Genomic DNA, 144179 nt, shown 5'->3' with positions numbered 1-144179 from the left:
CTAAGGGTTGCTTTAGCTATTATGGGTCTCTTATTTTTCCAAATAAATTTCATAATTGTTTTTTCTCTTTCTATGAAGAATGTCATTGGGATTTTAATAGGAATTGCATTAAGTCTATGTAACACTTTTGGTATTATGGCCATTTTGACAATATTAATTCTCCCTATCCAGGAGCATGGGACATGTTTCCATCTTCTGAGGTTTTCTTCAATTTCTTTCTTTAGTGTTCTGTAGTTTTCATTGTAGAGGTCTTTCACCTCTTTTGTTAGATTGATTCCCAGGTTGTTTTTTTTTTTTTTTTGAGGCTATTGTGAATGGAGTAGTTTTCTTAATTTCTCTTTCAGTGGATTCATTGCTGGTGTGTAGGAATGTGTGTGATTTATGGGTGTTGATTTTATATCCTGCTACTTTGCTAACTTTCTTTATTAGTTCTAGAAGTTTCTGGTGGAATTTTTTTGGATATTTTAGATATAGAATCATGTCATTAGCAAATAGTGTTAGTTTGATTTCTTCTTTACCTATTTGTATGTGTTTAATTTCTTTCTTTTGTATAATTGCTAGAGTTTCAAGGATGATGTTGAATAGAAGTGGTAAAAGAGGACATGCTTGTCTTGTTCCAGTCTTTAGCAGGAATGCTTTCAATTTTTTTTCCATTTAGAATGATGCTGGCCTTGGGTTGAGCATATATAGCTTTTCCAATATTGAGGTATGTTTCTACTATCCCTAGTTTCTTCTAGAGTTTTGAACATAAAGGTGTGCTGTCTTTTGTCAAATGCTTTTTCTGAATCTATTGAGATGATCATATGATTCTTTTTTTAAAAATCTATTAATATGATGAATTAAGTTTATTGATTTTGGTATGTAGAACAAACCCTGCATCCCTGGGATGAATCCCACTTGATCGTGGTGCACTATCTGTTTAATATGTTTTTGTATGTGATTTGCCTGGATTTTATGAAGAATTTTTGCATCTATGTTCATCAGTGATATTGGTCTGAAGATTTCTTTCCTTTATTTATACCCAAAGGACTTAAAATCAGCATACTACATTAATGCAGCACATCAATGTTTATAGCAGTGCAACTCACAATAGCTAAACTATGGAACCAAACTAGGTATCCTTCAATAAATGAATGGATAAGGAAAATGTGGTTTATATATTCACTGAAATATTACTCAGCTTTAAAGAAAAATGAAATAATGGTATTTACCAGTAAAAGGGTGAAGTTGGAGAATATCATGCTAAGCAAAATAAATCAATCCCCTCAAAAATGCCAAACATTTTCTCTAATATGTGGAAATAAATTCACAATAAGGTGGGAGGCACTAGAGAAGAATAGTGTTACCTTAGATTAAGTGGAGGTAAGTGAAGGGAGGGTAAGATAGGGGGATGTGGGGATAGGAAGGATAGTAAAATGAAACAGATATCATTATTGTATGTATATATGTGATTACATGACCAATATGATTCTGAAACATGTACACTCATAAAAGTAAGAAATTATAAATGCATTCTACTGTCATGCATAACTAATTAAACAAATAAAAATTTAAAAATGAATGATTGGCCTGGTATGTATATTACATATTCTCATATTTTAATATATAAAGACAATCAAATGACTTTTCCTCATTCAATCTTTTAAAAGAGTATGCTCTATTATATTTTCTCATTTTAAACCACCCTTCCATTCTTGGAGCCTCACATTTGCACATTATTTTTTAAAATACCAGTGTCTTATCTCTGATGTTGTAATGACGACACTCTTCTGTGTCCAACGTGGGTGGGATTGGGCAGTTTTCTCACATGTGCCCTGCTCTGTAGGTTACAGGGTTAACTGACATCAGGAAAGAAAAAGGAGAGCCTCGTCCTTCCTGATGTGAAGGAAGAGTCTAGGATTTATCAAGAAGATATGACAGAATTCCCCAAGGAAACAACAGTTTTCAGATGGAGGTACAGGGTCTTTTTTGATTAGTTTTTAAATTTTCTTCCATCTTAGGATTTTCTTTAGATCTTTAGAAATGAAATCCTAAAACAGCATAGTTTTACAGTCCCCACAGTTACAGCATCATAGTTCTACACATTCCTCTTGCAGCAGATAAAATTATTCTTTTGGAGACTGGAGACATATTTCACCATGAGTGTTTTACCTGTGGAAACTGTTTGGGTTTTTTTTTTTCTACATTCAAACTTTTCTTCCAAGTAAAATAAAATCATCTCCCCCAGTCTTTCCTCTTGTTATTACCTGTTGGGGTTCAAGTGTGCAGAGTTTAGCTCCCTCATGCCTGACAGGTTGCAAGAGCTGTGGCTGTGATTTAAGTCAGCTGAGGCAAACCTCAGTTAGGAGGAGAAAAAGTTCTCTTCCCCTTATCGCAAGTCACAAGTTCTGCATGGTTTGGCCAAGAGTTAGAAGCTTCCTGCATACTTGTCCTGGGAACAGTACATTCTAAAGAAACAAATGCATCCTCAGAGGATTAGATAATGTTTACAAAGAACTTTGGGAGGGTACTTATCATATGAACAGGAACAATCTGAATTTAGCTCTGTGTACCCGCTGAGGCATGATATTTGGGCAATGTGGGTAAAGTGTTAATTTCTTGCTTTGTTAGAAGAAGAATATAAAAGGAACTTGCAAATAAACCTCAGCATGCAGTTGCAACTGCTGCCTTTGCTCTGCATCCCCTGTGTCCCGGTTATTTCATGACCCTTACCCAGGGACCCGGACGCACTAGAAAACAAGCTTTGAAGTCCCTTTGCAAATTAGGCAGGTTGCTGGAATTCAAATGCACCCATACAGAATTTCAAGGCTGTGGTTCTCAACCATGCAGGCGGTTTTTGTATTGAAACAGTCTCCTGTGGCTGGTCTCTGTGACTTTTCCTCACAAGCTGTCTGATGGACAATGTTTGAGTGGTGTGTTGTTCTCTCCAAAACTAACTGCCTCCTCCCCTACCAGCTGGCTCTTTCTCCTGTCTTTAAATCTCACCATGCCTACATATCACCTCTAGTGCTACTATTTCTCTGCACAAAATAAAACACTCTTCACTAGTTTCTCATCAATTTCTGGAGTGTCAGAACCTCAGCCAAACTTTCAAGAACCGCAGTGAGGTTGAAGGCTTTCTGGCCATGTCTCTATGCTCTTTCCAGTACATACCCACCTTGACTCCAACCCACTTGCATCAAACACAGCTACATATGCTTCCCCATTTTCTTCATCATATCACCTTGAAATGGGTCTGCCCTACTCCATCTCTACCTGGTGCAATCCTATCCATGCCTCATGCTGCACCCACTTAGTCGTTATTCTGTCTCATAATTTTCATGATCTGTTTGACTGTTCCCTGATTTCTCCCAGTACCAGAGGCCCTGATCAAATTTTACCTAGTTTTATTTTATATGAGTCCCTGTCTGAACTCTTCTCCCTAACAAGAATGTAACCTTGATGAGGACAAGATTTGTCTCACTCATTATTATTGTGGTGCCTAAGAAATTGCCTCATCAACTTAATACACCCATGCAATGAATACATCTTGATACGAGTCCATAAATGTTCTCAGCAGTTGGTAGTCTTCCCCATCATTTAGACAAGGGCGTCTGAATTAGCCTCATGGGTCATGTTTACGTGTTAAGATCACAGCTTCCCACTCAGTTTTATGATTTTTTTTATCATCTGCAACCATCCTTTCTTCTCAGTCTCATTTCCATCGAGAGGCTCTTTTTTCCCCAACCCTCTATTTTTTTTCATGTTTTTTCCTTCTCACTTCATTTCATTTCTGGACCCTTTTCTTCTTCCTTCCTGTGATCAACCTCCTTTTAAAGCCCTTCTAGGAGCTTTCACTTCCATCCTCATTTAGCATATTTACTAAGTACCAGTGTCATAGCCATGCTGTGTTGGGCAGATATCCTAAGATTTATTATATAAGAATAGGATATAGATACCATTTTTAAAAGAACATACAAAAAACTCTGTTTTAGCAAATCAACCCAAGAAGAACTCATAAGGGTGTAAGAGGTTCACAGCACTACTCATGATGCCTGGCATCCTAGGACCCATCTTAGGGTACAGATGACCATTTAGGCCAAATAGTCAGGAGATGGGGTTCTAGTTTCAACTTCCCCTCTAACATTCTCTAAGAACTTCAGCCCCTCTCAGGTGTCTGTTTCTCCATCAGTAAAATTCAGAATTGGGGTTAGGTCAATAGTCCCCAAGGTATTTTCCAAAGAACACTAATTTTGCAGAAATTTAACAGATGTCGTGCAAAAATGGGGTAGGGATTGTTCCATGTCAAAAATCTTTGGAAAACCTCTTTCAACAAACTTAAAAACTTTCTTTTCCCCTAACTATTCACAATACCTTTATTAAACTATGAACCTTAAGTCTCTTGGGGGACAAGATAGGAAACAATGTGTTGACTGGTAATTCTCCTTTTAATTATAGAAATTATTTCCAGAAGCCATTTCTGTGCATATTGGAGACAATAAAGACAGATATATCAGAAGATTTTGAACAAGGAATAATCTACAAACCTATTTCGCCTTTCTAAAGCCTTATTGAAACTAACGATTTAGAAAATTTTAATGAATCCAAGATATGGGAGGTACAAAGGAAGAAAAAAACTTTCTAAAACTGAGTAAACCAGTTTGAGAAACATATTTTTGAGTAGGTGACACTGAATTTTGCAGGTGACACTGAATTTTAAGTAGGAATCTTGGAGAATAAGGTTATTCTCAAATATAGAAGAATTAACAAAAAATAAGAGGAAAATATATAAAAATACACTTAGAAATGTCATGTTTTCTAAAGAAATCTTAGTCAAATGGATATATAATAGGAGAGATTAATTTAATTGACTTTAAACATAATTACATGGGGTAATTTAAAATGCAATGTCAGTCCATATTTTGATGTGTTAAACTGATTTCTCAATGGTTCTGTTGAAAGTCAAAAGGAAAAAAATTAGTTTACACCATTAATTTGGCAATTTGGGGGTAAAATTCATTTGTTTAGCAGAGATACACAAAGCAATGTCGTGAAACATCCTCAAAAACGTGTTCCATCCGGAAAACATGCATGTATATTTATATATGTATGTATTCCAATAGAAGCCTATATGTGCATTATATATGTGTGTGAAAATGTGTTTGTACACATACAGATGTCATGGACATGCACTGGGACTTAAGAGGTTAAGCAGCTTATAATTTGAAATGGTGATTTTGAAATACTTTAAAGCATAAAAAGGGACCTATGTCAATAGGAAGGAAAAGACACAGAGTCTAGGGTATGCAAACTGCTATTCTCTTTGGTTGTTGAGTCAATATGTAGGCAAAGCTTTCATGTGGAACATTGTACAAACATGAAAAAAAGTGATTACTCCTTGGTTTGCCTTTGGACTGGTACTATTGTCAGGGTTCAGAGAACAGATTCTACACATCCAGGGTTCTTTTATGAGTCTTAATTATGAACCCCCTGAGGAACTCAGTGGAGCCTGGGGTTACTGGAGATGATGTCTTTCTTGGCATATTTATCATCTACAAATCATCTGCTATAAATATACCTCAGCAGGCTCATCATCAGGCCAGCTCAGGAACCTGTGACTTATGAAGGTTACAGGAAACAGTGTGAAGGCTGAAACACTTTATTAAGGGTAGCTTTCTTTTCTGACCCAGCCCTGCACTCTACTTGAATAGAAATGATCCTGAGAATGAGTGCTCTTTTCCATTTAGAATTAAGCCTTTTAAAATTCTCTTTGGATGTTATTCTTACATAACTGAGTTTTGACATTTAAGAATTTCTAAGAAACATAAAAATCACTATGTTAAAGGATAATATGAGAAACTACTAAATGTAAAAGAAGCATATTTAAACCTTACTTTTCTTTCATTTTTTTAAAGTACAAACTGTGCAAAGCATTTTTCTCATTTTTTATTACATATCTATCATTAACCTGTATTTTTCTCTGGATAAAATAATAGAACTGACCAAAATGTTTTGGAGATACCATGATTCCAATCTCTGGAAGTTGAAATAAATAAAATGTGTACCTTCTTTGTATTGCTGAATGTTTTTTTGTTATTTTAAGAAAATTGTGTTTTACAGAGTTTGCCCTGAACATATAAACCATATTTTCTTTGCACATTTGTTTCAATGAATTAAAATTGTTTTAATGAACCAAAAATGACACAAAACAAAAATGCCACCCAAGTTTCTCTCACTGGTGATTTGTTCCTGCAAATACTCTTAAAGCCAGCTAGGGAATGATTAACGTTTCCCTTACAGGGTTTTTCTTTAAACACTTATCTTAGAAAAGAAAGTCTTGAAGAGGGTCATTCTATTAACATGTATTAAGAAGCAAAGGGCCAATTTTAATATTTCAAACCACTATGTTGTTTTCATTCTAACATTTTAATAAAATATCTTTTTCTTGGCTACACAATCGCCTCAGGGGAGAGGAATAAAAGAGGAATAAAAATGCAGAAGATCGAGGAGACAAAATGATGGTAAATTGCTTTATTCAACTTTACCTGTGGCTCAAGCAACTCACCCTTAAGAAGACTCCACACTTGAAATGAATTACCCTTTATGGTTTCCTCCCACACATCACTGCACTATTTGAGCACTTGTTTTGCAAACCACCAACTGAGTCTACAAGCAGAGACATAGTAAGGAGTCCAATGATATTTTTGCAGCCCATATTTGAAGCTAGTTCAGCAAATACTTCGAGAGCCTACAGTTTAGGAGGCTAAATAAATAAATAATAAAATATGGGGCGGGGCAGTGGAAATTTATCTTTTCCTTCCCTCTTACATGGAGAATCAGGTCCTTCTCTTGGTTTTCCCGGGTTTCTTCCCACTTGTTCTCCAAGCTTGTTACTAGGGGAAACTTGAAAAAGAAAAAGATACATGAAGACCACAAAACAAAAGTTTAGATGTCACAACCATGATCCCATTGCCATGCAGAAATCAATGCAAGATTACCAACCTAGGTCGCTTCACTGCAGTCCCTACATAACCTGTACCGAACCTGAACAAATTAGATGTTAATTGCGTCCTTGCTGAGAAAAACTACTATTTCCAGGCCAAGACCCACAGCAATGGTAGCTGAGATATAGCCCCTTCTGCGCGGCCTGGATCAATTCTGAATCCTGATGCTGAAATGACAGCTCTCTCGCTGAGCAAGGTACATGCTAAAAGACAGAAAGAGAAGGATGGTCAAGTCCAGCGTTTACTTCCCACCCTTCAGAGTCGCCTTCCCATTCACCATACGCCCCCGACCCCACCCGACCCCCGCCTCACAGAGTTTCTCTTACATTTGGTCGCTGCCAGCCCAAGCGTAGGAACCAAGTACACAAAACCTTCCCAGAAGCAGAAACTACCACTTTTGGCACTTGCCTGGGTTTGAGTAGTGGTGACCTGCAGGCATGGCCCTGGCTGGATCTCCATGGCGCACTCCTCCAGCATGCTCCCTCTCTCCAGCTCACCCCTCTCTCTTTTCCCACCCCCCTCTCTCTCTCCCGCCTGCCCCTCTCCCTCCCGCCCCTCTCCCTCTCTCTCCTGCTCGCCCCTCTTGCTCTCTTTGCCCCCCCCCCTCCCGCCCGATCTTAGGGCCCTCCCTCTTCTCCCACCCAGCTGCTCTCCTCACGTGCTCTCACACACACCCGCCCTCTGGAGACAGAGCTCCTAGAAGGTTCCCCAACCCCACGGCGCACAAGGAGCCTCAGACCAGCTTTTCAGCGCACAGAATGAGTGCTGGCAGCGGGTGCGCGCGCCCACGATTACGCAGGGGGCGCGAGCTTGGGGACAGGCACCTCTCTAGCGCGTACCCGGGGGAGATGAAGCGCAGCTCGCCAGTGCGCACAGCCAATACTGAGCTTTACCGTCTCTCAACGTCTCTCGCCTCCCTCCTCGCTGAGAATTCAAGCAGCTTTCTAATATCACCAGCCAAAAATATTTTCCCCACCTCTCCTTAGTCACCTTTTGTCCATCAGTACTTATGGGAGGTGGGTGGGAGGAGGTAGAGAGAGGAAAGCGGAAAGAGGGAAAAGCATAAGCTTGAGCCTTCCCCTCCAACCAGGAGTACGCCTGTAATAAATCCACCACTCCAACAAATCTGCCTTAGCAGCTGCCACCACCACCACTGGTCTCAGTGCTTTCTTTGCTTCTTGGCTATTCGGTTTGTTGGGGTATAGATTTCGTAAAGCAAATCTTTGTTCTTAATCCACTTTCATCGTTTTTTTTTTGTGTGTGTGTTTATTTGTTAAGAGATTTATATCTGTGCACAACTGGGAACATATCTGCCACTTAATGATATAAAAAAGCTAGGTAGACTTAGGCCTTAGTCCAGCCTTAGACAGTATGCTACATAATTGAAACAAAAACATCAACAGCCAGTGTCACCCTGAGAAAAGCAAGATTGGGACCATTTATATGACACCCTAACTAAACAGTTTTCTGTGCTTTCTATTTTAATTTACATTGTGCTGCGAAAGGATCTACATGTTCATAAGTGCTAAGATCAGAGAAAAAGTGATAGTTGTCTATGTTCAGGCAAGGACCTCCATGGGCTTTAACTCCTGGGATCAGGAGAGAGAAGTTAAATCTAAAAGAACTTGGCTTCTACCTTTATGAGTGTTCAGCAAACGAAGAGCTCCAATCTTGGGTTTTCCCCTGTAAAAATCACAAGACTGCCAATTATTTCCAGAAGGAAAAATTTTCATCACTGAATGTATTATCTCTTAATAGCTTCCGTTCAATGAAAGAAACTAATTGTCTCCCATAAAACAAAGATTCCCAACCTATGTGACAAAAGAATGGTGAGAGGCTTAGGCTGAAGGACCCCAAATATAAAGCCATTTTAAATCCTCAAGCGCTGGGAATAAGCTTACTGAACACTTGCAAATCTCCCCTAGATCACAATCCAGTCATTTCTCATTGCTGTACAAGTTTCTCAATGGGCTGCTAAAATCCCAAGCAATAGTGTAGAGAAGGTGTTATAAATAATACTTGCCCATTAATCCCCCAAAAGGTTTGTAACACACACTCTCTTTGGCTACATGACAGACTGAACTCTACAATCTTTCATCAGGGATTTGATGCACAAGTCAAACAGTAGACAATTGTATACAAAGCACCACTGTTAAAATAGCTTTTATCACCAGGCATGGTGGTGCATACCTATAATTCCAGCAGTTTAGAAGGCTGAGGCAGGAGAATTGAGAGTTCCAAGCCAGCCTCAGCAACAGTGAGGAACTAAGCAACTAAGTGAGACCATGTCTCTAAAGAAAATACAAAATTTAGACCTTGGGATGTGGCTCAGTGTTTGAGTGTCCCTGAGTTTATTTCCCAATAGCCTTCCCCCCCAAAATAGAGAGAACAGCTTTTGTCAATAATTTAATAATAACCAAGACTCAAGAAACTACGAATATGGGAAAAAGAAAGCCCTTGTACACTGTGGGTGAGAATGTAAGTTTAAAAAAGTCATTTTTGAAAATAGTGTAAACTCTGAACCATTTAAAACACAACTAACATATAACATGGTTAAATTGATTCTGGGTGTACTTTCAAGGTATTAGAATGAGGAAGATAAAGAAACAACTGCATGCCAAATTTTATGTAGCAGGATTGTCAGTAGTAAAAAAAGAAGAAGAAATAAAGTTTCTTCAAATGAAGGGTGTACCAGGAGATTCCTTGTAACTGCAGGGCATCTAACTACTCCCCTGTTAACCCTTACACCATATTTCAGACCATTTTCTCTTGGAAACAGAGGACACTGAGACTCAAATTAGGTAGACACTCCAAAGTATACAGACATGAGAGCTGTGGATAGCTCAGAAACCTCTGAGCCAAGAGAAAGTATAAAAGTAACATGAGGACACATCATCCTGTCAAGTCTACAATGGGGAATCCCCACTCAAAGACTTTCCAATAAGGTATATGTATCTATGGAAGACAAAGAGGGGGCAGAAATGAGCATTGTTTTACAAAAAGAGCCAAGTGATCTTCTCTTTTTTTTCCTCTCATATAAAAATACAACAGAGAAAAATCCCATAAACAGTGCCACCTAGTGTTGGAGAAAATAGTTATACGATACTGTGTCTGAAATATAATAGGAGAAACTGTTTATTATACTGTGGAGTAATAAAGTTAGCATTAGGAATGTGAACAAGAAAATGAAAATATAGGATATATTCTGAGGTACGAATATAAAGCTAAAGATCAGTTCCAGCATTCTGAATTTGATGTTCTGCTTCTCAGAAATTTCAGGAATAATAAACAACTCAATCACCTATATACCAGCAAAACCTTATGCAAAGAAACAAAAATCACACCTGGATTTGGGATTCTCTCCTGATAATCACAGCAATCATCAGCATACAGTCTGGGGAAATGCCAGGTTGCCAGAACAAAGCTATGCACATGGGCTTTGGGCCATGATTGAAGATACCATGAATGGAGAAAACAGAATTTCCAAAATTTCAGCTGCTGGTATATTTCCCACTTGATTTCCCAGAGCAAACTTAGAAATGAACTGCTCCATAGGAGGATTTATTTTGTCAGACACTGGAGACTAACTGTAATGGGTCCACAATTTTTTTTCATATGTAAGACCTTTTTATTTAAATGACCCATAGACACATTCCAAATGTTTCATTAAACTCCTTTGTCCTCCCTCCCCTTCCCCCCCCTCATGATCCTGGGGATTGAATCCTGGGCCTTATGCTTACAAGGCAAGCACTGTTCAAGCTTAGCAATACCTCCAGGCCCATTTGAGGGAAGGAAACAAGGGATTGAAATCAGGGGCACTCCACTGTGACTGACTTTTGTTTTCATTTTTAATGTGAATAGTAGAAACTTTAAAATTATACTTATTGAGTCACTTTTTTGAGGGGAGGAATATGGGAACATTGCTGACTCAGGGAATTTCTAATGAGTTTAAATCTCAAGCTGTTTTTTATAAGACCAGAGAACAGAAAAGTTAAATAATTTTTAATGTAACTGTGATATAATTTCCATAAATAAAAATATATACATATTTATTCACAAATTACTTTAACCATATATACAGTGATAAGTGACAATGCACTTCTCTCTGGGCTGAACTCTAGCAGCAGCTGGTCAATCTCCTTGAAGCCTCCATCCTGCTGCCCTCATTTTCTTTTTTAAAAATATTTTGTTTTTTTTTAGTTGTTGATAGAATTTTATTTTTATTTATTTGTATGTGGTGTTGAGAAACAAACACAGTGCTTCACACATGCTGGGCAATTGCTCTTCAACTGAACCATCACTCAACATCTCATTGTTTTCTTAAGTGAATGAAATTTGACACAATCAACCAGTCCTTGTACTTTTTTTTAACACATATGATTTTATTTATTGCCCATTTATTTCATCTGGAATCTAAACTTGGTTTACCTGTTGATTTGTGTGATAAATTTCACAAGGCCTTAGTTGTCACTCCTGCTTTGTATGTAGTTCATTGATGGAAACCATTCTTATTTGCACTAGTACATAGATCTCGGATCTGAGACTAGAGATAATAGATACAAGATTTTGCTGAAACAACTAAAAAATCCATCTTCATCTTTCTCTCTTTCTGACATATAGGACATATATCATCATGTGGAAAAATAACCTGATACATTAAGACTGCAAGAGTATATCCTCAAGTTTATACATATTTAACCACTGATCAGGTCCGGCAGAGAAGTGGCTCTCACTGCCTTGAGTGCCCACTCAGTTCCCTCTGAGTTTCCCTGAAATAAAGCAGTTGCCGCTTCAACCTTCAGCTTGCTTGTCACCTTCCCTGTTATTGTGCTTGGCCAGACTGTGGCATAAATATGTCAAACAATGGATCCAACTATTATTTACAATTTTAATGTGGTATTAAAATAACTTTAAAAGGCACATAGTATAAATTATGTGATTCGATTATCTCAGAATTGACATTATAGTAAGAAAAATAAATATATATGTGATATTTGGTTTTTTGCTGTTTACAATAAAATGTATTTCTGAAAAATGAAAGGCAAAATAGGATTCTGAGATACATTGTTATAAAAGTGCATGTTATAGTATTTTACCACAGCCATAGAATAATTAATAAATGTACATACTGCTTTTCTAAAAATAAAAAAGAGAGATGATGCTTTTTGTATATAACATGCAAGTCATTGCTAAGGTAGAAGAAGTACTTTATTCAATTTTCCATAACAGATAGTATGTGGACTAGGAATAGATAAAGTATGAATTTTCAAATTTGAACATCGTTCTGACATTTTTTGGCAAGTACAAACTTTGTTTTCTTTATAGTTCAAGAAATATAACTATAGGCTTTTGTCATAACCAGTTTAAAATTTGTGTGTACTTCATTTTAAATGCAGGAGTCCAATGCTTTTCATTTTTGTTCTCTCTTTTTTATTTTATTGTAGCATTTTGATTACAACTGGTTAAGACTAAAAATGTGTTGTTAAAATCTCTGATATTGGGCTGGGTATGTGGCTCAAGCGGTAGCGTGCTCGCCTAGCATGCGTGTGGCCCAGGTTCAGTCCTCAGCACCACATACAAACAAAGATGTTGTGTCGGCCAAAAACTAAAAAATAAATATTAAAAAAATTCTCTCTCTCTCTCTCTCTCTCTCTCTCTCTCTCTCTCTCTCTCTCTCTCTCTCTCTCTCTCTCTCTCTCTTTCTCTCAAAAAAAATCTCTGATATCAAAGAGGGATCTGAATTTCCAAAGTCCTCATTTTTGTTTTATGGAAAGGCCAAAATGTACATAACTGCAGGCTCTCTTTCTCTCCAGATATTTCTAAATCCTTTCCCTTCCAGCATCCTTCACTCTCTATAAAAAATAAGTTTACTCTTCTTTATTTAAGATATCTGCCACCAGAGCAGCCTCGCTGTGGCAGGTGCTATCTGTACTTATTGTATTTCAATGAGGATTTGTAGTGCATATTTTAGAATCATTGTTCAAGGCACTTTCATTCATCTGGGGCACTGTCTTCTCCTAGGCCATCACTCCATTTTTAGCCAGGGACCCATGTGAAGACACGGCAGAGAACTTTGATTCCCTGGATTTTGACTTCAGCTCTTTGGCCACTTCTTCCACTGAAGCAGCATAAGGAGGTCTGCCCTAAATTGCTCCCTGGCTTTTATAACCTCGGCCATAGTGCCTTCCTTCCACCTCTACAAAACCTCCATATCACTATGGTGTAAATAACTCCTCTTGGATGCCCTCTTGCTGGTCCTCCCACAGAGACAACTTGCAGTGGGAAGGGCCCTCAGCCTCCATGGTCCTGCCTGCTTCCTGCCCAGCAGCCAACCACAGTGCCAGCAATTTCTAGTTTCCCTCCCTGAGAAGGTATAATTTGGACTCCGCCCTGGGACTTGCTAGTCCTACTGCTGTCACTGCCTGAGAAGGCTCCACAAGGTCCCCATGCTGCCACCATCCAGAAGGCACTGTAAAGGCAAGTTGCTATGGTTTTCCCATAAGGGCTGCCAAAGCCACAGACAAAAGCTTTTATGAGGTCACAAATGGTTTTCTTATCTAGAATGTGCTTTTCGTGGCTTTTTAGTAAATTTCTACTCATCCTTCAATACCTAGTTGAATGTGAAGATTTCATATTCCCAGCCAGTACCTATATCCAGCCAACCAGACCCCTTCTCTGAAGACTTAGAATCTGAGCAGCGCCAAAGTGACAGCAGAAAGACTTACAGTGTGCTCATATATTAGCAGGCTCCAGGAAGGACTATAAAGGGGTTTGGGGCACTAAGATCACCTGGAAAAACCCAGCTCCAGTTTTACTGAACTTTGCCATCAACTTCCCTTGACCTCCCCAGTGTCATCTAGTGCATTTTTTAAAGCACCCAGATCAGTTTCTGCAACTTGAAACCCAAGCCTCCAACTGCTGCCCTGTCCTTACAGCATTGAGTCAGGCTGTCAGAATAAACTATAGTTATATAGAAGTCATTATAAAGAGGCTATTTCTTCTGAGACTGAACCTTGAGAAAGATGGCCATGATCAGACACCTATGGTCCCTCATTCTGAGATGCCCCAGGCTGGCTGGATAAGAGATCACAGAAGACTCTTGTTTGCCAAGTACCTGTGCCCATGCTGTGCTGAAAGGGTAAGAGAAGGTTCTGAAGGCCATGTCCTTTGCAAACATGCTTTTTAAATTCTGGCTGGGCTCTTTCACATATAGGGCAGGGACCTTGCTAGTTGCTGGCCAATGTCTCTCCTGCATCCATAATACACAGACAGTGCTGAAAACATGCTTAGATTTATGCAAATAAAGTATTATCATCAGCTAAATTTTGTAAATGGAGATAGTCTGACTCAAGTTAGCAAAGTGGTTCAAGGTCATTCACGTTTGGGCTCCAAATGTGACCAGAGCCCAAATATAATTGTCCCTTAGACTCGGTGGTGTCACAATCATGGGCATCTCTGCAAGATTCCTTTCATTCATTTCAGATGAAGCTTTTGAGGAGCAGTGGAAAGGCCAGGTGACACAGGGTGGCTGGTGTAGGAGTGATCTTGATGGAAAAACATAGCTAACAAAGAAAATCTGAGCCTTTTGGTATGCTAGTGGATGTTGGTGGAATAGAGCCAAGCCAGACAGCAAAGCTTCCACAGCTAGAGGAAAAAAACCTGCAATCCCAGAGAGTTAAATAGGTCAGCGTAGGATGAGCCACGTGGACAGAATGCAGAGGATCAAATGGGTGGAGTGGGTGTGGCTCTGCAGAACAGTGCAGGTAAGAGGCCAGATGCTGGGTGGAGCCTATGAAAAAAAGTAGAGAGGACTTAGTGGGGCTTAATTGTTTGGCAGAGCTGGTGATGCAGTGTCTGGCTGAGTGAGTGGAGCCCATCCCATAAGAACAGTGGGCGGGGAGAAGACAGAGGAAGCATGTGGGTAGCAACATCCCATTCAGGACCCCTTATGTGAGCATAGCCTAGGAAAAAGGTGGCACAGTGGTGCGGGAGTAGAAGGTATGGTGGGTGCGTCCACAGGAGGCAAAGGGAGTCAGGAGAGGCATCCGGGAATTCTGTTAGGAGTCACTGTTGACCCCGTGAGGAAGAAGGGTCTTTGTGCTCTGAGATAGAAATGTGACCTCAGGGTCTGCTCCACAGGGGGCCTCAGTTTTCCCAGTTACATACTGAGACAATGGAGGGAGGCTGAACATGCCACAGCACAGCCTTTCTTGGTTCCTCCCTCTCATGGGATGCTGTGCACTTTCCATATTTTCAGGTTGGTTGGGTTCCATGGGGTTTCTGGGAGGGATCCTGGGGATATTGCCTGAGACACTTTGTTTTGGGAGAACAACAATTTTTCCAGAATGTTCACAGAGAATTCTCTTGGTGCCTGCTCTGTACATACTGAGACCTGGAGGTCCTGAGAGGGTAAGCCTGTGATGCAGCCATCACTTGCTGAAGCCTGGTCTGGATTGCACAGTTCACTGCACTGGTTCACAGGCAGGGGTTTCCTAGCACCTGTGCAATGAAAAAAGCATTGATGGGGGAGGAGGCCTTGACCCTTTCCAGAAGCAACTTTGGAAACTCCCTACATCTGTAAAGTAGGACACAAAGTGACACCAGCTTCTCAGGCTGGAGTAAGGCCAAGCCTCAGCTTCATGATTCTCTAAAAGGCAGTTTGCATTGATGGGTAAGGGATCTATTTTTGACAGTGTTATCATTTAGGTTTTTTTTCTTTTAAACATTTATGTTTTAGTTGTAGATGAACACAATGCATTTATTTTATTTTATGTGGTGGTGAGGCTTGAACCCAGTGCCTCATGCATAATAGGTGAACACTCAACCTCTAAGCATAACCACAACCCTCATTTTTTTTTTGAGAGAGAGAGAGAGAGAGAGAGAGAGAGAGAGAGAGAGAATGTTTTTAATATTTATTTTTTTAGTTTTCAGCGGACACAACATCTTTGTTTGTATGTGGTGCTGAGGATTGAACCCGGGCCCCATGCATGCCAGGTGAGAGTGCTACCACTTGAGCCACATCCCAGCCCTCATTTGGTTTAATACATGGAAACATAACCCCTTGCATTTTAAAATAAAACTATTAACACCAGGCTTTGTTCTAGGCAAAGAGGGCATGGGCATCAACAAAACAGCAAGGAACCTCTACTCCCATTCTTCTGAGGACTACCATTCCCCTGGTCTGACCCAAGAATTCAAGCAATAAAGAAACACGGAGTACTGACCTCTTTTAGGCATCTGATCTAAGGTTATCATCCATGAATATTTTACCTTCTGAATTATTCTAAGACACCCCTCGCCCTGTCATTTACCTGCCCCAATCCTTTTCTACCTGTGAGATAAAGGCCTCCTTAGGAAATCTTCCATTTCTTGCTTCTCCAGTTGAATTTCCTCACCCTTTATTGAGGTTTCAAGAATTCTTGTTTCATCTCTACTTGTACTTAGGGCTCTGCTTAACGTGGGTACTTTCATTGTTAGAAGTGCTAGCTCCTTATTAGACACTAGATGGCGACAGAATTATACTTTTGATTTTTTTTCTAGCGTCCACCAAAGTATCTGCCTACTCATTGGCTGGCTTGGTTACTAATTTTAGAAAGCCCTTCAGTACTTGTTGTACAAACAGCTTTTTAATTTTTTAAAACAAATCTTCATTATTTGTATGTATGAAATTAATCATCCAGCATGGAAGGGAGGAATACACTCACCATCCAGTGTGTGTGTGTGTGTGTGTGTGTGTGTGTGTGTGTGTGAACATATATATTTACATACATATTTTTTTTCAAAAATTTTATTCAGAAGTGGGGTAAGAGTTGCAATTCAATCATGGCCTCTTCCTACTTCTGTTGTGCTTAGGATGTTTCAGGAGTCCTTACTAATATTGCAGATATTTCTTTTTCTTTTCTATGCTGTGATTTTGTAAGCCAATAAATAGAATAAATATATTTCAGCGATGCCAATGGTTATCTCACTTGTGGTTATCCATTGGGCATTTGTAGGCCTAAGTGAACAATCAGTGCTTTTTGGCAAAAGCAGCTTTTAAATCTCTTGATATGAAGAGGATTTGTGGCCATTTAGCAGAACTTGTCCACATGGATATGATTTCCAATAGAATATGCATTATATAACATGATGGCATGACTTGGTAACAGCAATAAAAGTGGTTTAATCTGATTGATTTATTTATAATTATACATTTTATAGATATTTAATATACATAAATTGTATACTTATATGTTTATAATTTTGAATATATGTATCTCTCTCTATCTCTCTCTCACACACACACACACACACACACACACACACACACACGTTTATAATATTGTCTTTAGAATAAGCAGGATGAATTTGGGTGAGTGTAATGGTTAAAAGACCAAGGAAAATTGCTGAACTTTAGCACTCTAGGGTAGTTGCTGATACCCAATCCTGTATGGGGCAGAAAGACAACATGAGGCTAGTCTTGAAAAGGCTTTTGCATTGATGTTTGTGATTTCTCTTATATATCCACATGAACATGTCTGAAGGTAAGAGAATAGGACTGGGAAGAAAATGGATATTTGGGAGGCAGGGGGATGTGGAAAATACTGCCATGAGACTTATCAAAATCCTGGGTGTGGGTAAAGATATAGAAGTACAGGGATCATTTCTCTGAGCTGGGGACACACCTATATTTAGCAATGAAGAAGAAAAGTCTATGAAAGAGATAGAGAGTGAGGGCATCCAGTTAAGGAGATAGAAAACCAGGGAAATGTAATGATGTGGATTTCTGGAAGAGATGATTCTAAAAAGTAAGTTTTTGTTTAAAAATCTACTAAAAAGTGAACTACAGGGTGACAAAGGAGGGAACTTCAGATTTGGTGCAATTGTGGTTTCTGATGATCTAAGTGGAGCCCCTGTCCTCATGTGGTGAGAACTGAAGCCAAATGGGTGAGGAAAAATTAAGGTCAGCATAGTGAAAGCAATAGCTGGAGATTGTTTTTTGAATTGTGTACAATGAGATAAAAGGAGACTCAGCCAGGTGTTAACATTTATGGTCTCTGAGATGTGGGGACAGTTCATTTCTGCAAATGCTTGTTTGTGGCTGCAGAAATAATTTTTCTATTACCGTTTTTGCCACCTACATCCTAGAATTAATTTTTTAAAGTAATATGGAAGCCCAATAGTAATTTCTTGAGAGTAGGAAGAGTGCTGGGGCAGGACAAGGGATAAAAGTAAATGATAGATAATTAGATATGATCACTGTGTGTCATGCATTTGGAAATATTATGCTTGAATCCATTAACATGTGCAATATATATTTGTTAATTTAAAACAAATTAAAACTAATTATTCTATTTGATTACTGAAAGATAGGCACTCAACATTGAGGGATAGAATATCCTTATGTTTTGTTCCCTGCTTGTGAAAATTGTCATTGTCAGTTACCTGTAAAAAGAACTGATTAAATAATTTTTGAAGAAATAGTATGGATTTGAAATTCCTTGTTGCCACAGCATAATGAGGTTACCTGATGGTCACTGAAATATTTGAAGTGCCACAGTCCATTCATTGTCAAGGTAGTTTGTGTCAGGTTCATCCTTTGGGAATGTAATAATTTCCCTATTCCTTCACTGTTTGTTGCATTCAAGTAACTGAGTCTGCCCACTCCTAAAAAGGCAAGAATACTAAGCTCCACATGAAGGAGGGGATGCTATTTTCCTGCATTGTTTTGAACTCTTCTATATGAAAGATTTCCCTGTTCCCATCACTTTTTATCAATGAAGCCAATTATTTTTATCACTAAATACATATATATTTGTTGCTTTCACTCATATTTTACTGTTAAAGTTTTTTTTATTTTATTGCTCATATTTTTCCAGCTTTCACTATTTCAGGATTTTTTACTTTAGTTTTTATTTCATTTGTCAGGCATCCACATGTGGAACACCTTGGGAGACTCTCCTCCTAATCTTTCTTCTCTTCCTCCTTCTATGTTCATGCTCATTTTAAAATTTATCTTACCAGATCCTAGAATCAGCACTTTCTCCAGTGAAATATGCACGTTTTTACTGATATTGTTAGGGCAACTTGTGTAATTTGTCAGGCCCAATGCTAAATGAAAACTTAGAGTGCCTGTCTAAAATCAGGTGACCTGTACTATTGACATCATGTCACAGAAATCTATTTCTTTCTTCTGTGATCTCTTCACATGTCATGGTACATCTTGTCTGTCTTTTAACTGTCCTTCTTATTACAACATTTTAAACATTTATCTTTAAGTATGCTATATCAATTCTAGATGCAAACTTACAAGCAAGTCATACTGTAGAGCTTGCACATCCATGTTGTGTTCATTAATGCCAAAGCAGTGAATATGTTACACAGAATCAGTGCAATTGTTTTTACTACACTTTGATAACTGTGGACAGTTTCTCCAACTGGTTTATTAATGAGGCTGAAAGAACCGGTAGAAATGTGATGGTGGATCACCCTGGTTTCCCTTTCCCTTCACATCCTCAGCTGGAGAGGTGGGCTAACAAAGAGTACCTTGAGTGATAAGGCTGTCTTCTTTATGTATTTGAATCTAATTCTGGTGGACATTATGTGTGGCCTCCCTGGGTTTCATCACCCTCCCTTTTTTTACTTACTTGTGGATAGGACATGGTCACATTGTACCCAACTTTCTCTTAGCTCCAATTTTTTTGGCCCACTGGAATTCTGTGATTATGGGAATGAAAACTCAGTGTGCATGAGGTGGGAAAATGCATTATACCTGCAGGTTACATTTATGTGCTGTGTTCATATCTGTGGTCGATTGCCTTCTTGGAATTTATTTTTGAAAATAAGTAGTAAGATAAAATCAGTAAAAATTATGATAGAAGTAGCAGGATATTCAATCAAGGACAGCTTTGAGCAGGAATCCTGACTGTGTAGGAAGAGCATCATGGGGCTAGTCCCCCTTTCCCTGCCTTCTGCCTCCTCCTCTCTCTCTCCATCATCCTTCTCTCCCTCCCTCCCTTGCTTCTTTCATTCCTCCCCTGCACAATAGTAAGAAAAAGTAATACCATTTCTTGGAAGTGATCCCAAAGTAATAAACCAATATAAGTGAAAAGACTCAGAAGTGGAGATACTCATTTTCCCATTACATATTACAGTAAAAAGTCAGAAACAATATAAAAATTTCACTGACAGTCACCAAGCTTGCAACATGTTTGTATATCAGCTAAATGGTATATTGTTTACATTAGGGACTGAAGACTCTCCATAGAGATAATTCATAGTAAAAAGAGAAACTAGACAAAATGTTCCAGCCTAGTCATTAGATGGATGATGTGGTTTTGATTATAACAAAGTGTTTGTTCTTTTGGATATGTCTCTCAGCTGAGCTCCATTTAGATATTTGCCAAGTCACAATACTTAAAGATTTTTACTAAAAACCCCTGTAGAATTTGTAGCTCAGACATCTTTGTTTAGGTACCTTTTCAATAGAATGCAGTCATGTATCACATAACAACCTTCTCATCAATGATGAGTTGCATATATGGAGGAATTCCCATAAGATTATGATGGAGCTCAAAATTTCTGTCACTTAGTGACATTATAGGGATTATATAAATTTATAGTTCCCCTAAAAGTGTAAGAATTGAGTCAGTTTCACTGCAAATGTGTCATCACTGAGAATATGAAACAAAAAGTCATAGTGTAATGCAATTTAGTATCATAAAAATAAATTTGAATAAAAGATAATAGGATTTCTACAAAAATACAATATCAATATTATTCTAAAAATAAGAAATAGTGTAACCATACAAAAAATAGAAGATATTGGGATTTTTATCTAAAGATTGCAGCAAGAAAGGCACAAATCCTGGAGCATTATAAGATGAATCATTCAACATCACTTTAAATGTCTATCCATTGTGATAAATGATCTGATGCTTGTGATATTATTTTTTAAAATAAAACAAATGATGGCACAAAAATAATACTGCTACTAGAAATAATTAGTATTCATTCGTAATTACCACCAATAACCAGAAAAATCATAGTAAAATTTTAATTATAATAATAACATGGAATATAAATTATGACATTCATATAATACAGACAGTAACCAATTTGAATTGAGGATAGGCAATTATACAATTAAATTTGCATAACAAATATGGAGATAACTATTATAAAATAGCCACTTTGATGGCAATGTTGGGGATGGACAGATTAAACACTTTAAGTGGAAAAATTACATGTAAGAACAGTAAAATAGTATGTAATAGAAGATAGATATGGGCCAACTCATCATCTATGTAAATTGAAATTTCAACAAAAATCAGTACACAAGCAGAAAGATCAGATTGAATAATAAAAAATAAAATGAGGAAATGATATATGACAATATATCTCAGTTGTGTTGTGAGAAGATAAGACTCTCAATAAATTGTGGTAGAAACATTCTGTAGCCATCTGGAAAACCATGCACTTGGAATCTTATATCATTTTCTAGCATAAATTCTATAGAGATCAAGAATTTACAGTAAAATAAAAGTATTGATATTGCATAATATTTTTAATTGAAATATCTCAAATTGAAGAAAGTAAGAAAATAATTTAAAAACTTTATGTTGAAATATAGGAGACAAGCACATCTTCATATCTTAAAAGATATAAGTAAACTATTAATAAAAATAAGAAAAAAAACACTAAAACTTTTTATTAGAAAGAAATCACACAATATACAAATCTCTTTAATGTATGCAGACTTTTGATAAAATTCCATAAGAAAACAATACAAACCCTAAAAAATTGATTAGATCATACTATGATAGCTAAGGAATAAAAAAATATTTTAAACATAAGAAAATATAATCTTCCTTCTCTATATATGAAAGGAAACACAAAAATAGAAGTGATACCACATTCATTTACATTTAATTTAAATTTTATAGTTCATAAAATTTAAAATTTTGATAATAATATTTTGGTTATGTGGGCAAAATGGTATAGAAAAAAACATTGACATATCAACTCAAATTTCAAGTATATACAAATATTGATCTAGTAATCCCTTTGAGGCTTATCTGTAATTGAAAATGATTTTGAACAAATGACATTTAGCAAAAAAGCAGAGGTAAACCAATCAAAATACGGTTACATAATGAAATAGTCAAAGGTTAAAAAAAAAGAAAGAAAAAGAAAATGAAAGTTTTCAAATGTAAACCTACATCTAAAATTCTAAATCTAAATACCATAAATTACTGGAAATTATAGAGGTTTATAAGTAAATCTTTTTATAAATAAGAAACACAGTAATTAATATAGGTGTAATTCAAGAATACTAATATATGTGTAATTCAAGAATGAAGCATTCTTTAAAAACTAGTTTAACCAACAGAGCTAGAGATTTATGTAGATAGAAGACACACACTGATATTTTAAAAATTAGAACATAATGACATCTTTCTAAATAAATCAATAGATCACAAGAAATGTCTATAATGTATCTGAAAATAGATATTGGGAATATAATTAAGATAGCGTTCAAAATTTGATTTTAAAAACACACTATTCAAGGAATATGAAGAAGATATTTAATGAACTGAAGGTTACACTCTTATCTTGTTCTCAAAATGTATTTTAAATAAATTAAACTTTTCAATGAAAACTATTAAATATTTGATGCAGAGATTATAAGTAACTATTTGGACACATAAGGTTTATTAAAGAATGTCACAAAAAAGTGAGTACATTTTTTCCATAGTAATGATAATATAAAGTTAAAACTTGATGCTGTTACAAGATATTAATATCCAATATATAGGAGCTTTGTAAGGGTTAAATATTTTCCTCATATTATTTGGCTAATGCATAAAGATACAAAGGGCCATAAAACTTCTTTACAAATCAAAATGATATTTAAACATTGAAATAGTTAAACTGTGAAAGTTTAATTCATGTCCATGTTTAGGTTTTGAGGAGACTCAATGTTTTTTGATTAAAAACCACATTTTATTTATATTACAACATTAGGCTTGTTAGGCAAATAAATAGAGTAAAAATAATCATGGTGTCTTTTACTTTTTCCTATTGGTACCAGTCTTGCCTTTTTTCTCATTGAATTCTTGATGAGAAGATCCTGGCCATTTAACTTGTCACTTGCTTCACCTTTAAGGGGGGAATTAGTTGCAGCATTTCCCCCTAACCATTAAATAGAATTCAAGGTTGAGAGATGGTCTCTCACTCCATACAAAAACCAAATCAAAATGGATAAAGACATTAATGTAAGATCTGAACCTAGAAATTATTAAAGGACAATGTAGGGAAAACACTTTAAGATACATCATTATCCTATATACATGCATAATTACACTGCGGGTGTGACTCTGCACCATGTACAGCCAGAGGAATGAGAAGCTGTGCTTCATTTGTGTACAATGTGTCAAAAAGCATTATACAGTTATGTACAACTAATTATAACAAACTATTTTTTTAAAAGGTACTGATCCAGGCAATCATTTGATGGGTAGGACCCCAGAAACAGAGGAAAGTAAAAATGACAAATGGGATTTAATCTTTTTAATTTTAATCAAATTAAAAAGCTTCTGCATAGCAGAGGAAATAATCAACAAAGGGAAGAGACAACCTGAGAGTGACAGAAAGTATCTGCCAGTCATTCATCTGAAGGGGGGTTAATATACAGAATATATAAAAAAAATTAAAAAAATAACAATGGCAAAAAAATATGTAATCTAATTTTAAAAACAGAAAATTGATTTAAATAGACACTGCTCAAAAGAAGAAATACAAATAGTTAATAAATATGTGCAAAACTGTTCAATAGCATTGTTCATCAAGTGCCACAGTCTGGCTGGGCACAACTCACAGCCGCCACAAAGCACTTGTATCTTCAAACAGGAAACTTTATTGCCGGAACTCCACCAGCACCCCACGCACACACTCCCTGGGAACTCTCCCAAACGCCGCCCACGTGGCTCCTCCAGGAACACACCACACACCAATGGGAACTCCCTCTACTGGGCTGCGCCTGCCTTCACTCTTGCAAGGAGAACTCCAAAGTAGCGGAGCCCCAGGCAGCAGGATCCTCCCTATTACTGGTGTAAAGGTCTAATATACAATTGAATCAATCCAGCATCATGTTAATTGCTCGCCTCTTAACCATTACTTCTGGCAAAATGCCAGGGGCCATTCTGACTCGCTGTAGCTCTCAACAATCAAGAATCAATAAGTAGGATAATATCAAACCAAAAACCTTCACATCAAAGGAAACAATCAAGAACATAGAGAAAGACCTTACAAGTTGGAAGAATATATCTGTCACCTGCATCTCAGATACAGCAATAATCTCCAGGATATAAAAAGAACTAAAAAAAAAACACCAAAAAAATCAATAAATGTGCAAAGAAACTTATCAGATACTTCACAGAAGAAATACAATTGGTCAACAAATAAATGAAAAAAGTTCAACATCACTAACAATTAGAGAAATGCAAATTAAAACTACATTGAATTTCATCTCACTCCAGTCATAGGTTAAATATCAAGAATACAAGTAATAATAGATGTTAATGAGGATGTGGGGGAGAAAGGAACACTCATACATTGATGATGGGACTGCCACACTCTATAAAGCAGTATGGAGATTCCTCAGAAAACTTGGAATGGAACAACCATTTGACCCAGTTATTTCTCTCAGAATATACCCAAAGAGCTTCGAATCAGCATACTACAACAGCTTGGTCACATTAATGTTCATAGCAGCTCAATTCACAATAGCAAAGCTAGGAAACAAACCAAGATGCCCTTCAACAGATGAAGAAAATATGGTACATATATACAATGAAATATTACTTATCCTTAAAGAATGAAATTATGGCATTTGCAGGTAAATTGTTGAAACTTGAGACTGTTATACTAAGTGAAATAATCCTATCCCCCCAAAACCAAAGGCCCAGTGTTCTCTCTGACATGTGGATGCTGACTCACATAGGGTGGGAGAACAAAGGAGTGGAGGCTCACCAGATTGAACAGGAGGGAGTGGGGATTGGAATGGGAAAGGCAGTAGAATGATTAGACATAACTTTCCTATGTTCATGTATGAATAGATGACCAGCATAACTCCACATCATGTACCACTATAAGAATGGGAAGTTATGCTCCATGTATGTATGATATGTCAAAATACATTCTACTGTCATGTATAAGTAAAAAGAACAAATAAAAAATTTAAAAAATTATAATGATATACCATCCAATCCCAGGTAAAATGGCTATCATGAAAATATATAAAAATTCCATTGTGTATATGTGCCACATTTTTTTTATCCATTCATCTATTGAAGGGCATCTAGGTTGCTTCCACAGTTTAGCTATTGTGAATCATGCTGCTATAAACATTGATCTGGCTGTGTCCCTGTAACATGCAGTTTTTAAGTCCTTTGGGTATAGACCAAGGAGAGGGATAGCTGGATAAAATGGTGGTTCCATGTCCAATTTTCCAGGGAATCTCCATACTGCTTTCCATATTGGCTGCAAAATTTGCAGTCCCACCAGCAGTGTATGAGTATACCTTTTTCCCCACATCCTCACCAATACTTGTTGTCATTTGTATTCATAATAGCTGCCATTCTGACTGGAGTGAGATGAAATCTTAGAGTAGTTTTGATTTGCATTTCTCTAATTGCTAGTGATGATGAACATTTTTTCATATATTTGTTGATTGATTGCATATCTTCTGATAAGTGTCTGTTCAAGTCCTTGACCCATTTATTGATTGTTTTTTTTTTTTTATTTTTGGTGCTTAGCTTTTTGAGCTCTTTATATACCCTAGAGATTAAGTTCTATCTGACGCGTGAGGGGTAAAGATTTGCTTCTAAGATGTAGGCTCTCTATTCACCTCACAGATTGTTTCCTTTTCTGAGAAGAACCTTTTTAGTTTGAGTCCATCCCATTTATTGATTCTTGATTAAAAGAGAATAAAATCATGGCATTTACAGGTAAATGGATGGAATTAGAAAAGATAATACTATGTGAAGTAAGCCTTTCCCAAAAAAACAAATGCTGAATGTTTTTTTCTGATATCAGGAAGCTGATTCATGGTGGGTTAGGGAGGGGGAGCATGGGAGGAACAGATGAACTCAGATAGGGTGGAGTTGGGTTGGGGGCAGGAAGAGGGTATAGGGTTAGAAATGATGGTGGAATGTGATGGACATTATTATCCAAAGTACATGTATAAAGACATGAATTGGTGTGAATATACTTTGTATATAACCAAAGAGATGAAAAATTGTGCATTATATGTATAAGAATTGTAATGTATTCTGCTATCATATATAAATAAAATAATTATATATATATATATATATATATATATATATATATATATATATATATATATAATGTTGATAAGTAAGTTTAGAAAAAGGAACACTTATACATAGCTAATGGGAATTTAAATTAGTACCACCACTATGGAAAACAGTATGAATGTTCCTCACACTAAAAATATATAATTATATAAACACTAAAATATATAATTTTCTTAATATAACCATTCCACTATTAAATGTTTATCCAAAGATAAAAAACCACACATGAGAGCGGAATTACTTGAAGAGTAGTCTGCACTGACTTTTCCTTTCATTTGAAATATTTTAAACAAAAACTTTCCCAATTAATATATGGTACAAAATTGAAAGTAATGAAACATTTAAATTTGTATTGCTAAAAATAATTACAAATAGGAAGAAGAGTAATAATAAACTGCTAGGTAAAAACTGTCAGTGTCTGTGACAAAACTTGGAGTGAAAAAGAAGGTAACAAAAACAAATTATTTCCCTCATCTTCCAAAGCACAAACTCTTTTTACCATGAGAGAAGAGGTGATGTGACCTGGTACACATGTCCAGATGCATGTTTATGTGTAAAGACCTACCTACAGTTTTCAATGTTTTCTGCATGAAGTGTCAATAATGTATGTAAAAATATGAATTCTTTATAAACTTATATTTCCTAAGTTACTCTGGGAAAAAAAAAACACAACTGAGTGGATCACTCTTGCAATCTAATTTATTATTTAGATTGTTTTTTCTTTATCAGTTTCATAGTATTATTTCTGTCTTAAAAGTGTGCCACCTTTGACAATTGGAGAAATAATACTGAGTCATTTTTTTCAGGGTAGAAAATAATATACTTTCAAGACTGTAGCCTAGAATCACAATATTACTTTAGGCTCACTTTCATTACATTGCTGATTTATATGGAGATTACTGGGAAATATGAGCAATTGTGCAGTATTTGGGCATTTTATTTTAAATATAGTTGTGATGGTGGCTATAATTTTTGTGTGTGAAAGAGGAAAAGAAAAATAACAATCACAAAGTTCATCTTCCTTCTTTTTACTGGAATAACACTAATCAACTTAGTATAACTCAACTGAAGGAAAATACTTAGGTAGTAAGGCATATAATAGATGCAATTCCAGAAGTCATGTGAAGAGTGTGGATGTTCTAGACTATGTGATTATGGGAAGGTTATTGGGTTCTCGGGATTCATCTATGTGATTCCAGAAGTAAACTCAAATTAGGAGCCTTATTAAATACAACCACAAATACAATGGTGATTCTGACTCTTACTATTCTTCCAACATGAGTAACAAGTGGGAAGTGACACACTGTTGCAGAATTGAAGTTAATTTGGGAGCAAATCAGCTGATTCACAGAAAGAAGAAACACCTAAAAAAACGACAAAAAATCTTCAGTTGACAACTTGATATAGCATACATACCATCAGTGATCAAATGAAAAACATGCTGAGTTCCAATTTCTAATACTGACACTCTGGTTACTTTATCAAGGCACTTAATCCTTTAAGTAGTCATTAAAAGGGTCAATTGTACATTACTTTTATTTTAGAATCTCCCTCCCATTTTTCTCCTAGATGTATGTGTGTTTGTGTGTGTGTGTGTATCAAGTAGAAATTTATAATGCATATTATAAATAAAACAAAGTTTCAAATGTAAGGATCAATATCTATTTATACTATATATTTTATTTTACATCACACAGAAATGATCTATGACTAATTGTCATCAATTTTATAACTATTTTCATGAGGAAGTTTCATAGTTATGTTTACTGTTGATGATGTAAAAATGGGAAGCATTTCTTGGTGAACATATTGGAAGAAAGAAAGATAATTAGACTGGTTTAAAAGATAGTTTAGGCAACCAGGGATGGATATGTTAATTTATTCCACTATAGTAATGATTTTAATAAATATGTACCTTATAATATTACTCTGTGCATCTTAAATATGCACAATGCAATTTATCTTTTAAATGTCTGTCTCATTTAAAACATCTTTCCTTGGCATGAGGAATACCAACACTGTTTCCTATAATAATATTGACTTAACTTATTATCACAAATTAGTTTAGCTCATTAATTCTTTAAACTTCACTGCATAAAGAATTTTGGATTAAATTAGAAAATTCCAGTAACTTCCATTTAGTAGAAAATTTAAAACAGGATCATATTCAAATGTAGATAGTTGAATATAATTTGTTTTTACTTTTCAATTTTATGTCAATCTTGGGCAAACCACCAAATTTATATTGATTATAAGAATTTGTAATGTTCTTATTCATCAGTTTATATATCTCTGCCTCTATGGTAATAAGGGAGAAAATGTTACAACTTCAACAGTTTTTATGCCTCATCTGAAACAATAGCAGAGTGAGATTAAACATAAATTGTACAATTAATTGTATCCCAAGGAAAAAAAATGGTGATCTAGGATGCAGAGACAGATGGTTGAAATTGGTTAAAAGAAAATAAGTAATCATCATTGTGATCTAGAAGGAAAAGTGAGCCATATGTTAAAATCTTCAAGAAATAAGGTTGAAATGACCCCAAATTTTGTAGAAGAATAAAATTAAGAGAAGCAGCAGTCAGAATAATCTAGTTAGCCTGAGCATTGTATGACCTGGAGGTTCAGAACATGAGAATGAAGAGTGAATGTGGAAGTGGTAATGAACAATGAGAAGAATTCCTCCCTCCCTTCAAACCCCTTTATACATTGATAATGAGAAATAAAAGTACAAACTAACAAACATAGAAAGTTAACTTTAGCATACAGTATCTTCATAGAAGTGCTTAAAAATACAAGTAATTGTTCCAATGACTGAGAATCTGTGCTGACACTACACTGGAAGAATTTGTGGGTTGCAGAATGGTCAGGAATTGAGTTAGACCAGAAGACAATGAAACAGAATTGAGATGAGAGTCTATAAAGAAGGGAGAATATCAAAGATGTCAGGGGAGATATTATAAAAAAATTCTCTTGAAGTTAAGGCATATGTTCTAAAATCATACATGAATGAACAGCAAAAAGAAAAAAATGAAGGTGGACTCATATTGACTGTATTTATAATGATAACATATATCTGTTTTAAACAAAATTTTGTATATCAATAATGAATAATTTTCCTTCATTTATTTTCAATTGTATTATAAAGCTCTTTCCACATCTTTATCACTTAATCTTCATAATTTTTATCACATCTTAACAACCCATGTGTAGAGATATTGAAAGAACCTTCACCATTTTCCAAGTTTGCCAAATTAAGAAGTATTTGAATATTTGAATCTGAGATTTTTTCTTTTATAAAACTTATTTTCTTCTTCTGGGGCCTCAATTATTTTCTTAAATTAATTAATTAATTATTTTTTTCTAACTTGATATACATGACAGCAGAATGCTTTTCACTTCATAGTATACATACGAAGCACAAATTTATTTCTCTGGTTGTACACAGAGTAGAGTCATATTATTCGTGCCTTCATATATGTACCTAGGGTAATTTGGGCATCTCTTTTTGCATAATAAACTAAGAGCTCATGAAAGAAGACTTCTCAGTTTAGAAACAGAAAGTCTTGTTATATTTGAAGATCTGATTATATATTAAAATATGGGCTTCATGCAATCTTGAGCACAAAGAGCTAAAGGTATAACAATACCTAGCTTTAAAACATACTACTAAGCTACAGAGGTCAAAACTGCATGATATTGGCATTGAAAACAGACACAAAATGCACTGAAACAGAATAGATTGTCCAGCAATAACCACAAGCATTTATAGCCAACTGAGTCTCTACAGAGGTCCACAAAACAATAGAAATAGTAAAATATCTTCAATAAATGACTGGGAAAAGTGGATATTTACATGCAGAAGATTGAAATTTGACCCCCGACTTTCTCCCTACATAAAAAAAATAAATCAAGGACAATGATGACTTAAATTTAGGATCCAAAACTATGTAATGATTACATGCAACATTTTTTTTGGATAACACTCAAAAGCACAGGGAAAGAAAAAGCAAAAATGGACAGTTGGACTATATCAAACTAAAAAGCATCTTCAGAGCAGGTTTGACATTTTATTTATCAATTCATCCATTGATGGACACAGTTGATTCCATATTTGAGTATTGTAAATAGTGTTTTAGTAAACATGAAAGTGTAGGTATCTCTTTGATATGCTAATTTCATTTCCTTTGGATGTATATATAGCTAATAGTAATGGGGTTACTATTATATATACTGGTTCAGCTTTTAGTTTTTTGAGGAAACTCCATGCCATTTTTCATAGTGGCTATTCTAATTTACATTCTCAACAATAGTGTATAATAGTTTTCTATTCTCCACAATCTCATCAGCATTTGCCTTTTTGGTATTTTTTATTATTATTATTATTATTATTATTATTATTATTATTACTATTATTATTATTGTGATTCTAACTGGGTTTTTAGATATCATTATGATTTTGGTGTGAATATCCCTGACAAACAGTAATATTGAGCAGTTTTTTAGGTAATTGTTAGCCATTTGTATATCTTCTTTTGAGATGTCTGCTCAGATAATTTGTCAATCTCATTCACTGTAGCTACAAATAAAATAAAAATACCTAGCGATAAATTTAACCACAGAAGCAAGAGATCTCTACATTGAAAACCATAAAACATTAGTGAAAGAAACTGAAGAACATAGCAAATAAATGAAGACATTCCATCTTCATGGATTGGAAAAATTAATAGTGCTGAAATGTCCATACTATCCAAAATGATGTATCCATTGAATGCAATTAAAATGTTAATGTCATACTTAATTGAAATAGGAAAAAAATCCTAAAATTCGTAGTCCTATTCATATGGAATGACAAAAGACCTCATATAGCCAATCTTGAGCAAAAAGAACAAAGCTGGAGGCATCACACAATCCAACTTCAAAATATATTATAAAACTATAGGGACCCAAACTATCTGTGGTGCTAGCACAAATATAGACAAAGACTAATAAAATAGGATTTTTCAAACCCAGAAATAAATTCATGCACTTAAAATCAAATTGTTGGCAAAGACACCAAGATCATGCTTTTGGGCAATTATCCTCTTCAGTAAATGCTGTCGAGAAATCTAGATGTCCACACATAGATGTATGAGATTAGGTTCCTCTCTCACACCACATTCAAAAATTAACTTGAGATGGATTAAAGACTTACATATGTAAGATCTGATACTATAAAACTAAAAAGACCATTTTCAGCAAAAGATTATAAATGAGAGTGAAGAGAAAACCCAAAGAATGGGAGAAAATATTTGCAAATTCTTCACCCAACAAGATCTTAATACCAGAATATATAAGGAACTCAAAGAAAAAAAGAGAGAGAACTAAATTGAAAAGAACACAAATAAATGGAAATACATTCTATCTTCATGGATTGGAAAAATTAATATTGTTAAAATGTCCATATGACCCAAAGTGATCTACACATTTAATCATTTAATGCTGATGATTAGAATTGGGAGGGCAGGATGAAAGAGGATTCCAGTTAAAACAGTATTAGCAAGACTCTGAAATAGCCCAACCTAGAGTGTCTAACTGGTCTGCATTTTCTTTTTCTTATTTTTTTTCACTGAAGCAAAAGTAGAAAATTTATGGAAAATCAAACAGAAAAATAACCTCAAACAAGTAACAAAGCAAAGACTAAAAGGAAATAAGAGGAAAAATACCTAAATTAAGACAAAGCTCCAAACTATTTCAAAATGATGAAATTATATTGGATATGGTATCTAAAAGATGGAGGTGGGGGATGGGATCTGATGTGGGTGTGGCTGTCAGCAGAGGACTGTGGGAAAATCCTTGGGGAAAGCAGAGGTCCCTCATTCATGGAGATGCAGGCAGCCACTGCACTGGGCTGCGGGCAAAGATCCCCATAAATTAGGAAAGAGTGATAAAATTGGCTATGGGCCGGGTCAGCATCAAGGGAAGGAAATGCACCCAGGAACACCCATTCCACTCCTGGACTGGAGACTCAGACACTTCCAGGTGACTCAAATGACAGGTGGGGACAACAATTAGATGGAATAGTAGCTGGAGGGAGGACCTGTGGGACCTGTGGAAGGTGGCAGGTGCAGAACTCCCATCCACTCAGAAATCTGCTGGACATGATTTGTCTGGGTCTTCAAGGTCACCTTCCTCAGGCTCTGCAGTGGAGAGTCTATTCAAGGCGGCTTCTAGTTCCTCATCCTCTCCCCTGAGGGGCCAGGCACTCTCCTGGGCCTGAATGGAGAAGCTTCTGGTTCTTCTTGGGCTGGGGTAGTGGACATCTTTGCAGGATGGGCATGGACAACAGAAGCTTTGTTTGGCTTTGTTAATTTATGCTGTTTAACCTATGCTAACCAAAACATTCACCTATTATTTAGTTTGGTTTCCTTTGATAACCAAAAGGGATTCTGCCCTACTCCTATTCGAACCATGGAAATCATGTGAACCATGTGCCAAGACAATCCACTATAACTAAGAGGTGGTAAAACATATATTTAGGGCCTGTCCCACTAGAGGAATGCTATAGTTGCATGACTGTTTAAAGAAAAAAAGAGGTCCATTGGAAAGAAACTTGATTTAGGAGGTCACCAATCTTGGGGTGAAAGTAACTGGCCACCCCAGAGGATTATTGCCACTTATGCTCCAGATATCTGGGCACAAAACAGCAGTTGGAGTTATAGAACTTCTATTTACTTGTTAAACTGAATTATTCACTTACAAGCTGTACTAGAAATTATTATTAATCAGACTGCCACAGCCTTTGACCTCCTAGCCACAAAACAGACCAGATGTGAGTGGCTAACTATTAGATTACTTACTGGCTGAGGAAAGAATATATGTGGAGAGTTCAAGATCTCAGATTGTTGCATCCAAATGGATGACCATAGACAAACAGTTAAGAATATAGCCAAAAACACAAGTAAACTAGCACATGTGCTCATTGATACCAAGAAGGGCATTAAACTTTGGGTCCCAAACATGCTTTTATGAGATGGTATTCAACTCTTGGTTAAAGCTTAACTGGTGTAATGGGTACTCTGCTGTTAACCTGTTCATTGCTCCCATGTTTGGCTCCACTATGCATTAAAACTATTGGGTCCACTATAGAAGCTGCTGTTAAAAGGATGGAAACAACTAAGGTTTTGACATTTTATAAGACTTTAAGCCAAGATAATAGTAATGATGATCTTAAATTTAAAGGATTAAATTATAGGGAGCATCATTAAAGGGGGGAATTGAAGTGGCACCCCCTTTTTCCACAGAAAAGCCCTCTTAACCATGGCTAATTATAGGACTGTCAGAAAAAGAGTACATTGTAGATAAACTTCCTATTTTCATGTCACCCTGTTTACTTGGCCACTGGCCAAGAAGATACCAGCATTCCAGGTGCTGGACTTCCCCTTACTAGTTTTTCACAAACATATCCAGTATAGTACTTTGAAGAAATGTGCATACAAGGCCTCTGGCTTTGAGCTGAGCTTCACAGAGATGTCTACATTTTTAAGATAAGTTACAAATGTGCACATGGTAAAAGCTGGCAGGGGGAAGAAAGAAAGGGGAGAAGCAGCTCTCCCCTAATCAGGTGTTGTCCTTGAAGAGTTAACTTGCCCAGAACAGTGAAAGAAAAAGCTGCTTTTATGTGAACTTATGCAGACTGTGAATTTCTGAGCCCTTCCCCTTACATGCTGGGTATAAAACTCTGAAACTCCCTGAACTCGGGGTTCAGGGGATTGATTGATTACAGCAAAGGCTATACCCTCTGAACCTGGCTGCAGCCAAATGAAACTGTATCCTGCTATCTTTGGTGCCTGGCCTTGTTTGTCCAAACAATTCCATACAGCTTGCCCCCTTGATTGTAGCAACATGATTCTGAATATTGCCCTGAAACCTCTCCACATAACAAGATGTCAGTCACAAGTCATTTAGAAGCCAATGGCAGATACACATGGCCCCACAACAGATGTTTTATCACACACCTGCACTCCACAAGAATCTATGTGTGATACCAGATAGGATTCTGTATATGCATATAAAAAGCCATGTGCTGAATAGGTTACAGAGAAACGGAGACAGGGATTTACATATTTGTTAACTTTAAAAACTCATGGTGAAGTACTGCAATGTAAAGTTGACTAGATTTATAACACATAGCCTTGATAAAGCAAAAGGCAAGTCCAAGTATACACCATGCCTCCTATGAACTGCATGTACTTCTTTTCTGTTAGGTTTATTTTTCTCCATCATGTTAGGATTAGTAGTCAGTATCTAGTAGGGTATGGGTTAGTGTCAGGGACTCAGTATTTCAAATGGAAAATAGGAAAAGGAATCCAATCTGTATGCAAAAATGTGCTACACAAAAATCTTCCAACTCTCTTCCAGAACACTGACTTGACATTAACATTGCCCCAAGTAAGACACAATTACAGGAGAAGAGGAATAAAATCTGTAAATACATATCTGGAATGGAAAATGCTCAGGAGTTCACAACCTAGGAGGTGGTAGAGGAGATTCCAAAAGTGAGGGACAGGGTAAACTCTCCACAAACATGAACATCTGCTGGCCTAATGACTTCTTGAGAAACAGCCTCTGAGGTTGAGCACATGAAACATATGTCGTTGTCAGAAGAGTTAGTTACCTTTGTACTGAGATCATCAAAGCTGGGTCTGCATCTATGTGACCTGCAGCACATGGTTTCTTATTTTCCAACGAATATGAGGCAGCAGTGCTGAATCCTCTCTTTGTAGGTAAACATTGGCCACTGGGGGCTTAGCATCTCCCCTTGTGGACTGTGAAGCCATTTGGACATCCTCCACTTTTCATGGTGCTTCTAAAGCTGGACTGGGAGTTTGGTATTTGTTTCATGAAATACAAGGAGTTCAACTGGGACACAGTGCTAGAGGGAGTTCTGTCACGTGTGGTGGGTCAGGGTCTGCTGGAGAATACACTGACCAGGCTGCTATTCATACATCTTTCCCCTTGACTGTAGCAATCTGATTCTGAACATTGTACTGAAACCTCTCCACATAACAAGATGCCTTTACATATAAGGGTGTGCAGGTGCACCATTTCAGTCAAAATTCATTTGGAAGCCAATGGCAGATCTACATGTCCCCACCACAGATGTTTTATCACACCAATGCACTGCACTTCTCCACTTCTGAGCAGGCTCCAACTTACAGCCATCTCTGTTCTACACCATTTTCATTAAATTTAGTCAATTCAAGGCACTGTCTGGTATAGTCATGATCAGCAACAGGACATCCAAGGGTCCTCCAGTGCCGCCTGGTTAAGGGAATTTCAAAAATTTCATGGTATTTATCTAGCCATATTTCAAGGTTCAAGTAGGAGGCACTGTGGGTTTCAATTCGTTCGGGAACCATTAAATGGTGAGGAATATCCATTCAATGAAAGCTCTGGAGAAATCTCGCAGGCAAGGCTTCCCAAAGAGTGGCCCAAAGGTCACATGAAGCCAGGCCCACCATGTGAGGTCTACCATGTGAGGTCCATGTGTGTTTTGACTCTCAACTATGGCTGCAAAATCATTAAGAATGAAATCATATGATATCCTGGCTGAGATTCCCAGTGCTGTGTGGAAAGCCACCCTGAACCTAGATCTCAGTGTCCAAGGGTGACACTCATTAGTTGCCTCCTAAAATCCCAACCTAATTCATGGCAATTCTTCTCTGAGATCAGTTCCAGAACTCAGACTCTAAGTGGAATCATACCAGAGTTCAAGCTGAGGGGGACCCAGTCATCTTTTCCAACCACCACAAAAATGACCAAAATTAAAAAAAAAAAAACACTCCCACATGGCCCTAATCTTCTTCCATATAGACACTCATCATAACCTCTGGCTGGAGGTTTCCATGAGGGGTGCAGCCCAAGACAGTATCCAAAATAAGCTCCCATGCCCCTCATTTGACTACAGTCAGGGTGGCTTGGACACCCTTCCTGAGAACCAGGAGAAATCAAATAGGCCTGCTGTTAATACTGCTCCACTTCTCAAATTTGAGGCCTACTGACTGTCAGGTATAGATTCTTTATGTGAATTGCATTCATGAGAAAATCCAAGCACCTATGGGCTAGACTCTGCAGGGCTTTGAAAAACTCATTTGACCCAAAGGATCCATATTTTCACTTCACGGAGGTCAGGAAACTTACAGAGGAAGGCGAGAGACTTCATCCACAATGACTGCTCTTTTGGCTATTTTTGTTTTGGATGCACACATGGGATCTTTATTTAGTTTCATCAGGTGCTGAGAATCTAAGCCTCAGCCTCACACAGGGCCAGAAGGCTGATTCAGACACATCCCTTTACAAAGCAATTAACCAAAGAGCCACAGGTGATGTCCCTTTATTTCCATTTGGAAACTCTTTTCTTCTGGCTTCACAAAGGGGTGGCCTGAGGCAAAGACCTTCCTACATTCAGGGTAATAGAACAAGAGGTAAGAAAAAGGCCCAAAGCAGGGTTTCTCCAGGGAGACTTTACTGGTCACACTGAAATCTGAGTTTTCTGAGATGCTTGGTATTCCCTTCAGCTATCCATTACATGACCATGTCAAAGAGTTGGAGGTGGTACATATCTTGGACAGAAAACCATGAGATTATTCTGGAGAGTGGCCAGAATTCAGGAAGAATACAGGAACTTAGAAAGATAGTAGGTGTTGCCCATTGATTAAGCAATCTGCAGTCCATTCATAAATTGGGCAGGAAGAATCCTGGAACCTTTCCAATAGACAGGACACATCCCTTGATGCATTATGTTTTCTAATGTCTACATCCACAGACACAGTGAGATACATAGACATAGAAAAACATGCCACGTGCAAACGACTCACTAGAAACAGTCCAATCCAAACCAAACAAACCAACTTTCCTACATATTCTCAGAACATGAGAAAAAAACATAAATTCAAACACACACCTACAAAGGCACCTCCTTCCCCCAAGTAGGTGTGTGACTATCTGGAGTGCCCTTTGACTAGTGAGCCATACTATGTTCCGAGCAGAGGCCTGTGCTGTCTCAGATCTGGTCTCCTTGGCCAAATCTGTGAAGTTGTCAGGAGCCAGTGATGAGCCAATACCTTCTTTCTCAGGAAGGGACCCTGTTCAGAAATTTCCTGGCATTTGTCCATCCTCTCATCAGTAGGTATCAAGAAAGACTGTCACTGTCCTTGTTAAATCCAAACAAGTGAGCCCAATGGGACCAGGACTGGGACTGTCTCTGGGTGCCTCACTACCTGGATCCCAAGTTCAGAGAGTTCCATCACCAAGGAAGTGATGTGAGGTCACTGCCTTCAAGGAACTGAGTGAGGTCACTGCCTTGGCAACCACTTTTTTCTTAACAATTGTTTCCAAGTGTCCCATGAGATAGAGGCTGCCCCATCTTCCTGTGACACATTCACAAGTTAGAATGGTATATAAACCATAGGCTCCAGGGAACAGCTAACAACACAGGCCTGGTTTGAACCATCTTCCCTGCATTGAAAATAGAGAGGCTGATTTAGACACATCCCTTCATCCTGACCGGGTTTTTTGCCATGGAAGATGACTTTTGCTCTCTCAGGTCCTACATACCTGCCTACATCTTCTCCAGAAATCAGTTTTGCATCTAGCTTTGAGGTTCTCAGCAGGTTTAGGATCCCCTACATTCCTGTATTGTAAGATCAACTCTGTACCTGCTTTTCTGTAAAGTTATTTGAGGAAACAGTGTATGGTTAGGTTTAATATCATGTTCGATTTGGGTTAGGAATAATTGTGCTGGATGAATACTGGTATTAAGAACCTGCGATATTTATAAGAATATATAGGTGAAATGTAAGTATGAAAACAGAAATCTAGGTAAGATTTGAAGCACAGAAGGGCATTGGGCCCTTGATTGGGATACATAGGTTTGAATTACGTTCTCCACAGCTGTATCATATAAAACAATATACAATGGCATAGGATCTTGTACCTCGGATTATTGAATGTAGAAGAGAACATCCAGTCATAAAGGGATAGTTGGTAGGCTTAGGAAGATAGTCAATAGGTTTAGGAAGAAGAGTGATCATAGGATTTGGACCAAAGGTTTTTTTGCAATAGGGTTTCGGTTAGACAGTGAATGTAAATATCAGCACATGTGAAGAGTCAGTCACATTAACGAACTGGGGAAAATATGTAGGAAAGCAGATATCAATATAGACATTAGTAAATCAGGCAAAGTATAAAGTGAGTGATAGGATTAGACATTTGCAACAGGGGGAGGTTGAATACAAAATCTTAGGAAGAAACAAATATGTAGTCACCGATAGGATTGAAATTTGAAAGCATTAGGCTACATGGACATGGATGTTTTAGTAATCCATGCTCACCTTCAATTTAGGCTTTGGTACAATCCTAAGTGTGATCTTTAATTTAGTGTCAAGAGTATTACTGTGATGAAATGAATATGTAGATCAGGTGACATGTGTATTTCTTCCACCATTTCTGTGAGCAATATTTTGAAGACCTATAAATCAGTATTGGGGATACAAATAGGTGTACCCTGTGTCTATGAATATAGAGATGATGCATGAATAGACCACACTGTGAATAAATAATATAACTGGTTTCAACTTTAATGGATTGAAATGATATCTTAAAATATACATGAAATCTCATATTGATATACATACATTCATTCCAAACAGTTACACATCTAATGGTAATATTAGGGTTACTGTTCATGATGAAGATGTGTAAGATTTGCTTCAAAAATGATTATGGACATCGAAAATAATGTATTTGGAAAGTAATATAATGAAAAGGCCAGTCAAGAAATATGGAGAAATACATGTGTTCTGATGCAAGAAGTAATTGAATGTGAATCAAATGTCTATAATTTTGTGAACTTGTGGAAGAAAGCATATATTTCATGATGTACATAAACTGAAGAAAATGTAATGTGCCAATGTTGAATAAAAAATAATGTCACAATACACATCATGTCCCATAGGAATCTACTTGTGTTGATGTTAAACTGGGGTCAGTTACTGTAGAAATATTAGGATTTGTATGCACCATTCACTGAAGTTAGTATTCAGTAGTAGGAAACATATATGTATTTCAGGAAAATGAATATTTCTGAGAATAATCTTGTGAAAAGTTGATTATATTTCCACATGCATTAACATAAATGAATTTAGGGAGTGTATAATGAGACACATATACTTCATATTTTGAAAAATCTTGAGTGTATATATATGTATATGTATATATATATATATATATATATATATATATATATATATATATATATATATATATATATAAAAGTAGCAATATACATGCCTAACAAAATTCATCATGGAATATATATCGTTCCTAGATCCAAAAATATTCATTTTTCTGAACATGGATTTATGTATAATGTTCTTCAACTAGGAAGTTCACCAATAGGTTAAATTTTCACTTCGATAAGCATTTAGGGGAGATGATCTCACAATATGTATCTGCCAAAGTCAGTGATCTCACAAGAATGTACGTGGGATACTAGGTAGGATTCTATATATGCATATAAAAGTACATGTTTTAAATAGGCTACAAAACTCATGCAGAATTATTACAATGAAAAGTTGACTATATTTATAACACATAACCTTGATAAAGCAAAATGCAAGTCCAAGTATACACCAGGCCTCCTATGAACTGCCTGTACTTCTTTTCTGTTAGGTTTATTTTTCTCCATCATGTTAGGATTTGTATTCAGAGTCTAGTGCGGTATGGGTTGGTGTCAGGGATTAAGTATTTCAATGTAAAAGAGGAAAATGAACCCAATGTGTATGGAAAAATGTGCTACACAAAAATCTTCCAACTATTATCCAGAACACTTCCTTGACCTTAACATCACCCCAAGTAAGACAAAGTTATAGGAAAAGAGGAAGAAACTCTGAAGATATATCTGGAATGCAAAATGCTCAGGAGTTCACAAACTTGGAGGTGGTAGAGGAGATTTTAAAAGTAAGGGAAAGGGTAAACACTCCACAAACATGCAGCTCTACAGGCTTAATGACTTCTTGAGAAACTGCCTCTGAGGTTGGGCACTTGAAATATATGTTGTTGTCAGGAGCTTTAGCTTCTTTTGTAGTGAGACCCTCAAAGCTGGGTCTGCATCTATGTGACCTGGAGTACATGGTTTCTTATTTTCCAATTAACATGAAGCTGCAGTGCTGAATCCTCTCTTTGTAGTTATACTGTGGCCACTGGGGCTTAGTGTCTCCCTGTGTGGACTGTGAAGCCATTTGGTCACCTTCCATTTTTCATGGTGTTTCGTCAGCTTTACTGTGAATTTGGTATTTATTTCATGAAATACAAGGAGTACAAAAGAAACACAGGGCTTCAGGAAGTTCTCTCACGTGTGCTGGGTCAGAGTCTACAAAAGAATACACCAACCGGGCTGCTTTTCCATACAGCTTTCCCCCTTGACTGTAGCAATCTGATAGTAAACATTGACCTGAAACCTCTTCACATAACAAGATGTCGTTACATATAAAAGTCTGCTGGCTGCACCATGTCAGTCACAAGTCATTTGGAAGCCAATGGCAGATCCCTATGGCCCCACTGCAGATGTTTTATCACACACCTCCACTCCACTGCTCCAGGCCCACTTCTTAGCAGGCTCCAACTTACTGGAATCTCTGTTCTACACCATTTTGATGAAATCCAGTCAATCAAGGCACTGTCTGATACATTCATGATCAGCAACAGGACATCCAAAGGTTCTCCAGTGCCACCTGCTCATGGGAATATCAAAAAATTCATGGTATTTATCTAGCCATATTTCAAGGATGAAGGAGGAGGCACTGTGGGTTTCAATTCATACAGGAACCATTAAATGGTGAGGAATCTCCTTTCAATGAAAGCTTTGGAGAACTCTCGCAGGCAAGGCTTCCCAAACAGTGCCCAAAAGGTCACATGAAGCAAGTCCCATTGAGGTCTACAATGTGAGGTACATGTGTGTTTTGACTCTCAACTATGCCTGCCAAGTCTTAAGAGTAAAATTATGTGAAATCCTGTCTGAGATTCCCAGTGCTGTGTGGAAAGCCACACTGGGCCTAGATCTCAGTTTCCAAGGGCGACTCATGCATGGCCTCCTAAAACTCCAACACAATCATGGCAATACTTCTCTGAGGTAAGTTCCAGAACTCAGTCTCTAAGGGGGATCACACCAGAGTTTAAGATGTGGTTGACCCAGTCATGTCTTCCAACCACCACACAAAAGACAACAATTAAAACCAAACACTCCCACATGGCCCTCATCTTCTTCCATATACACATTTATCATAACCTCTGGCTAGAATTTTCCAAGAGGGGTGTAGCCCAAGACAGTGTCCAAAATATGCTCTCATGCCCCTCATTTGCCTAAAGTCAGGATGGATTGCACAACCTTCCTGAGAACCAGCAGAGATCAAATAGGCCTGCCCTTAATACTGCTCTGCTACTCAAATTTGAGGCCTACTGACTGTCGGGTTTGATTCTTTATGTGAATTGCAGTCATGAGAAAACCCAAAAAACCTTTGGGCTATCCTCTGCAGGGCTTTGAAGAACTAATTTGACCCAAAGGATCCCTATTTTCACTTCATGGAGGTCAGGAACCTTAAGAGGAAGGCGAGAGACTTCATCCACAATGACTGCTCTTTTGGCCATTTTTGTTTTGGATGCACACATGTGATCTTTAGTTTCATCAGGTGCTGATAATCTAAGCCACAGCCTCACACAGGGCCAAGAGGCTGATTCAGACACATCCCTTTACAAAGCAGTTAACCAAAGAGCCACAGGTAATACCCCTTAATTTCCATTTGGAAACTGATTTCTTTAGGCTTCACAAAGGGGTGGCCTGAGGCAAAGACCTTCCTGACATTCAGGGCAACAGAACAATAGGTAAGAAAATGTCCCTAAGCAAAGTTTCTCCACTGAGACTTTACTGGTCACACTGATATCTGAGTTTTCTGAGATGCTAGGAAATCCCTTCAGCTATCCAGTACATGGCCATGTCACAGAGCTTGGAGGTGGTACACATCTTGGACACAAAACCATGAGCCTGTTCTGGACAGTGTCCAGAATTCAGGAAGAATACAGGAACTTAGGAAGATAGTAGGTGTTGCCCATCAATAAGGCAAGCTGCAGTCCATTCATAAATTGGCAGGATGAATGCTGGGATGCTTTCCACTAGACAGGACATATCCATTCATGCATTCTGTTTCCTAATGTCTACAACCACAGACTCAGTGGGATACATAAACATAGAAACACTCGCCGTGTGCAAATGAATCACTAGAAACATTCCACTCAAACAGAACCAAACACCTTTCCTACATATTCTCAGAATATGAGACAGAACCACAAATTCACACACACACCCACAAAGGCACCTCCTTACCCCAAGTACGTCTTTGACTATCTGGAGTGTCCTCTGACTGGTGGGCCATACTATATTCCCAAGCACTGGCCTGTCCTGTCTCAGATCTGGTCTCTTTGGCCAAATCTGTGAAGTTGTCAGGAGCTGGCCATGAGTCAATACCTTCTTTCTTAGGAAAGTTCCCTCTTCAGAACTTTCCTGTCAATTGGCCATCTTCACATCAGTAGGTACAAAGAAAGACTGTCTCTGTCCTTGGTAAATCCAAACAAGTGAGCCCAATGGGACTGGGACTGGGACTGGCTCTGGGTGCTTCACTACCCAAATCCCAAGTTCAGAGAGTTCCATCACCAAGGAAGTGAGGTGAAGTCACTTCCTTCAAGGAACTGAATGAGGTCACTGCCTTGGCAACCACGTTGTCCTAACAGTTGCCTCCAAGGGTCCCATGAGATGGAGGCTACCCCATCTTCCTGTGACACTTCCACAAGTTAGAATGGTATATAAACCATAGGCACCTGGGAACAGCTATCCACACAGGACTGGCTTGGTTCATCTTCCCTGCATTGAGAAGAGAGAGGCTGATTCAGACACATCCCTTCCTCCTGACCGGGTTGTTTGCTTTGGAAGATGTCTTTTGCTTTCTTAGGTCCTACATAGCTGCCTACATCTTCTCCAGAAATTATTTCTGCATCTGCCTTTGTGGTTCTCAGCAGGTGTAGGATCCCCTACTTTCCTGTATTGTAAGATCAACTCTTTATCTGGTCTTTTGTAAAGTTATATTGAGAAAACAGTGTATGGTTATGGTTAATAACATGTTGAATTTGGGTTAGGAATCATTCTGCTAGATGAATACTGGTATTGAGAACCTGTGATATTTATAAGAATATATGGGTGAAATATAAGTATGAAAACAGAAATCTAGGTAAGATTTGAAGCACAGATGAGCATTGGGCACTTGATTGGGATTCATAGGTTTGAATTACTTTCTGCACAGATGTATCATATAAATCAATATACAATGGCATAGAATCTTGTACCTCAAATTATTGAATGTAGAAGAGAACATCCAGTCAAAAAGAGATAGTAGGTAGGATTAGGAAGACAGTTGGATTCCAGAGATAGTAAGTAAAGTGATTTCTACAGACCAAAAAGAAGATGATTTGGCTCAAATCCATAACAGCTGATATCCAGAACTCCAGCTCCCTACAATAATATAATTCTATATACTTAAACATTGTTAAAGTTTTCATGAAATGGTCAACAGATGTGATTAATTTATCCACATGATTGAGGTTTCAGTTATAGAGTTTTTCCTAGCCAAACTATAATTGTAAGCTATATGGATCTATTTTTAAATTTCATAAATCACTTTGAACTTATAAATCACTTAGAAGTCAGAGAATAACCTTAACACTCAAAGCAAAGGCTGGCTAGATACAAATGCTAATGTTATAAAGAATCTTACTTGTTGGGGTTTAATAACAACTACATTGACTGGACGGAGCAGTGACTCAGGAGGCTGAGGCAGGAGGATCACAAGTTCAAGGCTAGCCTGGGCAACTTAGTGAAATTCTGACTCAAAATTTAAAAATGAACAAAAGGGCTGGGGATGTAGTTCAGTAATAGAGCACCTCTGGGTTCAATCTCCAATGACGGGGACTGGGGGAACAACTATTAACCCCAAGGAGATGTTTATTATACCCTTGAAATGTCAAGTTTATGTGAACTAACCCTAAATAAAAGGCAGAATTTTATTACATAGAGTTAATATTTCTTTTTGGCCTTCTTGTAATCTATAGTCAGCTACCTATTCAGGACATTTAAACTCTTTTAAAAATACAAATTCCTTGAAATCATATGATAGAAGGAACCGTAATATTCTGTCCCTTAAGAAAGTTCTTTTGGGTTTCTTGAGACAAGGAAGTCTCTGATGACTACAATATCCTACAAATTTTCATCTAAAAGAATGTCAACCTATGTACTCATCATTAAATTTTCATAATTGATATTTCATTGATACTTAGAGTATTTTGTTTCCAACCTTAAAGGAGTAATGACTTTTTAATAGTCATCACTTGCACATTTTGTTTTATTTACTTTTATTTTTTATCGTTATTCTTTTGTGGTGCTGGAGACCAGGACCTTGTACATGCTAGGCAAGCACTGTACTAGCCCATCTATTTCTTCCTTCCTTCCTTCCTTCCTTCCTTCCTTCCTTCCTTCCTTCCTTTCTTTCTTTCTTTCTTCCTTTCTTTCTTCAAACTCAGGACCTTGCTCATGCTAGGCAAGAACTCTACCAGTGAGCTACAGGCCCAGCCCATGATTGTACATTTTAGATAAAATATCACATTTTTGAATAAAATTTTCGCTCACCCTTTTCTTTATTTAACTATTCCTCTAAGCATTAATCTAGAATCTCTGAATATGAGGGTAAAACAGCATTTTGATTCCAGCCTTGGTAGTTGTAGGTGTTATTCTTTAAATTTATCTCTTTCTGCTTTAACTCACCTCAAGATCTCATAGGCCCTTAAAACAAGAATTGGGTTGTTTCAACTCCATTCACCCTAAGAGACTCATTATGCTATATAATTTGTGATTTAGGATTTTATTGTGGCTGTATCTTTTAATTGTATCTAATTTAATGGCTGTTATTTTTATAGATTAAAATCCAATCTGGGTTTTTAGCATTTTATAGTTACGTCTAAGTTGTGCCATATCTTAAAGCTTTAAATTAAAAATAAAAAGGAAATCATGAGTTAGACTAAGTATTGATTCAGTTTTTCCCCTTGGTACTGGCAATTGAACCTAGCATCTCATAAATGCTAGGGAGGTGCTCTACCACTGAGCTACAGCACCAGTCCCAGTTTGTCTTCTCCAGTTGGAGAGGTTTAACTTTTGTCCATATTAAGTGTTTTCCTGAAAATATGTCCAATGATAGTTTTTTGGATATTGGAGTCTATGTCATTATTTTAAATGGGGGGGGGCAATGATGCATTCTTTGTCCATTCAAAAACTCTAACCAAATTTCTTTTAAGCATCGATAGCAACCAAAGCAGTTGTGTAATAATTACCATGCATTTGAGATAGTCTTAACTATTGCGGGGCGGTGGGGCAGAAGGAGATGGTACCAGGGATTGAACCTAGAGGCACTCTATCTCTAAACTACATCCCCAGCCCTTCATATTTTTTTTTTATTTTGAGGCAGGGTCTCACTAAATTGACCAGGCTGGCCTTGAACTTGTGGTCTTCTGCCTCAGCCTCCCAGTCATTGGATTACAGGCCTATGCCACCACACCCAGTTCTCTTTCCTGATTTTTAAATTATTTAATGAACTGTTTAATAGATAAATTTGGTTCAGTAAGCAACGAGACTATACAGTATCGAGACTATACAGTATTATGAATTTCTTCTACATGCCAATGAACAAGTACTGATAAAATTCTATCTAAATTAGACTTTGATTAATGGGACCCCTAAATGACTGATAGAAACCTCTGGGATTCTTCTATGTTCATTCCTATAAACACCTTTCAGATTTATTTCCTTCAATCACAAAGATTCCCCCTTCCTTACTGTCTCTTTTTAGCAAGGTGAAAGAGGGAGTTGTTTTGGTTTGTGTTTATTTGTCTAGGGTCTGACTGTTATATTTGAACTTTAGAAACAGTGATTTCCTGCTTATATTAACACTGTCCCACATAGAGTATGTTTTTATTCACACGTGATAAAAGAGCAAAAGAAAAGGTTAGAAATGTAATATTATGGGAAAATAATTAGAATGAACTGGTCTATAGTAACATTTTGGTTTACCTTACCTGTCATAAGTGTGTTGTTCCAAATAAAACAAAGAGTATACTTTATCAACTAGTCATTTCTTTACTCAATGAGATTATCTATTTTGTCTTAATATTGATCTTTTCTTATTATCTTAAGTTTTGTCTAATGAGCAGTGTTTAGACTGCTTTGATTTCTGTTTTTAAGCTCCAAATTCACTGCTATGAGATTTCTACAATCCTCTGTTTGCTATTTCTTTGAGATCCCTAATATTCCTCTATTTATCTCCCATTTTTCCTACAAAGAAAATCTTTGACTCTATTATTTATTCACATTGTCTATAGTAGTCAAGCAAGTGCACTGTTCAATCTAGTGACAGGCAGAAGACCCTGAAATGGGGCCCAGTTTTGACCTTTACAAAGAGTAGAAGGATGGCACAGTAAGTGGAGCATAATTTGAGATGGGGGAAGAGTGAAGAAGTTAGGGTCAGAGACTGCCAAAGCCAGAACATGTAGGGCCTTCTTTGTCCTGAACAGGAGTTTAGATTTTATTCCATCCCTTGGGCTGGAGACTGGTGGCAGTGAGGAGGCTGAATAGGAATGCTGATCTAATTTGCATTTTAAATCTTATTGACTACCATGTGAAGGATGAGGCAGGAAGGAGATAAAATAAATTCATGGAGAATGATTAGAAAAATACTGTTGAGAAATGGTGGTGACTTAGATAAGGGTAGCATCAATGCAAATAAAGAGCAATGGGATGTTTTGGAGATACAGCTGACAAAGTAGCTAATGAATTGGATATAGGGGATAGAAATAAAAAGGAGAGATCAGGGGTGACTTCTAGATTTTTTGCTTATTCTACCAGTTGATGGTGTTGTTATATTCTAAGACAGGGAAAACACTGCTGGAGGGTGGAAGTAAGAGTTCTATTTTGGCTGTCTGAAAATTGCTTATTTGAAACTTCCAGGTATATCTACAATGTATATGAATGAGTTGGATGTGTTTGGAGCTTGGTAGAGATAGGTCAAGGATAGAGACATGATATGAATTTGGAAATTTGGGTATGTAGATGGTATTTAAAGCCATGGGACAGAATTAAATTACCTTGGATATGTATAATATTCTCAGACCTATACCTTTTCTTCATACCATGTAAAATTATACCTACATTATATTGCAGGTACATATTTTAATCATACTACCTATAATAATGGTATCCTTTTTTTTGTCTTTTCATACTCATTTATTTATTCTGATTTGTTATACATAACAGCAGAATGCATTTCAACTCATTGTACACATATAGAGCACAATTTTTCATGTCTCTGGTTGTTCACAAAGTAGAGTTACACCATTTATGTCTTCATATATATACTTAGGGTAATGATGTCCATCTCATTCCACTGTCTTTTCTACCTCCATACCCCCTTCCTTTCCCTCCCTCCCTTTTGCCCTGTCTAAAGTTCCTTCATTCCTCCCATGCTTCCCCCGATCCTCATTATGAATCAGTATCCACATATCAGAGAAAACATTTGGCCTTTGGTTTTTTGGGATTGGCTTACTTCCCTTAGCATAATAGTCTCCAGCTCCATCCATTTACCTGCAAATTACATAATTTTCTTCTCTTTTAATATTTTATGTATTATGCTGAGTAATATTCCATTGTGTTTATGTACCACAGTTTCCTTATCCATTCATCTACTGAAGGGCATCTAGGTTGGTTCCACAGTTTAGCTATTGTGAATTGTGCTGCTATTAACATTGATGTGGCTGTGTCCCTGTAATATGCTGTTTTTAAGTCCTTTGGGGTATAAACTAAGGAGTGGGATAGCTGGATCAAATGGTGGATCCATTCCGGGGAATGGATCCATGCTGTTTTCTATATTGGTTGCACCAATTTGCAGTCCCAGCAGCAACATATGAGTGTGCCTTTTCCCCCACATCCTCACCAACATTTATTGTTGTTTGTATTCTTAATAGCTGCCATTCTGACTGGAGTGAGATGAAATCTTAGAGTTGTTTTGATTTGCATTTCTCTAATTGCTGGAGATGTTGAACATTTTTTCATATATTTGTTGATTGATTGTATATCTTCTTCTGAGAAGTGTCTTTTCAGTTCCTTGGCCCATTTACTGATTGAGTTGTTTTTTTGGTGTCAATTGTTTTGAGTTCTTTATATATCCTAGAGATTACTGCTTTATCTGATGTGTATGTGGTAGAAATTTGCTCCCATTCTGTAGGCTCTGTATTCACCTCTCTAATCATTTCTTTTGCTGAGAAGAAGCTTTTCAGTTTGAATCCATCCCATTTATTGATTCTTAATTTTATTTCTTGCACTATAGGAGTCTTATTAAGGAAGTTGGGGGTCTAATCTGACATTATGAAGATGTGGGCCTACTTTTTCTTCTATTAGATACAGGGTCTCTGGTTTAATTCCTAGGTCCTTGATGCACTTTGAGTTGAGTTTTGTGCATGGTGAGAGATGGGGACTTAATTTCATTTTGCTGCATGTGGATTTCCAGTTTTCCCAGCACCATTTGTTGAAGAGGCTGTCCTTTCTCCAATATATGTTTTTGGTGCTTTCATCTAGTATGAGATAACTATTTATGTGGGTTTGTCTCTGTGTCCTATATTCTGTAGCATTGGTCTACAAGTCTATTTTGGTGCCAATACCATGTTATTTTTGTTACTATTGCTCTATAGTATAGTGTAAAGTCTAGTATAGAGATGCCACCTGCTTCACTCTTGCTAAGGATTGCTTTGGCTACTCTGGGCCTCTTATTTTTCCAAATAAATTTCATGATTGCTTTTTCGAGTTCTGTGAAGAATGACATTGTGATTTTAATAGGAATTACATTAAATCTGTATATTGCTTTTGGTAGTATGGTCATTTTGACAATATTAGTTCTTCCTATCTAAGAACAAGGGAGATATTTCCATCTTCTAAGGTCTTCTTTAATTTCTTTCTTTAGCATTCTGTAGTTTTCATTGTAGAGGTCTTTCACCTCTTTTGTTAAATTGATTCCCAAGGATTTTTTTTTTTTTGAGGCTATTGTAAATGGGGTAGTTTTCCTAATTTCTCTTTTAGAGGATTTGTCACTAATGTACAGAAATGCCTTAGATTTATGGGTGTTGATTTTATATCCTACTGCTTTGCTGAATTCATTTATTAGTTCTAGAAGTTTTCTGGTGGAATTATTTGGATCCTATAGGTATAGAATAATTTTGTTGGCAAGTAGTGATAGTTTGAGTTTTTCTTTTTCTATCCGTATCCCTTTAATTTCTTTCATCTGTCTAATTGCTCTGGCTAGAGTTTCAAGAACTATGTTAAATAGAAGTGGTGAAAGAGGGCATCCATGTCTTGTTCCAGTTTTTAGAGGGAATGCTTTTAATTTTCTCCATTTAGAATGATGTTGGCCATGGGCTTAGCATAAATAGCTTTTACAATGTTGAGATATGTTCCTTTCAGGGTCTGGGTTAAAAAATCTGCAGAGATCCTAATTGTTTTCCCCCTATATGTAATCTGATTCATTTCTCTTGTGGCTTTTAAAATTCTATCTTTAGTCTGTATACTAGACATTTTCATTATAATGTACCTTGGTGTAGATCTGTTGGAATTTTTGCACATTTATTGTCCTGTAAGCCTCTTATATTTGGTTTTCTAATTCATCCTTCATGTTTGGGAAATATATTTCATTGAAGAGATTGTGCATTCCTTTGGTTTGAATCTCTTTTCCTTCCTGTATCCCAATAACTCTTAGATTTGGTCTTTCGATGTTATCTCATAATTCTCAGTTCATAGTTTCTTACCATCTTCACTGTGTGGTCAACTTTATTTTCAAGATTATGTATTTTGTCTTCATTATCTGACATTCTGTCTTCCAAGTGATCTAGTCTGTTGGTGATGCTTTCTGTTGAGTTTTTTATGTTGTTTATTGTTTCCTTCATTTCAAGGATTTCTGATTTTTTTCAGAATCTCTTTCTTTCTTGAAGTAGTCTTTTGCTGCCAGTAGTGGCTCCCTTATCTCTTTGTTGGTGTGATCAGTGGTTGCCTGTATTTGCTGTCAACTCTTCATTGGAGTGATCAATTTTTCCCTGTATTTGCTCACTTAGGTCATTCTTTAATTCGTAGATCAGTTTATTTATGTACATTCTGAACTCCTTCTCTGACATTTCATCAACTGCACTGTCCATGGACTCTATTATTGTAGTATCTTGGTTTGTTTGGGACACTTTCCTCCCTTGTTTTTTCATGTTGTCTTCCTTTCTTGCATATCTGAGGTATTACAGTTTCTACACTATCTTACAGTGTCCATGCAGATTACCTGTATCTCACCTTGGTGTTGGGCTTCCAAACTCCTGCCAGTGTCTCACGATAAATGCTACTGCAACTAAACCAAGGGTGGTGGTGGCAATAGCAGAGATAACTCAAGATAGCAGTGAGGGTGTCCCAAGATGGATGCAACCACTTTCAGAGATGGGGCTGAAAGGGTGGGATTCTTGTTCAGAGATGCAGCTGCCTCCAGACCCTATCTGTTGTCCCAAGGTAGAGGCTACTACATGGGGAAGGCTATGGCTATGGCTGAAGTGTTCCAAGATGGAGGTGGGGTAGGCCTGGGTTCCTGCGTGGGTCTGCTGATTGGTGGGGGTGGTCCTGGGCTGGGGCCTGGCCTTGGCTGGGGGTGGGGGGGTATTGGCAGGGCGGTCCTGAGCCAGGGCCTGGGCCTTGGCTCTTGCGAGGATCGGTGGGGAGGTCCTTGGTATTACTTCTTTATAGTAAAATATTCTGATTTCTTTTTCTTGTTTATTTATTTATTTATTTATTTATTTTAAAGAGAGAATGAGAGAGGAGAGAGAGAGAGAGAGAGAGAGAGAGAGAGAGAGAGAGAGAGAATTTTTAATATTTATTTTTTTAGTTCTCGGCGGACACAACATCTTTGTTGGTATGTGGTGCTGAGGATCGAACCCGGGCCGCATGCATGCCAGGCGAGCGCGCTACTGCTTGAGCCACATCCCCAGCCCTCTTTTTCTTGTTTATTATTAAATAGTTTAAAGGTATTAAGTCCTTAGCTTCCATATTTAAGTGGACATCTAACAGTTGTAATGTTTTGTTTTCTCTTTCTTTTTTTCTTGTAGGGAAAGTGATTAATAAAGATTTGCGACATTACCTGAGTCTTCAGTTTCAGAAAGGATCAATTGACCACAAACTGCAGCAAGTGATCAGAGATAATCTCTACTTGAGAACCATTCCATGTAAGTATGTAATGGAACAAAAGAAACAAGGCAGAAATATCCTTGCTTAACTAATTAGACATTTAGAAATATTTCAGAATCCAGTGTCTCATATAAATTGATGAAGACCAAGTTGGGGACAAGAATGAAACACAAATAAGGAGAAAAACTTTCAGAGAACTTCAGAGGTTTGCTTTTTTAAAAGTAGAAAAATTGGAAGAATATATTGTGGCTTTTCAAAAAGTGATAACTAGACTATACTTACATGTTGTTAACTATATTTTATTTCTATACATCAATTTTTAAAGCCTATGTGAGAATTTTTAGCTCTTAATATGTTGTACTCCGAAGTATTTTATTAGAGCATAACTAGATTTAAAATCTATACCTTCCCCAATGAGGACAAAGGAAAAAAGGAAGATGCACATGTTACCTTCTTTGTGGTTCTCCATTCTGAACTGTCATTTAGTTGTTGATCTAATGGTTTTCAGGTGGACCTGAATATTTTACTCGTGTGTTGTTTGTTTATAAACATATAACAAGAAAGCACATATGCTTGAATTTTAGATTTATTTAGTGCAGGTCAAGGGAAAGGATAAAAAGTAAAAAGCTATAAACTTTAGAAGGCACATAGGGCATTCTTCATTTTCCTTTTCAATATATATAGAACTCCTTATAATACCTTTCATAATGCTTCTGGAACTCTGCTTCTTCTTCTTTTTTTTTTCCTTGTTGTTTAGTTTTATACAATGTCCAGTGTGTCACCAAAGTTTCTAATTATGATCTTTAGCAAAAGAATATTACTTTGCCAGACAAAATACTTCTTCATCCAGAAACATTTCTTTTACCTTTGAATTTTCTGTACTACAATATATTTCCATACTTATAACTTTCTTTTACCTTTTCTACTTTTGGACCATTTCTTAAATTCATATTCTAAAACAGACCTTATGAATGTTTTCTGTGCATTTAATTTACACAACAAATTTCATCCCAAGAGAGGATTAGACAATCCAGCATATACAGAAAAACTGTACCGTAATCTTTTCCTCCTAGGTTACATTCAGGGGATTGGAGCACAGGATATTTTTGAGCCTGACCTGTCTCCATTACCATTATCTTAATGCCATCAATGTAACAAGTGAGTTCCTCATTGTCAGCTGTACCCAGAGGCTCCTTTGGGGCCTTTTTCTTATACTAGGCATATTGATACGCAATGGAGGAGGCCCATTTCATCCTTTTCTTTAGTTTTCCTTGAGACCCCCTTGTGGATGCTGTCTACAAAACACAGGTTGGCCTTAGTTTCTGTATTTTTCTTTTCTGGATGCAGTTATGTGTTCTTCCAGTCTCCCTGGGCATTTAGTTTGATGGGCTACTAATATACCAAGAATTGCTTTGCCCCAGTGATGAATTTCCCCTGTCCAGTTGGTTCTCCTGTCAGGTCTTAAAAAGGGAGATTATTCCAATCCCCTGGTCATAAACTGACAGTGCTGGAACCTACTGCCACATCCTTTGTGGCCAGCAGTCTCTATCCATAGAGGCCAGGTTTTCTTTGGCCATGTCCTACAGCCCAGCAGCTTTTCTGTATCCCCCTGCCCTGTCCCCCAGTTTAGGGGTAGTGTCCTTGACCATAGTGAGATGAGATGCAGCTGCAGGCTGAGCAACAGTGCTGGGAGCCAGTACTGGGTTAAAAGATTTAAATCTTTTTAACCCTTTCTTCTGGTGTCCTGCTATCCTTCACACCAGAGGCAGTGCCTTTTTGCACCTTCATCTTGGTTCCTGATGGTTCAGACCCCTTAGCATGCAACTCCATAAATGTCTGTGCATACAGAATCTCTTTCATATACTTCACCCCTGACAGACCAACTTCAACATCAAGATTGTATAATAATCCAGAAAAAAACATTTAAAGGCCAGATTGTATTACAGTAAATCCTTGTTCTCTTAGACAAGCTTTTACCCATAGGTGACCCATGCAGCTAAGATCTCTCTTCTCAAGATACTACTGGTAAGATCAATGCAGCATGGCCCATGTCTTAAAGGGACAGTAACAGACCCCCCCACACACAAAAAAAGAAAAAGAGAGAGAGAGAGAGAGAGAGAGAGAGAGAGAGGATCACCAAAACTAGGGCTGACAGACAAGAACCTTTAAAACAGACAGACCTGCACATACAAATTTCTTCCACTTATTTTACCTTTGACAGACCAACTCCAAATGCAAGATTATATAATAATCTAGAAATCTATTTAAAAGCCAGATCATTACAGTCAAACATTATGGTAGACAGACTTATAGGTGGTAGTTTGTTCAACTCACTTTACCTCTGACAGGCCAACTCCAATTGCAAGATTGTACAAAAAAGAAATACAGAGAGAGACAACCTGAGAGGAGCCCCCAAACCATGGCCAACAGAACCTTTAAATTGACCAGCCCAATCTTTCCCAACACTACCCATAGAATCAGTGCAGTACTGGTCATGTCTTAAAAGAGGCAATAGCAGATAAACACAAAACAGGCAACCAGAGGAAATTCCCAAACCATGGTCAACAGAGGGGAACCTTTGAAACAGACCAGATAGGGGGAAATCCTAAGTTCCCAACTCCTGCTTAACTGTCACTTCTACACCAGCAGTGCCACAGATATCCCCACGAAGAGGGACCAAACATTCCTACAAAGGGGAACCAGATGTGTAGAAGCAAGGGTCTCAGTGTGCACACTGGAGGAGCTTTACTGAATGGTCAAAGTTGTCATGACTTTCCTGAGTTCAGTTTCCTTTTTTCAAAGTAAAGCATTTGTTGGAACAACATGTGCAGTTCAGGGAGAGAAGGTGGAAGTCCCCTGAAGCAAAAAGAGCAACGGCAGCTGCTGGAAGCAGTCCTCTCTTTACTCATAGAAATAGCTCCTCTGGTTCAGTCCAAGGCAAACTCACACCATCTCCCAATTTCTCCAGCAGTCGGCCCTCAATAGACTCACCAGCTCCCCTGTATCCTCAGCTTTGAAGCGGGGTTGCTTGGAATGGCAGGCCTGTCCAGGAAAGTGGGAGTGTGGGAGGCTCTCAAGTCCCTTCGTGGTCTCCAAATTTGTTGCTGAAAGCTCAGTCCTTATTCCCGATGCCAATCCAATAATGAGGACATGGTTTGAGAAAAAGGAAAAAGAAGGTTTTATTGCTTTCTTAGCAAAGGAGAAACATGGGGACTCCTCTCCCAAAGCCTGTGATTCTCTCCATATGACGTTTCTAAAGTCAGCTGATAGAAAAAATAGAAATGACACATGAAATATCATCACCAGACCAGGAATTTTACAGTTATAAATATGCTGAAGGATTTAAAGCACAATATGAAAACAATGAAGTGAAAATTAAATATAAAAAATGGAATAAATGCACTTAAAATTTCACTGGAGGGGTTTAACAGCAGATTAGAAATTGCAGGGAGGAAAAAAAAATCAGTGAATGTGAACACATAGCAGTATAAATGAATCCAACTGAAACCCAGGAAAGAGATCAAAAAAGTGAACTTATTTTTTAAGCAACCAAACAACAAGAGAACAAGTAAGAGAGATTTCTATTTCTGCCTCCAAGGACAGACTGCCAGTGGATTTACCCTCACCATAAACAACACTTGAACAAGATATGAGTAGCATCTGTTTTCAGATAGTGAAATATAGCCACAGCAGGACTATGATCTGTTCATATTGACCTATGGCACAATATTAAGCCAAAGTGGGGGAAGCAGAAAAAACACTTGAAGAAATAGTGGCTGAAATTTTTCCAAAGTTTATGAAAACTATAAATATGCAGATCTAAGAAGCTCAACAGACTGCAAGCAGAAGGAAAAAAAGCAAACCACACCAAGGCACATCATAATCTAATTGCTAAAAAACAATGATCAAAAGAGAATGTAAATGGCTGATGGAGAAAAGAGAAGATATATTACTAGCAAGAGAGCAAAGGACTACGTTAGGCCTACCAAATAAAACAGTGCAAGCCAGAATCCATCAGCCACCAGGGGACATTTTTAATATGCTAAAAGGGGAAAAATAGCCAACATATATTTCTATGTACAATAAAAATATCCTTCAAAAGTAAAAGAGAAATGAAGAATTTTTCAGAAAAACAAAGTTGAGAGGGAGCTGGGACTGATTCTTTGCTAAAATACTTTCCTAGCATATGTGAGGTTCTGGATTCCATCACCAGTGTTTCCTTCCTCCTCCCCGTTGCACACACACATACCAAATAAAAGAAAATTTTCAGCAGCAGAAATATTAGTATAAGAAATATTAAAAGACATTCTTCAAATAGCAGAGAAATAAAACTGAAAGGAAGATGGGTAACTTTATAATCATCCTTGAATATTTCAATATTCTCTCTTAGCAGTTAATTTAAAAATTACACAAAAAGTCAGAAAGACTAACAGAGCAGTACTTTCTTTCATTTTTAAGGGAAGCAGGGGTTACTGGAGATTGAAACAAGGGACCCTCTACCACTGAGCTACCTCCCTTTTTACTTTGAGACAGGATCTTACTTAAATTGCCCAAGCTAACCTAGAACTTATAACTTTCTTCCTCAACCTCCCAAGTAGCTAGAATTACAGGTGTACACCACCACACCTCATTATGAACAGTACTTTCCACCAACAGCACCTAATTGCTATGTATTTTAATGTTACCCAGCAACAGGAAAACACACATTCCTTTTTAGTACAAATGAAGCACTTTCAAATATTTTTTGAAATATTTCTGGGTCACAAAAAAAGACTCAGTAAATACAAGATGATTTAAATTATACAAAATATGCTATCTGGCTAGATAGAATTTAATTAGTAATCATTAACATAATGATAATTGAAAAATCCCCAAATATTTAGAAATTAAATAGAACACTTCTAAATAACCTGTGCACCAAAAAAAAAGAACAAAAAAGTTACCAGGGAATTTACAAAATAATATTGTATCAATATATTAAAATGTATCAAATATATCAATTTTTAGACTATAGCTAGAACAGTTCTTAGAGGGAAACTTAGATTTAATAATGATATTAGAAAATAATAAAGCTCTCAAATCAGTGATATAATTTTCTACCTTAAGTATCTAAAATAAGAAGAGGAAAGTAAATAAAGAAAAATTAAGCAGAAAGAAAATTTGTAGTGAATAGTAGAAATTGATGAAATATAGAGTAAGTCAATGAAATCCAAAACTGATTCTTTGAGATCAATAAAACTGATAAATTTCTAGCTGACTGCTCAGGAAAAAGAGAAAATAGAAATCAACAATATCAGGAATGAGAGAGGTGGCATTGCTAAAAATCCTAGTATTAAGTGGGTAATAAAGAGTATTCTGAATAAGTTTATACTAATAAACTCAACAACTTAGATGAAATACACAAATTCCTTGGAAGATAAAACCTACTGATGCTCACTCAAGAAGAAATAGATGACCCAAACAACTCTTTATTCAAAAAGAAATTGAATTTGTAGTTTGTACTTTCCCATAAATAAAACTTATTAACCTTGTGCAAATAAGTACTAATAAATTGTTCTAGACATTTGAGAAAGAGAGAATATCTATTTTACACAAACCCTTCTAAGAAATAGATTAGGGAATATTTCCCAAAACTTTTTTTTTTCATCTGAGTATTATTCTAGTTCAAAACCCAGACCAAAGAAAAAAAATTAAAATGATATTAGATCAAAAATTTTTATGAACATAGACTAAAAAATGTTTAATAATATTTCAACAAATCAATATGTAACACTGTATAAAGGGATAACATTTTTTGACCAAGCAGGGTTTGTCCCAGGAATGTAAGGTTGGTGTATCATTTGAAAATTAATACTATGACAAACTGTAGAAGAAGAGCCATATGATCTTCTCAATAGATGCAGAAAAATCATATGACAAAATTCAACTTCCATTCATGATAGAATTTTTCAGAAAACTAATACACCATTTGTTACTTATTGTTTCTTGGCTTCAAATCTGTTCTTTTTTCCCTGCTTTGGAGAACTGCAACATTTCTCTACTGTCCTCTGGCACAATGCTAAGCTTTGTCAGTAGAGGGCGCAGGAAGGATATTGGATAAAGAGGATTGTGTTCCTAGTCCAGCCTCTCTTTGCTCCTGCTCTGCAAGAAGATATTCAGCAAGTTAGAGCAGACTGCTTCCCAGTGGTAGATTCAATGCATACTTGCTGAAGGTGGGAGTCCTCTCAGGAGGGAGGTCAGCAATACTTTTGTGTGTGGCTTCCTGAGTTCTACCAGCTCACCTGCTGATTCCTTAGCAGTCTTCTGGTGGATTCTGTGGATCCCAGCTGTCTCCTCAGATTTCAGAAATAGCTCTTGCAAATAGCTTTCCAGTGGGTTTCTGGCAAGTCCAGCCAGTATTCCATCTGGTTTTCTGTTAAGTTCAAAACATTCTTTTAGGGCTGAGGATGTGGCTTAGCGGTAGAGTGCTTGTCTGGCATGCAGGAGGGCCTGGGTTCACTCCACAGCACCACAACCAAACCAAACCAAACCAAATCAAACCAAACCAAACACTTCTTTACCTACCACAGCCACAAGCAGCTTGTTGGTGAATTGCATTGGGTTAGTTAGTTCCCTGCCTGCCAGTCTTGATCCATCAACTGTAAACCAGCCCCATACCCAGGCAACCCAGCAAGATTCATCATCATTCATGGGTGTTGCCATACCCTCATCAATGATGACTAACTCCCAGACTTTGGAAGGGTCCCTCACTTCCAAGTTTGTTCCTTATTTGGATATTTTCCCTCAGCTCTGGGGTGGAGTTCTTGGGAGTCCTCTTTTATTCATAGTTAATTTCCTGTAAATAGTTAATAATTCTTTAAATCAAACTGCCCTTGTTCAGATCACCATGTGATTTCTCTCTCCAATTGAGATCCTGACCTACACAGATTTGGTACCAAGAGTGGTCACAGGAGTCACTTCAAAAAGGGGCTGAGATTAGTTTTGGTTATTCTTGGGCTTAAGCCCACTGCCAGGTTCCTTCCAATAAGTAGTATGTTACGCTGTAGCACACAATTTAATAAGAGTGTTACCTGTGGTTGATTATAAAGAAGTGCCAAATGAACCCACTACCCTGAGAGCCCAAAAGACTGCTGCACTTGGCTGTTAGGGCATTGATGATGGCTGCAAACACTGGTGTGGAATAAATGTCTTGATTATACCAAGTGCTTACAGAGAGTATTTGATAAGATTAAATCAGATAGTTTATTGTTGTTATGAACTAGTAAGATTTTAATAACATCTAAAATTATCTCTACATGTGCATGCATTTGGTATAGAAGGACCTTAAAAAAGGGAAATTAACTCAATAATTACCAAGTTAAAATCATTTAAAATTTTGAAAGATAATGACACATATAAATTTGATTCTTTTCCCTTCTAAAGCCTACAAAGCATCAGTTGCATTATCTGATGGTCTTGATCTTTGGTAGCAAATATTCCATACATAGAAAAAATTTCTTTCATTTTGCAATGACATCAAATTGTTAAAGCTGTGTCCAAAAGTATCTTCATGTTGGACACGTTGTACTGCGTAATCTTGTTTTATTTTTAATGATGAAAACATTTGTTCTGCTTCTTCTGATTTTGACTTGAAATCTGTATTGCTTTCACTTCAAATTTTGGATCAGTTTCTGATTTAATGTTGTAGTGTATAACATTTACTTCTTCTCTGAATTTTTTAAATAGTATTTACAGAGGGCTGGGGTTGTAGCTCAGTAGTGGAAAGCTTGCCTTGCACAAGTGAAGCCCTGGGTTCAATCCTCAGCACCACATTAAATAAATAAAGATATTGTGTCCAACTACAACTAAAAAATATTATTTAAAAAAGTATTTACAGAGCACCAAAGTGCATAGCAAGTACTCAAACATGGAAAATGCTAGAGGATATTATTGAATAGTACTCAAATAACCTAACGTTCAAATCTCCCAGCAAGGTTAATAGCATTACAGAGTCATGTGTTGAAACTGCCAATTTAAGTGCTTATTTAGCTTCCAAAACCTGTTATTTCTTGAAATACCACTCACAGGATTTATATAAAGTATAGTACACATGTAATCTTACTAATGTTGTTTTTGTAAGAAAAACCCATATTATCGGATAGGACCATGCACACAAAGTAATAACATGGAAACAGCTGCTAATAAGACTGACTGAGTAGATTGTGACTGTTACTCTCCCCTGTGCTTCTGTCCTGGTGCCTGGAAATGTCAGCATAACAGCTGATTCTACTTTTCAATGTTGCTCTTGCTTTCAATTGATGTCAGTTGATTTCTTTTAAAGCAATAATATTTCTATGCCAATTATTAAGATTTAATTCTCACAAGGTAAGTATAATACTGTTTTCTCATTTTTCCCCCACAATTGGTTTTTCTTAGATTTAGAAAAGTAAGTTTCCATGGAAAACTCCAGAAGGGAATTCTTATGTGGAAACACTAATGTAAATCAACTGCAGCTCTTATGTATTATTGGGGGGTGAGGGAGAATGAAAAGTGGTACATCTGCTTTGGAAAATATTTTGGCATTTTCATATAAAATTGATACACATTTATCATATGATCCAGCAATTCCATTCCTAGGTATTAACCCAACATAAATTTAAAGATATGTCTAAAATATGACATAAGCTCATAGAAGCTTTATTTATAATAGCCAAAATTTGGAAATAGCCCAAATACTCATCAATAATGAATGGTATGTCCATATAATGTATTATCATTCACTAATAAAAGTAAATTTAATTGTACAAGACAAATTATCAGTGAGGAAACAGAGGACTTGAATGACAGTATAGAGCACAAGGGCCTAACAGACATAAATAGGACATTCTGTCTAAGAACAGCAAGCAGAATATACATTCTTACCAAGCATATGTAGAACATTCTCCAAGAAAGAGCACATGTTAGGCCACACACAAAAAGGTCAAGTATCTTTTTAGACCTAATGGAATGAAACTAAATAACAGAAAGAAATCAGGAAAATCTGTAAATTTGGAAATTAGTGTACTCTTAAATATGTGGTGAGGCAAAAGGGAAACCCTGGGAATTTAAAAAATACCTTTAGACAAATAAAAATGAACACACAACATACCAAAACTTATGGGATATAGTGAATACTGTAATAAGAGGGAATTTTATAACAGGAAACATTTACATTAAAAAGGAAAAATCTTGCTGGACACAATGGCACTTACTTATAATTCCAGAAGCTCAGGAGGCTGAGGCAGGATGATCACGAGTTTAAATTCAGCCTCAGCAAAAGTAAGGCGCTAAACAACTCAGTGAAACTCTAATACAAACAAGGGCTGGGGATGTGGCCTCAGTGGTTGAGTGCCCCTAAGTTCAATCCCCAGTACTCACCCGCCCCCCCAAGGAAGGAAGGAAGGAAGGGAGGGAGGGAGGAAGGAAGGGAGGGAGGGAGGGAGGGAGGGAGATCTTACATCTATAACCTAACCTTACACCTTGAAGAACTAGGAAAAGAATAAGCTAGATAAAGTCAGCAGAAGGAAGTAAATAACAAAGACTAAGCAGAGATAACTAGAGAATAGAAAAAAAAAATCAATAAAACCAAGAGTTGGTTTTTTGAAAAGATCAGCAAAATTTACAAACCTTTACCTAGAATAAGATAAACAGAGAAAACAGAAATATCTAAAATTAGAAGTAAAAGAAGAAACTTTATAGATGTCACAAAAATAAGAAAAGGTATGACAACACTATGAACAATTATATACTAACATATTGGGTAAACTAGAGAACTAAATTCCTATAAACATAAACACACCCAGAATAATCTCTTTTCACAAGTGATGTGATCTCAAATATAAAAAGAAATTGAACAACATGGGTGACTCTCAGAAGCATCATGCTATACAGAAAGAACTACTAGAATCAAATTAATATACTATTTCCTTTATATATGATTTAATTAAAGGCAAAAGTATAGTGAAAGTAGGTATTGACTGCTATGAAAGACAGGACTGCAGAGGGACCTAAGGAAACTTCTGGGGGTGATGGTTTCCAAAACTCATAGAATTGTACTATGTGCATTTCTTGCAAATCAAAACTACTCTAAGATTTCATTTCACGCCAGTCAGAATGAAAGGTATTAAGAATATAGACAATAATAAGTGTTGATGAGGATGTGGGGGAAAAGGCACACTCATACATTGGTGGTTGGACTGCAAATTGATGCAACTAATATGGAAAGCAATATGGAGATTCCTTAGAAAACTTGGAATGGAACTACCATTTGACCCAGCTATCCCACTTTTCGGTCTATACCTAAAGGACTTAAAATCAGCATACTACAGTAACACAGCCACATCAATGTTTTATAGCAGTTCAACTCACAATAGCTAAACTGTGGAACCAACCTAGTACCCTTCAATGGATGAATGGATAAAGAAACCATGGTATATATACACAATGGGATATTACTTAGCATTGAAAGAGAATAAAATTATGGCATTTTCAGGTAAATGGGTGGAGCTGGAGAATAAACATGCTAAACCATTACCCTACGTACATGTGTGACTGCATATATGGTGTGACACTACATCGTGTACAACCATAGAAATGTAAAGTTGTGCTGCAGTTGTGTACAATGAATCAAAATGCATTCTGCTGACACACATACCTAATTAAAATTTATTAATAAAAAAATTAGTGAATTTCTTTGTAGGTAAATTATGCCCCAATAAGAGTGAACAGATCTTCCTAATTATTTTATACAATCAACAATGAGAAAATGAACATTTATCAAAAGAGAACATTTATAATAGCAGGTAAATAACTAGAAATTAACCTTTAAATAAGTATAACACGTCTGCAGGGTAAATTAAGGCATACTAAAGATGTAGATATACTGACAGATTTCTTATTTATGGATTAAAGACTCAATATGGTGAAAGTATCAGTTCTCAAATTGATAGATTCAATCTTATTCCATAAAAATTCCAGCCTTTTATTTATTTGATTGTAGAATTTATAGGGAAAGGCTATGAATAGTGGGAAAAAAACTAAGGTAAAGTTGGTATACTCTATCTCAAGATTCATCATGATACAGAATAATTATGACAATATGATAATGTAATATAATGTAGCAAGCCTAATAACATATGCCCACTGTTAGAGATATTTCTGTGGCAGAAGTGCTATGACTGATTAGAAGGGGGAAAACTGACTTTTCAGTAAATCTTGTTGAGTAGTCATTTGGAAAAAAGGAAAGTGAGACAGCTACTTCCCTTCAGTCTCTACCCCACCCTCCAAATCTATTTTAGTTAATTAAAATTCTAGAGGTGAAAGGCAAAGCTGTAATTCTTTTTTACAAGAATGTAGAATGTCTCCATGGAAAGGATTTCACATTTTAACATGTGAAATGAAAACCACCAGCTATAAGGGAAAGGGTTGATATATTTGACTATATTAAAATTAAGAACTTCTGTTATCAAAAGATTGTTTTTAAAAGGTGAAAAGAAAAGCTTTGCTATAACATTTATTCTCTAATGGAAATTCATATATGATTGGTAAATGGGAGAATGATGTCACTTTTACTGAGGTTGAATTAGTTCTTGTGCCATTTCCCTTAGACTATAGTTTTGTATCATCAAGTAGCAGTAAGTAAACATAGACTAAATGAACACAACAGAATGTGGTAACTGAGGAAGACTATACTAGTATCTGTGATGCCATTCCCCTCAGTGTGACTCTTTTCTGTTTGACCTTGTGCTCTGTCTAAAATTGTAGATTGTACAATATTCATTTGTCAGTAGTTTCAATCCTTTTACCCCTTTCTATGTAGCTATCTTTTTTTTCTCATTTTTTAACGACAAATATTTTTGCTCTACAATTTTTTATTGTGAATTTAACATGTCTTTTAAACTGTATTTATATTTTTAGTTAGGATTATATTTTATTTTGTTAGTGTTCTGTTTACAAAGTTGTTTTGAAAATTAAACCCTGACCCATTTTCTCTGTAATTTCTGTTGTTTTGGGTGTATGATTGTGCAATAAGCACTGTTTCAAGAAATCACATTTCACAGGAATGTTCCATATGCAATATACTTATCTGCCAGCAGACCACAATACTCAATACTAAAACAATTATTTCACATTTTAACATCTCTTCAGTTGGAAAACATCTTACAATAAATGTACTCTTTCAGTCATAATTGGCAAGCTTTTTTTCTCTCTTAGAGATAAAATAATACTGCATTTCAGAAACTGCTGGTTAGATTTGACAGTGCATTATAGTATGTACAGTATAAAGAAATATAAATCAATTTTTAAAAGACGACACAATAGAGCAGAAAAGATTTGAATATTCACTTCCTAACAGGAAATTTATGTTCCTAGTATCTTAGTCCATTTTCTGTTGCCATAATAGAATATCCAAGACTGGATAATTTATAAAGAAAATAGGTTTATTTTTATTCATGGATCTGGAAGTCTTTAAGCATGGCACTAGTATCTGCTTGGCTTCTTCTGATAATGGCCTCATGGCAAAGGGGCAAAGTGGGCACATGCACAAGAGATGCACATGTGCCAAAAAAGTAAATGGAAGAATTAGGCTCATTTTTTTTAACAACTCTCTCTTGAAAACTAACCCACTCTTTAGGAACTACATTAAACTCTTCATGAGAATGGAGCCCCATGAACTAATTATCTCTTAAGGAATTTACCACTTCTCAACATCATAAGTTTGGGACCAGCCTTCAACATGAGTTGAGGTGGGGACAAATCATTTTCAAATCATGGCAGCCAGTAAATATATAAAAGAGAATGTTTAATCTCATAATGCACTTGCACATTAAGTACACCACGAGGTGCCTTTACACACTCAACACTGAAAAATTTTTAAAACCTAGTAACAAGTATCCTGTGTGGACATGGGAGGAATGTTATTGTATAATTCCACTCACATGAAATTATAAACCTAATATATGTTGCTTAGAAACACATTCCTTAGTCAGTGCAGCCATGGGAAAGGAAATCATCCCAGATGTCAAGATGGTGGCTCCTTTGGGGGATGGAAATTTAAAGGTTTAAAATCAGATGTGCAGGCCTTAGGGTTTTGTCAGTGTCCTATTTCTTCATATGGGTGAAATTACTTTTAGTTTTTCAACTTTAAAATTCATATGCTTTTCTGTGTAATTCAGTACTTTAAAAAGGAGAATGATCAGTTATAGCACTTGTTCATAGGGCAGGTAATATGATGACTGAAATCAACCATGGAGTTCAGCCAAGTGAAGACTGTGGTTGAACAGAGCACCCGTGTCACTGAATGGCTGGGACAATGAGCTGATTGGAATGCACTCAGGAAAGAATGAGAGGGAGGGATTGGAGACACGAGTGAACATTTTAGACATGAATAAAATATCAGTGTAAAAAGGAGAACTGTGGTAGTAAGTGAAGGAGGGGATGTGAAAAGCTTTGCAATATATAAGTATCAGGAGAATATAAAGGTAAATTTTCTGTAATGTGGAAAGTAGAAGGATGGGGGATTGAAGAGAACTTTTTATATGTATGGGCTTTTGTGAAGAAAGTTAAATTTTACAATATTGTAAAGAGAATTAACATCAAAGCTACTACGTTTTTAGAAATATACATATGTTGTAATCCTATATATCATTCATACCTATAAAAGGAAAGAACCATGAATCATTTTGTTTAATACCACTTTGCAGAAAGAGAATGAATTCTAGAGAGGTTAAAGTCTTACTCCAAATTGTGCCATTTTTAATTACCTCAGACTAAAACAGTTCCTCCTGGCCCTTGGGTCAGTGCTCTTTTTGCAGTATTATCCATAACCTGGTTTGCTGTTAAATTGGATTTTATATAGTCATTATATCTAATAGTAGAATTTATTTGGATAATATCTCAATTAGTCTTTGCTGCATAACAGCCCCACAGTGGCTTAAAATACTGTCATGTGTTACTTCTTGTGATTCCGTGAGTTGGCTGGGACCACTCACGCAGCTTCAGTCTTTGGCAGCTCAACTGTGGATAGAGGGGCTAATAAGATGGCTCACTCATGTCTGAGGCCTTGGTGCTGTTTGTCAGCTGGGACTCTGTAATTATTCAGTGGTCTAGCCTGAACTTCCTTGCATGGTGTCAAGAACATTCCAAAAGGGTGGAGGTGGAAGTCTAGACTCCTAAATTTGCTTAACATCATGCTCTCCATTAAATTAATCAAAGCTAGTCATGAATCCAGGTGAGTCTCAAGGGATGAAGCAACAGGCCCCACCTCTTAATGGGAAGGAGGTGCTATGCTTGTTCCATCTATTACAGATCATTATAAATAATAATTTTAACCCACTGAATTTACTTCTTAAAGTTAATTTTTATTTAATATGAAGCTAGAAGTTACTGACATAGGGAATCTAATAATATAGTTTGGCTCATATGAGAAACACAAAATACTTAAATGAAAAATTATATTATGCTAAAAAATGTTTTCCAGTGCTTGTATCCTCTTTTATATAAAACAGAAATATTTATTTTTAGAAAAAGTTGGGTTAAAAAATGAGAACGGGAATTCAATATAGTCTTTGTTGCATGGAATGTTGGCTTAAGCATTATTTTCTCAAGTCATTACAATTAATGTATTATTATCTTTATGTATTTTTTTCATGTTACATAATATAATCAAATGTAATGCAACTAAAATATGAGAGCAATTAAGTTTCCCATTAATTAATCTATAACAATAATAGCATATTGCTAGGCATTACATTATTTGTTTAGAATTTTCACTTAATTTGACAATTATGTACATTGAACACTTCAAGATCTTTGCACTGTGTCAAGACTTGGGGTATTGCGAACCAAACAGACATAATTTCTGCATGCTGCCATACCTTAGGTGAGAATCAGGGAAGATTCTCTAAAGAAATTTTGTAAGCCAAGACCTGAAGGATGATGACTGAGTTAGCAGAAGTGAGAGTGGGAAAAGAAATAGGAATTGCTCTAGGGAAGGAACAAAGGATTCACTTATTTGGAAGTAAGTGAGTGTAAGGGTCAATGAAAGAATTGTGTTGTGGGAGAGAGGATTACTATGGCTAAAGCCTGGAGTGTGAAAGGAGTGAGACAGGAAAGAAACTGGAGAGGAGGCTTAGATTGCTAGAACCTTATAAATATGCCAGGAATGATGGGAAACCTTTTAAGGGCTTAAAGGATCTTTTGTTGTTGTTTTTGCTCAATTTTTTTAAGAAAAGTCTGACTGTAATTTGGTGGGAGTTATAGCCAAGGATAGGCAAGAGTTGATCTGGGGGATCCAACCACACAGGCTGCAGACAGTAATATGAATTAGGTGACTGTGGGAACCAGGAGAAATGTCTAGAGGTATTTAGGACGTGAAATCAACAGCATTTGGTGACTGAACGTTGGAGTAGAAGGAGGAGCCTGAGATGACTCTCAACCTATGTGGAGGAACAGGTTTGGGAAGGCTGTGTCAGACCATATCCAGAGAAAAGCCTGGGTCTTTTTTTGTTTTGTGTAGTATTTAACATGACATTGCTAATATCAGTTCATAAAAGTGATTGATTCTCATTTAGCGAAATTTGTCAGATGTAGCAATACTGCCACAACCTGAATTTATACAGAAGAAAGATTTTACCTTATTATAAATTCCTTAATATATAGAAGTTTAGTGATCTGTTGCTGTAATCAGTTTATAAATCAGTTTACTTAACAGTGATTTTTTAAAAAAATTGCTTAAAGAGAATAACGGTTAAGATGAAATATATGAATACCTATCTTAAACCTTTGGTTAGTCTAAAATAACTTCATAATATTTATGCAAATTTTTAAATAAAGGACATTAAAAGACTTATAAAAATTGCTTCTCTTTTTTGTTATCTTTATGACTCTAGTAAATAGAATGTAAGTTTACATTTATGCTAGGAAAGAAAAATAAGATACATACACAGGACAACTACTTAAAAATGAAGTGTGTTGCCAGGGTGTGGTGATACAAACCTGTAATCCCAGTGTCTCAGTAGGCTGAAGCAGGAGGATCACAAGTTCAAGGCCAGCCTCAGCAATTTAATGAGGCCCTAATCAATTTAAGGAGACCCTATCTCAAAATGAAATATAGAAAAGGCTTGGGATGTAGCTTAGTGGTAAAAGGCCCCTTGGGTTCAGTCCCCAGTACTTAATTAATTCTGTTTTACACAATATGTGCAAAATATCACATTGTACAACACAAGTAGACACAATTTTTGTTTGTCAACTTTTACTTGAATAAAGTTGGAGGGAGAAAATGAAGTCTCTTAATGGTGATTTATTTCTACTTATTGTTAAGTAATGATAATTGAGATTAAATGTTGTGTTTTGGGGCTGGGGATGTGGCTCAAGCAGTAGCGCGCTTGCCTGGAACGCGTGCGGCCCGGGTTCGATCCTCCAGCACCACATACCAACAAAGATGTTGTGTCCGCTAATAAATAAATAAATATTTTTTTTAAAAAAAAATGTTGTGTTTTAAGAGATTAAGCCTTTTTTAGCACTAAAATTATTTTAGTGGTTTTTTTTTGTTCTGAATTTCATGGCTATCTCTAGATTTTATTAAAGTACATTTACTCATTCTACATTTATTATCCTACTTTCACCTAATAATGTTAAGTTGCCTGAAATTTTCTCATCCTCATTCTAGCAAATGCAATATATCCAATAGTCTGTGCCTCTATAAACTGAATTTTCTGATACTCTGAATATTTTGTAAGTTTAAAAGTACTTTGCAACCTATTTTTTTTTCTTTTTTCTTTTTTCTTTAGGCACTACAAGGGCCCCCAGGGATGGGGAAGTTCCAGGGGTGGACTATAATTTCATTTCTGTTGAACAGTTCAAAGCACTGGAAGAGAGTGGAGCATTGTTAGAAAGTGGAACTTATGATGGTATGTCCCCTAATATTAACAACACTCAGAAAACTATCTGAATGATGAATTATTTCAGAGGGAACTTGATCAGTAAAATACTATTTCTAAAAATTTCTTAGGAAAATTTTCCTTTGATGAGGAGATTTTATAATTTGCTAAGTAAGATGGGATTAAACCAAAATAGAAACATTTCTTCATATTATAAATTTAATTGTAAATAATATACTAAAAATCAAACTGACTAGCATGCATATTTCATAGTAATTTACAGTCATCATCAGAACTCAACAAGCATTTATTGATTGCTCCCTATTGTGGTTGGGAATAAAAATCTGTATACTTATAAAAACCTGTATGTACCTTGACTATCTTGGAGAAGGGAACATATAACTTGCTGGGGGGTGGGCAATAAAAACAGAATAATTGGTTTTCTTTTAATATCTCTACCCACTTGATTCCAGAAAGTACAGTTGAGATCAGTTTCAATTTTTAAATGATTCTCTTAGGCCTATTTATTTTTCCTTATTTAACATGCTTTTTTCCTGGCAAGCTTATCCACTCCATAGCACCCTTTACTTTTTCATCTTTGCTTTATCATGCTATTATAATTGCCTATTCCATAAACTCTGATAGTAGTGATCATGTCTTTCTTACTTGATATTATCTTTAGGGCCTCAGATGATGATGAATAATATCTAACCCTAAATACAACATATCCACATTTGCATTTTAATTCTTCATAATTTCTCTCTGTAGCAGTACCCCAAGCTCAAAACAGTGGAGTCATCATTTACTTCCTCCCTTTTCTTGCACTTCACTTCAGTCAGTTACCACATCTAGTCATTTCTTCCTTTGTACCCACTTTCACAATGCCTTTCTTTTCACCTTCACTATCTCATTGAAGCCTACTGGATCAGCTCATGTCTGGCCTATTGCAGTTGGTCTCTTATGTTCAATTTCTTTCTCTGTCCAATCCAACCTGTCCATTGCTACCATGCTGATCCTCCTTAAGCACACTTCTGATCATGTCCCTCTCCTATTTAAAATCTTCAGCCATTTTTTACCTGACAAGTTTTATCTAACTATCATTTCTGGGTTTAGCTACCATGACTCCCTCATTCATTCATTCATTCACTCATTCATTTTGTCCTATTTCATTCATTCAGCAATCATTTGTTAAGTACCTACTCTGTGCCAAACACTGTAAGAGAGCCTAGTAGTACTGGGGTGAATAGACTGAAATGCCACTGCCTTAATCCTATCTCTTAGTGGGGGAAAATAGTCAAAAAAACAAAAAAACTATAAATTGTTATGAAGAAAACAACAACAAAGGATTTAAAGAAATGAATAGGAATATCTTCCTCAGAGAAGATTGCCAGTGAAGGCTTAGAGGAAAGGACAGCTGCTTGTTTGTTTTGACTTTTACACAGATAGCCTCCCTCTTATAATTAATCATTCTGATGTGTTTAATATGTATGTTTTTGTATGTCTTCTTGCACAATGTATATTATGTCTTGTGTGCATATATATTGTTTACAACTGAACTGTGTCATATATATTTATCATTCAGATTTTTATCATTTCATTTATTACTTTGTTTTTAGATACACCCATGTTGATATACTGTATTTGTGTGTAATCCATTGCACTTAATTATTCTCCTAGTGATGGCCTTCCTTCAAACTCCCTGTTACTATAAGTAAAGATGAACGTTCTCACATGTCTTTTTACAAATGTATGAGAATGTCTGTGGAATATATACCCAAGAGCCGAGTTATTGACTTGTAGACTGTATGTATCCTTGTCTGATGAAATAGTTTTGGTGCCTCTCCAGTCTCTTTTCTCCCTAGAAGTACACAAAGGTTTCTAGAGCAGCTGTAATAATGGCACCATCTCCCAGTACTTGGCATTATTCAGTTACATAATTTTGCCAATCTAATGGTTATAGAAGTGGTATCTCATTCTAATTTTAGTTTCTCTGGTAGTCAAGAGAGTCTGAGCATTTTTCCATGTGCCTATTAGTCTTTTGAACTTCTGCAAATTATGCACTATACTCATTTTCTTTGTTCATTTTTTCCCAAGTTGAGATCTCAGTCATATTCTGATTTATACGTTTTTCCTTAGATATTTAGATATTACTCTTTTACTAGATGTAGATATTTTCTCCCATTCTGTCACCTGTTAATCTTGTCTTGTATTTCTTCATTAAACAGAATTTTTAAAATTTAAAAATCAGGTCCTGGGGTTGTGGCTCAGAGGGAGAGCACTCGCCTACCGTGTGTGAGGCACTGGGTTCAATCCTCAGCGCCACATAAAAATAAAATAAAGATATTGCATCCACCTATAACTAAAAAATAAATTTTAAAAAAATAAACATCAGTTCATTACTGTTTTTTTTTTTATAATTGTGATTTTGAAGTTTTGTTTACAAAGTCTTCTGTCCTTAAAAGTACAAAAATACTTTCTTAGATTTACATCCATGAAGCATAAGAACTTGGTATATGATAAAGTGACATATTGCATATTTTCAGTTATTGTCTACTATGTGCTTAGTTCAAAGGAAATGTAAATTAAAACATTATATATTTAATTTTATTTTTTGGCTACTAGGGATTGAACTCAGAGGTGCTTTGCCCACTGTACTACATCCCCAGCCCCTTTTTTACTTTTTTGAGACAGTGTCTCCCTAAGTTTCTCAGGCTGGCCTCAGCCTCCTGAGTCACTGGGATTGCAGGTGTGTGCTACAACACATGGCTCAACAATCATACCTCATTTCACACCTATCAGATTGGCAAAAAAAAATTAAGTCTAATAATTGCAAGAAATTGAATTTTCCATACATTGTTGGCAAGAATATAAAATGGTACAGTCGCTTTGGAGAACATTTTGGCAATAACTGGTAAATTCAGTAACTGACCTAGCAGTTCCTTCTCTAGATATGTACCCTAGAGAAACCGTTTTCCATGTATTTATGTACACAGGAGCCAGAAATATCATTATAATACTGTTTGAAATAGCGACAGAATAGACATAGAAATAACTCTTCTGTAGATGGGGAATGAATAAAATGCATTTTTTGTTCATAAAGATGGATTTATGAAGTTGAATAAAATATGTTTATATGTATAACATGGATATGTTCTTGAAATATAATTGAATAAAAAGAAAGTTACAAAAGTATATGTACAATACATTCTTTATGAAAATAATGAAACATTATGAAAACACCCAGACTTTTGCTGAAAACAATAATATTTATTTGTTATGAATGCATGTATATACCCTAGATGTATACAGTATTTAGGAAGAATGACATGTACCAACTTCAGGACAACTCAGGGAGGCAGTGGGAAGGATTGGTCAGGAAATTAGGGCTTCAATTGTATTTGCAATTAGGTATGTATATCCTCAGAAAGAAAGAAGGAAAATTTCAAAGAAATCTTGCAGTGGTACTATCTGGATAATGTGTATGTAAATAAGTATAAATATATAAATATTTATATATGTAAACATATAAATAAAATATATATTTCTAATATGATTCCAATATTGTTATCTATAATTTTATGTATATTTGAATTATTTAATTGTTGGTAATTCTATTATAAAAGTGCAACAGCCTTTGGAAGAAAAAGAAAAGTTCCAAAAAAATTTTTTTTTAATTTTTTCTGTTAGTAATTACAGTCAGGGTTTACAAACCTTGGAATTTTATACCTTGCCATCTGGAATGTTAATATTTATCAGTGGTTTAAGATTACTAAGCCCAATGATTAATTTTTTTTGTACTATGGATTGAACCCAGGGGTGCTTAACTACTGAGTCATATTCCCAGCCCTTTTGATTTGATTTTTTATTTTGAGACAGGATCTCATTAAATTGCTTAGGATCTTGCCAAGTTGCTAAGGCTGGCTTTGAATTTGCAATCCTCCTGCTTCAGCCTCCCAAGCCACTGGAATTATAGGTATATGCAATGATTACCTTTCTAAACAAGGAAACTGCCAAAATTTATTCTGAAGTTTTGAAATCTTTGCAGTGATTATGGATAGCAGCTCTAATATCTTGCATTTTTCCAATTTTCCCCTTAGGAAAAAGTTAAACTTTCTAGAGTTAGATAATAATTATTAAATTTTTAGTGACTGTGGATGACTACCATCATCCTTAGAAAAGTAGACTTTTTATTTCTGTCACAGGATATATCCTTATTCCTTCAGAGTATGATTATTGGCCACAATAAAGGAAAAATGAAATCCTAGAATATTTTATTCCCTGGCCACCCCTCTATTTGGATTATTTCTGTACTCTGCCCAGAGAAGTAGTAACCAATATTTGTGTTTTTGTTGGTGGTAGTGGTTTTCCTTGTGTGTGTGTGTGTGTGTATGTATAATTTTTTTAGCTGGACACAGTACCTTTATTTTTTATTTATTTTTATATGGTGCTGAGGATCTAACCCAGTGTCTCACACATGCCAGGTAAACACTCTATACAACCGAGCCACAACCCCAGCCCCATGTTGTTGGTTTTTTTCTTTTTCTTTTCTTTTCTTTTTTTTATAGTTGGTATGGAATCTAGGGTCTCACATAGTCGGGAGAGTGCTCTGCCACTGAGCTGCTTCCCAGCCTTAACCTGCTTTTCCATTGGTTTTGTACTTAGGACCCAGGAAATTTGCAAAGTCTGGAGTGTGTTAATACAATTTTTTGCATCTATCTTTGTGAAATAAGCAACCATTTCAAACATAGATTTGGAAACAAGGGAGTAGTTGAGTGAGAGAGGCAGATGTAGTTGAAAAGTTTTTTAGTTTGAGTTTATAGTTTTGTCTTGACTATTTAATGACACCACTCAAAATTAAACTTTCAGGAATTAATTTTGACACTTTCTCCCCCAAACATTCCCAACCTAAGGTTAACTGTGTCATTTATAAATGAGTCTTAGTGCTACAGGTAGCAACCTATGATTTTTTTCTACCCAGGAAAAAATTCATCTACCTCATAAATTGACCTTATATATATGAGCATCTTAATTATCTCCCTAGCTTCAAAGAATTTGATTGAAAGTTGTGGATTTTTAAAATAAAATATCATGAGTATTTTACTTTCTAATCATATTTACTTTTTATAAAATTAGAATAACAACTAATATAAGGTCACACCTAGTGGAAGCTACACACTGTTAATGTAACTGTGCTTTCCTATTGTATTGGGCTGCCTCCAGGAAGGAAGCCACTTGACAATTTGAGAAGATATTCAGTTGTTTTCCTTCTACTCTGGAATGTTTATTTTTACCGAAAAAACCACTGATCCTCAAGATAAAATTAATTTCTTGCTTTCATGAGAATAAGCCAATATTGAATTAGACTAATAATGTCACTATTTGTTCAATAGACTGTCAGATAATATAATTAGAATGCTCAGAAAATTTAAAAATTTTTAAAGTAAAAATTATATCAGCAATCCATATTTCTTTGCAAACTGCTTAGTTCTTAGCTTTATCCTTTGCCCACATATTTCCTCATCTTACTAAAGTAATACATTATGTATATTAAAACAAAATTATTTGAGTTATTTTTATTGTCTTTACCTCCCACCTTTTGTACTAGTTCATCTTACATGACAGCTTTGATGCTTTTAAATTTACAAGTTAGGTCCTAATTCAAAGCCCATGTAAAGCAAGTCTTGTAGGAGCAATAATCAAGGGGGGGGGGAGGAAGGGAGGAAGGAAGAAAGGATCAATCAACTTCCTGGCCTTAGTAGTATTCAAATGTTAGATGATATATGATAAAGGGCTCTTGAGAAATGAGTTCTTTCTGTTATTTCTACCTCCTTCTCTCACAAGGAATGCTTAGGTCAACCTTTTGGACAATGGTAGATATTCCAAAACGTCAGTGTAAGAAACAGTAGGGATATACAGTAGGCCATATTATTCTGAGTCGATTCAGCATGAAGATTTCAGCTGCTATTATTTTGTCCACTTCAGGAAACTTCTATGGAACTCCCAAGCCTCCAGCAGAACCCAGCCCTTTCCAGCCAGATCCAGTTGATCAGGTCCTCTTTGATAATGAGTTTGACACAGAATCCCAAAGAAAACGAACAACATCTGTCAGCAAGATGGAAAGAATGGACAGCTCTCTTCCTGAAGAGGAAGAAGATGAAGACAAGGATGCTATTAATGGCAGTGGAAGCACAGGTCAGTAAACAGATGAACAACTTCTAATGGATGTTATGGGTTGGCTGTACTGACGTTTAATTGGAAGTAGTAAAATTTTTGCTGAAGCATGGAAAGCTTCCAATGTTTTGAGAAGGCTGTGTGTAGAGTAATGTATATTTCTGTAGAGCATCTATAAACTAAAATGGGTTGTCCCAATTTTAATAAATGTATGAAAAACTACCAGTAATAAAATAATATGCCATTACTTTATTCCTTAAAATATTTGAGGTTCATCTTTGACTCTGGAATAGGGAAATCTTATTGACTTATGTCCTATTTTATAGGATAAAAGCAAAATATAGATGTTTTATAATGTACCTTTAGCTCAAACAAAAGTACTTGGAAGTTTAGATATATGCCAGTAAAAATTATCCAAAAGGTTTGTTAATATTTTTATTTAAATTCTGAATTCACTCAAAAAATTTTCTTTTTTTGCTTTGACGCTCTTATTTTTTCATTATATATAAAACCAACAGAAATTTAGTGGTGAAATATCCTATTCAGTATCCCTAAATAATTTTGTGATTCTTAAGTTTGTAACTGGGAGTGTACCAAAAACAGTGCCTGGCACAAAGTAGGAACTAAAAAAAAATTGTTCATGTCCCCAAGTTTGCATATCATGTCCCCATCTCCATATCATTTTCCCAAAGGACCTTGATCTTTCTTCATCAGTTATTAAAATTTTCCATTTAGTGCTCACTTTTGGCAGCACATATACTAAAATCGGAACGATACAGAGAAGATTATGGCCCCTGCACAAGGATGACACATAAATTTGTGAAGCATTCTATATTGTTTTGGTGGTGTTGTTTAATTTATACAGAGGACATTTTTTTCAGAGCTTGAGAAGAGAAAATAAATAGCAGAATGATAACGTACTGACTATAATAATCAATGTTTCCTAATACTTGGTAAAAGATAGGGATATTCTCAGTCCTTGAAGCCAGGGGTTTAAAAACAAAAAGAAACAAACAAAAAACCACAAGTAAGTTATTCAAATTATTTCCAACATACATTTTGTAATGAAATGAGAGAAATTAATAAAGAATATTTTTCACTTGTGAAAAAAAATGCCATTTACATTATATTTATTGTTTTAATATATTCATTGTTTATTTCCCTCTCCAGATTGGGAGTTCTATTTTATCATTCTAACTTCTCACACAGTTGTGCCACATAACATGTTTAATGTTAAATGAATTACATTATATATTTGGGTGTAAAGACTGAAATTGGGGTTGGAAAGGTTTAAGGAAATTTATACCTAATTCTTTAGAGATTACTAAGGGAAATTATCATATCATAATATGATATGATTGACTTTTAATATTCATGTCAAATTTGCAGTCCCATAAAATTAATTCTGTTAATATTTTAAAATGCTGAACACTAGGATTAGAGACCATGAATCTGTCCCAATATGGAATTATATATTCTTGACTTAGGAGGAAAGAAGATTCTTTTTTATTTTTAACATCCAAATGCAGAGCTTTATGGTGATCACTGTGATTCCCTAAGAGATAAACCTATCTCTAATATCAATAGTTTATGCTATCATGTAAGACAGTTGTTAAACCAGATGTTTCATACTCTGATATTAATATTTAAAGAGAGCACATCCAAGAGTGTGTGGGAGTCAGTTTGTACACTCTCTATTGTGTTTAGGTACCACAGGATATTTACATTAGGTTATATATTTCTTTGTAAGAGAAAATATTCCAAGTATTTAAATGAAAAACCAGAAAATTGTTAAGGAGTAGAAGTAGGGAAAAGGTAGGTAGTTCCTTATTTGTGTACATCAATACATATTTTATATCTTGCTAAAGATTTAACCCCAAAGGTTTCTAATATGCCCACATAGGATGACATATGTTATGTTGTGATGCTAAATTTTTTTTCCAAAATAAGTATAACATAAACAGCATCTTCCCAAGTCATTGGATGTTATACAAACTCCCTTACTCAATCACTTGGAACTATATTAGAAGTATTATAGATCATAATACTTATTTCCCAAGAATGTAACTCCCTTCCAGATTGATTTCTATTTTAGGTGTCTTTTTTTGTTATTTTTTGTGCATAGAAAATAAATCATGCATTTTGTTTATTTTTTATTTACTCAACAAATATTTGTTGAGTGCCTTCTAAACTACTAACTGCTAGCTAGCCATTTGTACTAAATACTGGGAATAAATCAGTGAATAAAACAGACAGAAACCCCTGTCCTGATGGACTTTACCTGATAATGGGAAAGTCAAGAGAGTCAGAAGTGGTCTGCATAAATGAATATCAGGTGGTGTGTTAGCCGGTACAAAAGAGAAAAGTAAAGTAGAGGAGAATGGATGAGAAATAGTGGAGTCAAACCAGGCATAGTGGCACACACCTGTAATCCCAGAGACTCAGGAGGTTGAGGCAGGAGGATCATGGATTTGAGGCCAACCTCAGCAATTTAGGGACACCCTAAACAACATAGCAATACCCTCTCTCAAAAATAAAAAGGACTGGAGATGTAGCATAGTGGGTTCAATTCTTGATACCAAAAAAAAAAAGAAGAAGAAGAAAAAGAAAAGAAATAGGTCAGGGTTTGCAATTTTAAATAGGCAGAAAAGACTTGAAATAAATAAATAAACTCTAAATATCTGAGAGAAGAGCTTTCCAGACAGAGAAATGCCCTGAGTTGGAAGCATGCCTGCAATATTCAGACAACAGCAAGGAAACCAGTGTGGTTCAGTGCAGCATAGACAATGCACTATGTGTGATTGGAGCAGAGAGATGGAAGACAGAAGAGCAGGATAGAAACCAGTATGGTCAGTCAAATAATGAGGGGTGGGGAGGAATGCATATTATGAAAGGTCTTGTAGGTACTTAAAATAATTTGGCTGTAACTGAAATTAGAAACTATGATAAGGTTTTGAGTAAAAGAGTACACATCAGATTTAACAGGCTCATTCTGCATACTATGTTGAGAATAGACACAGGATGGCAGGGTATAAACAGGGATACCAGTTAGTGGGTCACTAAGTATACAAGGAAGAAAGTGATCCACCATTCAGATGTTGCTGAGAGCACAAGTAAGATGTGAACTGAGAGTTGATCATTAGATTTAGCAATGTGGACAATATTGGAGACCTTGATAGTAACAGGGTTTTTGTTTGTTTGTTTGTTTTTATTGGAAGTTAAAAAGCCTTGATGAGAAGGTCTGAGAGAATTGAAAGAGTGGTAGTGGGAGTAGCAATTATAAACTCTGTCAAGGTAGTTTGGTATGAAAAGACTGACATGAGATGGTTGCCAGAAGAGAAGGAGAATTATTTTGTTTTTAAGGAATTTGGCAATAACATGTTTTTATGTGGCTGGATATGATCTAATAAATAGGGAAGAAAGGGGCTGGGGATGTGGCTCAAGCGGTAGCGCGCTCGCCTCGCAAGCGTGCGACCCGGGTTCGATCCTCAGCACCACATACCAACAAAGATGTTGTGTCCGCCGAGAACTAAAAAATAAATATTAAAAAAAATTCTCTCTCTCTCTCTCTCTCTCTCTCTCTCTCTCTCTCTCTCTCTCCCCTCTCTCACTCTCTCTTTAAAAAAATAAATAAATAAATAGGGAAGAAAATGAGAATGAGAGAATGGCTGTAGGCAAGAGGGGACAGGTTATATTTATAAATGGGGATTAGCTTTAGCTAGGAACATGGACAATTCTCAGGAAGTGACAGATGGTGAAGTAAATGGGTATAGTTGCTGTATAGACGGAATGGTGGGAATTTGCAGAGTTCTCTTCTGCTTGCTTCCATTTTCTTGGTGAAATGGGAAACAGGGTCGCCAAATGAAATTAAGGATAAGAGAAAAGTCATAGAGTAGCCCTCACTTATCTGCAGTTTCACTTTCCGTGGTTTCAGTTACCCACACTGACGGCAGTAAGAAAATATTACTGTATAATAATATATTTTGAAAGAGACTACATTTATAAAACTTTTATTACAGTATATTGTTACAATTTTTCTACTTTTATTATCAGTGATTACTGCTAGTCTCTTACTGCACATATTTATAAATTAAACTATCATAGGTATGTGTATATGGGGGGGAACAAAGTACTCTGTATATAGGGTTCATTCCTACTCATAGTTTCAGGCATCTACTGGGGGAGGTGGTCTTGGGACATATCACCCTCAGAAAAGGAGGACTACTGTAGATGACTGAAGGAGAAGGAAGTTATGAAATATTTAACTAGGAGCGTGTCAGAGTGAATCAATTAAAGAAATGTACTATGATTGTCATGTATCATTAAATATCCACTGAGGTTAGTGATAATGAATTTAAGCTGAATTCCTTAGCATTGTCTATGTTCAACTGCATGTGCTAGCATTGAGTAGGTGGATAAAGCAGAGTTATGGTTTAGCCAGGCAAGTGTGATGAAGTCAGGTTGAGGCAAAGGAATCAGGAGTACTTGGAAGTGATTATAGTGGTTGATCTTGGAATTTAAGTTGGATAAGAAAAGCAATAGGGAAATGGGTAGAGGGTGGAGAAAGTGAAAGTTAATAAGTAGAAAGATTAATGAATTGTATGATTTTGTTGGATAAAGGATATTGGATAACCAAATTTTAGTGTACTTGCTTGCATTATAGAATCCGGGACTCTAAAAGGATTTTAATATTACCCCAAAATTATATTTAACAACGAAGTCTAATGAGTATAATTTTATTATTTATTTATTTAGTTGGTAGGTAAGTGCCCTACCTCTGAGTTATATCCCCAGCCCTTGAGTGTAATTCTTTTTTTAAACTGTCAATGGACCTTTATTTTATGTATCAATTTATTTATATGTGGTGCTGAGAATTGAATCCAGTGCCTCACACATGCTAGACAATCACTCTACCACTGAGCCACAACCCCAGCCCCTTGAGTATAATTTTTAAAGACAAATTTTATTTAAAGGTCTGTTTTAAAAGTGTATGAGCATGGTTCTGAGGTTGTAGCTCAGTGCAAGAGTGCATGCCTAGCATGTGTGAGGCACTGGGTTCGATTCTCAGCACCACATATAAATAAATTAATTAAAAAATAAAAAGTTCATTGACAACTAAAAAAGTGGTTTTTAAATGTATGAGCAGCTTAGTGTAGCAGTTAAGAGCAAAGGCCACTTAGATTCAAATCTTAGCTTTGGGGTTGGTTTGTGGCTCAGTGATAGAGCGCTTGCCTAGAACATGTGAGGCACTGGGTTCAATCCTCAGCACCACATAAAAATAAATAAATAAAAATGAAGTATATAAAAAAATCCTAGCTTTGCTATTTAATGACTATGTAACCTTGACTAAGTTAACTTAACCTCTCTGTCTTTTAGTTTTCTCAATTTATAAAATGAGTTTAGTAATAATATATACTGGGTTGGTGTGAGGATTATGAGTTAATGTTAATCACTTAGAATAAAGCTTGACATATGCATAATTATGTATAAATACTGGTGATGCTACTGTTAGGATTTATACTGAATTGAATCCACAGTTGTTTTGTTGCTACTCTCCCAGACTAGCATCAAATATACTCTAGGGGTTAATGTGAATTAGTAAATGAAAAGAATTGGGTATGTTTATTTGTTATCTCAAAATTTATAGCAGAATGTGGACATAATAAATAAATTTGAAATATATAATTGCACAAATATGTGTGTGTATGTGTGTTTATATATATGAAATGAAAGCGGATCTAGTACACCAAAATAGAGGTTCAGCCAAGAGATTTATTGGAAGCAAGGAGATGGCTGCCCACCCACTAGAGTGGGGACAGCAGCTGCACACCCATCCTCACTGGGTTAAGTAAGTCTGTTAGAGGACCGGCACGAGCTGATTAGGCCTGAAAATTCAAAGGGGCAATGCTCTCTCGTGGGGTTTATATATTTTATATATATACATATATAAAAAATGTTTGGCATTTTGTTAGAAATGAAGAGGGACTTAAAGAAGAGTATAACTTTGCCTACTTTTCATGCTGTTCTGTTTTGAACAATGACAGAAAACAGAGAGAGGCATTCTGAGTCATCTGACTGGATGAAGACTGTTCCAAGTTATAACCAAACAAATAGCTCCGTGGACTTTAGAAATTATATGATGAGAGATGAGACTCTGGAACCACTACCCAAAAACTGGGAGATGGCCTACACTGACACGGGGATGATCTACTTCATTGAGTAAGCAAATGTCTCTATCTCTTCTAATCTGCCTGTCACTGTGAGGATTGTCTGGAATGGAGTTAATCTCATTTTGGTTGTGTGCCTTTCATTTCTTTTTCTTTGTTTAAAAATGTTTTTTATACAAGTAAGAGTTGATTTTTAATCTAAGTATTTCCCTGGATACCATTTCATTTTATTTGACTTGGATAAACGAAGAATATATTTGACCTCTATTTTATAGAAGTAGGGAGATTGAAAATACACTCATCACTAATGATGGAAAATGTAAAGAATAAAGGAGGCTTAGCTTTGCCCTTTTTTTTAACTTTAGGGTAGATCATCCAACTTCATGAGCATATTAAGAATTATCATCATGGCAGAGTACATATTATTATCTTAGCTACGTATTGTCAGTCCTAGAATTTAGGTTTGATGTATTCAAACAATATAAGTAAATAATATAGGAAGAAATTTCACTGATCCTCAGAGTAACTGATACACTATAGATGCATTAAAGTAAAAATTTTTATGGAAAGCATTATTAATGTAATATTCATAAAGTACTGAATACCACATGATTAGATCAACCTAAAACTGAATGTTGTTTGCATCAGAGAATAATATTATGCAAATAATTTACTAAAAGTTTCATTATGAAGTTTTTAAAAAAAATTTTATGCACTTGTTATTCTCATTTAAAGCAGTGTGTTCAGAGTTAGAAGATTAATATAGTGAAGTTATAGAATATTGAAAAATAACAGTTAAGTATTGAGGACTGGGCACTACACATAAAGAATATATATTCAGAAGTTAATTAAGGTGAGGGACTTGAATCTGTTTCCTCAAATGGTTCTAATTCCAGATCCTTCCCATAGAATAAGCACCTTGCTGTACTAAGTAGCATTTAGTATTCAAAAAACATAGAACTTGAGTATATGTTATTCTCTTTACCATATGCAGAAATTAATAAATTTATATAAACATTATACAAAACAGACACAAGATATACTTCTCTATATGGAATTTAAGGGATACTTTTTTTTAAGTATTGGGAAGTGAACCCAGGTGTATTCAAACACTGACCCACATCCCCAGTCTTTTTTTATTTTTAATTTTGAGGCAGGGTCGCCTAAGTTGCTTAGGAACTCACTAAGTTTCTAAGGCTGGCTTTGAACATGCAATCCTCTTGCCTCAGCCTCCTGAGCCACTGGGATTACAGGTGTATGCTACCACACGCCAGAAACTTAAGGGATTCTTTAAGGTTAGAAGTGGCTAAAATATCTTTAGAAACAGATTATGAGACATTGGATCTGACAATACTTCACTCTACGAATAGAGATAAGTTAGTATATTATGGAGGTGCAGAGAATGTATAAAAGAATTCTCTTTATAGTTTAATATTATTTGAATGTATTAAAAACATAAATGTAAGGCCCAAACTATAAACTTTCTAGAGGAAAAGCTTCATGACATTGGATTTGGCAGAAACTTCTGACACCAAAAACAGAGGCAACAAAGCAGGATAGACAAGTGGGACCACATCAGACTTGGACACTTCCACACAGCAAAAAACACTGGCAGGAAAAATTATCTTCATATTGAATAAGGGGTTAATATTTAGAATACTTGAAAATTTACTCTAGATAAAGCTATTTGTTTGCTATAGTCAATATGTTTGATTTGTGTTTAACTAGCATGGTGTATTTGTGTTAAAGTCTGCTGTTAAAGTCTGCATCTGTAAGAAAAGAATATTAACATAGGTCCATAGTCCATAGTTATTACAGGTTAGGAATAGCCTAAAAACAGCTCTATTTTTAACCTTGGGAAATATCAGGCAAAATTCTACAGGATTACCTGTATCTGCTGATTTAATCAATAAAATTTTGGCTTATTGGAATCAAAGTTGGGCTTTTCTCATATAGCAGTTTTGAGTTTGGGTTAGCAGGATACTTCCATGGTTTTGTTGTGGGTTTTTTGTTCCCCTCTAACCATCTTTGTACTCCTAGACCTCTTTGAGTTCCGATTCCTTTTATTTTGTTAAAACTGATTTAACTGATTTTCACTTGGGGAGATTATCTCTCTGAAAGAGTGAAATAAGCACAGACTTTCTAGAAACACTCTCCATTTTTTTTTTTCTACAGAGATTACCTGTTATCAGCAGACCAAAAAAAAAATGTTCATATATCTCTCTAAGCAGCTCTGGGGTTAGAAAAGGCATAGGAGATATGGTTAATGCTCTGAAATCACTGACTTCACCTACTAAGAGTGGACAAGGCAGAGAGTACTGAGTTTATCTCATATTAAAGATACTAAGGAAAAAACGTATTCACATAGTTATTCTAACAGTTCTTTAATAATTAATTTACATTTTGTTGCCATCCTATATATTCTTCTGCAAATTTTTCTTCTTTAATATCTTTGTATTTCAGAGACTTAAGCTAACAGTGACTACTTAGCAGTGTGATAGTTTCATTTTAGCATTACTATTTACTGCATGGTGACTTGACCTGAAGCTGGCTGACTGGCTTGTAATGGAATTAAGCAGACACTGCTCTCTGGAAGTATCTTTGACTTGCTTCATAGAAAGAAGCAGGGGCAAGTTATTTTTTTTCTTCCCCCACCCCGCCCCCTGCAGGATGAACAAACACATTGTTTTTCCTTGCATGTTGCAGAAACAGCCACTTTAAAACTTTTATTTTATCCTATTTATTGTAAGGAGTCCCTGTGATGGCAGAAATTCTCTCTGATAATTTGTCTCTATATTCCTAGACCCCAGGACAGTACATATATATCATAGATACTCAAGAAACAGTATTTTTCTGAAGGAAGAAAAGAAGAAATTCAGCCAGCAAGCTAACAAGGTTTTAAATGCAACTTAGCTGGCTAGGTGATGTAGTCTATGGCTCTGTGCCCACCCTTTGAAATGTTTTTGACTGCTTGAAAAAGTGTTTTTCTGTACTTGGCATTTGATCCCTTCTTTAAAGTCTTCATTCTCAAATTAGTGTCTCTAGCATTATCTTTCTGTCTTGGTAGTTTTGAAGTAACAGACTGAGAACAATAAGATTATTGAATTTGAGGAATACAAATGGAGGCTGTAGGAGATAAATGTTCCAATACCATATGCTTTTTAGTCACTTTTAATCTTAGCTTTGGAATTACTTTTCTTCCTCTTTATTTTGCTATTTCTAATTGAGATCTTTATTCTACAGCCACAATACCAAGACGACCACCTGGTTGGATCCTCGTCTCTGTAAAAAAGCCAAAGCCCCTGAAGACTGTGAAGATGGAGGTAGAGATTCAGAATTTTTTTATACTATGCTTATCCTCTTAATCCTTTCTTACTCTTCTTGCTTAGTGAGTTTTTCAAAGCCCTAAACAAACCATAATGTACATAAATAAGGATGGATATCATAATCAACTGAGTATGGTAATTATGCCATATATATACATATACATATATGGTAATTATGTTATATGCATATAAATAATTTATGAGAAAATTTATTTATCTCCTGTATGAGGATTGTAATTCTCTCTCTTTAAAAATTTAATAAAAATAAATTTCCCTGTTTTTAACATATGCCCTAAATACAAACTGTAAAAATTCTAAGTTGAGGCTGTGGTTGTGGCTCAGTGGTAGAGCATTCACCTCTCACCTATGAGACCCTGGGTTCGATCCTCAGCACCACATAAAAATAAATAAACAAAATAAAGATTGTGCCCATGTATAACTAAAAAAAAAAATTTAAATCCTAAGTAACTATTCAGTAAATTAGGTGTGTTCCCAACCACAATGTAGCTCTGTCATATCTGTTGAGCATTCAAATATATACTTAGTTTATTATATACTGGGATAATTGCTAGTGTCTATAACTATTCCTTAGCTAAAATTAGGACAGCAATACAAACTTAATGAAAGTCTATAATATATCCCCCTGCCACACACAAAATTTTTCTTACTTAATGGAAAAATTATTTCTATAAACATCATCAGATAGTCTTATCTGTCTTGTATGTTATATGTTCTATAAATTTTATAGTTTTTAAGTAAGTAGAATTTATCTCATCCAAAATTGTTTGCTATATCTTCTTGAAAATAAGGTGCAATCAAACAGAATTACCACGTTTTGTCCAGCATGACTATAATAGAAAGAATTTTTCTAGGGAAAAAAAAAAACAGTTGAAAATTGAATTATTCAGACTTTTTTTATAATGACATCAAAAAAATTGGAAATCTTGAAATATATCTGTTAGAAGATGCAAGTTCTTAACAATGAAAACTGCAAAACATCATTGAAAGAAGTTAATAAGGATCCATAATAACGGGTGAGATGTATTGCACTCATGGATTGAATCCCACAATATTGTTAATGATATTCATTCTCAGAAATTGATTTCTAGATTCAATACTGTCCTAATCAAAATTCAAATAGATTATTTTGGGGGAACTAACAAACCTATTGTAAAATAATCTGGAAATACAGAGGCTTTGGTAGTCAAAAAACCTTTAAAAAAACAGACAAATTTAGAGGACTTCCTATAAAGCTATAGTAAGACAATGTGTTAATGGCACAAGATAAACAAATAGATCAATGTAACAGAATAGAGTCCAGAAATAGATGCACACATATCTGATTACTTGATTATGAAGCAAATTGCCAAATCAATGCAATGAGAAAAGGAAATTGTCTTTAACAAATGGTGCTGATATAAGTTGATATTCACATAGAAAATTGAGCTTCAGTGATTCCTCATTCCATACACAAAAACTATTTTTAGAAGGATCAAAAGCCTAGCATAAAAGCTAAAACCATGGATCTGGGGTTTTGACTCAGTGGTAGAGCATTTGCTTAGCATGTGTGAGGCGCTGGGTTTGATCCTCAGCACATAAAAATAAAATAAAATTTAAAAAAAATATTATGTCCATCTACAACTAAAAAAATATATTAAAAAGAAAAGCTAGAACCATAAAACTTTTAGAAAGAAAAGAGTATCTTCATGACTTTGGGATTAGCAAAGTCTTCTTAGGGAAGCTACGAAAAGTATGAACTACAGAAGAAAAAAAAAATTTTTTTTGTGGTACCAGGGAATAAACCCAAAGATGTTCTTCCCTTGAGCTATATCACCAGCTCTCTTTTATTTTTTTACTTTGAGACGAGGTCTTGCTAAATTGCTGAGGTTGGCCTCTTAACTGGTGTTCTTCTTGCCTCAGCTTCCTGAATTGTTAGGATTACAGGTCTGTGCCACCATGCCTGTCAAGAAACCTGATATTTTGTACTTCATAAAAAGATTCATAGTGGGGTAGGGAGGGGGACCGTGGGAGGAATAGATGAATTCTAGATAGGGCAGAGGGGTGGGAGGGAAAGTGAGGGGGCAGGGACATAGCAAGGATGGTGGAATGTGATGGACATCATTATCCAAAGTATATGTATAAAGACATGAATTGGTGTCAACATACTTTATATACAAACGGAGATATGAAAAATTGTGCTGTATATGTGTAATAAGAATAGTGATGCATTCTGCTGTCATTTATTTTTTTAAAAAATCAATAAAAAAAGAAAAACTTTAAATTTCTTTTCATCAAAATAATTAAGATAATGAATAGACAAAGTCACAGATTTTGCACTATATATCTAAGAAATTATGTTTAGAATTTATAAAGTACTGTTTTACAAATCAAAGTGAAAATGGACAAAACTTTTAAATAGCCATTTCACTAAAAAAGTTATACAAATGACCAATGAAAAATACTTAAAATCATTAGTAATTAGGGTAGTTTTCTAATTAAAATCATAATGAGATACCCACTAAAATGACTATTATAATAATTTCAAAAGATAGTAACTAATGTTGGGAGGATGGAGAGAAACAGTAACCCTTATCCTTTTGCTGCACTTTGGAAGCACCATGCCAACGTCTTCAAAAGTTAAGATCCCAGCAACTTGGGAGACTGAGGCAGGAGGATAAGAAGTTCAAGGCCAGCCTCAACAACTTAGTAAGACTTTGTCTCAAAAAGTAATAATAATAATAAAGGGCTAGGATGTAGCTTAGTGGTAAAGCACTCTTGTGTTCAATTCACAGTACCCCCCCCCAAAGAAGTTATATATAAATTATCATATGACCTAGTAATTCCACTCCTGGATATCTACTCAAGAGGAATGAGAATATATGTCCACACAAAAATTTGTATGCATGTGTTTGTAGCAGCACTATAATATCTAAGAAGTGAAAACAACCCAAATGTTCACTTGCCAATGAATGGATAAATAAAATGTGATATAACCCTACAATGGAATAGTATTCAACAATAAAAAGGGCCAAAATACTGTACATACATGAACCTTAAAAACGTTATGCTACATGAAAGAAACTAGAAAACCAGATGTTGTATGACTCCATTTATATGAAATGTCAGCAATGGGCAAATCTATGTAAACAGACAATAGGTTAGTGGTTACGCAGATCTAAGGATTTCGATAGAGATTAACTATAAAAAACAGGAAAGGATGTTATTGGAGGGATGGAAATATTCTAAAACTGGATCATAGTGTTAATAGCATACTAAGTAAATTATTAAAAATTATTGTTATATACTTAAAACAGATGAATTTTATAGTATGTAAATTATACCCCAATAATGTTTTTTTTAAAATAAATGACCAAAGGACTTACATACTTCACAAAAGAAGTAGCTTTCACTGTCAATTTACTGAATCTTTAGTATTGTCCTCTGTTTCAAATTATATTTGTGTTTTTCTTTTGTTTTTGAGCCTTTGTTTTTGATTGTCCAATTTTTTTTTTTTTTAAGATGATGCTAGGGGTCCAACCCAGGGCCTTGCACACTCTAGGCAAATGCTCTATTTACTACTGAGCTACACTCCCAGCTCCAAAATAAACCTATTAAATTTGAAATCCTCCTCACCTCACACCTCTCTTTCTATCATGTATACCATCCTCCTAATCATCTGGACCCAAATCCTTGCAATCACATTTGCTTCTTCTTCTCTTGTTGCTTTATTTCCTATATAGTTTCTAAGCCCTGTTGCTTTTTTCTTTTTCCTGTTTTGCCAATATATTATTATTCAGAATATTCAATATATAGAAAAAACTGAAAGAATTTTGCAGTGACATATATATATTTATTATATATATATATATATATATATATATATATATATATATATCACTGCAAAATTCTGTCACTGTCTTTCTGTGGGGATGGATATATACATCCCCACATTGTAATATTATAATGAACATTTTGCTACATTTGCTTTTTTTTGGTGGGGGAGGGTGGTTTACTGGAGAGTAAACCTAGGGCCTTGAGCACACTGGGCAGACTCTACCACTAAACTTCAAACCCAGCCTACACTTGCCTTTTCACAGAGCTATCTAGTTATCTATTTTCTTCTATCCATGCTTTTTCCTTTATATTATATCTTCTTCATTCTTTTGATTACCATGCCTATTTGAGTATTCTTGATCTTTCTTCCTCTACTTAATTCTATCCCTTAAATATATCCTTTATGCCAATGGTATGAAAATAGTGGTACTCAAACTATCTATTGATATACAGGAAGAGAATGTTAGAACTTATTTTCCATAATATAATTATTACAAATATATATAAATATAAATGTATTACTATATGTAAATTAAGCTTCATTATCATTTTCTGTGCAGATTGGTAACAGGATTCTTACTCACCATATGTCAAATTATCACATGTGCTACTTGCAGTATCTGAGGGACAAATTAGTATGACACTGTTCAGTGTCAAGGTACTGATAATTATTTAATTGCTTCCTTTTTAAACATCTGGTTTTATATATGCTTGTTTTATTCATATTAGAATAATACATATGTACATGTAAATAAATTTATATATATATATCTTGTGAGTATATGTTCAGATTTTTACAGAGAAGCCGGCAGGATCAAAAACCTTCAATACCACTAAATTAATACTAATACCACTAAATTATACCCAATTAATACCACTAAATTAATATTTTTAAAATGTAACTACCTCTCCCTTGCTCTCTATTGTCACCCAGACTCCTTGGTAAAAAGCATAAAGATCTTTTTAATAACTGAAACATATTCTGTATTTTCTTTTCAAAATATTTTCATATCATAAATCTGATGTAGTAATGTTTTTTCCTTTGTCATATGCCCATTTCTTCTCTTAGGAACTAAACTTGTTCCCTGTGTCTTCCTGGCTTATACATACTATTCTTCTAAGCTCAAATCTAAAATATGATTTTTTTTTTTTTTTGTACCAAGGATTGAACGTAGGGGCATTTAACCATTGAGTCACATCCCTGGTACATTCTTTTTATGTTTTATTTTGAGATAGGGTCTTGCTAAGTTACTTAGGGCCTCACTAAGTTGCTAAGTCTGGCCTCGAACTTTGCGATGCTCCTGGTTTAGCCTCCCAACCTGATGGGATTACAAGCATGTGCCCTCTCCCAACTTAAAGTATAATTTCTTATCCTCTTCTGTCTTTCTTTTCCATGTCAAAATTAATGTTCTCTTCTTTATACTCAGTATGACTTATATTGTATCATAACATAATACCATGCTTTTTTTTTACTTTGTACTTTGAACCCAGGAGTGCCTTATCACTAAGCTACATTCCTAGTCCTTTTTTTTGGCTTTTGTTGTTGTTTGTTTGTTTGTCTGTTTTGAGAGAGGGTCTTACAAATTTTCTAGACTGGCCTTGAACTTGCAATCCTCTTTGCCTCAACCTCCTGAGTCACTGGGGTTACAGGCTAGATACCACAGTCTTAAAGAACAATGGTTTTGTCTTATTCAATTGTGTATTCCTTCAGTAGAGATTTAAATGTTTGGAAAGAGGGAGAGAAGAAAGCTAGGAATAAAAAGCGAAGGAGAAAGGAAGGGAAGGAAGGCAGGAAAGAAGCTACTGTCTTCTGAATTAATTTGGTCACCTTCCTTGGAAATATTTTTTAATTCTGTTAGGTTTGGGAAAGGGCAACAAACAGTAAGCCTGTCTTCATTTACTAGTTGGGAATCAAGAGAAAAGTAAGACACAGGCAAACAGATGAGATCAGAATGCCAGTTGAGTGTGACTTCAGCCCTACGGCTATGTGGGCTTAATGATATTTTATTTACCCTTACAGGAGGCAGAGCTAAGCACTCAGTCTCTAGCTTCTGTGTTCAACCGCAGGTCTCCTCCCATGAGGCAGGCATGGCAGAGGACAGACCAGAATGCATCTCTGCAGGCAGGTGGCATCCAAAACAAGAGACTCTGGAGTCTCTAGCTGAGCAAGCATATTGAGGTTGTTCTGTAAAACTCACAAGTCAGATAAGACATCCACTTATCATTGGGAAGAAAGTAAAGGGGCTTAGGAAAACTAAAAATGTTTCCTTCTTTCTTTTACCCCTGTGAAATTTGAAGAATTAGGATGACTATATCCCCCTAATTCCCTTTGCATTAAAGGTGACCATACATCTTGGTTGGCTTATTCCATCTTATTCCTGTTGTCCCAGAATAATTAATAGTTCCCTATTTTATTCTGAAAGTGAGCAATACATTATATGGTCATCTTTCTTAAAAGAAGCACAATTGCATTCAGTATGCTAGGAATGTTTGAACTCCTTTAATGTAAGGCTCCTCTCATCCCCATAACTGGGTACCGCTTCCTAACATTTTCTGTACTGGCAGGGAACCCACAAGTGGAACATTGAGCCTCTTAGTTTTCTGCTCAGCCAACTTATTTTACTTTCTCCATATACTGTGTCTCCACTCTCAATAGGGAGAGCATAGCCCCCACAATAGTCTTATTTTCAGGATAGACTTTATCTGACTCGAATTGATGTTCTCCAGAGTGCTTTTCATCAAGTACATACTGAAACAAGAATAACAACAATAACAGTATTTTAGTTTAAGATATTGTTTGCCTCTGTGGAACATTTAAGATCTAGGAAGTCCTTACAGTTTCTAATACTTGCCCTTTCGTGTCCAGTCTTCTGATATTCAGAACCCAACTGTGTCTTTCCACTGTGTGTGATGGTTTAATTGATGTACATGTTTATCTTCCATTCAAATAAAATAATTAGTGTTTTGGTTTAAGTAGTTATCTTAAAAATACAGCATCAGGAATCCATTCTACTCTCAAGCCACCCCATTTCTCTTACCATGAAAGTAAGATTAAATTTTTACTAAAGGCTGCTTATAAATGTATTGAATGTTGATGTCATTTTGGTGCTTAGAGAATGATAAAAGAAAATTACCAACTGAATAGATTTCCACTATGATAAAGCAATTGTAATTCATACATTTAAATAAGAAAATCCTATTTTGGGAAGATAAAAGAAAAAAGGATAAATTCATGGGTGGGTTATAACCAGCCAGCTGCTTTATGTGCTAAAAATAGTTTTGCTTTTGGAATCAACTTGTTGGGGAAATGTTCAGAAAAGATGGTTAGGTTAGGTCTTTCCTATCTCAAAATAAATACATTATTCTTGTCCCTAATCTTCCCATAGTTTTTACACTATCCTTTTTACAACCCAAGTTAAAAACAAACAAACAAAAAGGCATCTTAAGGACTGTATCTCCTATTTTACTCTTTAGTGACTGCAGTATTCTGACTTTTGCCTGTTTTCATTGAAACTGCTTTTCTTAAAGTTACCCTTAATCTGATTGCTAAATCTGGTGGATTATACTGACTGACAGCTTTTCAAAGCATCTGTGAATGTTGATCATGCCTTTCTGTTTCATTTCCTCACTGTTAACCATTTTCCTAAGGAGAGATATTTAAAAATCAAGATATGCCCTTTTTATCTCCCCTTCCTTGATTTCAGTTTTCTTTGCTTTATAGACAATTCGGTTCAAAAGCCACTGGTTGGGACTTGGCAGTGTAGTCATTTGGATGTGGGCAGGGGGCAGAGTTGCAGTTCGGAAAAGCGAAGAGGTAGCTTCATGGTGGGGCTTGGCCTCCTGTGAGGTACTGCAGTCTGAGTGACGCTTCATGGTGGAGCCACACACAGGGGAATCCAATGCTGGATTTTGGAGCCCAGTAGCATGAGAAGACCACAAGGGGATGCAGAGGAGAACATGCAAGTTGTTTCACATTTTCAGAGAGGTCTCATCAGTGTAGTGTAGGATTACTAGACACACACACACACACACACACACACACACACAAACACACAATACAAATCTGTATTTTAAAAATTTGTTATATCTGTATTTTCTTTGATTTTTGGTAGTTTTTATGTCATTGTTAGAAAAATTTACCTACAGATTAGATTATAAAGAATAAACTCTCTGTGTGTGTGTGTGCGTGTGTGTGTGTGTGTGTGTGTGTGTGTGAGCGAGAGAGAGAGAGAGAGAGAGAGAGAGAGAGAGAGAGAGAGAGAGAGAGAGAGTATCTGGAAGTCTGAGCTACTTAAAGTAATTCTGATCTGTGCTACATGCTTATAATCCAATTTTATGGTTTTTCAAATAGCTACACATTTTAAACATATCTATTTATTTATAAAGTCTGTTTTCTCCCAGAATTATACTGATGGACCCAATTCTTAAATTCCTACCAGTGTCTTTTCATGGGCCCATATTATATTACTTTAATTATGGAGGCTTCATGGTGGGTCTTAATGATTTCTAGGGCTGAACTGCCTGCGTTCTTTTCTTTTGCAGGTTGTCCTCCCATTCTTCATCTCATTTTTCTACTTTAATATCAATGTATCTAATTTCAAAAGGAAAACAACAACAACAAGGCCCTTAGTCTTTTGGAGGGATAATTTCAAATATCTATATATTACCTTGAATACAAATCATGATCTTGTTGACTTTGTGTCTTTTATAAGTTATTTTAATGTTTTCTTCATGGAGATTGTGTTCTTCTCTTGAGAGTTATTCCCAATCACTTGATCTTTGTATGTTGTTTTGGAGTCTCAAATAGGGGAGGTATGCCTTTCTATGCTGTCGTCTATCTGGAAATATACATAAGGCCATTGATTTTAAATGTCAATTTCATATTTCTCTATCTTACTAAATGTGTTGCTTTGACATTTGGTTTCACTGTTTCAGCTCTTGTGTAGTCTGTGCATTTTATCATCTGCAAATAAATATGATTGACCTCTCTCTTTTCAATGTTTATCTCATTTTTTAAATCTGATTGTATTAGCTAATAAATCTAAGGAGTAAACCCCATTTTTATTACTTTCAATATGGATACGTTTCATATTGTTCTCTAGGCCTGGATTCTTAAACACAACTTGGATGTCCATAAAAATCACTGTTATGCCATTCATTGACTTCATATTTTTATATTTATATAATGTCCATAAAATAATAATATATTTTACTTATAAATATAGATATAATGAATCTTTCTATCACATTCTTTAGTTTTCTTATTTGTATGTTTCTTTTTAGATCTATACAATCAATTTTGTTTCCTCGGGAATCATTTCTTTGTGCTTTATGCCCAGGAAATTCTCAAAAATCCAGTGATTTTACCAGGATATTTATTACACTATGTCTTGGTGTTTTCTACTTTCCCTAGTACAAGTTGACACTTTTAATATATAAAGAATGTTTTCTTATTTCTCAATTGTTATTCTTTGGTATATTTAAAATATTGCTTCCATTTCATTATTTTTTTTAATCTTTTGGGTTTTTAAAAAAAAAATTTAGTTGTTGATGGACCTTTATTTTATTCATTTTTATGTAGTGCTGAGAATTGAACCCAGTCTCTCACACATGCTAGGCAAACGCTCTACCACTGTGCTACAACCCCAGCCCTCCATTTCATTATTTTATTTTTCTTCTTCAGTGACCTCACTTACATGTGTTTTGGATGCGTTGTCATATTTATATCTTGGCTTTAACTTTCTTTTTCTATTGTTATGATTATGAACTCTGGCTGATGTCTTCCCTGTTCCCTCTTCACTAGGATCCACTTCATGAACTTCACTTCTCTATTTCTAAGCTACCTCTGATTGGACTTAGTTCTATTAATGTTCAGTTCAAATATTCATTGCCATATTATTGGAGGTTTTGTGATAAATTGTCTGAGAATAGGTTATAAATATATGGTTGATGTTATTTTATATTTTTGATGGTTTCCATTCATTGGGAGAGACATAAAATTCAAATTTAGATTGAGGACATTTTGTTAGGGCAACCAAAAGTCCACAATTTTTTGTGACCATTTTAACATTTCTATGTTATAGGAATGAATTTTCTGTATTGAAGGTTGGTATAGTCAGCCATTTTCTTACAGACAAGTTGTTTCTAATTTTTAATTTTTGCTTCTTTTGTTACTTTTTTGAAATATGTTTAATTAATTTTTAATTTAAATTTACTTTAATATACATAAAAACGAAAATATTCACATTAATGTGGTACCATGTGACTTTTTGATAGATGTAAACATTGTATGATTTTTAAACTGTTTAAAATATGTCCATCTCCTCACTTTTATAGTGAAAACATTTAAAGTCCTCTGAGCTTTTTCAAATAAACCGTACATTTTCATTATCTATAATCACTGCACTGTGCAGCAGCAGCATGCTAAGACTTCCTTCTCCTATCAAAATGTAATTTGGTACCTACTGATCAACCCTCCTTGCAGGTCTCCCCAGCCTCTGGGGACCACCATTTCTGTAACATCAACTCTTTTAGGTTTCACCTACAAATGTGATCATGCACTTTTTGTCTTTCTATGACTGCTTATTTCGCTTAACATAATGGTGTCCAATTCCATCCAGGCTTTCCTGAATGACAGGATTTCATCCTTTTAATGACTGAGTTGTATTTTTTTGTGTATTGGAGCACATTGTTTCTGCCTGTTCATTAGTTGATGAACACTTACGTTTCTGTTTCTTGACCAATGGAAAATAGCGTATTTTGCAAATGATTCTGAAAATGTTGAGTCTATTCTAAGAAAACTTTTAAAGTTGATTTGGCAAATTATTAACTACAAATATTTTATAGTACTTTGTGCTACATTTTGAAGAAAAGCTTACCTTTTTCAGTTCCTGATAGATTGATTTCTTTTTTTTTTAATTTTATTTTTTAATTTTTTTATTGATTATTTAAAGCATTACATAGCTCATGATATATCATCTTTCATACATTAGACTCAAATTGTGTTTTGAACTCCCATTTTCACCCCAAATATAGATTGCAGAATCACATCTGTTACATATTCACATTTTTACATAATGCCATATTAGTGACTGTTGTATTCTGCTACCTTTCCTATCCCCTACTATCCCCCCTCCCCTCCCCTCCCCTCCCATCTTCCCTACGAAAGGGGGTAGAGAAACGGAGAGAGAAGGGAAAGCATATGGAAATGGTAGGAGACCTTCAAGGATACATAAAATTATAAGAGGCTATGAGGGGCAAGGGGAAGGGGAAAAAAAGGGAGAGAATTGATTTCTTATTAATACATATTATTGTCAGTTTAAATCAATATTAACTGGAAGTGTTTCATTCACTTACATATCAGTTCATCACACGGCATGCATCACCGTGAAACCTGACGTATCTATGTCCAGGGACCAGGTGTTTAAAGCATTACCTAGGAAATTATTAAAGAAGCAGAATTTGTAGCCTGATTCAGGCCTACAAAGTCAGAGTCTACATTTTAAAATGTTTCTAGATGGAATTTATGCACATTAAATGGGACAAGCACTGATTTAAAATAACAAAAAAAGTTATTTTTATTATTATAACATATTCTCTTAAAGCAGAAATTATTTTACAATTCAAAAGACACAATAATTTAGAATATTGACATGGATTTTAATTTTCCATTTAAAAATGGGCTAATAAGAATATTCATAGTTAAATACCTTAGTTCTGTCATTTTCTATGACAGAAATTATCAGGATTGTCAAGTGATCCAACCATTCTTATTTGATATTTCCTAGTGTGTTTAAGGGACAAATACAACCCCTCCACACACATACACATTTACTTCTTGAATATTTTTCTGAATAATAGAACTGTTCCATAGAAGTTGATATTGATGCGTTTTATCTGTAGAGTTAAATACAGTGCTACATACAACTATTGAATGCTAATAATTATGAAGAAATTGAGAGGTTTTAATTTGATTTAATTTTAACTATTTAAATTTGAATTTACAAGTAGTTATGGAAAACTTGGAATATAGCTAGTGCATCTGAGAAACTGAATTTTCTTTCCTTCTTTTTTTTTTGATGCCAATGATTGAACCCAGGGGCATTCAACCACTGAGCCACATTCCCAGCCCCTCACACCCCCCACACACTTCTCTCTCTCTATTTTTTTTAAACAGGGTATTGCTTAATTATTTAGGGCCTTGCTAAGGCTTTGAACTTGTGATCCTCCTGCCTTCACCTCTGAAGTCACTGGGATTATAAACCTGTGCCACCATGCCCAGCAAAACTGAATTTTTTACTTGATTTAATTTTAATTACTTATATTAAAATTTACATGTGACTAGTGGGTATTGTATTGAACAACAAAACTCTGTAACAAGGATTAGTGAACTATGGTCTGCTTTTCTATGGTCCATGAGCTAAGAATAATTTTTCCATCTTTAAAAGATTGTAAACACAAACACATACACACAAACAAACACTTGTGCACACAAACACACAAACAAGCATATGTAATGCCACACAAGCTGCAGGTAGGCCTGTAAAGACTAAAATATTTGTTACTTGACTCTTTATTGAAAAGTTTGCAGACTCCTGCCCTAAAATGTTAATACAACATGCACAATTAGTAAATAAATTTAAAGCTAGATATTTTGGAAAATATACCATATTATAGCATTCTAGAATTTATATATTTAGTATAATATTTTAATATCATTAAGAAATATATAAAGCAAATAATTGCATGATAGTTTTGAGGTTTTAGTGATATAAAGACATCAGTTTAACTTTCCTATAGATATTTATACTGCTTTTATATTAATGATTGACAATTATCAATATCATCTAAATTTTAATGAAACCAATGAAAATTATATAGATTTTCAAATTAACAAAATCAGTGATGTTCCAAGAAATTTTTTCTCTCTCATTAATATTTGTGCTTAAAGATAGAACAGCAAAATTATAAACTTAGAATTTCTTAAATTTTATTTTGAGTACCTTCTACTGAAAGCAATTATGTTTTTTGTTCACATTTGTGGCAGGCATGATATCTTCCAAGTTCTGAAATCATACCTTTTCCCTATTTTCTGGATTTTAAGAATTTATAACAATTGTATCTTGTTTCAGCTCCTGACCATTGCTCTCAAAAGTCTTCACAGAAAAATATTGAAAATTTTTTAAAATGAATTTCATATTAATTATAGTTATTTATACCAAACAGATCATAAGTTGCATCTGAAATAATTTGAACTACATTTATGATTTCTTTCCTTCCAAATGACTGATTTCTTCATTTCTGTAATAAATCGATTGAGTTTTGTATATAATTTTTAAAATTATGTGTAATATTACTTGATGCCAATGTTTTTACTCTGAATAAGTTTTCTTTCACAATATTATCAAGTTTTACTCTAGTCTCTCCCAAATGCAGGAAATTTCCATTATCACTCTCATAAACTTTCTTGGATTATCTTCTTAACTTGTTTGTCTTGCCAGAACCAAAATTATGTATATTGTGTATTCAGCAACAACATGCCATCTCTTCATTAGTCTGTTCTTGAACAAGTACAGTTATTGATTTTTCCAAATTAGATTTTAATTTTAAATATCTAACACTGTGATTTGGTGTCCAGTTTACTTTATTCATGTTTAGTTACTGCTCAAAATCAGTTACTGCCCATTCTCAAGTATTGCTTGATTTATTTGAACCCTGAAGAAATTTATACTGAATTCAAGATCATGTGCATAAAGTAGCTATAATATATTTTTTTTTTATTTGAAAAATATCAGAAGATAATAAATATTTTAAAACTTCCAACCTTTCTGTCTTTTGTAAGGTTAGACTTTCGTTTGTCAGATGAATAATTTTTAGAAAGAATGGCTCATTGCTGAATACTGAAAACTATGTCCACATTGTAGGATTGTAAAGGAATATATTTTAGTTAGAGGATTTTTTGGTTATTTTTTTCTCCTCTGTTAAATTTTCTTAAAAATCAGTAGTTGTGTACCTAGAAGTGAGAAAAAAATTCATATCCTCCTCCATCAGTAGTAATTTGCTGAAAAATCATAGCTCTGAATTCTCTTCTGCCTTTATTTTTGGAGGTACATTCAGCATTCTTCAATTTTTTTAATGTTTCAAATAGTTTTGTGTGTGTGTATAAAATTTCCTATTTTTTTCCTTATTTCAATAATATTTGTTATGATAAAAGAAGTTTTTCCCTATATTTTTATTTGTGTGTTATAGTTGTACATATTGATGGATTTATTGTTACACATTTGTACATGCATTTATCCCCATGCATTTATCCCCTTGCTCCCTACTACCCACCCTTTGGTCTCTTTTCTCTAGTGATCTTAAAGGATCACTTTTATTTTATTTTTTTAATGACCAAATTTCCACACTAAAATGACTAAAAGAATGAGTGAATCATTACATATATATATATATATATATATATATATATATATATATATATATGGTTTTATATATATGTGTGTGTGTGTATCATATGCATATAATCATTATTATGTGTATACACACACATATATAATTTAATCCCTTGTTAATATTTGCTTCTTGATTATTAATGCATGACTCATAATATTGCTTATATCATGATCTGCCTCATACTGGAAGTATCTTTTACTTAAATAGGGAACTCAGCAATACCTTTGTATTATATTAAACAAATAGATGCTAAGAATTATAATAAAAATATACTAACTATAAGCAGGGCATTAACACCAATGAGTTATTCTATTTTGTTCTTGAACAAGTACAGTTATTGATTTTAATACCTAAATTCCATATGTGTATATGCATACTACAGTAGTTGAATTTGTTAGGTAGGTTGATTAACGGAGTTATTAGTAGGTATGTGTTTTAGTCAGCTTTTTTCTATTGGGACCAAAAGACTTGACAAGAATAATTAAAGGAGGGAAAGTTCATTTGGAGGCTCATGGTATCAGAGGTCTCAGTCCAAAGATGGAGGGCTCCATTCCTTGGGGTGCAATGTGAGGGAACATCTTGGCAGAAGAGTGTGGCAGAGGAAAGCAGCTGGGGACATGGCACCAGAGAGCATAGAGAGAGCTCAGTTCAGTAAGAACAAAAAACCCCCAAATCATGTGTCCAGGGACTTACCTCCTCCAGCCACCCCCCACCTGCCCACAGTTACAACCAAGTTAACCCCTATGAGGGGATTGAAGCACCGATCAAGTTAAGACTCTCATAACCCAATCATTTCGCCTCTAAACCTTCTTACATTGTCTCACACAGGAGCTTTTGGAGGATACCAAATATCTAAACCATAGCAGTAGGTAACAGATTTATTGATAGCTTGATAAATCAGTTTAAAGCTTATAGTTACTTGATCAGAAGCACAGATTATCATATATGTTGTGAAATCAACACTGTTTTTTGGTTAATAAATCTTTAGTTTGCCAAACTTATTCCTCAATTGTAAGCCCAAGTGGAATGATGTGTATTGACTCACTATAATCAAACACTGTCCCATATGTTGAAAGTTTGTCATAATAAACGTACAAGTCTTCTGTTTTTTGATGAAGTAGTTACAATAAAATATAAAAATAAAAAGTTGTTTAAAAGGAGTGAGGCACTATTAGATGTGCTGAGCATAATCCAAATAATCCAAACTGTTGAACATTTCTAGTGAAGCAATTTCACTTTTTACTTACATCCTTCCAATTTCCAAAACAATCTGTAATGAGTCACAAGAGACTGGGTTCAAAGCTAAATCTCATGTCTCATCATTATTTACCATCTGTTGTTTGAATCATGATATCCCCCTACTCCTACATGAATAATTTATTTCTAGGATAAATGTATCTATATAAATTTCTACTAACTTCATTCTCCCTCAGGATTCTCCTTGTTCATATGATGAGGTTTTTGGCATACACTGTAACAAAAAAAAATCCCCCAAATGTAGGAGCCACCAGTAGGGACCAGAGTTGAGTCTTGAGCACCCTCCTTTCTGCAGAGTTCTTTATTCAAACATCCTTTGTTCCTTGTTCCTCTCTCCCTTCCTCCCTCTCCTTTTGTCTACTCCTCAGGAGTTCCCTTCCTGTCTTTATTGTCTTTCATGCCATATTACAAAAAAGGAAGTAACTGTTAGACAGGTACCTATAAAGGGAGAAAGCATCAGATTTATTAAGTTTTCCAAAAGCTATATGGAGAACCCAAATGAGGAAGCACTAGAACGGATAATCTTAATCTCTCTGTTCAAAGACAATATAATGTTTGCATATTTCAACATTTCTTTGTTTTTGTTATGCCATTAGATCCATTGATATTTCACAATAGTTACATTTGATACTCAAATTTTAATACCTAAATTCCATTTACATTATGTAATTTATAAAGCCGGGTCTTTTGAAACAGAACCTTTTTAAGTTATTCAATTGAATGTAAGTGAAAGTAATCGTAGCCATAATTTAAACTGAACAATGGTAATTGGACTGTTCTGAGAAAAAGAAGGATATCATCCTGTAATTTGTAAATGAATCCATTTGAAATTGCTTAATACGTATGGCATTGTTAATATCCTACTTATTTTAGATATTTAAAAATGCACAATTATAAAAATGTAGTTAGCCAAAGTAGAAATAACAATAATGACTTATTTTTTAAATTTATCACATCAATAGGCCTAAAGACAAGAACCACATGATTATTTCAATAGATGTAGAAAAAGCATATAACAAAATTCAGCATCCATTCATGTTCAAAACACTGGAAAAACTAGAAATAGCAGGAACATATTTCAATACCATTAAAGCTCTATGCTAAACCAAAGGCCAAAGTCATTCTAAATGGAGAAAAATTGGAACATTCCGTCTAAAAACTGGAACAAGACAGGGAAGCCCTCTTTCACCAACTCCTATTCGACATAGATCTTGAAACCCTAGCCAGAGCAATTAGACGAAAGAAATTAAAAAGATACGAATAGCAAAAGAAGAGCTCGAATTATACCTATTTGCTGATAACATGATTCTATATTTAGAAGACCCACAAAACTCCACTAGAAAGTATCTTGAACTCATAAATGGATTCAGCAAAGTAGCAAGATATAAAATTAAAACCCATAAATCAATTGCTTTCCTATACACCAATGACAAATCAGCTGAAAAAGAAGTCAGGAGAACTATTCCATTCACAATAGCCTTAAAATTAAAAACAGAAAAAAACAAACAAACAAAAAAACCCCTTGGGAATGAATCAGTCTAATAAAAGAGGTGAAAGACCTATACAATGAAAACTACAGAACATTAAAGAAATTGAAGAAGACTTTAGAAGATGGAAAGATCTCCCATGTTCTTGGATAGGCAGATTAATATTACCAAATGTGATGAAGGTGTTCCTGCACCCCTTGTCTGACAGGGTCACAGCATGGGGAATGCTGTGGCAGGGCCGCACCATCTATAAACCAGAACCATGGGGAATATTAAGTGTTTGGTTTATGATACTCATAAAAGTTTTGGTTTATGACATATGGATAATAGGGCATATGTCCATAAACAATAAAAGTACATGTTGTCTGAGATTGCAGGAAAATTCCCAGAATGAAACTAAGGATACAATTAAAACATGCAACAAGGTGTGTTTCGATATCTCTCAGGATACAAACAACAGTGTTATTCCTCAAGAAATTTATGGAACAAAGATTGCAAATCAAGGTTCCTGAGAAAAGCACAACAAAGTGGATCAAGGACCTAAGCATTAGACCACAGACCTTGCTCCTACTAGAAGAAAAAGAATGAGAAATATGGATGGTCAACAAATATATGAAAAAATGTTCAACATCTCTAGCAATTAGAGAAATGCAAATTAAAACTATACTGAGATTCCATCTTACTTCAATCGGAATGGCAATTATCAAAACACAAGAACAATAAATGTGGGTGAGATTGTGGAAAAAAGGTTCACTGTTACATTTCTTGTGGGACTGAAAATTGGTGCAACCATTCTAGAAAGCAGTATGGAGATTCCTTCCTTAAAAAATTGGAACAGAACTACCATTTATGCCAGTTATGCCACTCCTTAGCTTATACCCAAAAGTCTTAAAATCAGCATACTACAGTGACAAAGGCACCTAAGTACCCTTGAGTGGATGAATGGATAAAGACAATTTTGGCATATGTACACAATGGAATATCACTCAGCTATAGAGAATAATGAAATTATAGCATTTTCCCATAAGTGGATGGAACTGGAGACTATCATGCTAAGTGAAATAAGAAAATCTCCCAAAACATGAAGACTGGCTATTCTAATATGTGGATGCTAACCCATAAAAAGGGAGGGTAGGGAGGGGAAGTATAGAAGTTTATTGAATTAGACAAAGAGGAATGAACAGAAGAGGGGATGGGAATAGGAAAGACAGCAGAAAGAATTGGACCTAAATTTCCTATGATCATATACTAATCACGACCAGTGTAACACCATGTCTTAAACAACCATAATAATGGTATCCTAATTGGAATGGTTTGTATTCCATGTATGTGTAATCTGTCAAAATACACGCTACGTCATGTAAATATAAAAAAATAAAACGTTTTTTAAAAAATTGCATTGATAGTCATTTTTAAGTTAATGGACATTCCCATATTTCTGTGCAATACATTCTTTTCTTCTGGAGATTTTTTTTTTCTGTATCTCTAACAAATTATCTTCATGTTTATTTGTGGTACATAGTTTGAGCTTCATTCCTCTATCCCATATGGTTACAATGTGTTCCCAGTGTCAACAGTTTGACTTTTATAAATTGACTAGTTCTATGGGCAAGCTGGTTTTAAAATAACTATTATACAACCTTTGCCTTAGCTCCATATATATTGACTCTATAAACAGACAAGACTCTCATTTCAGTGTCATATTTTTTATGCAACTACCATACTGCTTTACAAAATATTTGAAAAAAAGGGTAAATAGCATCCTTTATTAGTTTAGTTTGTTGAAGTACAATTTTGTGGTCTACATACAAGAAAGAATTTGGAAATAGTGATATTAGTTCATTGTACAAGCATTGACCTTCTTAGTACTTTTAATTAACCACGCAATTCCATATTGTAGCCATATGTGTCTTCCACTGTTGTGAACACTAAAAGAAATAAGAGGTAAAATAGTTGGTGTTATTTCATTTCCTACATAGGAATGTTAGAAGTCATGAAGTACATGGTTTATGAATATTTCCTCGTGATATACTACTTAGAATATATAAAGATCCAAATGAAGCTGTTGGTTAGCTGTTGGTTATTTTCATCCTCAATATGTTTAATAACACACCATCAAATTCCTTATGAAACAACTGCATGAAACGGAGGACAGGTATTCTAGTCTGATGATTGATTGATTGCAGTCCTGGGAATTAACCCAGGGCCTAGCTTTTGCTAGGCAAGCGTACTACGATAACCTGCCTCAGCCTCCTGAGTAGCTAGGATGGCAGGTGCGTGCTAGCACACTGGGCTTAGTCTATCTTTTGCTTGACCTCTGTCTTTGGAACTGTTCCTGAGTGTCTTGTAGTCTAGCAGCTCACAGATGTTACAAGCAACCCTTCCTCTCTTGTACAAGAAGAGAGAATTTTGGAAGTCTTTACTAGAAAATAAAACTTAATTTGGTATCCATAATATATAGAAGTGTGCAGATGTTTTAGAATCAAATAGAAATTAACATAAATTCTTTCACATGACTGAAAATTGGCAGAAATGAAATTAGGAACACTTCCTATTATATTTTAAAAAATTATTTAGATAGGCCCACAATTTGTACAATATTTATGTGGTTTTTCAATTATACAAATGATAGTTTCTTTTCATTTTTTTGAGCTTAGTCTTTTAACTTTATTTATTTTAATTTTCTTTTTCAGTGAATATACCCAAGAAAAATTCTGAGAGGATATACTCAGTTGACCTGCTGTGATTAAACAGGATACTGCTGTATTTTGTAAGTTCATCTCTTTTTACCTTAGTGAAAACTTTCTGCTGCATAGAACTGCTTTATTTTTTCATTTGGCATTAGAATTGAATTTGGTTTTAATGGGAGACTTAATTGATTTTATTTTTTCCAAGCTTTGTTTTACCTCAATTTTATTCAATTTCAGTAAATAGTAAAAAGGCTTTTCTTTGTTAGGTTAAGTGTTTCCTTGTACCTATTAGCCAATATTTTAATGACTTGTGATAAGAAACTTATCATTTGTTGAGCTGGTTTAAAGAAAGGATGCTTCAGTCATGCTAATCTTGCCTCTGCAAATATATTATTATGTTCTCAGTTTAATTGAACAAATACCTTAATTTTATCTGTTGTAACTCCCCTGTGTGGCCTCAGGAAGCCTAAGTACTGACCATCTTCAGCAAACAGAGTGATGTTCTTTTTACCAATAGTTAGATTTTCCATTTAAGGATTACAGTATCACAATGAGATATGCACTGCCTGATTCTGTATTAGTATATTTCACATTCTTAGGAAATAAAGAGATGCTATTATATGAAGAGTCATTCATGACATTACATTGGGTGTTCTCTGAAACTACACATTTACCACCCTTCCCATTATCTCAAAAGTCAAAGAGTTGGCTCTTTTACAGTCTCTGGAACACAATATAAAGAAAACAGATTTCCCCCTTTTACAAACTTCCTTTGAACATGGAAATAAAATAGTCCCTTTGTCCCCAATTAGTTTTCTATGACAGCTCCAGTCGATTGAGAGAATATAATATTTATCATTTGTTTTGACATTTGCAACATTTTTGGCGGGGGGGGGTGGGTTCATTCATGCAGACTATTTTCACTAAACTAAAGAGAAAAATTATGTTTTTTCACCTCATAATAAGCAGATAGGGAATCAAGTAGGTGAAATGATAGATCTAAAGTTCTTAATTCAGTGGCATAATGGTCATTCCAAGTGCTCTTCACTGGGGCATTTTCTTTTTATTACTTTTTAAATTTTATGTTTTTCCACTGGGGAATTTTTTATATCCCAATATTTTTGAATAAAAATCATGCTGACTGTGGTTACATAAAGAGCACACTTAAGGGTCAGAATTTTGCAGGTCATAAATCAGTTCAAAAAGAGTTTGAAATCATATTTTTTAAAAGAAGATAAATTATATAAAGTCAAAGATCTACCAAAAAAGTCATCTTGAATTTATACTATAATTCAATAATTTGATTTTCTTCAAACTCTGTCCATTCAAATTATTATTTTCCTCCAAGGAAATCATTTTATTTTTTTTATCTTAGAAAACTGCATTTAATTTTTAAAAATGCTGATTCTTTGCAATTTATTAAATAAAAATTTATTTATGTGTATATGTATCTATCTTAAATTCTAAGAAGTAGTTTTTCATATTGTGAAATAGCAGCAATATTAAAATGACTTTTTAACATTTTATAGCAATAGAAGACATTTGTTGAATGTTTACAGTGTATCAAGAAATATGCATAAAAAGTACAAATAAATTTGGTATTGGATTTTTGCCTGTGTACTTTTAATCAGTGGCAAATATACATTTTCTATTAGAATTTCACAATTTTTTTATTTTACAAACACAAAAAAATCATTACCACATTCACTCTTGATAGGTCTGAAAAAACATGCTGGAACCATGGAGGTGTTATTGAACTTAGATTTACTAAAATTCAAGAAAGAGTTTTAAAAGCAAGCAAGAAATGTGTTCTTGGCTTTGATCACACTCATCTTTTTAAAAAAAATGTATGTATTTATACAATTATAAATTAAAAATTTTTAAATTTATACAATTCTTATTACACATATAGAGCACAATTTTCATATCTCTGTATACAAAGTATATTCACACCAATTTGTGTCTTCATACATGTACTTTGGATAATGATGTCCATCACATTCCACCATCATTTCTAACCCCCTGTCCCCTCCCTTCCCCTCCCACTCCTCTGCTCTATCTAGAGTTTGTCTATTCCTCCCATGCTCCCCCTCCCTACCCCACCATGAAATCATCCTCCTTATATCAGAGAAAACATTCAGCATTTGTTTTTTGGGGGGATTGGCTAACTTAACTTAGCATTATCTATTCTCTAACTCCATACATTTACTTGCAAATGCCATGATTTTATTCTCTTTTATTGCTGAATAATATTCCATTGTGTATCTATGCTACATTTTTAATCCAATCATCTATTGAAGGATATCTAGGTTGGTTTCACAGTTTAGCTATTGTGAATTGTACTGCTATAAACATGGATGTGGCTGTGTCCCTGTAGTCTGCTGTTTTTAAGTCCTTTGGGTATAGACCGAAGAGAGGGATAGCTATCACACTGATCTTGCTCACTGTGAGCTCTGTGGTCTCCTCAGCTAAGGTAGAACCTGGAAAGAGTGAAAAGGTGCAAGGAAAAATGAAAGTGATGACTAAAAATTCTTGGAAATCATGCCTCTGATAAAGATTTTAAGGAAATAGAGTAATCCATTTGAAAAATAAATCATAGTGAGAACTAAATATCATTCTTCATTTATATGATGAAATTTTATAGAAAGGGGGAACAATTCTTTATTTTCTAATTTAAAAACACAAAATATATTTAACCTGTTAGTTTAATATACAAACATTTATATATGATGCACACATATTTACCTACCATGTATGAAATAGATTTATTTAGTATATCATAATATAGAGTACATATTATAATATTTAAAACAAAAGACTCTCAGTGTCGATTTCCAAGCTGTTAGAATTTTTAAAGCAGTAGTATAATTGAAGGTAGAACTTGGTAAATCCCATCTTTAAAAAAAAACTTTAAGGAAAAACAGATCCTATCTTGAAGGGACTATGCAGGGGATAAAGTGCTCATTAATTCAACATGAAATCTTCCAGACCTAGGAGTACATGATCATAAATTAGCCACTGTTTTACATTCTGTAAACAGTCCATTAGCTTCATCACTGTAACAACACTGGCTTTGTGCTTTTGAAGTCCTACAAAGGGAGGAAGTAACTGGTTCAGCAAAACCTTGCCTTGCTCTGCTGTCCCAGCTGAATAACCGTCCAGTCCCTCATGGAGAATTAGGACAGTTTTTCTCTGAAGGTTTTTCTCCGAAGATCAAAGTAGACCCTTTGCTGTTGGAATAGGAGCAGCTCTGGGAGGTACGTTAACTTCATTTGGTTAGAATTCATCTAAGCAAATGTTTTAATGAACACACTTTCAAAACAACCACAGCTACCTTCCTTGTGCCCACCGCACAGCCAGTCACCGAAGAGATGAATAGATCTCACAAAGTAATACCTTACCGCAGAGACAGTTTCCCTGGTGTTTTAGACAATGAATGGTTCTAGCTTAGAAATATCTGAATCTTCTGGCTTATTTTATATAGACTTTCTTTTCCAGAAACACTAGAGATTAAATCAATGGTATATTTTCCAATTTATATATTCTTTAATTTATTGGTTCTTTTTAGTTACATTTGACAGTAAAATCCATTTTAATATAATTATACAAGCATGGAATATATTGTTTTCTAATTAGAGTCCCGTTCTTATGGATGATGTACATTTTGGTGGGATTCACTGTGATATTTTCATATATGTACATAGGGAAATTATGTCAGATTCATCCCACTATCTTTTTCCTTTCCAATCTCCGCTTCCTTCCCTCCATTTCCCATTGTTTAATTACTGAAATTATTATCCAAGCTATTTTATAATTTAATAAATTTAATCAAATGAGTATTTATGCTAAGAACTCTGGGGGAATGAAGGAAAAGTGCAAAATATGACTAGTATTCTAAATCTCTATCATCTCATTTTGGAGAAAAAAATGTCTCTATAAAAACTACATGCAGGATTAAAATTAGGGAAAAAATGCAGACTTTTACTCCCTGACCATTCATAATACCTTAACTCTGTTCTTTGCATATGTACATGTAAATTCAAACATGTAGGGAAAAAAATCAATGAATCAATTAAATGCTACAGGTGTACAAAAATCAAGTGTACTTGTATTTGAGATATGAAATGTAGATAAGACTTAGATGAATACCTAAGGACTGTTATAGATGAGATAAAGTAAGAACAACAGACCTACTTTTTAAAAAAATATAATAATTAGCACCTATTAATTGTTTAATATAAAAAGGTTTCATATTGAAATTCCCATACTTGCATACAACAAAGAAAAACTGGCTTAGAAATGTACTTCATATCTACATGCTATCTCTAAAGGCATTGGAGAAAAAATTTTACCAAGTGAATAGTGAGAAGCAAAGCCAAGTAGATAAGGTTGGTTTATACCATGAAAAATCTTAATTCCATGGTGGGCAGCCTGTGCTTGATTTGGTTGGGGGACAATTACAAGAGACATTTCAGTGGAATGCTATCTGTCCATTTCTGAATAATTGATACAGGTCAAAAAAACAAGCACCATGCCAAATTTCTGACTCTGAATAACTGAAAATATGTATGATGGGCAGAAATATGAACATCAAGGATAGATGGGGTGGAAGAATCTGTATGTATGAATGACAGACGGGATAGGATTTTCCAATTTTTGAAACTTCTTGAATTTATTTTTTGTTTTCTTACCTTGACATATTTTTATGTCAAACTGATATTTTATATTACTGGCATTTTTAATAGTAAAACTGGTTAATTTGTATTTATTTTTACTTTAGAGATATGCCTTTAGCTTATCTAAAAGTGAACATTTAAGTAAGTAAACTGAGTAGTTCTTGGATTGTTGAAAGAAATGCTAACTCATTTTAGAACAGTCTTTACCTACATAAAAGGTAGTGTTGGCTTTCAGGAGTAATTGCTTGTTCCTTAAAGTCACCAAGTGCTCTGTTTTATAACCGTGGACATTTTATAGTAAGAAAATAAACCTGATTCTTCATTTCATTTGCATATATTCTTTTTACTTTCTCAAAAGACAGAGAGATACTTGGTTAGAAATAACTATGAAATGGTAGCCTAGGCTCTTCAGTTGTTGATTCAGTTATTGTTCATTCATTAATACCATCTATTTACAATGCAGCCAAATGCAACATAGACATCTCTGTGCAAGATCAAGTTTGCTCTGAGATTATAAACATTTATTAGCTAGTAATAGAAAGAAGCACAGAGAGAATAGGTACCTACAAAAGAAAACTGATATAAAAGAATTAAATTAATGTAATCCTACTCTAAATGTTATTGAAGGATAATTTAGAATAAAAATACTTATTGGTAATGATTATAAACATCAGTGAGATTTGTGCAGGTGGACCCTTTTGGAGCTCTAGCAACTGGTTATAATAATTATAATTAAGAACAATGATTTCATCAATAGAAACTAACAATCTATTTTTTGATCTATTTTATCAGTATGTCTTTACCGTAAGGCACTATATGTATTTAATTTTGTTAAATATTATCTAACTTAAAAGCAGTTTAAAAACTATAACTTAATTTAAAATATAATTTAATTTAAAAACTTTAAAGACCCCAAAAATGCATATGATGAACAAAACCATTGACATATGATGAATGGCATAAGCTGAGTACCGTGATTGGATAGAGGATTATTTGTATCAAATAAAACAAAGAAATGTATTCAGGAAAGCAATGGCATTTCAGTATATCATTTTGTATTTGTTAGATTCACCTTGTCTAATAGACAGGTTCACAATACATCAGCATTTTTCTCCTTGTTATGAGGATGCTGTTTTATTTGAACAAAGGGAGACATTCTCACAGCAACTTTGTAAAATACGATCTTGTGCATACTGTTGTCTCTTCTATCAGTCTTTGGTAGACACCTTGTACCAAATTTAAATGCAATTACTGAAGGAAACAAAAGTGATTATGACAGCTTTCTGATTATCTGGAAATCTAAAATACAGAAATAACCATTTAATTATTATTTTTATTTATAGGTAGCTTACAACTTTTTTATATTATTTACATACATCTTCATACCATTCATTTCTTGATCTTCACATTTGGTTAAAGCAGTATGTGGATACACATCAACCAAGTGAGAACAGGCTGTCTTGTTCATCTAGGATTATTTACAGATGCCTTCCAGAATAGAAATGCATTTGAGATGAGTCATGACCATCTTTTTTTCTGCTGAAACTTCAATCTGATTCCATTGTTGACTTGGTGATATCATGGTTTCTCCAGGGAGTAAAATGATGAATATATTTAGTCTGTTTATCTAGTTGGGGTAACTGTCAGTTCAGAAATCAGTATGTCAAGTTGTGTACTTTGCTTTGCTTGTAGTAGCAGAGCTGGCAGCAGCAGAAGCAGTAGCCTGATTGCCTAAAAATAGAGGGTCCAAACAAGCTACTTTGGCAGCAAAGAAAGAATGGATGCAGTGAAGAACAGCAAATAAATTTGAAAATTCCAGCTCCTAAAAGAGAAAGAGAAATAAAAGAGCTAAAACGGAAATAAAATTCATTGAAAAGTTGGAAAAATTAGGCATTTTTAAATTGCAATAAAAATTCTTTGAATCGATGATATTTTATGCATGAAAGGTAATTTCTAATGTAGATATTTTTGGTCAATATGTAAATATCCTATTATAGATATATTAAAAACATTGTGGAAAAAAAGTTGGGAAGATTAAGTATTCTCATCACCCATGTATGTAATTTCAGGTTTGATAAACACTGAATAGAAATATATCTCACAAGGTTGGGTTTTACTCTTCATAATAGATTTTAAAAGATGATATCAGGGGCTGGGGATGTGGCTCAAGCAGTAGCGCACTTGCCTGGCATGCATGGGATGCTGGGTTTGATCCTCAGCACCACATTAAATAAAATAAAGATGTTGTGTCCACGAAAAACTAAAAAATAAATATTAAAAAATTCTCTCTCTCTCTCTTTAAAAATATGATATCATAAATATTTTTGTGACAAACCAACATTAGTCTCATAAATATATTTTAATTCCAAGAGGTTTGAGAGGTTTGAGAGAAGACTAGTACATTTATATGCTTAATAAAGTTAATATGAATGAAGCACTTACCACAATGAAGATAACTAATGGATAATAAACCATGAAATTATAGATAAATTTTCTGTTCTTTCATTATATACTCTTAATAAAGGATGCACAATTACAATTCATTCACCCACTACTTATAGTGTTTGTAATTTATAGTATGTGGCAGTAGAAAATAATACAAAATAGGGAGTCAATTAGAAATCATTATAGCATCTCTTAAGTAACATAGTTATTTAAATAAAACAATTCACCCAGGAATTTTTTTTCACGTCATTAAATAGAAGCTAAGAAAAGCATAGTGTGTATTCATAGACCTGCATGATGTTGCAGATAAAACTACGTTGCCTTAGTAATTCCTTTCAGACCTTCAGGATTTCTTAGCTAGTGGCCTATGGAAAATAGTAGTTTATTTTAGAAAATAGCCAAGACTATTTATTTAACTATTTTAATTGTCTAAAATTCTTCCATCAAAATCATTTTACTAACTCCACCATAATTTAGGAGCTTTTTTTCATTTATCCACTTCAGGAGTACTGATGATGCTATTTGTAACCCGAAAGGTTTCCTCTTGCCTTTACTCACTCACCCAGGAATCCCTCCACTCACACTGTCATTCTTTGTGTGGCCAGCTTCATTCCCACACAGACAGATACTTTCTGTGTCAACCCATTCTAAGTTCATCTGATATAAAAATGGTTGAAAAGTCTTGGGACATGGAAGATAACCTTAGAACACGCAATTCATTCTCGGAGAGGAGGAGAATGTTGTTAAATGTTACAACTAGGCAAAAGTACAAGTCATTCTATGCCATCTTTATGAAATTGGAGAATATACGTTGTTTACCAAAAACTCCCAGATGTCCAAATATCAAGGCTTTTTTTTTTACATAAAAATTAAGGTTTTAAATTTTTCTTTCCTTGTCAATTAGTCATCAATAACTTAATGTTCATTGAGACTTTTTTACACCATTTTTTGGGAGGATGGTAGACAAAAAACAAACAAGTAACTAGAAGAGAAAGCAAGAGATTTAAAGTTGGCCTTGGATCCAGTGCCAACTCATCTTTCCTCTGCCTCAGTAGCCAGCTTGGGCAAGTGCACACTTTCCTAGGGCTTCAGTGATCATCTCCAGGCAAATCCATAACAGTGAGTTACTACTCTTTTACTCATTTCTAGTGAATTTTAAAGCTATATTTCTGTCCATCTGTGAAATATCCATAGAGGGTTTCCACAAAGTTATGCACTATAAACTTTCAATTAGTTTTTTTTTTTTAAATCTTGATCAACTCTGTGAATCTCATTAGGTAAAAGCTAGCTCCAAATTTTAAGTGCTCAGTCATCCATTCATTCAAGGCATGTTTTCAGAGAGCTTCCTATACGTTCATTACTTTCTTTTGATGAAAAATATAGCAGCAAACAAAACAGACAACAAACAAATAAAACAAAACAGATGGGAGTTAACATTCTTGTGATGGGAGAAAAAAAACAGGGAAATAAATAAATATCATATAATTATGCATGCATCTGGAGACTAACATGCTAAGTGAAATAAGCCAGTCCCCAAAACACCAAAGGTCAAGTGTTTTTGCTGTTATGAGGAAGCTAAACCACAATAAAGGGGGAGGGAAGAAGAAAAAAGAAATTCAGTATATTAGAAAAAGGGTAATGAAGGGAAAGGAGGGGGATAGGAATCGGAAAGAGAGTAGAATGAATCGGACATAATTTTCCCATGTACATATATAAAAATACCTAGGTGAATTCCACCATCAAGCTCACCCACAAGAATGGCAACCTAATTAGAATAAGATATCGTTCATGCTTATATAATTTTATCAAAATGGATTCTATTCTCATGTATACCTAAAAAAACAAATAAAAACAAATTAATATAATATCAGAATGTGCTATGTTCAGTCAAGGAAATAAGGCAGGACATTGAGTAAATATTATGTTAGGGGCTGTAGGACAGGAAAACCACAATGTCATGTGAGCAAAACTTGAAGGAAGAAATAAAAAGAATGAAACATTTTGATATTTCTCAGAAAATATTCTAGGCAGGAGAAGTATGATTTCAAAGATCCTGAGGTAGATATATTCTATTCTAGGAAGCTTGAGGAAAAACAAGGGTCACTATAGGTAGAATGCAGTAGTTAGTGAGTAATTGGCAGGAATAAAATTCAAAGGAAGAGAGAGGAGAGGAAGAGAAGAAATATTTTGAATTTATGATGGGTTATCACAGTATTAAAGAATTTTGACTTAAAAATGTTTTACTTAATGATTTATTAATTTCAGTATAAATTTGGAAGTATCTGTATCAGTTTCAGTTCTTTTTATGGTTTTAGAATGTATCCCCAAAGAATATAAGGGTAGACTATTGCATACTAATTTCCCAAACCTTTGAGAAAGATTCTTGATTCTGCACAAAGATCCATTTCTCTGCTCTATTTAAGGAAAAAGGCTTCTCCAAAGAGATAGTTTCTAGCCTCTACTTCCTTTCCACTAAATCTTTCAAGAACTCATTACTAAGAATATTTTGCTTCTACTTCTCCACAAAAAATTTATATCATAAAGTATAATTAAAAATATGTTAAGAGTAACAACATGTAAGGCAGAGGATACGTGTGATAGAAGGAAGATGAGTTAATTTGTATGAATAGATTTGCTTTTTAATCAAAATTCTAAATAATTTCTAGGTATTGATTTAGGCATAATATCTATAATTTTCTTACTCCTCAGAAAATTCTAATGACTTTCAGAGTCCACTATAAGGACAACAAACAGTATCATTCAGAGAATCCAATAATTTAGTCACCATCTATATTTTCATACCTTCTTCACACAGTTTCACAGTCATAACACATTCAGAGAATAATTTAAGTATAAATTAAATCTTCTATAGTATAAACAGAACATTAAAATCATTGGGAAATTTACATTTTATAAATTCATTGTCTAATAAAACTATTATTTTTCCCTTCTGACTTTCGATTTCAAGTCTTTCTTTTCCGTATCACAAGCTTCTCTTTCATTTCCATTATGATCCTCATTCCTTATTCAAGGTCTAATGTATCTTCAATATTCTTCATTAATTCACAGTCAACACACACAAAAAAATTTCCATCATCACCACACACACACACCCCCACACACACACCCACACACACATTGCTTCTTTCTTCTGCATACCATAAGTCACAGTCAAATTTACCTATGCCATTAATGTGTAAGTTAATATGATTTATATCTTAATAATGCCCTTATGTATCAATCTTTTTTCCCCACAATGCCCTTATGAAAATAAAATTTACATGCTATAAAATTCACCTATTTGAATCCTTAGAAAACTGACCCAGCTATCCCATTCCTTAGTCTATACCCAAAAGACTTAAAAACAGCATAACATAGGGACATACCCACTTCGATGTTTATCAATGCTATAGCAGCACAATTAACAATAGCTAAACTGTGGAACAACCTAGATGCCCTTCAGTAGATGAATGGATAAAGACAATTTGGTATATACACACAATGGAATGCAATTCAGCATTAAAAGAGAATAAAATCATGGCATTTGCAGGTAAATGGATGGAGCTGGAGAATATAATGCTAAGTGAAATTAGCCAATACCCCCCCAAAACAAATGCCAAATAATTTCTCTGATTTAAGGATGCTAATCCATAATATGTTGTGGGGTGGGTGGCATGGGAGGATTATTTGAACTCTAGATAGGGCAAAGGGGAAAAGGAGAGGGAGGGAAAGAGAGGGGTCATAGGGATAGAAAAGACAGTGGAATGTGATGGTCATCATTACCCTTAGTACATGTATGAAGACATGAAGGATGTGACTCTACTTTATGTACAACTAGAGATATAAAAAAATATGCTCTATATATGTAATATGAATTGTAATGCATTCTGTTGTCATATATAACAAATTAAAATTTTAAAAAATTAAAAAATTAATAAAAAATAAAACAGAAGAAAAAAATTATCTATTTGAAACATTTCATGAGTTTCAGTATATTTACATAGTTGCATAAACATCACCATTATCAAACTTCAGAAATTATGTATGTTTCAAAAATATCTTATTGTAAATCACACTCCATTTTCTTTGTTTCTAGTTCCTGCTAACCATAAATATATTTATCTATCGATCACCTTTTTCTGGACATAAATAATTTCATACAGATAAGATCTTATGTGATTGCCTAGATTTATTTAACATGATCTATTTCAAGTTTCACCTATGTAGTAACAGGAATTATTACTTCAGTTCTATTTATTGCTGAAAAATATACAAAACTTGTGTAACATAGCTCATTTTTTCCTCTCTTCATCATTTTTTTAGTATTTAGCTTATTTCTACTTTTTGTGTTTTTTCATTTTTTTCTTGATTATATTTCTCTTCTCTATTTATGTACTTCTTATTCAATAGTTATCATCATTTCTAATTCCTGTTTGCTTTGTTTATCTTGTTTATTTGTTCATTTTAGTTTCTTATTGAAAAGGACAGGTTATTTAAGATTTACTTTTTGGGAGGGATAGCATTTGCAACTATAAATTTTGCTCTAAGCAAACTATAATTCCTGTTTGATATAATATGATTTTATTTTTCTTTATCTCACATATTCTCTGGTTTGTGATTTTCCTTTTGACTCTGTGGCTATTTAGAAATATGTTGTGTTATTTCCCCACATTTGTATATTTTTCAGATATTCCTCACTCTCTATTTCTATTGTCCTCCCATTACGCTCATATAACACAATTTGTATTTTGCTTCCTTTACATTCATTGGGGCTTTTTTGTTTAACCTGGTCTATCATAGATAATGTTGCACAAACACTTGAGAAAAATTTGTGTTATACTTTAGTTGGGTGGGCAGTTCTAAAATATCTCAACATCTGGTTAGTTAATAATGTTTACTGAGTATCCTGCATGTTTTTAATTTTCTGCCTACTTGTTCTATCCAATACTTGAAATGCAATATTGAAATCTACAACTCATCAGTCATATTTTTCATTTTACCTTTCAATTCCATTGGTATTTCTTTGCATATTTTGAACATCTGTTCTTATCAAACATGTTTATATTTGATACACCTCCCTGAGGAATTGCTGAATTTTTCATCATAAAACTCCTTTCCCTGTATCTTAAAAAAAATAAATTCTTGTCTTAAAGTTGTTAGTGTGAAATGACTGTACCTATTTTGGCTTCCTTTTGATTGTTGTTTGCAAGTTATATGATTTAACACTTTTTCACTTTCAAATTATATGCTTAATTGGAAAGATGAACTAGACATATTTTCCCTATTTCTTCCACTAAATACTGCTAAGATCTCCATATAGTATCTATAAAACAAATATAAGAAAATTGTAGATAAACATTAATGAGGCAATCCATCTCATCTCAGTCACGGAGGTTTCAGTGAAGGCTTCCTGGGTACCTGGAACTCCTACTCTTGAATATTAGTAATGAAGAGCCCATTGCTCAACCATCAATAAAGCCTGAAATTCTGCTCCTACCTGGCAAGAACAATGTGGTACTTTTCCTAATGTGATAAAGCAGTGTTAATGGTAACTACATAAAAAGAAGGGTTAAATAAAATATAGAATCTCTTGACAAATTAATCAAAATTTCTAGTTGCAATGGAACATTACTCATTTTACCAAAGACCAGTAAAAACTCAACTGCAAAGGAAAACACAATCAATATTTGCCAACATTAAGATGACACTTATTTTGGAATTCTATGTTCAATATTTTAGAATAGTCCTAATTTTTTTTCCAATGAGTAGTTTCATGCTTAAGACAAACAAAAACATAGAAAGTCTGAGAAAAGAAATAGAAATCTTAGAAAAGTAGATAACTTAATGAAGAACAAAATGGAAATTTTAGGACTGAAAAATATATTAATACATTAAATGGAAGTTTCAACAGAAGGAACGAGACCGAAGAAAGAATTAATGACTGAATGAAAAAATAATGAAAATCAGCTGCAAAAAACAAAAGGTATAAACATACTGAAAAATGAAAATCCCCTCAATGAGCTATCTAACAGGTAATGTAAGATTTATGCCATCTGAGTTCAAAAGAGGCAGAGAAACACTGAACTAAAAATATTCAAAGAAAAAATGGCATAAAAATTGCTAAAATTGGCAAAGGACTAGATCTTTTAGATATAAAAGGCTGAGTTAATAGATGGAAGAATCAAGTCAAAGAAATCCTTGCCAAGACATATCAGTCAATCTTCTGAATGCTAAAGACAGCTAAACATCCTGACAGCAGCAAGAGTAAAACAAAACCTTACCTACAGGAGAACACAATGAAATGACAGAGAATTTTTCATCAGAAATCATACAGCCAGCAGGAAGTGGCTGTATGATTTCTGCTGAGAAATCCAGGGGAAATCAAGAAATTCTCAAATAAAAATGACATGACTGTATCACCAGAAGACTTAACCTAAAATCATGGCTCAAAGATAGTTCAAAAATAAAAAAAAAATAGTAATAGAAGACAGCTTGGAGCATTGGGAAGAAAATGGAATATTGCAAGCAGAAATATAAATATACTTCTTTTCTTGAGTTTTCTGAATTTTGCTTGAACACTGAAACAAAAAAAATTATAACTTCTAGTGTAGTTCTCATTATATGTAAAGAAAATATTTTAAATAAAACATTCATGTGGTGGGTTGGGGTTGTGGCTCAGTGGTAGAGCACTTGCCTAGCATGTGGAGGCACTGGGTTCAATTCTCAGCACCACACAGAAATAAAATAAGTAAAATAAGGGTCTATCAACAACTAAAAAAATATATTTAAAATATTAAAAATATTTTTTAAAATATCCATACAGTATTTTAAATTATTTATGGTTATGGTAAAACAATAATACACTTACATTTTCCTATACATTTAATTGTGTAGTTACCTTCAATTGTGTTCTTATTTTGAAATGTGGATTTGAGTTATTATTTAGTGTCCTTTCATTTTATTTTGAAGGAATCTTTCTTGTGGTACATGTTTAGTAGTGGAAAATACTATGCTTATTTTTCTTCTAAAGAAATGGCTTAATTTCTCCTTTATTTTTGAAGGAAATTTCAGTTGAATAAAGGACACTGCTCTCATGTCCTTTATGTTTCAGCACCAAGATATGTCTTCATTACCTTCTGATTTTCATAGTTTTACTGTGATAAATCATCTGTTACTCTTATAAATGATCTCTTACGATTTGTTTTCTCTTGCTATTTCCAAGGTTTTCTGTGTAAGTCTTTTGAAATTTACTCAAGTTTGTATTGTTTTTTAATTTTCTTTCTTTTCTTTCTTTCTTTTTTTCTTTTTTTCTTTTTTTTCTTTTTTTTTTTTTTACTGATCCTATGTGGAGTTCAGTGAAGCTTTGAATGTGTGGATGAATTTTTTAAAATCAAATCTAGGACACTCCAAACTATCATTTCTTCAAGTATTCTTCCTGCCCCTTTCTCTCTCTCTGTTCTCCTGGTATTGATATTTTGTGTAGACTTGATGGTACACTTGACACTGTTGTGCAAATTTCTGAGAGTCTGAATTTTTCTTCATTATTTTGGTAGGCTAGCAAGTCTTAGTTACTCTATTGAGATTAAAATATTTTGAAATCTTAAAAGTTGTATTATTCTTTCTTCACAAACTAAAATCAGTTGTTTAGTTTCTCTGAAGATTTCTTTTTAAAAAATTCAGCTGTGGCTCTTTTGATTTGATAATATATCCTGGAAATGAGATTGCCATCCTTCTCCAGAGCTTGCTATTACAGTTTGTTGTTACTGTTCTTGCTTGTTTTGTTAGTGAGTTTCTGGAGTTATGAAGCCTAGAAATCTTTTATGATTTAGCTTAGTATTCACCCAAATGTTTGATGAATAGTTGTGTAATAACTTCTGGTAAAGTCTTCTAACATTCTGCAGAGTTCTTTGTGTGGGTTGTGGCACTCCTTCAGTGCTCTGACTATTTACAACTCTGTACAATTCTTTGATTCCTTCTTCCAGAGTCTTAAGATGGGTCAGAAGGGATCTCCTGGTCATGCATACTGACTTGGCCAATCATATATCCTCCTAGGATCTCAGGCACTTATGGGAAAATTTCAAAGTTCATTGTGAACATATCATCTAATAGATCTTCCTGCATTATTCACTACTTTCTTGTTTGCCCCAAATGGTGCTGCCAATTCAGATAGCTACAATCTTCAACCACTGCTGGGGATTGTTTTCAGTAAATATCTAGAATTAGAACCTTTTCCAAAGAGCACAGTCTAAGTCATGTCAAATGATGAGGAGACCTACAAAGAGAACTTTCTGAGAAGCTTTCAGAAAAAAAAAATAAACAATACGGCTTTCTTTGTATAAGGCTTTTTGAGGAATTCCAAGCCTAGTCTGCACCCTTCAACAGTGAACTTCAGACCTACTATGTATTTTAGGATATATTAAGGCAACAGTGGGAAGAATAATAGGAATGAAGTAAGTTAACATGCTTCAAAACTCTGTGTTCTTATAAAAATTTACCCATTTGTTTTGTCTCTAATAAATATTTTACTTATTGAAAAACATCTGGCTAATTGACACAATTCTTACAAAAGTCAATTCTGGTAATTTTGACTATTTTTCTCTTCGTACTACTAGAAGAGTAAAATTTCCTAAGTCCTCATTGTGTCATTCTGGCACAATGACTTGTGCCAACCCTCATTTACTTTTAATTTCTTAAAAAAGCTTTAAGATAACAGTGATTTACAAAACATATTTGATCAATATATAATTTTCATTTCACTATTTATGGGATGAGTCCTCTATTCTATACATAATACAGGTTCCCAAGGATGGCAGCTCTGCCTCTCTGTGATTTGGATTTAAGGTTTATTATTTGCCTGTAGCACCTGACCCCCATTGCTTAGGTAGTAAATGACAATAGAAACTCATTAAATTGCCAGGATGTACTAAAAATCTTTACTTCCAATGTGTTTTACAAAATTCTAGGACCTTGATATTTAAGATTTATGTTTCATGATATTTTTAATTGCTTTTAAATTAATGTAAAGAAAATAGAAATAGCTCTTTCATGCCATGTCACACCATTTTTCTCATATTATATTGTTTAGTAAATGTAGCCAATGTCTTTAAACCTGGGGCCATAAATTTGAAGGGGAACTTGCTGATGTAGTTAAAAAAATTATCTGGGGCACTAAAAGGCCTAAATTTAAGCAGCTAATCTTAACACATTGGGTAATGAATCAACCAAGGACTGTTCAGCTCTCATTTAATTCTATCATATATATTTAATTAATCAAAGAATTGTTTAGGTTGAAATTCTCTTTACTTTTTCCATTTTTAAATATTTTCATGATTATTGTAACTTTTGCTAGTATTTCTTTAGTTACAGAAAAATAAAACAGTATTTTGTCCCATGCTCTGTATTTTATTATATTTACTTTTAGAAAAGTACTTTCAAGAGTAATTTGATCTTAAAATTCCAAATTTCAAATATTATCATTTGTATTAATTAAATTTTAAAAATTAATTACTTTTTTTCTATATGTCCATGGTGATTTTTGACACAAAGGGGGGGAAAACATCATACCACGGATATGTTTCTCTGGACAGATGTGTATTTTGGAAGCATATTAACATATTAACATGTTAGCTTTAACAGAAAATCATTGATGTGAGTTTCATCATCTAACAAGAAAAAGGATGTTCAGGACCCTTGATACAAATAAGTAGATTAAGTTCATTATTTGTCATAAGTAATGTTACAAGGAGAAAATAATATCAGTGAGAAATAAAAATGTTTGATAATTCTCACTAATTCCCAGTACTTCAAAAGAAAGATGTCTTCTTTGCCATATATTCCTGTTTCTAATGAAATTTATAATTTGAAGTGAAATTTTGCACATACACACACTCACAAAAAAACCCAAGATTGTGTGTAAGTTACATAAATACATATGAAGTTGATTTCAATTTTTTGGTCCTGATTCATTTCCCTCTCCTTTAGTTTAATTTATAGTATGGAAACTGATTTATGAGGACCTGTGCTGTTAGGTAGATGCCCCTACTCTTGTCCTCATTTCTCATCTCTGTGCTTTGAGTAACTTTGCAGTAAGAAAAACAATTTCTCAGAGGTTTAGAAAATATTTGGTTCCAGAAAGAGTCGGAAAATTGTGAACAGCAGAATGAACAGGGACCTGATTCTTAATTTGTGATGAAGACAGGTCCAAAATACCTACCTAGCCTTTTAAATATTAAATTGCCTCATTTATAAGATCCAAAGAGTCCAATGATGATCCATTTAGATTACCAGTCACCCTCTTCTAAAATGCAAACTTCAACACAGCATTAATTCTTTAGCAAGGATCTCTGACACACATTTACTAAGCATCTGAAACAGTCCATCCATTGGATTATAAATTCAATACTTTAGTTCAGATCACAGAATATTGCTTCTCTAGAGGAAACTTTAAGATAGGCACTTTCAAAATTCAAAATGAGAAAATGAAGATTTATAGAGATTAGCCAGAAAGCAGAATTACTGGGAGTCAAGCCTCTACTAATACCTTATATAGTTGAAAAGTCTCTTATGGCAGCCTAGATTCCCCTAGACCCTCTGACTTGGGGCAGGGAAGTCTTTAGAGAGGAAGCCTCCAAGAATCACCTCCATTTATAAATGTTTCCAAACTCTGTGTGGTTCCACTAAGTACGAAGTCAATTTTCTTTTTCTTGTTGTATTGCTCAAAAGGCACCATTCTGGCTTCTAGAGATCCAATCCTGTACTTCAGGATTAATATGCTCTGTAACCTAGTTTATTAAATATTTTAACAGTATTTCTATGGAGGAAATTGCCATGAATTTCTTTTAGAACATAGCCTGTTTTAAAATTAGAGGATTATCTGACCCTGTTATATCAAAATATAATTCAAGAAAAAATACCTTCACATACATATTATGTATATGTATGTATATATGTGTGTGTACCATTAAAACTAATAAACATTGTTTACCTAGAAAATTCAGTTATAAAGAACTATGAGAATATATTAGTAATCCTAGGTTTGTTGTCTATATGGACATTAAATATCAATCATCATATGTAAACATCATACATAGAGAACACTCTGTGAATTCCTAATGACAATAAAATAATTTTTGTAAACTTGTCAAAAAACTATAATATTTTTCACAACTTCTGTCAGGAACCATTCCTTTGTTATAGTAGGAAAGTTCTGAGAAGTTTAATGAGGCTTTGGAAAACAGATGGGAAATTTAATAAGCTTCTGAGTAATGAAGTGACAATTTATGAATTTCTGTATTCAGAGGAAAAATTATAGCAAGCTTTGCATTATGACATTAGTCTTACATGGCTCAAAATAAAAACAGCAACAAATTAGCAAAGGAAGAAACAAACTCCCTCAACTCTATGTAAACCTTCATAGCTTTCTTATTTCTGAGATTTTCTCACAACCACAGTTAAACATTATTTCCAACTTTTTAATCCTATAATATGTATGGCAAATAAAATAATTGATAAGCCTCAAACAAACCATATTACTTGTAAAATAACCTCTGATTTTAATGTATTTGCCTTGGGAAGGTATATATGCATTATTAAACAAAAAGCATGTTTTATTAAAAGTTATCTTCTTAATATCACATGAGGCAAGATCTGAATTTACTCATTTTCAAAGGATAAAACCCATTATGACAGCCTCCACTTTAAACCAACCTTTTGACCCATAATTCACTCTGGCTTACCTTTTCTTTTTAACTTTGATGAGAAAAAATTCTTTCCACTAATGATTAATTTATTTCCATTGGGTTTTAGCTTCTTATTAGAAACTACCACAACCTCAGAAATATAGCAGGATATTATGGTTTGTATGTCTCCTCCAGGACATGTGTTGACATTAAGTTGCCTCTGTAATGGTATTGGGAAGAAGGACATTCAAAAGGTAATAGGGTCATTAGGGTTCCATTCTCATGAATGAATTAATGCTGCTATTTCAAGAGCCTTGTGATCTCTTTTTCTGCCCTGTCTGTTCTCCCTGATATGGTGAATCATAATGGAAATTCATCATGAGATTTCCAGTGTCATGTTTTTGACTTCTCACATTCCAGATCCATAAGCCAATATATTTTTTCATATAAATTATTCAGTCACAGGCATTCTTCTATACCAGATAAAACAGACTGATACATATAACAAGATGTGATTTTTAAAAAATAGCCCTTTATTAAATATATTATGCTCCAATTTTTTTCAAAGATTTGCAAACAATTTCTTGGGTTGTTTCTTGGAGGCATAGGAGAACATATCAGTGTCAGTAAACATACCCCCTCAATGATCTTCCATCATCAAATTTAGCTATTGTGACATTAACTTAAGAAAAATACTTGAGGTCGGGGATGTGGCTCAAGAGGTATTGTGCTTGCCTGGCATGTGCGGGGTGCTGGGTTCGATCCTCAGCACCACATTAAAAAAAAATAAAATAAATATGTTGTGTCCACTGAAAACTAAAAAACAAATATTAAAAAATTTTCTCTCTCTCTCTAAAGCAAAAAAAAAAAAAGAAAGAAAAATATGTACTTGCCATCAATACATTTGTAATGGTACACATTAAGAAAAAGTCATAAATATTATTTGTTTTTACTCAAATTGGTTTTTTAGTTTAAAATATAGTAAAATATAATTTTACATCCCTCTTAACTAATTCTAGACTCTATAATTGGGTCTTAAGTATTCTAATATTCATTTATAATACTTTCTGGTGAAAGTTTTACCTGAAAAAAACTACTGAAATTCTTAAGTTATATAAAACTAATGAAATTTTAATTTTTCAATTATTATTCTCAAACTAGAAAGAAGTAGCACAAAGTAATTGATATCATAAACTACTTAGTAAAACCTTGAAACATCATGAGAAACTATCTTAGCAAATATATTTTTTTAGATTTTACTCATAGCTATCTATTGCTTACCTGTATTAAGTATGTTAAAGAGGGATCAGAGCAAAAAGATAAATGAAACTTGACTTTGATGAATGGATATTGTTTATTGTTTTCAGGATGAAAAATGTTCTATTGGATGGTGACTAATGGAATAAGAGAGGTGGAGAAAAACAGTTTCTTATTATGCACGCAGTGGGTTCCATCTGAACAAGCTGTTCTGGGTGAATAGCCCCTTTCTCAGTAGAATCCATTACCACTTACAATCCATCAACAATTCAAATGAATTTGATATTTAATCCTTGAGGCTGGAAATATAAGCTTTAAATAGTTAAATAGGATTAAGTTCTTTCAAATCATGCAGATTATTAATGACATGAAATCTATTCTTATATGAATCAGACTCAAACTAAAAATAAAATGAAACCCAGGAGGCATATTTTATACTACTTACTATTTTACAAAATGAAGCTAGGTAATGAGGTTCCTACATTGTAAATAGTCTTTTTATTAGACACTGTTTGGCAACTATAGCAAAAATTTTGCCCATAATTAAATGTTCATTGTCAAATTTTTTATGATTCTATTACTATTTCATTGGGACAATGGAGGAAGAGAAAATAGGAAACAGAATTATCCAAATAAGTATTATTTTTTTAAAGAAAAGTGTTAATGGTAGTTTAAAAGGAAATATTATTCTATTTCTGGGATGCTATAATAATGTAATTTTTCCTATTCCTCTCTGTAAATATAATTTAAAACACTACATAGCACAGGCACACCAAACTTAATGATATTCTGAAAGGGAGAACAGAACAGTCAAGGAACTTAGGAACATGATGATGACAAATACCTTCTCTGAACTTCTCTTTTTGTGTTGGATATCCCAAAAAAGATGGTAGAGAGAATGGGCACCCAGATTGGACACAGACAAAACCCCGGGTAAACCCTATGCTATCTAGTCATATGGTTGAAAGGGAGATGTCAGTCAAGACAGAAAACTGTTATGAAATGAATATTTGTTCTTTAGCCAAATGGTAAAATTCAGTTAATCAATAATCTCCATCTATACACCCACTCACACCAGCAAAGAAGTAGTAAAAATCCCAGATGTCTTTTTATTTCTATCTCTAATTACGTATCATTTGTTTCTCTTGTCTAACTGAAATATTGTCTCCTAGACAAATTATTCTCCTCACTTTCTAAACTCTGGTAATCACCATATTGCTCTCTGCTTGTATTGGTTGTATTATTTTAGATTCCACATATGAATAAGATTGTGCTGTATTGAAAATACTGTGCCCAATTTATTTTACTTAGCACCATGAACTCCAACTTAATTTGTGTTATCACAAATTATACAATTTACTTTTTAAGGGAGAATAGTATCTCATTATATATTTATCCATTTTCTTTTTCCATCCTTTGGTTAATAGAAGTTGAGTCCATGTCTTGGCTAATTTGAATAATACAGCAATAAATATGATAATACAGACATCTCTTCAATATACTTATTTAAAATCCTTTAATAAATAGCCAGAAGGAGAAGATCATTATGATTGTTCTAGCTTCAGTTTTATGAACAATCTTTATAACAGCTATAGTAATTTATACTCCAACCAACAGTATATGAGGGTTCCCTTTACTCCATATCCTTGCCAATACTTATTTTTTTTTAAGAGAGAGGAGAGAAAGAGAAAGAGAGAGAGAGATAGAGAGAGAGAGAATTTTTTAATATTTATTTTTCAGATTTCGGTGGACACAACATCTGTATTTTATTTTATTGTGGTGCTGAGGATCGAACCCAGCGCCCCACGCAGGCCAGGCAAGCGCATTACCGTTTGAGCCACATCCCCAGCCCCAATACTTATTTTTAATATTTTTTGATAATAGACATTCTGATAATTATAAAGTAATCTTTCATTGTGACTTTAATTCTAATTTACCTAGTGATTAATGATGTTGAATGTAATTTTTAAAAACTCTTAGCCATTTATATGTCATCTCTTAAGAAATATCTATTCATATCCTTTATCCATTTTAATATGGTTATCTTTTTGTGCTATTGAATTCTTGGACTTATTTGTATACTTTGAATATTATCATTTTATTTCATGTGGCATTTGCAAATATTTTTCTCCCATTATGTAAGTTTCCTTTTCATTTTGTTACTTTCTTTATTATACAGAAACTTTTTAGTTTGATACAATCCCATTTGTCTATTTTTGCCTTTTCTTGCCTGATTTTTTTGGGGTCAAAATCCATAAAATCATTGCTCAGATGAATGTTGTATAGTTTTCCTCCTATATTGTCTTCTAACAGTTTCATAGTTTCTGGTTTTACTTTTTAATCTTTAATCTGTGTTGATTTTTTTTATTGGTGTGAAATAAAGGTGAATTTCATTCTTCTACATGTGGATATACAGTTTTTCGAGCACTCTTTCTTGAAGAACCTGTGCTTTTCCCATTATTTACTCTTGGTACCTTTTGTCAAACGTCAGGTTCTTTCTTGTGTTCTCCACTGAAATGATAAATGGGTCCATTTTTATTCCAGTACCATGCTGTTTTAATACATTTACAACAGTATATAGTTACATCATTAAAATAGATAACATTAATTTTTTATGTAGTTTGAAGTTAAGCTAGGGTGATGTCTCCAGTCTTACTTTGCCTCAAGATTACCTTGGTTATTTCCTTTTTTTTCCTGGGGGGAGGTTGTTGTATATGTAAGTTTTAAGATGTTTTTATATTCTGTGAATAATATAATTCAAACCTTTATAGAAATTGCATTTACTGGACTTATTTTGTGTTATGGACATTTTAATAATATTATTTCTTTCAATATATGAACATGGACTATATGATATATGTTTCTTCAATTTATTTCCCCAAAGTTTTGAAATTATTAGTGTACAGAGCTTTAATACCTTGGTTAAACTTATTCTTAATTGTTTTATTTTATAGCTTTTGTGGATAATTTTTTTTGAATTTTGTTAATTTCTTTTTAGTATATACAAATATTGATTTTTGTCTGATGGGTTTATATCTTGCAATTCTACTGTATTTGTTAATTAGTTCTAAATTATTTTTGTGGAGTCTTTAGTACTTTCTTAATATAAGATGATTTCACCAGCAAACAACAGCAACAATTTTACTTCTTCCTCTAGTTTTGAATATCTTGTATTTCTTTGTCTTGACTAATTGCTGTGGTAAGAATGGATATCTTTGTTTTATTCCTGGTCTCAGAAGAAAATCTCTTAACTTGACACCATCGAATAAGATGTTAGCTGTTGTTTGGTCACAAATGGATTTGCATTGTGTTTAGGTATATTCTTTCTATACCTAATCTGTTGAGAATTTGTGTCATGAAAAAATGTTGAATTTTGTGAAATGTTTTTTCTGCATGTATTGAGATGATCATGTGAATTTGACTTTCATTCTGTTAATGTAGTGTTTCACATTTATGGATTTGCAAATGTTGAAGCATATGTATCCCAGAGATGTATCCTTCTTAATAATAGTGAATTATTAATTCATATGAATTTGATTTCCTGTCATTTTCTTGAAGATTTGTGAATCTATGTTCATCAGAAAAATCGGCCTGTAATTTTCTTTTCTTGAAATGTCCTTGTATGGCTTTGGTATTGAGATTAAAAAGTCTACACATACATATTATTCTTTTCAAGCTGTGATAAGGCCATATTCTTAGCCACAAAGAAAATGTCACGAATTCATAAAAATAAAATCATATAGAGAATTAAAAACTGAAATTATTTTGAATAAATTCTCTGCCCACACTGGAATCAGACTAAAAATAAATTATAAAAAGTTAAATTCACAAATAATTTTAAACTAAACATTACATTTCTAAAAATTCATCTTCAGAGTTTTCTCATAGCTGTTTTTTCATATAGGATACTGGAAAAAAAAGTTGGAAAAACTGAGACTAAAACAATACTTCTGTCAAAGACATGAAGTCAAAAGCCAACTTCTGCCACCAAACCTTAATACAAACAAAGAAAAACATGATGTATTGGAGAGAAATTTAAAAGCATTCCACAGAGCAGCTGGTGCTGAAATATGCCAGAACACTCTGTTTGTAACAAGGCTTGACTTCAGGAGAAACTAATGAAAAAGATTCTTACATGCTACCAGTTTATCAGAGTCTTACTTACCTGAGGGAAGGGACACACCCAACCTCAGCTCAAGATAGCTGTCTTGCCCAGCCAAGAGGGAGGGAAATTAGCGGCATATGTGAAATCACAGTCCAGAAGCAGAGGCTTACTAAATAAATGAAACTGACTTTGAGTACTGGAGAATGTGTCCCTTCCTTCACACTTTTCACCACATTTCTAAATGTCTATTTATAACTTCCTTTCAGATAACCTATCATACCCGTCTATCAAGAAAATATTAGAAATCATGATAAAACAACAACCTCAATATCAATAACATAAAACCCACAGTTTGTAGATAAAAAGCAAACTCCAGAACAAGATGAAAATATGGTAGAGATGTTGTAATTATCAAATCAGAAACTTACATCCACATGATTAATGTGGAAAGGACATAAACAGATAAACTATCCAAAAATGAGAAAAAGAGGACAATGTAAGCAGAGAGGGAAATTTTTAGAAAACAATCCATGAGAAATATCAATAATTTAAAAAATGAAACAGAAATTTGGAAACAATATCAACAAGTATTTTCCTTTTCATAATGTTGATAATATATGGATTGATTCTGAATTTATTATAGTAAGTAGGCTCCAGCAGCATCTCCCAAAGTGACTGATACTCAACAACGAGTAGGCAATGAGTCAGACTATAAATATCCTGATATTAACCCAATCCAGAGCTCATATGGAAAAGAAGATCATGAAATAGACCCTTACTTAAAAGGAGAAATAATAACCATCCCAGTAGATGGGTAGATATACAAGCAATACCAAAACAACAAACTGCTTCAATCAGCACATAACATTTCAAAACTAACTCTATTGATAATACAGTGGAAAGAAATGTCAGAGAAAGAATTTAGAAAGTTCATGGTTAATATGCTCAGTGAGCTAAAATAAGACTTAAGCAGTGAAATTAGAGAGAAAATACAGGAATTCAAAGATAATTTCCATAAAGAGACAGATATTCAGAAAAAGAACCAAAAGAAATCCAGGAAATGAAGACTCAACAAAAACAACAAAATTCAATGGAAAGACTTCTTTGAAGGTAGATTTAAGGCCTCAAAGACAAAATATATAATCTTGAAAATAAAGTTTGCCAAAAAGAAAAGATATTAAGAAACCATGAACAGAATATTCAATAAATATGGGATAACATCAAGAGACCAAACGTAAGATTATTGGGGTAAACATAGGCTCTGAAACACAAAGTAAATGGATGTACAAACTTTACAATTAAATAATATTAGAAAAATTTCAAAACCTTAGGAATGAGATGGAAATTCAAATATAACAATCATATAGGACTCAAAATACACAAAATTGCAATAGTTCTACTCTAATATATATTATAATAAAATTACCTAAGATACAGAATAAGAATAGAATTCTAAAATCTGTAAGAGAAAAGTGGACAGTCACATTTATAGGTCAACCAATACAAATTTCAACTGCTTACCCAACCCAGACCATAAAATGTAGGAGGGCTTGGAATACCAAGCTCTGAAAGAAAAGGGTGCTATCCAAAATTCTATATCTAGAAAAATTAAGCTTCATAATTGAAAATCAAATAAACACCTTCCAAGATAAACAGAAACTAAAAGAATTTGTAATCACAAAGTCATTGCTAAAAAACATACTTAATGAAATATTTCATGAAGGATAAATGAAAAATAAAAGTTAAAATCAGCATAGGGATGCATTACAGTAGAATAGTCAATTAAAGGAGAACCAAGTCTGAATTAAACATCAAAAAAAATTAAAATGGCATGAAATAAAAATTACCTCTCCATAATAACATTGAATGTAAATGGTCTAAACTCTTCAATAAAGTCATATATTGACAAACTTAATTTAAAAATAGGACTTAACAATATATTGCTTGCAAGAAACTCACCTCACAGGCAAAGACATCCACCGACTGAAGGTGAAAGAATAGGAAAATATATGCCGTGCATATGGTACCTGTAAACAAGCAGGGATAGCTTGTCTCATATCAGACAAAGTGGCCATCAAGCCAAAATTAATCAGAAGGGGCAAAGAAGGTCCCTTCATACAGGTTAACTGGATCATCCAACAACAAGATAAAAATGATTGTAAATATTTATACCCCAAATAATGGTGCATCTACGTACATAAGAAAAAAATCTTCTCAATATTAGAATCAAATAGAGCATAATGAGAAAATATTGGGTGGATTCAACACATCTGTCTCACACTATATAGATCATGTAGACATAAACCAAGTAAACATTTCTCAGATCTAAAAAGTACTATGAACCAAATCGATCTAACAGACATCTATAGAATATTTTATCCATCAACATCTAAATATATATTTTTCTCAGCAGTACAAGAAACATTTTCTAAAATAGATCATATTTTAGGTCACAAAGTAAATCTTAGCAAAGACCAAAAATACAGATAATTTTTATGTTGTATTATATCATAATAAACTAGTAATAAATATAGATAATTTCTTATATTGTATCAGAGTATAATGGATTAAGTTAGATATCCATGACAAGATTAAAAAAAAAAAACAGAAAACCCTCTAAAACCTAGAGCTTAAACACTACGTTTTTAACAATAAATGAACAGCATAAAAAATGGGGGGAGAAAATTATTTCTCAAAAAATACTGAGAATAATGATACAACATATCAAAATCTCTGGGACAGAATGAAGGCCGTTTTAAGAGGAAATTTCATAACAGTGAGTTTAAACATTAAAACATTAGAATGATTTAAAGTAAACCACCTAACTTTACACTTCAAGGTGCTAGAAAAAGAACAAACTAAACCAAAGTCAGTTGAAGATATAAAATAATTATGATCAGAATGAAATAGAGTAAAGAAAAAAATACAAAAGATCAGTCTTCTCAGGAAAGGATAAACAGGATTTGAGACACCATTTGCCAAATTAGACAAAATGAAAATAGAGAAGACTCAAATAAATAAAATGAGAGATATAAGACCTTTAAAGAAAATTAATACTAATTCTCCTCAAATTATTCCATGAAATATAAAAGGAGGGATCTCTGCCAAATGCATTCTATGAAACAGTATCACCTTGATACCAAAATCAGACAAATACACATAAAGGAAAGAAAACTTTAGATTGATATCCTTGATGAACATAAATGTAAAATTTCTTAATGAAATATTGGCAAACAACATACAAAAACATTTTGAAAAGAAAGGGCACCACAATCAAATGGGGTTAATTTCAGGGATTTAAGGAAGCCTAAACATAGAGAAATCAATAAATGTAATTCACCACATGTATAGAGTTGAGGACATGAATCACATGATTCTCTCCATAGATGAAGAAAAAGCATCTGGCAAAATGTAGTTTCCACTCATGTTTAAAACACCAGGAAAAAAATAGCTAGTTTCAGTGATACACACTTGAAATTCCAGCTGCTTGGGAGGCTGAGGCAGGAGGAATGTCAGTTCAAGGCTAGCCTCAGCAACTTAGCAAATTTGCCCTAGGCAAATTGGTGAAAGCCCATCTCAAAATTTACTAAAAGTAAAAAAAAAAAAAAAAAGAGCAGGGGATTAGGCTCGGTTGTTAAGTAAGGTTTGTACTACCCACCACCCCCAAATCTAGAGAAACTAGGGATAGAAGGAACCTACCTCCTTCAATATTGTAAAGGGTATATATGACAAACCCAAGGCCAACATCATATTGAACAGAGAAAAATTGAAAGCACTGCCTCTTCTATGAGGAACAAGACAAGGATATCCACTGTCACCACTCCTATTCAACATAGTTCTCAATATTCTAGCCAGAGCAGCCAGGCAAGAGAAGGAAATCAAAAGGACATAAATAGGAAAAGAAGAGCTCAAATCTATTGGCTGATGATATGATCCTATATTTACAAGACCCAAAAAGCTCCACTAGAAGACTTTCTAGTGCTGATAAATGAACTCAGCAAAGTAGCAGGATAAAAGACACGTGTGTGTGTGTGAATATATATATTTCAACCACTTTCCTACTCAAATAACCAACTTGCTGAAAAATAAATTGGGTAAACTCTTCCATTCACAATAACCTCAAAAAATAAAGTACTTGGGAATAAACATTTTATCAGATGCCAAGAACCTTCACAATGAAAATTATAGAACACTGAAGAAAGAAATTGAAGATCTTAGGAGACAAAAAGCCCTTCCTTTTTCTTGGGTAGGCAAAATTCATAGCAAATGGCCATGCTACCAAAAGCATTGTACAGATTCAATACAATTTCCATCAAATTATCAATGATATTCTATTTTTTTTTCCTTTTTGGAATTTGTTCCTTTTAGATATACAATAAAGAATATATTTTGACATATTACACATGGAATATAACATTATAATTAGGATCTCATTCTTTTTTTGACCATGACATGGAGTTACACTGGTTGTGTATCTATATATGAACATAGGAAAGTTATGCATGATTCGTTCTATTGTCTTTCTTATACCCACCCCCCTTTACTTCATTTCCCTTTGTCTAATCCAATAAACTTCTATTTTCCCTACCCCTCCCGCCCCATTATGTGTTGGCCTCTTCATGTCAGAAGAGAAAAAAAAAATATGGAATGCTTCAGGAATTTGGGTGTCATTATTGTGCAGGGCTATGCTAATCTTCTCTGTATTGTTCCAACCTTAATATAGGTGCTGCTGAGTCAAGCACCCAATGACACTCTTCATAGAACTAGAAAAAGCAGTTCTAAAATTATTTTCAAAAAATAAGAGAACCATAATAATCAAAGCAATTTTGATTAAAAATAGTAATACTGGAGGCATCACAATAGAAAACCTCAAAATATACTATAGAGCTATAGCAACAAAAACAGCATGGTTCTGGCACCAAAACAAACTTGAGGAGCTATGCAATAGAAGACGCAAAGGTAAACCCACATAAAAACAATTATATAGTATTCGACAAAGATGCCAAAAACATTTCTTGGAGAGAATATAGTCTTTACAAAAAATGGTGCTGGGGAACTGGTACTCCTTACGGAGAAGAATACAACTTAACCTCTATCTTTCACCTGCACAAAAATCAACCCAAAGTGGATGCAAGACCTATAAATTAGACCAGAAACTCTGAAACTGCTAGAAAAAATATAAGCCCAACATTCCAACATGTTGGCACAGGAATTGACCTCCTTAATAAGACTCCTAAAGAGTAAGAAATAGAATCAATAATCAATAAATGGGATTATATCCGATGGAAGAGCTTTAAAAAGCAAAGGAAGAAATTTAGAGCCTGTGTAATGGGAGAAGACTTTGCCACTTGCTCCTTAGATACAGTATTAACATTCAGAGTATACATAATGTTAGGTATAACTCAAAAGAATCAATAAAAAGTCATAAAAAAGAAAAGTACATATTTATATGCATGTAAGCATATGTGTGTGAGATTGTATGTATATATTTTTTTCTGAAACTGGGTTGAGGGGAAAAAAGAAAGCCTTTCCTCTCCCAAATGCATCAAAGATAAAATTTATATTCATATTCTCTGAAACCATAAAGCAATAAGAGAAATATCTCAAGTAAAAAATTTCAAATATTGGAAAAAGAAACCCAGCTATCTACTTTGAATTCTGCACCCTGTGAAGTTATTCTTTACAACTGAAGGAGAAATAAAGATATTTTCAGACAAGCAAAAAATTGAAAAAAATTACTGTCAGTAGACTTGCCTTGTAAGAAATTTTAAAATAAATTATTTGGAAAGAAGAAAATAATATAGGTCAGATTGGATCAATAGAAAGAAAAATAAAATGAATAGCATCAAAAGAAGGAATAAACAAAGTAAAAAGATCTTATATTTCTTAATTTATCTAACAGAAAAGTTATTCAACATTTATCTAAAAAATAATAATTTGTTCAAAATAATACAACTGTATTATAACATAAATAATGCAGTCATTTATGTTATAAACATAAATATAACAAAATAATACAACTGTATAGTATAACATAATGTATTAAATTATGTACAATAATGTTTCTCTCTATATATATAAATATAGAGATACATATTTATTTTTCTATCTTTTCAAAATTAAAAAATTGTTCTTATGAGTGACACATGACAGTAGAATTCATTTTGACACAGCATACATAAATTGAGTATAACTTCTCATTCTTCTGGTTGTACATGATATAGAATCACATCAGTCATGTAGTCACATATGCACATATGGAATAATACTTCATTTTACTATCCACCAGACTTAATCTTCTCCCTCCCCTCCCCTCTACCAAATCCAGATTTCCTCCATTCTTCCCTAGACACACCCCCTTATTGTGAATTGACATCTGCGTATCAGAGAAAATGTTCAGCCTTTCGTTTTTTGAGATTGGCTTATTTTGCTTTGCACAATATTCTTCAGCTCCATCCATTTACTGGCAAATGACATAATTTCATCCTTCTTTAAGACTGAATAATATTCTATTTTATATATATATAATCACATTTTCTTTATTCATTCATCTGTTGAAAGGCACCTAGATTGGTTCAGTAGTTTAGCTATTGTGAATGGAGCTGCTGTAAACATTGATGTAGTTGCATCACTGTAGTATGCTAATTTTAAGTCTTTTGGGTATAAAAGAAGGAGTTGGATAGCTGGGTCAAATGGTGGTTCCATTCCAAGTTTTCTAAGGAATCTCCTTAGGGCTTCCCATAGTGGTTTTACCAATTTGCAGTACCACCAGCAATGTATGAGTGTACCTTTCTACCCACATCCTCACCAATATTTATTGTTGCGTGTATTCTTTCTTTTTATTTTTTAAGTTGTAGATGGACACAATATCTTTATTTATTATTTGTATGTGGTGCTGAGGATTGAACCCAGTGCCTCACATGTGCAAGACAAGTGCTGTACCACTGACCCACTGCCCCAGCCCCATTGTTCATATTCTTGATAACTGCCATTCTGACTGGAGGGAGATAAAATCTTTGAGTAATTTTGATTTGCATTTCTCTAACTGCTAGAGGTGTTGAAATTTTTTTCATGTATTTGTTGACTGATGATATTTCTTCTTCTGTGAAGTGTCTTTTCAGTTCTGTAGTCCATTTACTCATTGAGTTATTTGTTTTTTGGTGTTAAGTTTATTGAGTGTTCCCCCACCAGGGGGAGGCAGGTACTAGGGATTGAACTCATGGGCACTTGAATATTGAGCTACACCCCCATGCCTATTTTGTTTTTCACTTAGAGACAGAGTCTCACTGAGTTACTTAGCACCTCACTTTTGCTGAGGCTGACTTTAAACTTGCAATCTTCCTGCCTTAGCCTCCCCAGCCAATGGGATTAGAGGTGTGCCCCACCTAGCCCAGCTAAGTTTTTTAGTTCTTTATATAGCCTGGATGTTAATGCTGTATAGGAGGTGCATGTGACAAAGATTTTCTCTCATTATGTAGGCTCTCTCTGAATGTTATCATTTCTTTCCTGGAGAAGATTTTTAGTTTTATTCCATCCCATTTATTGATTCTTGATTTTAATTATTTTTAAGGAAGTCAGTTCCTAAGCTAACATGGTGAAGATTTAGGCCTACTTTTTCTTCTGTTAGGCTTAGGGACCCTGTTCTAGTGCCTAAGTCTTTGATCTAGTTTAAGTAGTTTCATGCAGGATGAGAGATAGGGGTTTAATTTCATTTTGCAACATATGAATACCCAGTTTTTTGAGCACCTGTTTTTGAAGAGGATATTTTCTCTAGTGAATGTTTTTGGTGCCTTTGTCTAGTATAAGATAATTGTATTTATGTGGGTTTGTTTCTGTGTCTTCTATTCTGTACCATTGGTCTATATGTCTGTTTTGGTGCCAATACCTTGCTGTTTTTTGTTACATGCTCTGTGGTATAGTTTAAGGTCTGGTATTGTGATGCCTCCTGATTCACTATTCTTTTGAGGGGTTACTGGGGATTGAACCAAGGGCACCTGACCACAGAGCCACATCCCTAGCCCTATTTTGTATTCTATTTAGAGATAGGGTCTCAATGAGTTGCCTAATGCCTTGTTTTTGCTTTGAACTCATGATACTCCTGCCTCAGCCTCCCAAGCCACAACAATTACAGGTGTAAGCCACCACACCTGGGCACTCTTCTTGATAAAGTTTGCTTTGGCTATTTGGGGTCTCTTATTTTTCCAAGTAAATTTCATTATTGCTTTTTCTAGTTCCATAAAGAACATCTTTGGGATTTTAATAAGAATTGCATGAAATCTGTATAATGCTTTTGGTAGAATGATTGGGTTTTTTTTGTTGTTGTTGTTGTTTTTAGAGAGAAAGAGAGATAATTTTTTAATATTTATTTTTTAGTCTTTGGTGGACACAACATCCTTATTTTATTTACTTATTTTTTATGTGGTGCAGAGGATCGAACCAAGCGCATGCCAGGTGAGTGTGGAGCATGGGGGGGGGGTGTGGATATTTCCATCTTCTAAGGTCTTCAATTTCTTTCTTTTGTGGTCTGTAGTTCTGTAGTTTTTATTGTAGATATGTATAAGAACATATATATGTATATATTTGTCTATATTTACAAGTACAATTAGGGACAGAAATTGTCTCTGGTTCCAATTAGCGAGTGTTGGGAGGGAAGAAGTAGGATTATTTTATCACTAAAATGACTCTCCTAATGTTTGTGAAAACAATATGAAACTACTTGAACCTCAAGGTAAAGTAAGTAAGAAATAAAGACACAAAGAAAGAAGCAAAAAGATGGAAACAAAGAAGTATGACTGCTATTCTAAAAAGGAGAGAAAATTGAAACATAAAATGTGTTAAAGACATAAAATGATAAAGAACAAGGGAAACACTGAAAAAGAGTAATACACCTTAGATATATATCCCAAAATATCAATATTTAGTTTGAATATCAGTGGCCTAAATGTATCAATTAAAATCAGACATATCATGAGACCAGACACAACATCATCTGTAACAAATCAACTTTAAATATAAAATACATATAGATTAAAAGTAAAAATAGGGAGAGTTATTAGAGATAAGATGGGTATTACAGATAACATATTGGTCAACTGTCTCAGATGATACAATATTTCTTAAACATTTTCTTTGCAATAATAGAACATCAAAGTGTTTTGGCAAACTGATAGAAATGAAAGAAGAATTAGCTGAATTTGGTATTATGGTGGATCAATAAGATTTGTTCATCATTTGAAAGTTACTTGATATATTCCATCATATCAACAAGCTAAAAATACATGTGATTGTACCATTAAGTGCAGAAAAAATACATAGCACTTGTTTATGACTACAAACTCTCAGTAAACTAAGAATAAAAGGGAATATCTCAATTTGATAAAAATAATCTACTAACATGCTGCCACCATCATATTTAATGGTAGAAAGTTCAAACATTTCCCACCATGAGTGGAAATAAAGGCAATGATAATCACTCACAAGACAGTTTCGTTAGTATAAACATAACTACGTATAGATAAGATATATGTGAGCAAAACTATAAAATCTAATGAAATAAAATAAAGAAATTAAATAAATTAAAATAAATAATAAAATCAAATAATAATTTATATTAAATTGAATATTTAAATTAATTAATTAATAATTAAAATTAAATAGTAATTGGGATATAGAGACAGAGTACATGTTCATGGATAAGAAGTCCCGTTATTGTCAAGATATCATTTTTTTCCAATTGGAATTATAGGTTAATAAATTTTTATTCAAAAACCCAGAAAATTACTTTGTTGATATAAATAAATTAATTCTAAGATTTATATTGGGTGAGAAGGAGGACACGAGGAAAAAAAGATGAGAGAAACAGGGAGGATAGTGAACCAACATTGAATTCCATGCAGGTACGAGTTTGTTAGGATGAATCCAACTACTATGGATAAGTTTAAAATTCTGATAAAAAAAGAAAACGAAAAAAAAAATCAAGTGTATATGAAGAGGCAAGAAACCCTGAAAACCCAACATAATATCAAAAGACAAGAACAAATTTAGAGTATTCACAGTTCTCAACTTTAATAAATACTCTAAAGCTGTAGTGATAAGAGAGTGTAATATTGAGAAGAGCATAGATAAAGAGATAAATTGGACAGAATAGAAAGCCCAGAAATGGAATCACACAATATTGTCAACAGATCTATGATTAAGGAGCCAAAAAGCAATAGAATGGAGAAAATATAGAGTTTTCAACAAACAATACCAGAATAACTGTGCATCTACTATCAAGGCAAAGGAAAGAAATAAATCCAGACATAGATCTTATATTACAAAAATTAATTCAAAATAAATCACAGCCCCAAATGTAAAATGTGGAACTGTAAAATTGCTGGAAGTTAGCATATGGGAAAAATACAGATTAGGTTTGGTAAATGAGTTTTTATATATGCACAAAAGGCACCATCAATTAAAGAAATGAGAAACCACCTTTCTTCTCTATGAAGAAAGAGAATGCAAAGTCTCAGATAAGGATAAAATATTTACAGAAGACAGAAAAGAGACATCTTCAGATGAAAAAAATAATCTAAATACACAAAAAAACTGATAAAATGAACAATATGAAAACAGACACCCCAATTTGGAGTGTTTTGGGATTGGGGATGTGGCTCAGAGGCAGAGTACTTGTCTAGCATGTACCAGACCCTGGGTCCTTCTGCAGCACTTGGGAACTATAGTGTCTAAAACAGTAACAGAACATCAGCTATACAGAACAGAATGTATGGGTGAAAAATAAGCTCATTAAACCATGCTTTACATCATTTGTCCTCAGTGAAATGAAAATCAAACCAATGAGATACCATGAAGCATCTGTTAGATGCTCAAAATTTAAAACACTGACAAAACCAAATGCTGACTAGTTTGTGGAGCAACAGGAACACTCATTTATTGCTGCAGTGAATGAAAAATTTTCACTTTGGAAGACAAGTTGGCAATTTCTTAAAAATGAAACAGCCTTACGCTAAGATCTATCAATAATTGGTACTTATTTTCCAAAAGAATTGAAATTTTCTGTACACACAAAAAACAAAAAATGAATACTTAAAGCAGATTTATTCATAACTGATTTCCAAAACTCAGAAGTAACCAAAATGTCCTTCACTGAGTGAATGGATAAATTAACTGTGATACATCCAGGAAATGGAATACTGTATTATTCAGTACTGAAAATAAATGTCATAGAAAGTCATTTTACCAAGTAAAAACAATCAACTTGAAAAGAATATCTACTGTATGTTTCAACTTACAAAAGTTTTAAAAAGTTAAACTAGGGAGACTGTGAAAGATCAGTGATTGTATGGTTACTGAATGGTAGGGCTGATCTGACAGGGCACAGAGGATCTTCAGACCGGTGAATCAACTTTGTATGTTCCACATTAGGGGCAACTCTTGGTGTTGCACATACTATAATTTAACCCTAATATTAACAATGGATTCTTGGAGATAATGATGTGTAAATGAAGCTTCAATGATTGTAACAAGCATGCCACACCACTGTAGGCTGTAGATAGTGGAGACGTGCTACATCTGTGTTGGGGAGAGGAACAAAAGGGAAATTGCTATATTTCTACTTAATTTTTCTGGGTACCTAAAACAGCCCTTTTTAGGTAAATTTTCATTCAAAAAATAATTTTTAAAAATTTATTTTTAAATGAAAAAAGTCTAATTCATTCAAATTCTATTTCAAAATAAGAGGAATATAAAGCCAAAGTGACAATAGTAGCAAAAATAAAAAGCAAGTGAGAAAGCAGAATTCATTAAATTGATTACAGAAAACAACATAGAAAATAACGCTAGTAAATTAAAATGTCTCTAGCATCATTAACAGAAAAAATAGCACAAAAATCAAATGATTCAATTAGAAAATAGGCAAAAAAAGAAAGAAAACAATCTAATTTTAAAAATGGACTAGAAAACACTCATGTAAAATTGTTTATAATTACTAAGCATTGCTTAAAACTATGATTAGAACATCTGAAATAGAAGGTAGTGACAATGTAACTTACTGGCAAGAATGCAGAGAAACTGAAGTCTCATACATTGCTGGTGGGCATATAAAATGGCATAGCCATTCTGGAGTATAAGTTAGCTATTTTCTTTAAAATTAAACAACTATTGTCCAGCAATTTGTAATTCTGTACATTTATACCATACAGTGAAAACGTATGCCCACATATAAACATCTACAATCTTATTTTTGGTTCTGTTTGGACATTAGTTTACTACTTATAAGTTGCGGTTGCACAGAATATATAAAAGTTAGCAAATGCTCTAATTTTAATTCTTCTACAATTTATCTGATATTAGCAGAGGTGATAGTCTGGAGGTACTTCGAAGGTGGCTTTAAAAAGTCTGTATAGCTTGCCACCCTTCTGATTGATCAGTGACTTCACTTGCTATATGGCCTTAATTTTTAATTTGGTATTTTTTATGTTACCCAGATGCTGACTTTAAAGACCTTCATTCTGAGACAGGAGGATCATGTGTTCAAAGCCAGCTTCAGCAAAAGTGAGCAGTAAGTAACTCAGTGAGACCCTGTCTCTAAATAAAAAATACAAAATAGGGCTGAGGACGTGGCTCAATGGCTGAGTGCCCCTGAGTTCAATCTGTGGTACCCATTCCCCAAAAAGTATCTTCATTAACTCACCAAATATTGTAGTCACTCATTATTTTTAAGACTGTTTTTTCATTCCACAATTGCTACCTATAAATTTGAAAATCATATGTAACCAAATATCTTAATTTTAAAATTTGTTCATAATGAATGAAATTATAAAATAAAGCTTAAAAACACAAGAATAATGAGAATAACATTTAGTGACTTTCAGGTAAGTAACAAATAAATATAATCATCTGCATAGCTGCATTATGTAATAAATATTATATTAAAGCAAAAACTAAATAATGGCCATTTTATTAAATTTCCAATTTTTCCATCGTGTGCTAAAGGTTTCTGAGTTCATTCAAAGTGTTAGAAAGGGGTTGTGGCTCAGCAGTAGAGTGCTCACGTAGCATGTGTATATACAGTGTCACATATAAATAAACAAAATAAAGGTGCTGTGTCCACCTACAACTAAAAAACTATTTAAAAATTTTTAAAAAAGGGTTAGAAATCTAATAAACAAAAAATAAATACTATACTGCTGTCAGCAACTCATGGTTGAGGTTTCCCATTAGCTTGAAGAATACAGAACTGATAGTAACATGAATTCATCAGTATTAGCATATGTGCCATACTTTGAAATATTGAAAAATCTACCAAGAGCTAAAGTAAATATAAAAAGTAAGTAGTTAAAGTAAATACATTAATAAAGTAAATATATAAAGTAAATAGTTCACAACTGCAATACATTTTTTGATAGCAGCACTAAGAACTGATTTAAAGAGAGGTATAATTGGCTGGGACAAAGTGGATGATCCATCCCTGGCAGCTGATGGGGAGAAGGGCGGAGTAGTGACAAGACAGAGAAAAGATGTGCCTGTATTTAGGGAGGTGGCCATGTTGGGAATGTAGATTTGAAAGCTATGAGACAAGTTAAAGGAAGTGGATAAAGTCATCAAGGCATTTGTCTAAACTGATGACATATAAATATAAGGCAAGGTCATGGAAATATTATTGCTTTAGAGAAATACAATATGAAGGATCCAGCATAAGGGAAGTGCATCCACCATTCCCTCCTTCAATATACACTCCGGAAAGAAATACTAAAGACAAAGAATGATATAAAACAAGAATGGATATTCCCAGAGGGGCTCAAATCAGAGTTGAAGAGAAAAGTTAAGAGAAAAGCATTAGGAGATATATAAGGCAAAGAAGGGGTCATCTTGATAAAAGAAGGAGTAAGTATGTCTGAACTGAATACCGAGCAGCCATTCAAAAGCCTTTGTCTATACTATCACATAGGCCAGATCTTGGAAGACTTTGAATGTCAGGCTAAGACTTTGGTCCTGGATTTAGTAAGTAAAGGAAGGTAAAAAATTATAATAATAATTTTAATTCATTGTTGAAAGTTATATTGGGTTATAACAACCACAGGATTAATTTTTCACTTTGGTGTTTGTAATTTTATACACTCTTACACAAAGGAAGTATTTTTATGTTTTATGCTAACCAAAATATCGTCATTATGAATCTCATAGTAGGGTGATGTAAATAATTTAGATTTTGAATATTTGCAAATAGACATACTCATAAAAATAGAAGTAATGCATCTTTCTAAAGAGTTAAAAGCAGAATAGTTAATATATTCCGGAGTCTAAAAATGCACAACGGGCAAAGTCAAAAATCATTCTTTTAACTCATCTTGCTTAACACATAGATCACTGGGGAAATGCATTTATTTACTAAATCAGTTTCTGTAGGACTTTGTGTTCTTATTTTGGGAGAGAATAAATAATGATAAAATAGAATTCACCTTTTTAAGTATTTTAAATTACTTAATTAGAATGTGAAACCACCAAGTGATGTATTTATTTTTCAAAATGTTATTTTAGTGTGATACAAATGCAGTGCATGAGGAATTAAAAGTAAGAAATGCAATTAACTGTGTGTAATTTATTTTAAGCAACGCCTTTCAGTGGATGTTTATCATTCAAATCTTGAAGTGATTTTATTCTATTGGCCATGAGGGATGTTTCAAGGTAAGTGGAGAATATGTTTTTGCTACTTTGGTTCTTCTAAATTTTCTCCCTTTTGCTTCTTAATAGCACTAGTGTAATTAGACGTGTGTATGTGATAAATTTATCGTGTTTACCTTTGCTTCAATCTGTTTAGTATCTGGATTCTGAAACAAAAATTTGATTTTGCTCTTGCCATCATCTGAAGAACCTTTAAGCTGAGAAAATTTATACCTCCAAAGTACAGCCTAAAAGGAAAAAAGAGAAACACATGCAAGTCAGTATAATTAATGTCTGCATTCAGCCAAGAAATAATTACCTTTTAAATAGTAAAAAACACATAAAGTTACTAATATGTCCTGATAATGAAATATAAATTAAACTATATTTATCAAAGGGTATAATTTAATTCAATATATTCTTTAATTTTCAGAAATAACTTCTGTACCTATGAAATAATTATTGCAAAAATATGTAAATTAATTATTTTCAGTATCATGTCATATTTAATCAGGAAACAATTTTGACTTTGTTTTGCAACAATGTAAGTCATGAAGTGTTTATGATTTGATGATTCTGGAGATTTCACATGAAGCCCAAAGTAATGAGCTTATTGCTTCTTCAAAATGACATATCAGCTTTAATAAATAATTATTATGAAAACTTACATGGTGAACACACAAGATTAAATAAGAATAAGAATTTTATAGAGCCCCTCATTGAGTCTATAATGTCTTTAAAACTATAACTTCTTTCTGAAATACAGTAATCCACAAATACAGTTCTTTGTAGCTAAAAACAACAAAAATCTATAGCCTTTACAAGTAGCAAAATGGAGATACATGAAGGTTAAATTGGAAATAAGAGAAAACTGTATATTTTTGTTATTTCTGATATCTTCTATATTATAAATCTTATTGTCTAAAAGTAAATGAAGCATTTTGTTCTTTGGCATGTACTACAATTTAAAATATGCATGCCCAATGTTAAATACAAATGGCATAAATCATTAACTTGGAAAACGACACAGTTGTGTTAAAACATATCACACACCAGGTAGTTTTATATTATCTTACCACCTTTGTCTCATTAGTATATATTACAAAGAAATACATTCAACAACATATGCTCTTGTTAAAAATAATTTCTTGTGTTTTCTAAATAATTCAAGGAAACACATTTATGGTAGTTGGATGTTTGGATGTTTTCTTGGGACAGTTTTGTTATTGTCTCTGATAAAATTGTAGAGAAACATTATATATATATATATATATATATATATATATATATATGCACACACATACATATACATATATATATTAAAAAGTACATAAATATGCATATTTG

General features: G+C 34.3%; 1 protein-coding gene across 1 annotated transcript; it reads left to right on the top strand.

Annotated features, from left to right (window-relative positions):
* Positions 1–51091: 51091 nt before the first annotated feature.
* LOC308635053 (membrane-associated guanylate kinase, WW and PDZ domain-containing protein 3-like) lies at positions 51092–90302 on the top strand (the record flags this gene model as incomplete). Its single annotated transcript, XM_081269317.1, has 7 exons — positions 51092–51116; positions 51650–51766; positions 68537–68656; positions 74609–74818; positions 80842–81016; positions 84208–84287; positions 90145–90302. 7 exons carry the CDS (start codon positions 51092–51094, stop codon positions 90300–90302), a joined length of 885 nt encoding a protein of 294 aa, XP_081125443.1.
* Between the last annotated feature and the right edge of the window lie 53877 nt (positions 90303–144179).

This window comes from Spermophilus citellus, assembly GCF_964194105.1.
Source record: "Spermophilus citellus genome assembly, chromosome: 16".
NCBI classification, from domain to species: Eukaryota; Metazoa; Chordata; class Mammalia; order Rodentia; family Sciuridae; genus Spermophilus; species Spermophilus citellus.
This window is presented reverse-complemented; position numbering and strand designations above follow the sequence as displayed.